Below are 144,179 nucleotides of genomic sequence, written 5' to 3' on the forward strand. Positions count from 1 at the left end.
CAGAAAAAAAAAAAAACTCTTTTAATTTGAGAATAGGTTTTTTTCTCCCTCTTTTTTTTAAATTGCCACCATCATAATCATTGGGGCTTGGTGCTAGCACTATGAGCCCACAGATTCCAGCAGCCTTTTTTTTTTCTACTTTATTTGATAATATAGAAAGAAAGATAGATACCTGCAGAGCTCCACTGCTTGTGAAACATCCTCTCTGCAAATGAAAAATGGTATCAAACCCACGTCCTTTCACATGGCATTGTGTGCATTCAATAGGGTACACCACTGGCCGGCCCCCATGAGAATAGTTTTTGATTTATATAGTAGTTGCAGAGATAATACACGAAGTTTTCATCTATCCAACTTCTCCTTTTGTTAGTATCTTACATCTGTCACAACTGATGGATAATACTGATAACATTATTATTAGTTAGTAACTACTTCCCTCTTTTTTTTTTTTTTTTAAGATACGACAGAGGCAGAGAGTATAAGAGACCTCAGCACTGAAACTTGCTTCAGTGTGAGATGGGGGGTTGGGCTTGAACCTGAGTTGCTTATATGGCAAAGTATCATACCGTCCAAGTGAGCTGTTTTGCAGACCCTTCATAACCATTTTTTTAATGGGATTGTAAAGGCTGTTTTTTTTTTTTTTTTTAATCTAATGCCATTTTTCTATTTTGGGATCCTAGCCAGGACATCATGTTACTTTTTTTTTTTTAAATCATGTCTCCTTCGGGGTCTCCAAACAGTGACATTTGTTCTGGCTTTCCTTGTTTTTGACCATCTTGACAGTTCTGAGGAGCTCTGATCATACATCTTGTAGAGTGTTCCTCAGTATGGGTTTGTCTTATTTTTCTCAGGTCAGACTGGGGTTACAGGATTTTGTGGAAAAAAAAGACAACAGAAGTAAATAGCCATTCTCATAGCACCATAGCAAGAAGATATATTGCTTTTTCAAGGAGACACACAAGGAAGTAAATTTCAATATAATGACTATGCTACAAAAATGGTGGTGCTTGCTTCTCCTTGTGGGTTGTGGGGGGCTTTCTTAATATTTTTCTTTGTTGTTTTCCATGAAATACAAAGAATTAACAAAAATCTCCATGAAGAGCTGCAGTGACCATGGCTATGGGGACAGGAAGGGAAGGGGGGGAGGCCTGTGTCTGGCTCAGGAACAGAAAGTGTCAGACTGATGCGGAACACACCAGGTCTGGCTGCGTGCTGGGAGCAGTCAAGATTACTAATGCAGGACAGAAAGTAACAGCAACAAAAAGAGAGCAAGGAGCAAGGGTTGGGGAGACAGAGTTAATGAGAACACTGAGATGCATTCCAGGCAAAAGGGTAACTCAAAAATGTAAGCAAGCCTCGAGCTGAGATTAGTTATAGCCAAATAAGTCATGCGGGATTCAGAGGGTGCAGGCAGCCGGGTGGAAGCTGGGGCACCTCTGTGTCTCTGAATCTAGTAACGCTTTGTATAAATACTGACTTTTTAGGGAAGACAGAGAGGAGCCTTTCTCTTTTTCCACTGCCAGGATTAAGGAAAGCTTATTGATTTTTAAACAAGCTGTTTCTAATCAGAGCTTATTTTAGATCTAATAAGACAGTTACTTTTTTTCTTAATTGAGTGTAGAGAAGGGAATGTAAAGTCAGTCTATGAATAAAGTAGTTTTAATTACTTTGCAAGATGTCACATTGAAACTAAGACTGTAATTCACACACTCAATTCTCCAGGCACTGATCCCACAAAGATATTCGACAAGAACTGATATGTCATCCCTGCTCTTGGCTCTGAATTTAAATGACGGGTAGATAGGTTGCTGTCGATGTGATGAGGTAAATGACCATGAAGTGCAGAGAAGCAATCTATCGGTTATGAGTACAAACTTTGACTCATCCTTCAAGATCAAAATCAAGTGTGCTGCAAAATATTGTGAAGTTTTTATTTTATTTATGTGGTTGCTTTTGGGGGGGAGCATTTTTAATTTAAATTTTTAAATTCATTTTATTGAGGAAATACTGGTTTACAGGGTTGTTATTGTCACAGGAGTATATCTCCACATCTCCCCAAGATGGATGTCAGCACTTTTCACCCTCCACCAAACCTTCTTCTTCTTCCACCATAGGGCACTGGGTTCTCATATCCCCTTAACCTCCTTGCTTTCTCACCTCTGAATCTCCTGAAAAAATAAAAATAAATAAATACACAAATAGTCCATTGAGTCTTCACCTTGCTTTGTTTTTCTTGGATGGGAGAAGTAGTTCTTTTTGAAAATAATTTCAGGGGCCAGGTGGTGGCACATCTTGTAGACAGCACATGTTATCCTGTGCATGGACTTGGGATCAAGCCTCCTGGTCTCCACCTGCAGGGCAGAAGGCTTCACAAGTGGAAAAGAAGGGCTATAAGTTTCTCTTTGTCTCTCTCCCCCTCCCCTCTTCCTTCCCTTTCCCCCACTTCTCCTTCCTCCCCCTTCTCTTTCAACTTCTGCCTCTGTACAAAAACAAAAACATGCAAACAAAAAAAGCCAGATAAAAAAAAAACTAATATAGATAGATATAGTTTCACATCACGACTTTAATCAAGGTACCTGATCTTTTAGCCCTGAACTTGTCTGTAAGACCTTGGTTGCATCTTGCAGGGGTTGGTAGGACATAAAACATGTGAGAAGGCCTTTCTGGTTACAAGGGACCCAGACCCACTGAGATCACAGAGGAGTTCATTGTAAATGTGTGTGGTGTAGGAAGCAGGAGCTCAGTGTGTCCTTTCCCAGCCTTGTGGCTGCCTAAAGCAGACACAGCTTGAAACCACTGAGATAATGGGGTATAGTCTAGCCTTGGGTGTGAGACTGATACCCAGATCAGCTCCAGCTCAAGGGCACCTCTATACTCACTCGGAAGCAGATGCTCATTTCCAGCCTCTCTGCCACTCCTGAGTACCAACTGTGTGCTGGGTCCTGTGTGCATGCTGGCCAGGCAGTGCTCCCACAATTAGCCTGGTCTCTCTGTGTGTGTTCTGGCGTCTGTTCCTAGTACTTACTACTCAGCTCTCTATGCATTAATTGGTGTTCTTTGCTTTCAAGTCACTGAAACCCAACTCAAAGTGGCTTATGTAAAGGAGCCACTAGTAGCTCAGAGTATAAACAAACCAGAGAAGACTGGGCTAAGAAGTGGAGACAGGCAGGGGGAGGACAAGATGGCCTGAGGGTTGGGTTGGCTCGAGTTCACCAGGGTTGAAATAGCTGCAATTAGTACTAATCCTCTGGATAGATAATACTTAGGCTGGAGTAGTAAGAGGAATACTACTCAGGACAGGAACCAGAATGCCATTTTTTTTTCTTTTTCTAAATATCATCTTTTTTTCTTTCTTTTTTACTTCAGGAAATTTTTTAAAATTTTTATTTATAAAAAGAAAACACTGAAAAAAACCATAGGATAAGAGGGGTAAAACTCCACACAATTCCCACCACAGAACTCAGTATCCCATCCCCTCCCCTGATAACTTTCCTATTCTTTATCCTTCTGGGAATATGGACCCAGGGTCATTATGGGGTGCAGAAGATGGAAGGTCTGGCTTCTGTAATTGCTTCCTTGCTGAACATGGGCTTTAGCAGGTAAATCCATACTCCCAGCCTGCCTCTCTCTTTCCCTAGTGGGGTGGGGCTCTGGGGAAGTAGGGCTCCAGGACACATTGGTGGGATCCTCTGCCCAGGGAAGTCCAGTTGGCATCATGTTAGCATGTGGAACCTGGTGGCTGAAAAAAGAGTTAACATACAAAACCAAACAAATTGTTGACTAATCATGAACCTAAAGACTGGAATAGTTCAGATGAAGAGTTGGGGCATTCCATTTTGTAGATAGTTTAGTAGGCCTATTTTAGTTATATTCCAAAGGGTCCATGACTATACTAGCACATCAAATGGGGTTTACAGTCAACAATATTTATACACCTTTCCTATGTCTGGGAACTACTTTCTTCCCTGATCCAGCTTTCTGATCCTTTTTGCAGCCATGACATCATCTCCCCAGACAATAATTTGGGTCCACCTGCATATCAGATGTCAGGCTCAGAAAAAAAAGAAATATATATATATACATATATATATATAATCTTTCTTTTTAAAAAAATGTTTATTTATAAAAAGCAAACACTGACAAAAGCCATAGGATAAGAGGAGTACAACTCCAAACAATTCCCACCACCAGAATTCCATATCCCATCTCCTACCCTGATAGCTTCCCTATTCTTTTTAAATATATATTTATTTATTTATTAATATTTATTTATTCTCTTTTGTTGCCCTTGTTTTGTTGTTGTTGTTTTGATGTTGTTGTTGGATAGGACAGAGAGAAATGGAGAGAGGAGAGGAAGACAGAGAGGGGGAGAAAAAGACACCTGCAGACCTGCTTCACCGCTTGTGAAGCAGGGGCCTCAAACCGGGATCCTTACACTGGTTCTTGTACTTTGCGCCACGTGCGTTTAACCTGCTGGGGATTTTTTACGCATGTACAAACTATTGTACTTACTGTTGAATGTAAAATATTAATTCCCCCCCAAAAAAAATCAGGAAAAAAAAAGAAAAGAAAGGTGGCCAGATAGACCCCTAACTCAGGGGGAAGGTTGAGGTAAAATATAATCTTTCTTATCGACAGTTTTTTTTATTTCAGTTTACTGAAGTATGATTATTATATGAATTTTGTGTATGGGGGCTGGGTGGTAGCACAGCAAGTTAAGCACACATGGCACAAAGTGCAAGGGCCAGAGTAAGGATCCTGGTTAGAGCCCTCAGCTCCCCACCTGCAAGGGGGGGGGTCGCTTAGCAAGCGGTGAAGCAGGTCTGCAGGTGTTTATCTTTCTGTCCCTTTCTCTGTCTTCTCCTCCTCTCTCAATTTCTCTCTACTCTATCCAACAACAGCTATGACAACAATAACTACAACCAGTGCAACAACAAGGGCAACAATAAGGGAAAAATGGCCTCCAGGAGCAGTGGATTTGTAGTGCAGGCACCGAGCCCCAGCGATAACCATGGAGGCAAATTTTATATATATATGGTATTATTTGGGTAAGATGGAGAAATACAAACACCACATCATGTTTTATTATATTTTTATTCAGTTGTGGAATATAAAGAAAGGAAATAACAACAAAGAAATAAAATAAATGCTTAGATTGGAAGAAAGAGATGGGGGTGTGAGTGGGTAAAAGAGGTGATGGTTCAATTCTATGTTGTTTTTTTTGGTGCTGGTAATATGCAGTATATGTGGAGATGAAAATATAAAGGTGAACATCTGGAAAGTTAAAAGCAAACAGGTAAAGCAGAAAAAATTGTTCTGCACCCCATAAAGATCTTTGGTCCATACTTCCAGAGGGATAAAAAATTAGGAATCTTTCAATGGTGGGAATTATATGGAAGTGTGCACCTCTTATTCTATAATCTTATTAATATTTATTAAATTCATAATAATAATTAAAAACTCATAGATTATAAGAAAACAGTGGTTATCAGAAGAGTGGGGTGGGTGAATTCTGTAAAGGGACTCAACCCTGGTGACGATGGAAACTAGACTTTTGGTAGTTGATGTCACATATAAGATGTCAAACTGGGGAAGTCAGGCGGTAGTACAATGGGTTAAGCGCAGATGGCGCAAAATGCAAGGGCCAATGTAAGGATCCCGGTTCAATCCCCCGGCCCCCCACCAGCAGGAGAGTCACTTCACAAGCAGTGAAGCAGGTCTGCAGGTGTCTATCTTTCTCTCCCCATCTCTGTCTTCCCCTCCTCTCTCCATTTCCCTCTGTCCTATCCAACAACGACAACATCAATAACAACAACAATGGAAAACAACAAGGGCAACAAAAGGGAAAATAAATAAATATTAAAAAAAAATTTTTTTAAATGATGTCAAACTGGGTGAAGGGTAGGTAGCATAATGGTTACACAAACAGACTCTCATGCTTGAGGCTCCAAAATCCCAGGTTCAATCCCCCACACCACCATAAACCAGAGCTGAACAATGCTCTGGTTAAAAAATTAAAAAAATAAGTAAAAGTTAAAAAAAAAGATGTCAAACTACAGTGCTGTATACCAGAAACTTCTACAGTGTTAAAAACCAGTGTTAATTCAATGCTTTTTTTTTTTTTGCCACTAGGGTTATAACTGGGGTTCAGTGCCTGCCTGATTACTCCACTGCTCCTAGTGGCCATTCATTTCTTTTCCTTTCTGTTTTGATAGTGAGTAAGAGACAGAAAAAGAGAGATACAAACAGAGATGAAGAAAAAGAGAGGCACTTGCAGGTGGAATCCCCTGGCTTGAACCCATGTCCTTAAGCATGATAACATGTGCACTTTACTTGATGTACCACCATCTGGGCCCTTCAGTACAATTTTTAAAACTGTATGTTTACACTGTATAATGTGGTCTTGATAGTATGCATTAAATATCCCTGTGAGAATTTAATATATTTGTACACTAAGAAATATTTACTGTAGTCGATTTAATTAGCACATCCATCACTTCATGTTTATGATTTCGTGTGTATTTGGAAAACATCTAAGATTTAAAACCTTAGCAGAGTTAATTATACAATACAGCATTATTAACTATAACCCCATGCTGGGCATTAAACTCCCAGATCTTGTTTGTCTCATAACTGAAAACTTATATATAACATTTGAGCAATATCTTACTTCTACCACTCTGCAGCCTCTGACCACTGCCATTCTACTCTGGCTCTAAGAGGCTTTAGATTCCACATATAAGTGAAATTATGCAGCTCTTGTTATTCTCCATCTGATCTATTGGATTATGAAAAAAGTCAAGACATAGTTTTCCTTTTTTTTTTCTGTGCAAAAATGAGTCATAGCAATCTATATGTCACCTAGCATCGTACCCTTAAGTTTTACCCATGCTGTTGCAAATGGCAGCCCTGTAGAATTTCCTTCTTTTTATTTTTTAAATTCTTTATTGTTGAATTAATGGTTTACTGTCAACAATAAAATAAAATACAATGGTTAGTACATGTGTAACATTTCTCAGTTTTCCACATAACAATTCACTAGGTCCTCCTCTGTCTTACAGGACCTGAGCCCCTCTGCCATCCCCCACCCCAGAGTCTTTTACTTTGTTGCAATACACCAAGAATTTCCTTCTTTTTAAGGGAAGTTTTCTTTTTCTACTTCCAGATTTGTCATTTATTAAACGTTGAGATAACATGCCTTGTTGATTAAGTGTCCTTATCTGATCATCCAGCCTCACTGACTATTTCTAATTTAAATTCAGCTACCTTTCCACTAGGCTAGGTGAACTGTATACTTAAACATGCATGAGGAGGGGTTAAGTTACAAGAGAACAAAAGTTCTCATTCTAAAAAGTCATACCACATATTTCCTTTTGTCTTTTAATTAAAGAAACACATTTTCCCTCCTTCCTTCTACTGCCTTTCCTGGCCACACTCCAGGTTGTCCCATGAGAATCCTGTGACCATTTGAGGGGAGATTTCTGTTACCTGGAGAACAAACTTCTACTATGAGAGTTTCCTCATAAGAACTTACTCTGCTTCTACGAGTCATTTCAGTAAACACTCATAAGATTAGATTTTTATTTAAACAGTCTTTGTTGTGGGAAAAGGAAGTCATGAAAAATGTAACTGAGACTGCTCGGAAATGAATCTGTGACTGTCCAGCCTTTCAATTCTGGTGAAATAAAAACTAGCAGGTACGGAGGGGACTGGATAGTGGCACACCCAGCAGAGTACATGTTCCCATGCACAAGGACCAGGGTTCAAGTCCCTGCTCCCCACCTGTAAGGGGGAAGCTTCTTGAGCAGTGAAGGTCTGTAGATGTCTATTCTCTCTCTCTCTCTCTCTCTCTCTCTCTCTCTCTCTCTCTTCTCCTCTTCCTCCTCCTCCTCCTCCCATCTTAACTGGTCTCTGTCATACCAAATAAAAATAGAAGGAGAAAACAAGGAAAAAAATGGCCATTTTTTTCAGATTTGTATTGCAGGCACCAAGCTTGAACCACAACACTGGTGGCAATCAAAATGGAAAGCAAAGAAAAACAAAACAAATAAAATCTAGCATTTTTTTTTTGAACACCTGTTTTGCAGTACACAAAGGAGTAAAATTGGCATTTGGGGGAGGGAGTTATCCACCCATAGAGCAAAGGGGACAATGGTAAACTCTATCCAGGAAGCTGGGGTGCTTGTGTCCGAAAGGATTTGAAAGATAAGTAGGTGTCTGACAGGCAGACAAGGACAGTCATTCTAAGCTGAGAAGACATTGTGAATAAGGACATGGTGACATGTGATTGGTGTGTGTGTGTGTGTGTTTGCAAGGGTATGGGGGAGAGGTTAGGTGACTGAAGCCTGAGTATTTGAGCAGTGACCTGAAAGGCAGCTGCAAAGTCCTCTGAATGAAGGCTGCTGTGAAAGCACTGGTGCAGCAGACCTAGAGGTGGCCTTTACTACGAGCTACCGCAAGTCTTTGATAGGTGTAGGCATGATGCACTTTGAATTTTAAGTAAATAACTAGGTAGACTAGAACTAGAAGATGATGACGGTCGATCTGGAAGCAAGTAGTGGATAAAGATGATGAAGCCATCCCCACCTGCAGGGGGCGTCTTCATGAGCAATGGAGCAAAGTGCTGCAAATGTCTCTTCTCGTTCTCTCTCTCTCCTTCTCTGACTCTCACCCTCTATCAAATAAATATATAAATAAATAAAGTGAGACCGAGAAAGAGAGAGAGAGAAAGAAAAAAAATCTGAAGATGACTACCTGTGGTAGTGGAATTGAGAGGAAGGAAAAACAATGAAAGAAGTTTAAGGTGTAAAATTGAACTGAGGGGTGTGTGTATGGGAGGGGGAGGTAGATAGCATAATGGTTATGCAAAGACACTCTCACGCCTGAGGCTCCAAAATCCCAGGTTCAATCCCCTGTAACACCATGAGACAGAGCTGAGCAGTGCTCTGACAAAAATAAATAAATAAAATTTAACTGCTCAGGCTACTTATGGTGCGGTGGTAAAGACTAAGAAGAAGGCAAAAAGAAAGGTGGAGACTTGGCCTTTGTGACCATGTGGAATCCTCCTATTTTTCTTTTCCATTTTTCTTTCTTTTTATTTATTTAAATATTTTATTTATTTATTAATGAGAAACATAGGAGGAGAGAGAAAGAGCCAGACATCACTCTGGTACATGTGCGGCTGGGGATTGAACTCAGGACCTCATGCTTGAGAGTCTGATGCTTTATCTACTGCGCCACCTCCCGGATCACCTTTTCCCTTTTTCTTTTGCTACCAGGGCTTCACTGAGGCTTCTTCATGTCTGCAGGATTCCACTATCCCCAGAAAACTATTTCTGCTTGATTTGTTTTGTTTCTGGATAGAAGGCAGTAGCTTGAGAGAGAAAGAAGGAGGTGAGACATCACAGCACTACTTCACTACTCATAAAACTTCCCCTTTGTGTGGTGTTCTTATGAAGTGGCTGGGGTCTTGAACCTAGGTCCTTGGACCTGGTAAAGTGTATTTTTCAACCAGGCAAGCTAACTCCTGGCCTCTGAATCCTCCCATATTCTTTTTAATGCCAACCACTTTCTGTGTAGAAAGGGACTTTCATTCCAGACCCATGAGGTACTTCTGGGAGCTAAGTAAACAAACATACATAACACACACACACACACACACACACACACACACACACACACTGAAAGAAATGCTAGAGAAGGAAATCGAGGTGGAGTTTTCTTGCAGAGAGATAGAGCTGGAGGGGCCGGGTGGTGGCACATCTGGTTGATTGCACATGTTATAATGTGCAAGGACTCTGGTTCAATCCCTTAGTCCCCACCTGCAGGGGAAAAACCTTTCGAGTGGTAAAGCAGGGCTTCAGGTGTCTCTCTGTCTTCCTCTCTCTCTATCACCCTCTCCCCTCTTGATTTCTGGCTGTCTCTGTACAGTAAATAAATAAATAAAATATGAAAATATATAAGTTTTAAAGAAGAGATGGAGCTGGGTATTAGGAGAGTTGATTGGTAAGATTAGCATTCAGGACTAAAAATCATTAGCACACTGAAGGCACTTGAAGTTAGGACTGTGCATTAGATCACCCAAAGATAGCTCAGGACAGATCCCAAGTGACATCATCATTTAGGGAGCAGCGGTGGTGACCATGGAAAATGAGGTCTGAAGAGGACAAAGCGAGAGCAGAGACAGGAAACCTGCAGTACTATAACCAGGCTGCTTTAGGGTCAAGTAATGCCAGTGACACCTGTAGGGGAGACAGGCACCTTGAGTACTATGGAGCCTGACTGGGCAAGGTGGTGTGAAAGGCAGGTGTGCATGGCCAGTAGCTATGTCTGGACATAGTGCAAGTGAGTTGGCATGGCTGGAACCATGTTGCCCGTGTACTGACTTTCCTCAGTGTAGGCTTGGCTTCATTTGCTGCTGGCCCATAATTCATGGCTGGCAGGCAGAGCACCACCTTGTACATTGGGGGCTCAAACCTCCAGGCTGAGAGGCTAAGTGAGCCTGGATATCCAATGCCTTCCCCACCACCACCACCACCAACACCACCCAGTCCCGCCCCAGTCCAAAGTCCTTTGCTTTACTGCAATATGCCCAGCCTAGTCCAGGCTTCACATTGTGTTTTCCATTTCTCTCCTTGTGTCTTAAGTACCACCTATCCGTGATAGCACCAGGTATTATTTCCTCTTCCTCTGATTTAACTCAGCATTCCTTCAAGGTTCATCCCAGATAGGGAAAAGGAGAATATGTTATCATTTCTCACAGTTGAGTTGTATTCCACTGTGTATATATACCACAAATATCTTTCTCGTTCTTCTCTTTTTTTCTCTTTTTATCTACCTCCATGGTTATCAATGGGGCTCGGCGCCTGCACGATGAATCCACTGCTCCTGTTGGCCAATTTTTCCCCATTTTATTGAATAGGACAGAGAGAAATTGGAAGAGGAGGGGGAGATGGAGAGGGAGAGAGAAAGACACCTGCAGACCTGCTTCATTGCTTGTGCAGGTGGGGAGCCAGGGGCTGGAACCCTGCTCCTTGCGTGGGTCCTTGAGCTTGGTACTTACTAAGTGTACTTTACCGGGTGCACCACTGCCCACCCACCACCCCACTCCCGCCATAACTTTCTTAACCTCTCATCTGTCACTGAACATCTGGGTTGCTTCCATGTTTGGGTTATTATAAACTGTGCTATGTTTAGTATTTATATGTTTAGCAGACCTGCTTCATTGCTTGTGCAGGTGGGGAGCCAGGGGCTGGAACCCTGCTCCTTGTGTGGGTCCTTGAGCTTGGTACTTACTAAGTGTACTTTACCAGGTGCACCACTGCCCACCCACCACCCCACTCCCGCCATAACTTTCTTAACCTCTCATCTGTCACTGAACATCTGGGTTGCTTCCATGTTTGGGTTATTATAAACTGTGCTGCTATGTTGAGTATCCAGTGCACGATGGTGAAGAGAGACTTGGGTTGGTGGTGGGAGCAATGTGCAGACACCAGTACTACTCTTTCTTACTTTGTGCTGAGAAAAAACACCAGCACAGATACCACACAGAGATATTTCTGAGCATGACTTTGATCTCACGGAAGGAACATTCCAAGAGGAAAAAACAAAACAAAACAAGAGAAAACTTCTTGAGAATCTGCTGCTCTCTGGCTGCGAGATGGGGTGTTGGGCTGATTGATGACAGTCAGGGCCTGAGGAAGAGCAGTTGGGGGTAGGGCATGCCCCCTTTATTAGAAAAACTGCTGGCAAGTTACAATTCCCAGACAGCTGTTGTCTAGCCTTTCTTCATGGCTGAGCATGTGTCAGCTAGACACGTTGGCTTAGCTAAAGAAATAAGCAATAATTTTGTAATGATGCCGTAGTTTATGTCCCTATTACACCTATGTTCCTATTACAAAGAATCCTGTTAGGATTCTGTCCTTTGTGTAAACAAATAGATTTAAAAAGTTAATCGCAATTATCATTTTAAAAATATTTTCTTTTAATGAGAGAGATACAGAGAGAAAGCGCACACAGAGAGAGACTATAGTATACTGCCCAGCTCACTATAAGGTGGTGCTGGAGATAGAACCTAGGACCTTGGAGCATCAGGCATAAAAGTCTTTTATATAACCATTATGCTGTCTCCCCAGCTCAACAAATAGACTTTTAAATACAAGTTTAAAGTTTTACAATTACTCTGAAGATTTTAAATGTGAGAATGTGATGGCTTGGAGTGGGAAACTTTAACAATGCTATAAAGGTCTCTGCTAGTCAAATTATTTTCTGCTTTTCCTACTATTTCTTAACCACAGTGTGACTCTACATTTATTAGTATGAATGCTTATTTCTCTGGTTAAAATTCTGATGGACAGAGGTTAAATTTTAGACGTTCTTACCTATGAATGAAGCAAGCTATGGTAAGTGCTAGGTTGAGGTACTGTTATGAAAATTACATTTATCCTGGCAAAGGTCAAATAGAGGTTTTTCAATGAAAAGTGAAGAGACTTTTTGTCACCAGAGCTTCACCACTCCAGGTTGATTGTTTTTGTTTTGTTTTCCAGATATAAAGACAGACACAACAAAAAACATCATAGCAACAAAGCTTCCTTCAGTGCAGTTGTGGTCAGGCTGGAAACTGTGTCATGCACATGACAAAGCAAGAACTATCCAAGTCAGCTATCATGCCTGCCCAAAGCGAAGAAACCTTTAACCCACAAACTTCCATTTTCAGATTTGTATTTGAAAGTCCTGGGCTTCTAGGAATATACCTAAAATAGACATCCTAGCTTCTTTCTACCCTAAAGTCCCTATTCTCATTCACTATATTCCTATTCTCTGGTTCCAATTTATTAAACATTTTGCCTTTATACCTTACTGCCTTTCTGCCACCAAGTTACAGATGCTACTGTGATTCCATCCTGATCTCACCTCTTCAGAGCCCTACTCCAGATAGAGACAGGCCAGGGGTATGGATTGACTGGCCAATGTCCATGTCCAGCAAAAAAAAAACAATTACAGAAGCTAGGACTCCTTGCTTCTGCACTAAAAAAAAAAAAATTGTGTCCATATTCCCAAAGGGGAGAAATGTTAGAGGAAGATGACCATGACCAGAGGGCTCTGAACCCCAATTCCACTGGGACCTGAAATGTTTGTCATTAGGAATCTTTGTTTTTATACCATTACTGAAAGGGAAGTGAATCTGGAAAACAGAGAAAGTCAGGCACTATTTTGATTATTTGAGAAGAGGAAAAAAGAAGGCCACTTAGTAGTAATAATAAGGAGTAGGTGTGACTTAGAAAGGATATGAAGGTAGGACCATAGTCAACCCATATCTGTGACCTTGGGAGAACTACTGCAGGTTCCTTTGGAGGGGGATGGGGACACAGAACTCAGATGGTGGAAATAGTATGGGGATTATACCTTTATTATCTTATGGCTTTGTAACTCACTGTTAAATCATTAGTATATAAATACATTCCTCCCTTCCCTTCTCTCCTTCCTTCTTTCTTTCCTTCCTTCCTTCCTTTCATTTTTTTCCTTGTCTTTCTTATGGTGTCAGGGCCTCACAGGGTATGTTCTTGTTGCTCCCAGAATGATTTCCCCCTTTTTCATTTCTGTTAAAGACATAGAGAAGGGAGAGACATCACAGCACACCACACCACTTGAGTTTCTTTGGGGACTGTGATGCTCCCATATTGAGACTAGTCTTTACTGTAGATCAGGGAATGGAGGACACTTAAACTTGGGAGTAAGAGCACCCTTGTTGGGTCACTGCTTCAGGATTGCCAATTTGCTGAGAGATGGATGGAAAGAGACCATTCTAGTGAGAACTCAAGCAAAGGAAACTGTCTATGGCTTCCTAGTCCAGTTCTCTGTGGGTCCCCGCTACTCTTAATTCACTTGGAATCCAAGACCCCACGAACACAGGGAAAGCTTGTAGAAGTTACTACCACAACTGTTGTTGTTTTTAACAATCTATTAGTGACAGCAAGTTCCAGTGAACAGGCTTTTACAAAGCAATTCAGAGTAATGCTTGCTTGTGAAAGTCAGCCAGTAAGAGTGAATTCACGCCAATAAAAATGACTTCTGAACAACAGCCAATCAATGTCTCACCCATAGTAACAAGATGATGTCAGCCCATTTATATATTTAAAAAATCCAACAACCCACAAATTCCAGACTTCTCAAAGGCTTTTTTTGAGATCAGCAGTCTACACTGTTCCTGCAGACCATGCCTGATCAGTGCCATTTCCCCTTACCAGAGCAAGTGGCAGTTCAGTTTTGTCTTTTTATTTCAGTAGTGATAATTTCATAATTTGTTGATACTTTTGATACATTTTCATAAGAGTTTTGTAGTTTTAACTTTATGTTCATATCCTTGATTTATTTTTATTTTATTAATTTTTTTTTGCCTCCAGGGTTATTGCTGGGAGGTTTGTGCCAGCATTACAAATCCACTGCTCCTAGAAGCCATTTTTCTCCCTTTCTTCTTCTTTTATTTAATTGGGTAGTGCAGAGAGAAATTGAGAGAGGATGGAGAGAGTGGAAGAGAGAAAAACACCTGCTGAACCTGCTTCACCACTTGTGAAGCGTTCCCGCTGTAGGTGGGGAGTTGGGGCTTGAACCTGGGTCCTTGTGCATATGTGTTTTTAACCAGTTGTGCCACTGCTCAGCCCCCGTAAATATTTATTCTATTTGGAAGATATCATATATACATGATTTCATATGAGGTAGAGAAAGAGAAGTCAGAGCACAACTGCCGTACATGTGGAGCTGAAGGTCAAACCAGGACCCTTGGACATGCAAGTTCTCAGAAATAGAAAGTTAAGCTATTTCCTGTCATTTTGATCCATTTTTGTGTTATTAATTTTTTTCCTGTCTTCAGAACTCCCACCTTTTGCAGCTCCAAAAGAATTTTGATCCATACTCCCAGAGGGATAAACAATAGGAAAGTTTCCAATGGAGGCAATGGGATGCAGAACTCTGGTGGTGGGAACTGTATGGAATTACACTCCTCTTATAATTACACCCCTTACAATTTTATAAATCAATATTAAATCACTAAGAAAAAAAATTTTTTGTCCTCTCCTTGTGCTCTTTAGAGTTTAGTGAACAGACTACCATCCATAACCCTATACAAAACCCCCTAGTTATGCTAAGCAGCTTGTCTCTCCCCATCCTCAATAGTTAGTCTATTCCTGACTTTATCAGTGTTTCCTCCTAAGTATTTCTATACTTTATCCACTTGTTCTTGCATCATTGATATCTCTCATCAACAAAGCCTCTTATCTGGCCTCTTTATCTATAAACTCTTGCCCCTTTTCAACTTGCCATCCATGCAGTAGCTGGCAGTACAGACTGCTTAATACAAACACCAGACACATATGTGCAACTTTATCAGAAAAGTAGGGTTTCTGAAAATTTAGCAAAATTTCTTGGAATTTGTATTACGTTGTATCAGGACAGGAAATTTCTGCAAGGGGGGGGTGCAGTCGCTTCTTGGGTGGTGAAGCAGGTCTGCAGGTGTCTATCTGCCTCTCCTCCTCTCGGTCTTCCCTTCCTCTCTCGATTTCTCTCTGTCCTGACAGCAATAACAACAATAATACTAACAACAACAATAATAACAATAACAACAGCAATGATAAAGAACAAGGGTAACAAAAAAGGGAAAAAGTAGCTTCCAGGAGCAGTGGATTCATAGTGCAGGCACCAAGCCCCAGTGATAACCCTGGAGGCAAATAATAATCATGATAATAAAATTTCTGCAAGTAACAGAAAACCCACCTGACGTTTACTTAAGTAAACAAATGTCTTATGTACCTCACAAGTCCAGAGTTGGGGAGGCTCAGAGTTAGGTAGGTTAGTTAAACTAAGACATATATATATATATCTCCTCCTATAATCCCACTGCTTTCATAGTGTTAAGGTGCTGGCCAGCAACAAATAGGCAGTGGGATAAAGGTCATCACATCTAACTAAAAGTTCTTCCCTAATTGTAGCAGGTAAATTTGAGTTACATGAGCATCCATGGACCAGGGGAAAGGCAAAACACTTGTTGGAGTAGATTGACTTAGGTTTACCTGTGGATTGGAGGAAGAGTAGTTGAAAAAAAAAAAAAACTTGAGAATCTGTTGAAAAGAAAGAAAAAAAGGAATGGATGTTTGCCTTTGGTCTAATATAACTTCTTTATTCAAGACTTGCAATATGGGGGTCGGGCGGTGGCGCACTGGGTTAAGCGCATGTGGCGCAAAGCGCAAGGACCGGAGTAAGGATACCGGTTGGAGAACCCGGCTCCCCACCTGCAGGGAGTCGCTTACACAGGCAGTGAAGCAGGTCTAAAGGTGTGTATCTTTCTCTCCCCCTCTCTGTCTTCCCCTCCTTTCTCCATTTCTCTCTGTCCTATCCAACAACGAACAACATCAACAATGGCAATAATAATAACCACAACGAAGCTACAACAACAAGGGCAACAAAAGGGGGAAAAATGGCCTCCAGGAGCGGTCTCTTCATGGTGCAGGCACCAAGCCCAGCAATAACCCTGGAGGGGAAAAAAAAAAAAAAAAAAGACTTGCAATATAGGAAGTCCTGCTCAATACAAAAAAGAGAATGCCAGGCTGGGAGTATGGATCGAACTGCCAACATCCATGTTCAGCAGAGAAGCAGTTACAGAAGCCAAACCTACCACCTTCTGCACCCCATAATGTCCCTGGGTCCATGCTCCCAGAGGATAAAGAATAGGAAAACTTTCAAGGGAGGGGATGGGATACGGAACTCTGGTGGTGGAATTGTATCACTCTTCTCTGTGGTCTTGTCGATATTTTAAAATTTTACAATCAATTAATAACCATAATAATAAAAAGAAAGCATAATGGTCGACCTGTCAACACACATGTTCAGTGGGGAAGCAATTACAGAAGCCAGACCTTCCACCTTCTGCACCCCATAATAACCCTGGGTCCATACTCCCAGAGGGATAAAGAATAGGAAAGCTATGGGAGGGGGGATAGGAAATGGAGATCTGATGGTGGGAATTGTGTGGCGTTGTACCCCTCTTATTCTATGGTTTTTATCAGTGTTTCCTTTTTATAAATAAAAATTAAAAGGAAAGATACAAATAAAAATAAAATAAAAAGAAAGCATAATGGTTATGCAAGGAGACTCTCATACCTGAGGCTCTAAAGTCCCAGTTTCAATCACTTGCACCATGATAAGCCAGAGCTGCGCAGGGCTCTGGTTTAAAAAAAAAAAAAAAAAAAAAAGTCCGGTTATGTCTGGGGCTGCACATAGAATAAACAGTACTGTCCACTTTCATTCTGGAAAAGGACTCAAGTCACTTGTAGAACAAACAGAGGTAAAGCTCTTGTGGATTTTAACACCACTTTCTTCCTCTCAAGCTTTCACAGTTTTGTCCACACCTAATTCCAGAATATTGTTTTTCTTGAGAAAGACCTGATAAAGACCTGTTTTTATCAGGTCTTTCCCCAAGTATTCAACTTGTTTTCACAGAGGTTACAACTCTCTTTACACTCATATTTGTTTGATTTGGGGAGTACTACTGATATATTAAATTATGTAATTATGGAGAGTATCTTGCATAAGCAAGCCGGGGAACAAATGATTAAAATTTGGGATGCATCCAACTCAATTAGGGAGAGAAGTGATGAGCTCACCAGGCACTCACCTACTTTCAACTTGTGAAAACTGGATCTTGATCACCAAGCATTATTTTTCTTGAAGAGCAGAGACTGTTTCTTATTATCTGAACTACAAGAAAGCTACTTCAAACCCTAAACATCCCCCCTCCCCTGCCCCAGTAACATGGGGAGGGAAAAGCCACACTGGTCTAACAAATGGAGAATCTAAATTCAGATATTTAACACTTCAACTCACAAGATGCTAGTGCTGAAACTCTTTGGGGGTGGAATTGTGATCAAAGATGTGACTAAACAGTTCTTTGCTACGCAGAACCAGCAATGTTTCTGTACTAGAGGATGAGAGAACACAATGCCTGGATCTCTATTTGGAAGGATTCAGTGTCACTGGATCTACATGGATTACTGTTCCTGCCTGAAGGAACTGTTTCTGGTTTGTACTTAATAAAATATTAAAGTCAAATTAGCCTTAGCATAGGTCAGCCTTCTAAGGATAATAAAACTTTCCATTTACTCTATCAATAGAGGGATAACTATCCAGTGTGTTGGTGCCCTCTTGTGATAAAATGGCACACCTACAGTGGGGGGGGGGGTACAGAACCTTAAGATAAATAAGCCTTAAAAAAAAAAAAGGGTAGGGGCTGGGAATTTAGTTTAGGATATGTATGCCTGAGGTCCCAGGTTTGATCCCAGACATAGCATATGCTGGAGTGGAACGGTGCATTAGTCTTTCTCTCAAAAATTTAATTGATTAACAAACTGGGGGGGGGGGGACAGGTGGGCGGTAGTGCAGCAGGTTAAGCGCACATGAATTAAAGAACAAGGACCGGCTTAAGGATCCCGGTTTGAGCCCCTGGCTCGCCACCTGCAGGGGCGTCGCTTCACAAGCGGTGAAGCAGGTCTGCAGGTGTCTTATCTTTCTCTCTCCCTGTCTCCCCTCTCCTCTCTCTGTCCTATCAAACAACAACAATAACAACAACGATAAACAACAAGGGCAGCAAAAGGGAGAAAACAGCCTCTAGGAGCAGTGGATTCGTAATGCAGGCACCAAGCCCCAGCAATAACCCTGGAAGCAAAAATAAATAACAAATTGGGAAACAAATAACTCAACAGAAAGACCAGCTACCTTTATTAGTGGATGGACTGCACTCTAAGAATGAGTCAACAAAATAATAAAAATGGTAGTACCTGTGGGTAACTGTTTCTTCTCCATCTACTAAATTGTCTAAAATAAAATTATATTGCTTTTAGAAGTGAAAATGACCACAACAGGAACACTGTCATAGTAGTAAATAATAAGTAATGATAAACAGATTCAGTTGAAAGTATTAGAATGGGTGGGCTTGGGAGATGGCCTAACAGTTATGCAAAAGACTTTTCATTGAGCTTGAGGCTCTGAGATCGAAGGTTCAGTCCCCAGCACCACAATGAGCCAGACCTGAGCAGCACTCTTATTGTCTTTTTCTCTATACCTCTCCCATCAAAATAAAGTTTTTTTTTGTTTTTTTTTTAAAGGGAAGATATAGAGTGATCTGCAGCCATAATATAAGGGTCTCTATTTGGGTAATTCTTATTAAATTCAGGTGCAAGGCCAAACAACTATTTCACTTTCTTCTTCTTTCTTCTTCTCCTTCTCCTTCTCCTTCTCCTTCTTCTTCTTTTAATAGATTAAGAATTTAGAGAAGTGAAGACTTTAATCAAGGCAAATCCACAGTGATTTTCTTGACTAGTATAAGTCCACTGAAGTAAGAAGTTTCTCTGCACTCTATACTGAGATACAATCTCAACCTGAGAGAATGGCTTCCATCAACAAATGAGGAAAAGACAGGCATTGGGGAGGTTGTGGAGGAAAAAGGACCTGTTACACTGCTGGTAGGAATGTAAACTGGTACAGCCCCTTTGGAAGACTGTATGGAGAGTCCCTAAACAAATAAAAATGACATTATTGGGAGTCGGGTGGTAGCGCAGTGGGTGAAGCACACGTGGTGCCAAGTGCAAGGACCAGTTTAAGGATCCTGGTTCAAGCCCCTGGCTTCCCACCTGCAGGGGAGTTGCTTCACAGATGGTAAAACAGGTCTTCAGGTGTCTATCTTTCTCTCCCTCTCTCTGTCTTCCCCTCCTTTCTCCATTTCTCTCTGTCCTATCCAACTACGACATCTGTAACAACAGCAATAATAACTACAACAATAAAAAACAGCAAGGGCAACAAAAGGGGAAATAAATATAAAAAATGACATTATTTTATGATCTAGTGATAACTATTCTTAGGCATTTATCCAAAAGACACCGAAACACTAATTCAAAGGGACATATGCACCCTTATGTTCATAGCTGTATTATTCACAATAGTCAAAAAGTGGAAGCAGCCTAAATGCCCATCAATAGATGACTGGCTAAAGAAGTTATGGAATATATATTCCATGAAATATTACTCTGTAATCAAAAAAGATTAGATAGTGTGTCTTTTGGGATGAAGTGGATGGAACTAACTGGAGGTGATTATGCTTAGTGAAATAAGAGATGAAAGACAGCTACCAAAGGGTTTCATTCCTATGTGGAATCTAGAGCTCTAATACACATAAGCTTGAAAAAAGAAAAAAAACCAGAAGCAATCAAACTATTTCCAAGATTTGTGGGATCTATGGTGGTTATCTTTGGGAGGTAGGAGGGTAGGGACACAGAACTGTGGTGGTGGGTGCAGTATGTGGAACTATACTCTGTGATCTTAACAATCTTGTAATCTATTATTTATCACAAATAAAAAAAAAAAAAACTTTCGTGGTCCGGGAGGTGGTGCAGTGGATGAAGCACTGGATTCTGAAACCATGAGGTCCCGAGTTCAATCCCTGAAACGCACATGTCTGGTTCTTTGTCACTCTGCCTATCTTTCTCATGAATAAATAAATTCTTTAAAAAAATATGTCTCTATCTCTTCCTTCCTTTTTTTTTTTTGGATAGGGAAATCAAGAGAGAAGAGCAGAGAGACGGCTGACCTATAGTGCCACTTTACTACTTGTGAAGTTCCCCCCCTGCAGCTGGGTACTGGGGGCTTAACACTGTAATGTGTGCACTCAGTCAGGTGTGCCACCCCTCAACCCCTTCCTTTTACTTTCTATTGGAGAAATGTTTTACATGACAGTTGCCTCAGGGGTACAATTTCATATCTCACCAAAGTAATGTGTTAGAACACCTCACCCACTGGGTACTGTGCCTAACCCTACCCTAACACTTTCCTCACTTCTCAGACCTGCTGATTCAAATCAAGGGTGGATCTCTGTCTTAAGAGGTTTAACAATTCTCCCAAAATGACAGCATAGAATGTATAGTTAAGATCATAAATTCTGGAACAAAAGGTGTCACTTACTAGCTGAGTAACTGTAGATAGTGTGTCAATTTCCACATATGTAAATAGTGATAATATTACCTATCTGAAAAAGATAAGGGGGGATCCAGCAGTGACACACCTGACTGAGCACACACATTGCTATGCACAAGGACCCAGCTTCAAGCCTATTTGCACAGGGATGTTTCATGAGTGATGAAGCAGGACTGTAGGTCCTAACTTCCCCCTCTCCTCTCAGTTTCTCTTTGTTCTATCAAATATAAGGAAAATAAAATAAGGCAAAAAAAAATTACAGAGAGAAGTAAGGTTATGTTTAATTAATGGGTGTGTCTACACAAACTATTAACAGTGTGATGTAGTAAGGTCTGATTAATAAATGCATTTTCTACATGTCAGTTAATTCACAATGCATTTATTTTAGGGTTAAGGATAGTTCTCATATTAATTTCAACATTATCACATTCAATATTCTTTCTTTTTATTTATTGCCTTTTGTTGCCCTTGTTTTATTGTTGTAGTTATTATTATTGTCGTTGTTGTTGGGTAGGACAGAGAGAAATGGAGAGAGGAGGGGGAAGACAGAGGAAAAGAGAATGATAGACACCTGCAGACCTACTTCACCGCCTGTGAAGCCACTCTCCTGCAGGTGAGGAGCTGGGAGCTCGAACTGGGATCCTTATACTGGCCCTTGTGCTTTGCGCCACCTACGCTTAACCTGCTGTGCTACCTACCGCCCGACTCCCCACATTCAATATTCTTATCCTTCTGGGTTTCGGTTAATTCCTAAGTCCAGATAAGTTCAAATGAAGCTTGATCAAACTTAATATATTTAGAGTGAAGTAAATTTCTAAGAAGAGAGAGTTTAAAGAAGGTTCCGAGATGAAGATGTTTGATGTCTTGTGCAATGCCCACTGATAAGCAGCACTACTTCTTAAAACCAGTGTGAAGATCTCCTAAGAAACCCTGACAGTGCCCTAGGGAGGAACCCACATATGGATGAATGAATCTTTATTAGTGGTTTTTTAAATGTGAACATGAATACTTGGAAGCTCCTCCCTTCAAAAGGTGATGTTTCCTTCCCCTTGAATACAGAATAACTGAGTAACGGCGCTCAACTTCAGAGACTTGGACTTTCCTTGTCAGACCTGAAAGAAGGTGAGGAAACTAGTTAAGTCGTGAAGGTGCTTAGCAGCCCCAATGGAGGGGCCCAAGAAACACAGAACTGAAGTTTCTTGCTAATAGGAATGTGGGCCAGTCCTCCTGGATGTGGATCCTCCAAACACAGTCAAGGTTTCAGATACCTAGTTGTAGCTTTAGCTGCTTGAGAGAAACTTTATTAGGATGGGATATGGAGATCTGGCGGTGGGAATTGTGTGGAGTTGTACCCCTCTTATCCTACGGTTTTGTTAATGTCTCTTTTTTAAAAAAAATAAATTAAAAAAATAAAAAAAAGAAGTGGTATGAAAATGGGTTTCTTTTTTATTACTGTTCACTTGCTGCCTTTTATATTATAAGCATGTCAAGGTTTATCCTATAATTTACTATACTTGTCCAGAATATCTGTGATGAAGTTTGAGTGCAATCTCTTGGTGAGGAAGACTATACTAGGAGAAGGCTGGCTATGGAGAAACCCAACAAGTAAAGTTTGCAATAAACTCTCTGGACTTTGGTTCTCTATCCTAAAATTTCAGGAACCATTTTTATCAGAATAATCAATAATTCATAGACTAAATCAGGGATGGGAAATGTTCAGCCTGTGGGTCAAAATCATTTGGTCAGGCCCTGACAAGGCAGCTGCAGGTGGGACTCAAAATTTAATAAATCTAACCTTTTTTTTTTCATACCACCATGAAGTGCTAATTTTTAAGTTGATACTTTTGTATGATTGGTGAATGATGTTATACATATCCAAATGGTCACTGATAGAAAAAAGGTTTCCCTCTCCTGGATTACATGCCCAGACATGGGGAGAGAACTACAGAAACTAAATTCACATGAGACTGAAACACAAAAAGTTTCTCTATATTTACCACTTGCAGAATGGAATTCAGTGTGCTTGTACAGAGTTCCTCCTTTTCCTAAATGACTGTAAAATTCACAGTAGGAGTCAGAAAGTAGGTAGGGTAAGCCTGGAATTAGGGCCAAAAGAAGTGGCATTTCTCCAGGCACGCTCTTCCCAAGCTATAACAAGTGAATCCTATTTGAAACAAAAAACACTTCCGGGCCACTGGATTGCTCATGTCTCTTGAATTCAGTGCCACCCTTTCTGGTAGCACTAGATACACAGTGATGTTTGCTTCCTCCAAACCGTTTTGGTAAAATTGACTATTTCTTTTCACATTTTCTTTCCTCAAGTGAGCTAACAACACTTAAAAACCATAGTGTGCCCAAAGGACCCCAGTGTAAGGATCCCAGCTCGAGCCCTTGGCTCCCCACCTTCAGGGGGGCCATGGTGAAATAGGTCTGTAGGTGTCTTTCTCTCCCCCTCTCTGTCTCATCTCTCTCAATTTCTCTCTGTCATATCCAACAACAACAACGGCAATAATAACAACAACAAGGGCAATAACATGGGGAAAAAGTGGCCTCCAGGAGCAGTGGATTCCAGGAGCAGTGGATTCATAGTGAAGGCACTAAGCCCCTGGAATAACCCTGGAAGCAAAAAACAAAACAAAAAAACGGTACGGCACCCAGGAAACACGAGGATGTTTCCCACATGTTGGTTTAGTCAGCTTAGCTCTCTGGGGATGTCTAATTACCAAGTTCATTGGAGAGAAGAGATCTCACCACAGCTTTCATGCATGACCTGTATAGTTTGGACCAGAAGCTATTCAGCAACACAGCAGAGTTTTCCCAGAGATAACGCTTTTTTGAACTGGTATAACATTTCTAAGGCAGTTTTGTAATTTCTGACCCTTTACCTAACAAATTTCCAAAAATGAGCAAAGTCCCGAGTTGATCACCAGGGACTGAAAAAAATGAATAAATAGAAGTTAAAAAAAAAAAAGGAGCATTTATGTGATGGTCTCCTTTCTCAGTCCATTTTATGTAATACCGTAAGTCATGAGTACTCATACCAAATCAAGTTATTCAAGTTTGGAACAAAGGCTAATTTGTATCTTCTAGTTTCAGAAATTCAAAAACAGTTTGTATTATCTACAATTAAAAATTAAATTTCAAGGGGCCAGAGAACTGACTCAATGAGTAAAGTGTCTGGCTTCTATGTGTGACAGCCTGGATTTAGTCTTGAGGACATGAGAAAGTCAAGGGCAGAGAGAAAAGGAATCCCATGGAGGGTGTAGTACTTTGGTGTGTCTCCTTCTCTCCGTGTCTCTCTCTCCCTCTAAAAGTATACAACAGAAAAGTTGGGCTTCAGTGGCTTAGCAGTGAAATATATATGTAAGGCCCTGGTTTGGTTTCCTGACAGCACAAAATAGGGGAGAATTTAAAAAAATATTTAATGTCTTAGTAGAAGTCAACATTAAATGACTCAAATATTGAAGAGTAGCTCCACAAATATATACACCTGAATTATTGAAATAACTTGTTGGAGTTATAATAAAATTCTCAATGTTCTGCCCATTATATAATTAGATCAGTACAATTATAATAAGGCCAAGAGTGATTAGAAATATACCAAAAATACTTTACTAAATACATCAAAATTTCTGTTAGTTTTATTATCTTCAGAAATCTATTATTCAATTGTTATTTTCATCACACATCTTTCCCTGATATTTTTGTTTTGCTAAAAAGAAAAACAAATTATAGGAGACAAAATGAAGACTAAATTAAGTCATCAGTTTTAAACAGTTAGAAATCCATAAAATGAAAAAGTAAACATGTTAGCCTTAGCATAGCTACTACATAATGAAAATTAAGAGCTATTTGGTTAAAATAGCTTTTTAAATTTAAAGTTAATGCAAGTAGAAAAGCTGATTAAAGTATGCTCTGAAAACCCTGTCATCAATATTTTATTTAGTTTAGTACATGTTGGAATAAGTACATAACAATAGGTCCTTTCTTATCATAGGCTATCCTTATCATAGTTACCCATGTAACTACAATTTGTGGCCAACATTTTACAACAAAATAATAATAAATTAAATCTATAAACTGTCAGAAAAGAGCAAAGATATACGACAATAATACATTTTATATAAATTATAGAGGGCTGTTATGATGAAAACCCATTATGTTCCTCTCTAACTCAATTTTACAAAATAAAGCCAACATGTATTATTCTGTAAACTGCTAGGCGTGCATAAACACTGTGGCCTTTCCAAAAGACAGTGATCAAAGGCAAAATGTTATCTTTTCATATGCTGTCCTTAGTTCTTAACTGGAGTTGAGCTCCCTTTCATAGTCTTCTTTAGATGGTGGTAGTTTGGCAAGATTTTCATTAGGAAATCCAGCTGTAGTGTCTGGGGCTAAAAAAAAAAAAAAAAAAGACAATTAGGAACTAGCTAGCAAAAACCAGAGTTAGAAAAAAAAAAAAAGTACTATTACAGGTCTGCAGATGTCTTTCTCTCCCCCACTCTGTCTTCCCTTCTCCATTTCTCTCTGTCCTAGTTAACAACGACAGTATCAACAACAATGATAATAACTACAACAACAATAAAAACAGTAATGGCAACAAGAGGTAAAATAAATATAAAAGAAGGAGTACCATTAGATTGTGCAATTACAGTTAACTTTCACTGATTTATTCTTTATTATCTTTTCATTTTACATTTACAATGAGTACATACTGTTTTATAATAATAATAATAAAAAGATATCTATAATATTTATGAAACAGTTTTCAATTAGAATGTCATCTGTGCTCTGCTGCTCTGACATTAAACACCAGCTATGTACTCTTTATTTTTGCTCTTGGCAAGAATTAGGAATATTTCCCCAAAGGCCAGGAAAAAACTGCCCAAATAGACTTGTATATCTACAAGATGTGTTATTTTCAAGCTATAGTAAACTAGTAGATGAACCAGAGTATAGCATTAAGTATGAGTTTGATATGGCCACTCTTGCCCCCTCAAAGACTGAAATATTAGTAGTCAATATAGTTTGTAAAAATGGGGGGGGGGTATGCAGTGGCACACCAGGTTAAGCATGCATAGTATGAAGCACAAGGACCTATGCAAGGATCCTGGTTTGAATCCCCACCTACATGTGGTGGTGGTGGTGGGGGGGTCATTTCACAAACGGTGAAGCAGGTGTGCAGGTCTTTCTTCCTCTCTTACCTTCCCCATCCCTCTCAATTTCTGTGTCCTACCCCCAAAAATCTAAAAAATGGCCACAGGAGCAGTGGATATGTAGTGCAGGTACTGAGTCCCAGCGATAATCCTAGAAGCAAAATACATACATACATACATACATACACACATACATACATACAATTTTGGGGGGTGGGCACTGGTATATCCAATTAAGTGCATATATTACTAGGTGCAAGGACCTGGGTTTGAGTCCCCACCCCCCACCTGTAGAAGGGCTGTTTCATGAGCAGTGAAGCAGGCCTATAGTTGTCTATCTTTCTCTCCCTCTCTGTCTCCCTGTCCTCTCTCAATTTCTCTTTGTCCTATAATAAAATAAAATTAAAAATAAATAAAATTTGGAGGTACACCTTCTATGAAAATCCGTAAGACCACGCATGGCATATCCAATTCAGCACACATAATACCATGTATAAGGACCCATTTTCGAACCTCCAGTCCCCACCTGTGGGGGGGGGGGGCTTTACAAACACAATGAATCAGTGCTACAGGTGTCTCTCTCTCTCTCTCTCTCCTGTCAATTTCTCTCTGTCCTATTATAAAATAAAATAAAATAATGTATTTTAGGGCTTTTTTTCTCTCCTCATTCTTATGTGAAAGTTTTTCTCATATGTGATCAGTAAAATAAATATTAAAAATATCTCTGTTACCTGAAAACAAAAGTACACAATAGTCTGCAGTGAGTACCCCCCAACACTTCATTTGCACTATTCCAGCCTTTAGGTCCATGACTGTTCAACAGTTTGTTTGGCTTTGCATGTTAACTCTCTTTTCAGCCACCAGGTTCCAGATGCCAGCATAATGCCGACCAGGCTTCCCTGGACAGACGACCCCACCAATGTGTCCTGGAGCTCCACTTCCCCAGAGACCCACCCTACTAGGGAAAGAGAGGCAGGCTGGGAGTATGGACCGACCAGTCAACGTCCATGTTCAGCGGGGAAGCAATTACAGAAGCCAGACCATCCACCTTCTGCAACCCACAATGACCCTGGGTCCATGCTCCCAGAGGGATAGAGAATGGGAAAGCTATCAGGGGAGGGGATGGGATACGGAGATCTGGTTGTGGGAATTGTGTGGAGTTGTACCCCTCTTGTCCTATGGTTTTGTTAATGTCTCCTTTTTTAAATAAATTAATTTTAAAAATTCTCTGATGATTAATATATGTGAATGAATAGGGTGCCAAAGAACATCCATGCAGTTCTACTTGTTTTTATTTTTTAACCTCTTAAATGGTGCTGGGGATTGAATCCAGGACATGTACACTCTACCACTGAACCACCATCTCCCTAGCCCCTAGAAATAACTTTTAAAAAAATATTTATTTTATTTATAGAATTAGAGAGAGAGAGAGAAGCCAGAGGATCGCCTAGCACATGCAGTGCCAAGGACTGAATCAGGAGCCTCAGGCATGCAGATCTGGAGCTCTACTAGCTGAGCATTGTCTTGGCTGTTAAGAAATGAATCTATTTATTTATCTATGTTTAATTTAATGTTGGCTTCAAATCTGATAATATTTCAGGACATAGTTTCATATGTGTATATATATCTGTACATCCACCACCAAATTCTTATGTCCCTCCCGTTCTCCCCGTCAGTTCCGATAACTGGCAGTTTTCACAAAGTCTAAGAATTACAAATAATTCTTTTTTTGTAGTTATTTTTTTAAATTTTTAAAAAATATTTATTTATTTTTTCCCTTTTGTTGCTCTTTTTTTTCACTATTGTTGTAGTTATTGGTGTTGTTATTGATATCATCATTATTGGATAGGACAGAGAGAAATGGAGAGAGGAGGGGAAGACAGAGAGGGGGAGAGAAAGACAGACACCTGCAGACCTGCTTCACTGCCTGTGAAGAGACTCCCCTACAGGTGGGAGCCGGAGCTTGAACCGGAATCCTTATGCTAGTCCTTGCACTTTGTACCATGTGCGCTTAACCCTCTTTGCTACTGCCCGACTCCCAAAATAACTCTTTTTTAAAGAGTGGTTCAGTACCTGCGGTCTCTCGGTCTGCACCCGACGAAGACAGTCGGCACCATAGATCACGGTATTCTCAGGGATGACTTCAAATGTATTCAGGTTGCAACAAGCCCCAATGATGCAACCACTTGTCAATATTACATTTCTGCCTACATAGGCTGTAGTAGAAATACAGAAAGAATGGCAACTTAAGACATCAAAGTGTTAGAATACTGCTTTTTTCCTAAGATGATTTGGGTATAAAAACATAAAACAGTCAGGGTGCTGGAGGAGATGCAGTGGATATGGCACTGGACTGGCAAGCATGAAGTTCTAAGTTTGATCCCCAGCATTGAATGTGCCACAGTGATGTTGTTTATCTCTTTCTCATACTAATAAAGGCATAAAAATAATTTTTAAACATGCAAATTGATTTTAAGAGAGTAAAGAAAACATTTCAGTTCTTTGTTATTAATACTAATCAACTGAATTATAATCACTGACACTAGTATTTAGCAGAATGTCTTTCGTGTGTGTGTGTGTGGCGCGCGCACACTGCAGGGGACTTGCACTGCTCCTGAGATGACTTTTTCATTACTTATACTTCAGCTTAAGATGGGGGACGGGTGGTGACACACCTGATTAAGTGCACACACTATAGTGCAAAAGGACCCAGTCCCCACCTGCAGGGGGAAAGCTTCACAAGTGGTGAAGCAGAATGCAGGTGTCTCTCTCCCTCTCTTGTCTTCCCTTCCCTTCTCAGTTTCTGTCTCTATCCAATACATTTTTTTTTTTAAAGATAGGAAGAGAGGGAAAGATAACCACAGAAACAGGTGCTTCTCCTGGCACCATGGCACACCTCCCTACTGTTGGGGCTAAAATCTGGACTGCATGCCTGGCAAGGCACGAGCCCTATCATTGAACTGTCTCTCAACTGTAGAAAGCATTTTCAAATGTTTCATCTCAACAGTTTGGTTTAACTCACTCTGGATTTAAATGTATGTAGCTAAAAATTTAATCTGTTAATCGCAGCAATAGATTTCCTTAAAGGTAAAGATTTAGCCTTATAACTATTTTATTGTTTCAAATTGCATCCCCTCCAAGCACACTACTTTGTCATAGTTCGTACTTAGGATGTTTTTCAGGACATCGCCAAGAAAGATGTGATCACTTTCACAATAAAAACTCTAAGCAGAGCTTACCTTTTGATTCAATAACATTATTATCTCCCATTTTCATGGCTTGGGAATCTATAAACCATAGTTAAGTACACATTTTAAATATGTTCATTTCTCACATACTGAGTCCTTTAAAAAACTTAAATTATATTTATTTATTTATTGTATAGAGACAGCCAGAAATGGATAAGAATGGGGAGACAGACAGGAAGGAGACAGAGAAACACCTGCATCCCTGCTTCACCACTCGTGAAGCTTTCTCCCTGCGAGTGAGGACCGGGGGTACTAAAGACAGGTAGGAATGATTCATCTTAAATTACTGCAAAGGATACAACAGCCAACTTCAAACACATTATTGGTGCCAATGATCATAGGTTTGGGTTCTGGATCTTCAGTATCAGGAGTGATATTATCAGGGTAACTATAAAAAGAAGAGAGAAAATCATCAAAAAGTTAATAATGCAGTAAGCAATTCTTTTGTTTTAAAATTTGGATTCTCTCCTTTTTACTACATCAACCTTAAAATATGTAACCAGGTAAGTTATTCCTTAAGTCATCAAAATGATTCATTTTCTATATTCAGACTTGATTCTAGTTGGAAAAAGAGCTACTGAAATGAAAAGTCATTGATATAGGTAGAAGGATAGCTTTCCTTCTTAAGCTTTTACATGTAAAAACTCAGAGTTTCAAAATGTAAAAATCTAGGACAAGGTTAAAAGAAATGTTGGCTGGGGTGGCCTGGGAGTGGTGCACCAGGTTAAACGCACATATTATCAACTGCAAGGACCTGAGTTCCAGCCTCCACTCTCCACCTGTGGGGGCAGGGTATGAGGCTTCATGAGCAGTTAAGCAGGTCTGCAGGTGTCTTTCTCTCTCTCTTGCTTTCTCAATTCCTCTCTTTCCTGTACTGTCAAGTATACCAGAAAGGGAAAAAAAAAAAAAAAAAGGAACATTGGCTATGACTTTGGGCTTATTAAACTAGAATCAAAATTAAGTCTAACTTGAAAAATTTTCCATTCTTAATAATCTCGCAAAAGATAATTTTATGATGTTAGTTAGTTTGGTTAAAACATTGGAACATAAAATATCCATGGTTTAAGAGGCAGAAACTATTCTAAATGGTGTGTTATCTCTGGTAGCTAAGTTATTGCTATTAACTAACTTAAACAAAAGGTGCTAAATTATAATTTAAAAAGAATTTGCTTAATATAGTAAAAACTCCCAAATCTTAAATAAGCATTAAGACAAATTAAGTTCTTTATCATAGTTAAATATTTTCCCAAGGTCTTTCATATGAATTCCATACATTGTTGCTATAAATTAGATATAAGCCTGAATACCCTGTCAAAAATGTTATCTAGAAAGCATTACAAATACTTATAAAAATTCCATAGGTTTGATTGTCTAGTTTACCGTGAACATGTTCTAAAGTTTCACTGTTTTTTTTTTTTTAATCTTTAAAAGATTAGAAATTATCTCTAGTATTACAACATTTTCAAATACAATTTTGGGTGTTGTCCATATAAAACATGCCAAAATATATATGAGTTAAGTTGTGTCTGGGCATAACATCTCAGAACCAAGAAATCCAAGCAAATGACTCTCTTTAGTGGGGTCAGCACAGCACTTGGACATTGGAGGTATTTAGGAAATGTCTGCTTAAGGAAAAGATTAAAGAGGGCAGGGGTATATAGCATAATGGTTATGTAAACAGACTCTTATGCCTGAGGCTCAAGTTCAATCCCCTGAATTGCCATAAACCAGAGCTGACCAGTGCTCTAGTTAAAAAAAAAAAAAAAAAAAAAAAAAAGGAATAGATGAAAGAGTAGTACTTAAGTGGGAATTATCAGACCAAATGATTTATTAAGGATAACCATGAACAAACTATCTCATCATAGACATGCCTTTCTGCTCATCTGCTTTACAGTATCCTCTTTTACTAATTACTTGTGTCAGAAATGATCCTTAGTGTTTCTCTGGTTTTACAAGAGTGGGTTTCTAGATGCCATTTTTTTTTTTTTTTTAACCAGAGCACTGCTCAGCTCTGGTTTATGATGGTGTGGGGGACTGAACCTGGGACTCCAGCATGAGAGTCTGTTTGCATAACCATTATCCTCTCTACCCCCGCCCTCTAGATGTCATTTTAAAATGTTCCTACGACTGCCGTCTTGTAGTGTGGCATGTCCTATTGTAATGGCTTGTCATTCACTTCTTAAAAAGTGCAAAAGTAAGACTTCACAAAACATATATTGCATGTTACAGAGTGTGTTTTTGTCGTTTTCGATGGGTTAGGTTGTTTTCGCCGGGCTGGCTTCACGGGCAGGTAACAGACGACCAGGGACTCATAGTTGAGCTGTAGGCAGTATCTCTTTATTCATGCAGGACGCAGCACAATCTAAGCCGAGCTGAGCTAAACTAAAGGTAAAGTACTCTAAAACTCACAATGCTGTCTTTATATATACTTGACAAGTAGGGTGGAAACAGGGTGTGACATAGAGAGGGTGGAGAGAAAAGTGACTGGTGACAATCAGAGTGTGACAAGGAGGGGGGGTGGAGCAAAAACATATCATGAAACAGTGGGGATTGAACCAATGCCCTGGAGGGAGGTGCTTGTTAACAGCGGTTATATAAATAGAATGAAGTGGTTATGTAAAGAGAATAGTGTTAAGCAGGGGGGATTTAAACCAAATGAAACAGAAGGGGTCTCATGCATACCAACATGTTTTAATAGAGAAAAATGATATATTTATAAACTCTATACATAGATGAGAAATACTACATATGCTAGACATTGTAAATATATAATAAAATGTAATACACAATACAATAAAATGTTCCTACAGATCTGAAGTTTATTAAAACACTATCTGTGGCACTGAGGTCAGAGTACTTGTAAGAATCTTACTCACGCATTTATGATAAGTGCCTGCTCTTCTATTAGGTTACCTTCGCCAATTACTATTGGCCCGGCTTCCGCAATGATTCGTGCTTTAGGATGAATCACTGTCCTAGGTCCTGTTAAAAATATGATGAAAAGAAATGATTGGTAGAGGTTATGCTTCCAAGAGGGTGGTCAGAGATGACCAAGGCACGGGGCCCTGGGCTCTTGGGAGGAAGACTTACTACACTATGTGCCAGGCACCATACTAGGCTCTTTACAAATGTTATCTTCTTGGCTGCTATCTATGGTTAGTGGTTAGTGCCCAATGGAATTTCAAGCCAAGGTGAAGGAAGACGGCACCTGTAGGCTCTGGAGTCAAGACAGCCCGAGCTCACCCTCTAATTTGAAGCCATTCTTATCTTAGCCGTAAGTAGGGGTGGGAATACTAGCACTCTGGAAGGACTGTTGTAAAGATTAGACGAGATAATGTCTGTAGACACAGTATGCTGGCACATATTTGGCATTAAGAATCCAACCCCTCCCCTCCCTAAAGTAAGACTCTTTTGGTGGTATTTTCTTATGCTAGTTCGCCACAAAAATATTGTGTTATGCTAGCATATCACAAGGATTAGTCTTTTATTAAGCGACTAAGAGAAATTAGGGGCAGGATGAGAGTCAGAAAAGATAGAATTCTTAGCTTTTTACTTTGTCAGGATCCTTACTGCAAACTTACTCATGAAAGAAGGCTGAGCTTACGTCATCTTGTCTAGGATAACTGGTTAAAGGCTGAAAAATGTTAGAGGAAAGATATGCGACCATCGGAATCCTAAAACTCTGAAATAGGGAGGGAAATGAGGCAATGACTCCAATTTCTCGAATCAAAGGGAGCAAAGGGGGAATGTCATCACATCCATTTCGGTTAAGGGTGGAGGCACTGCCTAAACAGAGACACTGACAGACTCTGGAATGCTAACACTCCCTCCCTCCCAGGAGCTTCTATTTACCCACAAGTCTAGTGTTTGAGTGATAATGAAACAGCCCTTAGAAAACATTACCTTCCTTTTAGAGGTTCTCCCCAACACCCAACCCACCCAAGCCCTAGCACCAAAGCTATTTTTATTGATAAACAAGTTGAGAGGAAGTAACTGAGTTACTGGGAGGGGTGGGGCCGGGGTGGGTGGAGCAGAAGTATTTACACAAGTCAGGGAGGGAGTTAGAAAAATAGCATTGTCCATGAAATTCAGTTTGCAATTGCACAAATTGTTAATTGATCCAATAATCATTATCAGCAAATGACAGGCAGGACACAGTGTCATATGTTGTGGGGAAAAACAAAAAGAAATACATACTATTTTTTGCCCCCTTTGAGCTGGTTATCAGGAAAACTGGGGCTGCTTAGCACATTCATTCACAAATGTATTTAAAACAAATGGGAAGGCGAGGCGTCCTTGCTGCCCAGAGAATGGGAAGGAACCTCTATGCAGTTTTTTTTTTTTCCCTCATTTCCTAACAATAAAGAGTTGGAGTCTGAAAAAGAGGGTGGGGCATAAAACAGGATGCAAAGTCAAACAATGCACAGTCTGGTAAGAATAATCTAAGAATGGCTTTTTATTTGTCACTTTTGGTTCCAACGTCCTCAGCTGTTAAAGTAAAATTTCCCTGGGAGATTCTCTTTCAGGAGATTCGGGACAGATGTCTTGTTTCTTAAAGAAATACAGATAGGGATGGATCCTTGAGACTGTATAGTGGTTAGATAAAAATACTTTGACACCTGAGGCTCTGAGGATCTGAATCCAATCCCCAGGACTACCACAAACCTGAGCTGGGCAGTGCTCTGATAAATAAATAAAGGAGAAATGCAGTGAGATTTCTACTTTCTACCTGTTAGTATGATTACTAGTCTCAAAAAGAGGGCAAGTGAAAAATCTAGGAGAAAAGTGAACCCTTAGGAATATTGGTGGGGATGTAGTTGATGCAGTCACTATGGAAAAGTGTTGGTGTTACATGGTAGTCTAGTTCGACTTTTCTATTGTGGATGTTCAATTTTCCCAGCACCATTTGTTGAATTATTCAATGTTTTCCTCACTGAATAATTCTGGCCCGTTTGTCAGATATTAGGTGTCTGTGTAAGTGTGGGTTCATCTCTGGGCTCTCAATTCTGTTTCACTGATCCAAGTGTCCATTTTTATTCCAGCACCATGCTATTTTAATTACATTGTAATTTAAACTGAAGTTGGGGAGTGTGTTACCTCCATTATTCCCTCTTTTTCCTAAGAAGTACTTTGGCTATTCATGGTTTTTTATGGTTTCATAAAAGTATTTGGACAAGCTCTTCAATTTCCTTGAAATATGTCACTGGGATTATGCTAGGGTTTGCACTGAAACTGTAGATTAAGTAGAATGGTCATTTTAATAATGTTTATATTACAGAAAACAGTGTGGAGGTTCCTTAAGACACTAAAAACAGAACTGCCTATAATTCAGTAATCTCATTTCTGGGTCTGCCTGGTGAAAATGAAAACATTAAAAAAAATGCATGCACAATCATGTTCATTGCAGATTTACAATAGTTAAGCTGTGGAAGCAAACTCAGAATTTTTGATAGATGAATAGACAAAGAAAAGGTGATACTTAGACCCAGGACTATAAAATGGAATACTAAGCAGCCATAAAAAAAAATTAAATCTTGCCATTTGTGACATCACTTGGGGGGGCTGAGCAAAACAAGTGAGACAAAGAAAGACAATAACAGAATTTAATTGTACTTAAATGTGGAAAAATCTAAATCTCTTAAAAATGAAGCTTATACAAGAAATGAAACTCATGGATTCAGAGAACAGAGGAGGGGTTACAGAGGCAGGGGGAGGGGAGAAGAGACAGTGGAGGGATCAGCCTAAGGGGTGAAAGTTAAAAAGTACAAGCTGGGGGAGGGGGGGCAGAGCCAAGATGGCGACTTGGAGACAACACCTGGTGTGAACTCCAAAAGAAGCAGCTTACAACCTGGGATTCTTGGAGAGGCCACCAGGTTCCAGATGGTAACATGATGCCAACCAGACTTCCCTGGTCAGTCAACCCCACCAATGTGTCTGGAGCCTGCTTCCCCAGAACCCTGCCCCACTAGGGAAAGAGAGACAGGCTGGGAGTATCGATCAATCTGTCAACACCCATGTTCAGCAGGGAAGCAATTACAAAAGCCAGACCTTCCACCTTCTGCATCCCACAATGACTCTGGGTCCATACTCCCAGAGGGATAAAGAATAGGAAAGCTATTAGGGGAGGGGATGGGATACAGAGTTCTGGTAGTGGGAACTGTGTGGAGTTGTACCCCTCTTATCCTATGGTTTTTGTCAGTGTTTCCTTTTTATAAATAAAAATTAACAAAAAGTACAAGCTCCCAACTGTAAAATAAGTCACAGATGTAATGTACAGAATGAGGACTACAGTTTAAAATGTATATTTATAAAGGCAGTACACACTTATTACAAAAAATTCAAAGAAAGCAAAAAGTGAAAAATTTCCTTACTCTAATATCACTCCCTGGAGGGAATTATTTATAAAAGTTTGGGGTCTACTTAGACCTAGATACCCTCCTTACCTACTTCCTATTTCACTTCCCTCAGTCACTCTAAGTCTAACCATGTCATATTAACTAAGGACTACAGAAGCTGGATAAGGGCAAGAGACCAGCACAGTTTAATGATGGCCTTTTGGTCACTACCAGGCCACCCCATCATCTGGGGCTCTAGTCAGGGAATTCTGGGAGTCCCACATAGATATGATGGGCCTAGACCTCTAACAGATCTCTCCACCATCACTGGTCATCTCCAACAGAAAAACATCATAAACCCTCTTGTGGATCTCTACAGGACCTTGCCCTCAACGTAGAACAGTGGTAGAAACTTCCCCACTCTCCTAAGGGAGGCTGGGTCCACATACTCTGCCACTTGAGGAAGATGGGTCCTGAAATGAATACAGCCTAGAATGTTCCTAGCTGTGACCATGGAATGTGAGCTCAGGCTGACAGGGATGCAGAGGTTACACAGGCTCCTGTGCTAAGTATGAATAGACATGGGCTAGGTCAGATCAAAGGGGTTTACAATTAACGGTATTTATATACTTTTCCCATATTTAAGAGCTTCTCTCTACCCTGATCCAACTTTCTAGTCCTATCCTCAACTCTGACACCATCTTCCTAGATAATACTCTGAGCCCACCTGTATGTTAGCTGTTGGAACTCAGTCAAAAATTAGTAGTCATGGTCCCTTGGAATATACCTAACTCCTTCCAACATGAAGACCCCAAATCTCATCTGCTATATTCTACCTTTAGGTTCCAGATTACTAAACAATTTGTTCTGCTTTCTATCTTAATGCTTTTCAGCCACAAAATTACAGATGAAGCCAACCTGACTTCCCTGAGCCGACAATCTCACCAATGTGTCCTGGAACCCCACCTCCCCAGAGCCTTACCCCATTAGGGAAAAAGACAGAAAGAGGTTGGGGGGTATGGATTGACCTGTCAACACCCATGTCCAGTGGAGAAGCAATTACAGAAGCCAGACCTTCCACCTTCTGCTTTCCATCAAGATCTTTAGTTCATACTCACAGAGGGATAACTAACAGGGAAACTTCAATGGAGCGGAGGGGATATGGAACTCTGGTGGTGGGAACTGTATGGAATTATACACTTCTTATCCCACAAACTTATCAGTCATTATTAAATCACTAGTAAAAAAAAATCCTAAAAGAAAGTTTGGGGTATACTGTCCTGAATTTAAGTACTACTATATACAGTCTGTGTCTCATAAGAGAGTTAAAAAAGCTAATACAGGTCTGGGAAGGGAAGAAGGCTCAGTGGCAGAAAGCATGCCTTGCATATTGAGGCCCAGAGTTGGACTCTCAGCACCATACATGACAAAGTTGTACTCTATAGCTAAGTGCTCGCTTGCTCATAAAAATTTAAAATAATAAAAAATAAATTTAATCTGAAGGAGAAAAAATAGATTATGAGCAAATACTTAAAAGAGATAATACTTATTCTGTAATTTGTTTTTAAAAACCAATCAAGTTCATTTTTCCATATAAGTACTATATATTCTTTTTTTACATTATTTTTAATAGTGCTTTAGCAGAATCATAAGATTTCAGGGGATGGTCTTGGAGGCAGTGTAGAGGATAAAGCATTTAACTTTTAAACATGAGGTCGTGAGTTCGATCCCCAGCAACACATGTACTATAGTGATATCTTATGTCTTTTTTTTCTCTTTCTTCCCCCCCCCCCGGTCTCTCATAAGTAATAAAATAAATGATTTTAGGGGCATAATTTACATACCACATTGAGCACCAAAGTTCTGTGCTCTCCTGCACCAGATATTCTTACCAACGGCTGATTTTTCACTTTATATTAATATACCACAATTTAACCAGTCCCTTAACAATAAGCATATAGATGTTACCACTTTTAAGGAAGAAGTGCTAAATAATACTGAAATACTGATTTCCTTCAAAATGAGAAATTTATGGTAGATCTTTCAGTTGCATGAACCAACTTAGATCTACAGTTTGCATAAGACTTTTTACCATTATACTTTAAGATGGCCTATGATAGAGAAATACAATATTATAATTTAGTTTTTTTGTCATTAAAGCCCCAGCTGACACCACACCCATTATCAGGAAAGCCTAGACTCCGGCCTCTACCATTTATTGAGTACTTATGTGCTCAGTCTCTCACAAGTCCCAGTTTTCTCATATATAAAAATGAGTCCTCTAACAACCTCACTCACTGGGTTGAAGTATGAAGTATAAATGACATAATGTTTGAAAAGGAAATCATGGTGTCTAGTCCATAGTTCTTAAACATAGCAAGTTCATCACTAGCTGAAAAGAGCTAACAAAGTCACTACCACAATAAGCAAAATGATTCCTGGTCTGAGAAACAGAAGTAAATCATCTACTTTACTTGCTCTGTAAGTATCAGGGAAGTCCTTCATTTCAACAGGAAAGACTGGGGTTCCACACCTTGGTATAAGTCAGTGCAAAAGATTACTGTCTAAAAAAGCACCCCAGAAATGGAGGTTGTATATCCAGAGAACAGACTGGTTATCATCAGAGGAGAGAGGGTGGCGAGCATTAAGTGAGCCTACATTAAACATCTCGGACAGGAGGAATGACTACAGAGGCTGAGATAGAAAGCAGGTCCTGTGTCACTATTAGATAAGCGCCAGAGGCACTAGATAGTCTGCGGGCTTTTAAGTTGCAGCTTTTGACGATAAGCAGAGTTACAAGAAGCTACCTGAGACTGGACTAAAATAAGACAAAAGTACTACTGGAATCTGTTTATTTAAAAGCTCCTTTACTGTGTAATTTTGGGAACAACTGATACTGTCATTTGCCTTAAGATTGATAAACACAAAGAAAACGATAAACACAAATTTTAAAGATTTAAACTAATCCAAAATTCCATGTCTCCTACAGAACATGCAAAAAAAAATGTATGCGCATTTTGAACCAGGTATTATTATTACTAATCTTGTCATTATTAAATTAGTAAAATAAAACTGTAAATTTGCAGTATGAGACTTTGCCCTGGGAAGCAAAGCATGGCCAGCAGACCTGCGGCACTGTCGCCACCTGGTGGCAAAACTGCCAAACTACAGTTCCTGGAGTTTCAGGAAATAATGTGAAACTATTAACTTTGAGATGTAAGGTAACATCAAATATCATGAGACAATAAACTAAATAGACCCCCTCAACCTCTTTTAGGAATTTTTCAGGCAGATATCAGAGAGGTATACATATATTTTTTCCCTGGATATGTGATTATTAAGATTTTGATTTTCTGATCTTCTTAAAAATTATTTATTGAGGAAATAATGATTTACAGGATTGTTGTCACGAGCATACTGTTCTACACCTCCCCAAGACAGTTGTCAGAACTACTCACCTTCCATCCAACCTTTATTCCTCCTATACCATAGGGTACTAGGCTCCCCTGAGAGCCCCCTTAATCCCTAACCTCCAAATCTCCAGATCTGCTATGAAAGAAAATGAAAGTTTCATCCTGTACTATCCCTTGCTTTGTAGGTTCCATCTATGAGTAACGCCATCTAGTAGTCAGGCTTCTCTTCTGGATTACTGCACTTAGCATGAGTCTCTTCTGTTCCATCACATTGTAATAAAAAGATTTTAAAAAATATTTATTCCCTTTTGTTGCCCTTTTTTATTGTTGTAGTTTAATTAGTGTTGTTATTGCTGCTGCTGTTGTTGAGAGAAATGGAGAGAGATGGGGAAGGCAGAGAGGGGGAGAGAAAGATAGACACCTGCAGACCTGCTTCACCGCCTGTGAAGCGACGCCCCTGCAGGTGGGGAGCCGGGGGTTGGAACTGGGATTCTTATGCCGGTCCTTGCGCTTTGCGCCACCAGCGCTTAACCTGGTGCGCTACTGCCCGACTCCTATAATAAAAATATTTTGTCTCTTTTTTAACACTTAACACTTCTTAGATTGATTTATTTCATTCAAAATGCATAGTTTCACATGAGTGAGACAGGGCGAAGCCAGAGTATCACTCAAGCATATGTGAGGCCTGAGAGCTTCAGTCTCGCACTATACCAACTTAGCCATCTCCACCGCCACCCCTGGGTCACATTTCCCTGACCATTTAAGTCTTCATTCTCTCGAATAAATACTCACCTATTATTGCATGGCCATATAGTAGTTGCATGTCTAGTATTTTTTTTTTTAATATTTATTACCTTTTGTTGCCCTTGGTTTTTTTTTTTTGTTATTATTGTTATTGATGTCATCGTTGTTGGAGAGAACAGAGAGAAATGGAGAAAGGAGGGGAAGACAGAGAGGGGGAGAGAAAGATAGACACCTGCAGGCCTGCTTCACCGCTTGTGAAGCGACGCCTCTGTAGGTGGGGAGCCGAGGGCTCGAACCGGGATCCTTACTCTGGTCCTTGCGCTTTGCGCCACCTGCACTTAACCCGCTGCATGACGGCCCAACTCCCGCATGTTTAGAAATTTAAGAAACTGTCCATGCTGGGTATATCACTTTATATTTTCTCCAGCAGTATCTAAAGGATCCAGTTCCTTCTCATCCATGCGAACATCTACTGTCCTCACAAATTTTTATTTTAACAATTACTCCATCGTGTCATGGTGTTATTCCATGTGCTATTTGTTTTGCTTTATTTTAATTTTTTTTTATCAGAGCACTGCTCAGCTCTGAATTATGGTAGTGGGGGAGGTTGAACCTGGGACCTCGGAGCCTCAGGAATGAGTCTTCATATGTCACTTGTTAAGAATATAATGGCTCGGGAGTAGGGCAGTAGCGCAGCAGGTTAAGCGCACGTGGCGCAAAGCTCAAGGACAGGTGTAAGGATCCGGGTTTGAGCCCTCGGCTCCCCATCTGCAGGGGAGTCGCTTCACAGGCGGTGAAGTAGGTCTGCAGGTATCTTTCTCTCGCCCTCTCTGTCTTCCCCTCCTCTCTCCATTTCTCTCTGTCCTATCCAACAATAACGACATCAACAACAATAATAACTAAAGCAACAATAAAAACAAGGGCAACAAAAAGGAAATAAATAAATATTAAAAAAAGAATACGATGACTCAAGTGAGTGATGCTCACAAAGTAGCTTTGTAAGTACAGTTTTGTTCTAGAGTTTCACACCATGAAGCTCAACAACTCAAGTCCTCTTGTAGAACCACAGCACACTGAGACATGGGCATAGTTTTCTCCATGTTTTTCTCTTTTACCTAGGATGGGTCTGAATTCAAACCAAGTTTAGGGGTCCAAGGTTAAAATTCTTGAAAAATAAAAATCTGTCACCATGGAAAGATTTTTTTTTTTAAACCTGTTGTGAACCTTCTTGGAGCTCTTTCTGGCAGGGTAATTTGTATATTTTCTTACCAAATGTGCTGAAATCCTATTTGGCTTATCTCCTTGTTTGGATAAATATGTCGAGTTAGAACCACTTTACTGGCTGATGAATTATTTTTCTAAATGGTTGGCTGGCATTGACGCAATATAGCCAGAAAGACATTCCTTGCATCAAATTTCCATTCCGCTCATTTAACAGAGGGCATTTTTCTTGTCCATTTTTGCCACAGAAAGCAATCTTTGTATATATTTTCATGTGTCAATAAATAGTTCAAACAGCCACAAGCTCTTTTGAAAATTAAAATAATTTCATTGACCTGCAAGTGGGATTAACTGTAAGAACTGTGTTATATTTGATGACTTTCTCCAAGTTAAAACTACTGTTCTGCCTTATTGAAAAAGATTTCTATAATAAAAGGAGGCTTTGGGTCTATATTAAAAATTCTCAATGGAGAGAAAGACAGGCTAAGTAGGACAAAGTGCTTTTATCACAACACTTTCCTACTGCACCATCTTCCTCCTACACAGTATGAGGCCCTAATCAAGCCCTGTCCTAACACCAGGACTATGTTTGGAGCCTCCTCCTCTCTAAAACGTTCTTCAGCTTTCGGGATGAAGTTTATAGGAAATAATGCAGAGCTCCATGAATCAAGACACTATAATTAAAAACAGGCCTGAAACCATGAGACTTATTTACCCAAACTTATAATTAACAAAAGAGCTGTTATTTTTCCCAAGGTCTGTTCCTAAGCAGTCTTTAATGAAGGAGGGTCAGGAGTCAGCGAAGCCTCCATGTCAAGGTTTTTGATCAAGGACTACACTCCCAAGTTTCAGAATACTTCTTTGATAAACCAAGTATCTGATTTTTTTTCCTTTTCTCTCCCTTTCTTTCATCCTTTCTATCTTTCCTTCTTTTTCTTGGCACTGAATCCAGTGATAATACTATTGAAAACATCCCCTGGTTCCCCACCTGCAAGTACCAGATACACAAAGAATTATATAGAGCTTTCAGAAAGGCTACTTAGATGCTGACTCAACTTGAAGAACATCTTTTTTATTTTGCCTTGGGGTTATTGATGTGGCTCAGTGCCTGCACTAAGAATCCACTGCTCCTGGAGGCCACTTTCCCCATTTTGTTGTCTTTGTTGTTGCCCTTCTTATTGTTGTCACTGTTGTTAGATAGGACAGAGAGAAATTGAGAGAGGAGAGGAAGACAGGGAGAGAGAAAAACAGACACTTGCAGACCTGCTTCACCGCCGGTGAAGCGACTCTCCTGCAGGTGGGGAACCAGGGGCTCGAACCAGAATCCTTACACTGGTCCTTGCGCTTCGTGCCATGTGCATTTAACCGGGTGTACTACCAAAGCACATCTTTTTTGTCTCCATTCTTCTCTGTTTGAGTTCCTGCGTCACCTGCAGCGAGGAGGCCTCATGAGCAGTGAAGCAGATCTGCAGGAGTCTATTTTTCTCTTTCCCTATCTTCTCCTTCCATCTCAATTTCTCTTTCTCTTACTGAATGAAAAAAAATGAAAGAAAGAAAAAAAATGGCCACTAGATATAGTGGATTCTTAGTGTCAAGACTGAACCCCAGCAGTAACCCTGAAGGCCAAAAAAAGACAGAAAGGCAGAAAGACAGAAAGAAAGAAAGGAAGAAAGAAATCTTTGTATGTTTAAGCACTAAAAGATACACATAGGGAGTCGGCTGGTAGCGCAGTGGGTTACATGCAGGTGGCGCAAAGCCCAAGCACAGGGAGTAAGGATCCTGGTTCCAGGCCCCGCCTCCCCACCTGCAGGGAAGTCCCTTCACAAGAAGTGAAGCAGGTCTGCAGGTGTCTATCTTTCTCTCACCCTCTCTGTCTTCCCCTCCTCTCTCCATTTCTCTCTGTCCTATCTAACAACAATGACATCAATAACAATAACTACAACAATAAAACAAGGGCAACAAAAGGAAATAAATAAAAAGATTAAAAAAAAGATACACACAATTACACAGATGGAGAAAATAAAAAAATTAAAAAGTAGTGAGCTTAGCACCAATGCTTCCTGGAACCTCACTTCTCCAGAGCCTATCCCACTAGGGAAAGATAAAAATAGGCTGGGGGTATGGATTGACCTGCTAATAACCATGTCCATTGGAGAAGCAATTACAAAACCCATAACTCTCACTTTCTGCACCCCATAAAGAATTTTGGTCCATACTTCCACAGGGGTAACTAGTAGGGGAAGATGACCCCTACTAGTTCTGTACCACCATTCCACCAGGAACTGAAGTGTTGGTCACCAGGAATCTTGTTTTTATACCATCAATGAAAGGGAAGTGAATCTGGAAAAGATTCACTTCAGAGGAAGCCAGGCGCAACCAATAGCACAGCTATATACAAGATACTGGGTACTGTACAGCAAACCCTAACAAAAGGACTTTTCAGAGTTAACCCAATTACCAAACAATGTGATGATAACATTAACTATCGATTGTCTTTTTGAACCTTAAGACAGCAGGAACCTCACATCTCCACTATAGAGCCTCTACTTCCCCCAGTCCTGGAACCCTTGGATAGGCCCCACTTTCCCATATGCCTCTCCCAATACATATCAAATAATATTGCATCTGCTGATCACAACCTAACCAACACAACGATTGCCACCTCAACATGCTTCACTTCAGACTATGTCCAGAGACTTCACGTGTGGAATGACAACCCTTCAGCTTCATTACTCGGGTGAGACCTTTCCTTTCATAATACACCTCATCACAAACCCCTGCAAGCGTCAACCCGGCTTTGACCTAGCACGTTATGATTGGGCCCTCCTCAATCGCTATCGAACAGGCCATGGCCAGTGTGCCGCTATGTTCCATTGCTGGGGAGCCAGAGACGACCCGAACTGCCCCTGCGGCTACAGACAGACTATGACCCACATAGTCAAAGACTGCCACCTCTCCAGATTCAAAGGAGGTCTCGAAACTTTACATCAGGCTCAACCTGACGCAGTTGACTGGCTATGGAAGAAGGGCAAACTATAGAAGAATAGTACTCTAATTCCATCTCAGGTGGTTCACTTCTAACAAAGTCCCAAAAACTAGATATACACCAGTTTCTGTGAGAGAGAGCATATCTTCACACTTATCCGTAAACTACTGCAAAATATATACCTGAAAGCAGAAGTACACTAGAGTTTGCAGTGAGTACCCCCCAACACTTCCTCTCCACTATTCCAAGCTTTGGGTCCATGACTGCTCAACAATTTGTTTGGCTTCGTATGTTAAATCTCTTTTCAGTCACCAGGTTCCAGATGTCATCAGGATGCCAGCCAGGCTTCCCTAGACTGAAGACCCCACCAATGTGTCCTGGAGCTCCGCTTCCCCAGAGACCCACCCTACTAGGGAAATAGAGAGGCAGACTGGGAGTATGGACCAACCAGTCAACGCCCATGTTCAGCGAGGAAGCAATTACAGAAGCCAGACCTTCTTCCTTCTGCAACCCACAATGACCCTGGGTCCAAACTCCCAGAGGGATAGAGAATGGGAAAGCTATCAGGGGAGGGGGTGGGATATGGAGATTGGGTGGTGGGAATTGTGTGGAATTGTAACCCTCCTACCCTATGGTTTTGTTAATTAATCCTTTCTTAAATTAAAAAAAAAAAAAGAGGAAACCAGGCATGATTTTGCTTATTTGAGAGAGAAGAGGAAAAAAAAAAAAAAAAGGAAAGACACACTTGGAAGCAGTAATAGGTTAGGGTGAATTAGAAAGGGAGTGAAGGCAGGATTGTTCGGGAATAAGTGGGGGAATATATATACACACACACACACACACACACACACACACAGACACACACAGATATAAATAAATAAGTTATAGAAACAACCCATTTTGATGACCCTGGGAGAACTACTGCTGTTTCCAATGGAGGAAATAGGACACAGAACTGTGGTGGTGGGAACTGTATAGAATTAAACTATTATCTTAAAATTTTATAAATCAATATTAAATCACTAATAAAACAAATCTGAAAAAAATTAGTGAGGCATCTCAGATGGAAGTTGAAGAAATCATTTTAGGTGAGGTAAGTCAGAAACAAAAAGATGAATATGGGATGATCTCATTCATAGAAGTTGAAAAACAAGAACAGAACTGAAAACACAAACCAGAACTTGAACTGGAGTTGGTGTATTGCACCAAAGTAAAAGACTTTGGGGTTGGGTGGAGGGTTTAGGTCCTGGAACATGATGGCAGGGGACCTAGTGGGGGTTGTATCATTATGTGGAAAAGGAAATGTTATGCATGTAAAAACTATTGTAAACCATTCATTCCCCAGTAAAGAAATTTAAAGAAAAAGAACAATAAGCAGAACAATGGTACACTTGGTAGAGCACAGATGTTATTATGTGTGAAATAAGCAAAGAGATGAAAGACAACTAATGGAAGATTTCACTTATGTGGAGAATCTAAAGAACTGGTACCAAAAAAACAATTAGTGAGGTTATGTCCAAGGTAGGTAGGTAAAGAGGCACAAAAATATTAACCCAACTATGTGAGACTCCACGGCTGACTAGCGAGTGTTCAGCAGAATGTAAGCTCTGCACAGGAGGTATACGTCTCTTATACTAGCACAGTACTTGACATACAGCAGGTCCACAACGATGCCTCTTGAGCAAATGGTTGACTTTGCTATATTGTTTTACTTATCAGATGGAACTTTAACTAAAGACCCATCTCACTACATTCTTTTGGAATTATTCAACACTTACGGGAGAAAATTGTTTTGTAAATAAAATTAGGACTTGAGGAATGAACACCTTTAAATTGTTTTAGTAAAGCACTAAAATAATTTTAAATCAGGGGGTCGGGCAGTAGTGCAGTAGGGTAGTGCAGTGTGTTAAGTATACATGGCATGAAGTGCAAGGACCCGGGCTTAAGGATCCCAGTTCAAGCCCCCAGCTCCTCACATGCAGGGGGGTAGCTTCACAAGTGGTGAAGCAGGTCTGCAGTTGTCTTTCTCTCCCCCTCTCTGTCTTCCCGTCCTCTCTCAAGATTTCTCTCTGTCCTATCCAACAACAATAAGAACAACAACAACAACAAACAATAAGGACAAAAAAGGGAACAAATAGCCTCCAGGAGCAGTGGATTCGTAGTGCAAGTACTGAGGCCCAGCAATAACTCTGGAGGCAAATAATAATAATAATAAATAATAATAATAGAAAAAAATAAATTAAATCACATCAGTTCCTGACAAACAATACCATTAAACAATTTCTTACCTATTGTCACGTCTCCTCGGATTTCACTTTCCACACACACAACTGCTCCAGGAGCAATTTTCACACTGTAGGAAGGAAAAGGTAACATATGCTGTGGGTAAAATCTGAAATAGTGTTAAAGAAACCATCCTGATTCTGCAGTAAGAAAAAAAGTTAACATTTTTATTCTGTAAATAAGGGTGGTTGTATTTATTCATAACCAATCAGTATACATATTCTGTCTTTTTCTTTCCCCTTGACTTACTGCTTTATGTAACAGCATTGTGTAGAAAAATAAACACGCTTTAATTAAAAGATATTTTGGGGATCAACAGATAACTCACCAGGTAGGGTCTGTAGCTTGCCATGTGTGTAACTCAGGTTTGAGTCCAGGCACAACATGGGTGTCACAGCACCAGAAGTTCAGGTGCTAGTGTCTGTCTCATTCTAACTGAGAGGGGGGGGGAGATTTTATTGCTTTAAATAGTTTAGGACTGATGAAATAGCTCACTTGGATTATGTACTGTTTTGTCATGTGCAACAACAAGGTTCAAGCCCTGTCGTCACCACATTGAAGGAAGTTTTGAAACTGTCGTCTTTTTCATTCTCAGTCTTAATTATTTTGCTGGTATGAAGACCTTTATAAAAATGAAGTTTCTGTAGAGCATAATAAAGTGAAGCTTTCATAAAATGAAGTATGCCAAGAATCCTGAACTTATTATAGCTTTTCCTCACAGAAAAATTCTGCTGACTCCTATCTACCTAGCCAAATTCTCTCCACTCCCAAAACCCCACTATAAGGGAATGGTGACTAACACACAACACATGTAAGTGTGAAATTACTCCCCGAAACCATATAATTTTGTAAAACACTGTTAAATCATTAGTAAAATATAAAAAAAAAATTTTCACAAAACAACAGTGAAAGAATGAAGTATTACTGAAAAAGAACAGAGCACGACAGAGGAAGTAATAAGATGAAAAGTCTTCCAAAGAATTCTGGGAGAATGTAAGCTGACGAGAAAAGGTTGTCATGAGGCTCTTGGTACTAGCAAAAGCAATGTGAGGGAACAGGGGTAAAAATCGCACAGTAGGAAATCTGTCCCTATTTCCCATCTCGGTGAACACATCCAGGCGTTGACTGGCCCCTCCTGTGGCACTATGCTCAAGATATCAAGCCCAGTGGGAAGTGAAGATGATTGGCTGGACAACAGGCACCCTTCTCCTCATGCCTCCCTGGTTCTCATTTGGAATACCAGGCAGTGAAGAGAATAGATGATTGACTTCCAAAGAGAATAACTAGAGTATAAATTCCTCATTGAAAAGGTTGGCTTCCTGGTATTTCCCTACCCTGAAACATGTAAAGAAGCCTAACCTATCTACCGAGCTCTACTACTTAATTCTCATTCTTAAGGGGCACAGAGGGGAAAAAAATCATTGATTTGGGGGGAGGGAGATCCAATTAAAAAGGAGTGGGGAGACTGGAAAAAGTCATTTGAGGAAACAGACAATTCTGAAAATAGAAGGAAACTTACTGCAAAGATCTCATAATTAGTTCAAAGTAAGTGACACTAATTAAAACAGAAGCCTATGAGAGGCAGAGCATGAGAAAGAGATCCTAGAAATTCAAAACATGATCAAAATTAAAGTTCAGTAAAAAGACTGAGGTTTAAAACAAAACAAAACAAAGTAACAGTAAACAAGAAAATCCAACAATGAGAAAGAAGGGGGAGTTGGGTGGTAGTGCAGCGGGTTAAGCGCAGGTGGTGCAAAACGCAAGGATGAGTGTAAGGATCTCGGTTGGAGGCCCCAGCTCCCCACCTGCAACAATAAAACAAGAGCAACAAAAATAAACAAACATTAAAAAAAAAGAAAGAAAGAAAGAAGGGGGCCTTAGGTGTAAGCAGAATGGCTATGCAGAAGACTTCATACCTGAGGTTCCCAGATCTCAGGTTCAAGTTCCAGATTTAATCTTCACCACCAAAAGTCAGAGTTGAACAGGGAAGTGACAATTCAGGGGGGTCACTTCATAAGCGGTGAAGCAGGTCTGCAATTGTCTATCTTTCTCTCCCCTTCTCTGTCTTCCCCTCCTCTCTCCATTTCTCTCTGTCCTATCCAACAACGACGACATTAATAACTATAACAATAAAACAAGGGCAACAAAAGGGAATAAATAAAAATATTTTTAAAAAGATTCTTCAAGTTTGGGGGTGAGGTCAACAATGATCACAAATTGGAGGGGAGGCAGGGGGTTGTTGATGAGAACACCATCCGATTCCTCAAAAGCAATTACCAGATTGTGGGGAAGGAGCCCACTGTCTGGGAAGTCCAGGCTATTATTTCCATGAGAGTCTGAGCGGGTTGACCCCAAGTTCTCTCCTTCCTAAGGGGAAGAGACGTTAGGCAGGTCCCTCCTGACCTCATGAACTTATAGTGGATGGGCTTTTCCAGATGGACACCTTCCTGTATATGCTCCCTCATCCCTTTTGAACAAAGGCCATGAATTACTGTGTATGGCCAAGCTGAAACCCACCACAAATATCCTGGTTTTGCTCAAACTGCTCCCTTACCCTCTTCCCCTGAGGTGCTTATAATTTACCCTTAGAGAAAAAAGGCTACCTAGGCATGTGAGCTCATGACCAGACCTTATATGATAACTTTCCAGTTGTGATCAAATACTTGGTAGGTCAAGATAACTATGCATTGTATGCGGGTTAATCATTACCTCAACCTTCTCTCTGAACCAAGGGTATATCTATCTACCTGTTTGTATCCAATAAAGGAATTGTCCTAGAGGCTTCTCCCAGAGCTGGTTGTGTGAGCTTCTTTCCTCTCCACGCACATCACCCTCATCACCAGAGCCCCCCCCCCAGGGTCCCCAGGGCCCGCCCCGGTTTCCGCTACCAGTGGCCAGGGAGGTGGAGAACCTGGGACGACCCACATTAGATGCTAAAAGACCAGAAGACAATCTCTACAGAATTCTGAGTAAAAAATTATTCAATATACAAATATATATTCAAAGTACAACTATTTCTCCAGTCAAAAAAAAAGCCATTTTCAATTTTCAGTCTTGCAATGACAAAAATAAACAAACAAATAAAATTACTTCTTAAGCATTCTGTACTAGGCAGCTGCTAGGGGAATATGATTAGCTTAATAAAAATAAACCAGCAGAAAAGAAGTTCTAGAAAGAGAGATTCCAGCATGTAAGGGCAAGGGAAATTTAAGACATGAGCTTTGTGTCAGTCTTAAAAGTACAAATATGATAGAAAGTTTTAAGGGGAAAGATCTCCAACAAAATAAAACAGAAAGATGATGTGATGAGAATTTGGAGAAAAATATTACTAAGAATTTACATATACGTTGGTGACTTGGAAAAACATCAGTCCACCGTAAAGAGCAAATTCTAAAAGTGGTATTTTGTTAAACTTTAGACTAATTCACTTTGAGGTGTTGGTGACAAATTCATGAGAAAGATCAGTAAACATCTGAAAGCACAGATCTGGAACTCCTAAAAATGGTTCTACAGTAGCATGTAGCTCTAAGAGTCAGCAGGACCAGGTTTTAACATGTATCACTCTTATTCATAATTCCAGAATTCATCTCCTAGATATTTCCTGACACAAGTAAATACAAAAATATTTTTAATTTACACCAACTTTCCTCCTAGCGTAGAAGACTGAAAAAAAAGGCAGTCCTGTGCTTTGGTGTTTCTCCCTCCGTCTTCTCTCTCTGTATATAGAAAGAAAAAAAATGAAGCAAGGGAGACCGCTTGATGGTATTGCATATATAGGATACCCCAAGTTCATTCCCCCATAAAGCAAAACAAACAAGCAAACAAAAGCAATAAAAATAATGTATCTCAAAAAACTATAGTCCTTGGGTTTACAAGAAGTTTGCAAAATCCACTACATCTGTTTCTGTCATTTTGATGAGCTACAAGGCACAACTTAAATGAAATTTAAAAAAAAGATTCATCTGGGTTAGGTGCCACTTGACTGATGATGACACAGAAAATACGTATAGTCTTTGTACTGAGTAAAAGTTGAATAATATCAAGCAAAATGATAGTGGTTTAACTCTCTCATTTTATGAGGAAATGAAAGGGTTGATGGGCGGTTGCACACCGGGTTAAGCACACATAGTACAAAGCACAAGGACCCGGGCAAGAATCCCAGTTTGAGTCAACAGTTCCCCACCTGCAGGGGTGGTAGCTTCACAGGCAGTGAAGCAGGTCTGCAGGTGTCTATCTTTCTCTCCCCCTCCTCTGTCTTCCCCTCCTCTCTCCATCTCTCTCTGTCCTATCAAATAAAACAGAAAAATGGCCTCCAGAACCAAAGGATTTATAGTGCTGGCAATGAGTCACAATGATAACCCTGGAGGGAAAAACAAAAACCCTAAGACTAGAAGTTACTTGAAGCCAAGTTTACTCCAGAGGCAACATTATCTTCATAGCAACCATCTCTCCCATTGGTTGAAACAGAAAAGATTATTCCATTTTGGATACTTTCCCTATGATAACTGAATGCTGTCTTGACTGTATTATCATTAGAAAATATTACTTCCCACACAGAGTGGGTTGCATGTTAAAATGAAGCTCTTGTTAAACTAACTTCTATTAAAAATATCTCATTTCATTTCAGCTTTGCACTGTCTTTCTCAATATGATTAAAAAATTTTTATTTATAAAATGGAAATATTGACAAGCCCATAGGATAAGAGGGATACAATTACACACAATATGATTTTTTTTAAATGACAACTTTAACATTTAACTCACACAGAATAAGAAGTATGGTCTTCAGTTTCATACCCAATGGAGACCCCCAAAGAATTCACATCACACAAAAGGCTAAGCTGGGAGCTCAGCAGTCCAGACAGGACAAGGGATTCCCACAATGTGAACTGGACCACCTGCAGGTGGTCTCTGAAACACTGAAGTCAAGGAACAGAGAAGATAGTTCACCAGGAAGGATGTGTGCCCTGCCATGGGCACAGCTCAGGGTCAAACAAACCCTGGCACCACACGAGAGATGTTATTGGCACTTGGGTGAAGTTGCAGTGCTGTGGTGCCCATCTATCCTCTCTCACTCACTAACTCTATCTGAAATGGCTCAGAGCAATGACATCACTGACACATAAAGCCCAGGATCCAAAGAAAATAAAAAACGAAAACATTTGGCCAGTGGAGGGATAAAGCAAACTTTAAAATAAAAGATGCCATGAAAAAAAAAAAAATCAGTGGTTCAGGAGGTGGTACAGTGGATAAAGGACCAGCCTCTGAAAAGTGAGGTCCTGAGTTCAATCCCCAGCAGCACATGTATCAGAGTGATATCTAGATCTTACTCTCTGTCAATCTTCTTCATGAATAAATAAAATATTTTTTAAAAATCACATCACAGGGAGTCGGGTGGCAGTGCAGCGGGTTAAGCGCAGGTGGTGCCAAGCGCAAGGACTGATGTAAGGATCCTGGTTCGAGCCCCCAGCTCCCCACCTGCATGGGAGTCGCTTCACAAACGGTGAAGCAGGTCTGCAGGTGTCTTCCTCTCCTCTCTCCATTTCTCTCTGTCTTATCCAAAAACGACATCAATAACAATAACTACAACAATAAGAAAACAAGGGCAACAAAAGGGAATAAATAAATATAAAAAAAATCACAGGGACTCGGGCGGTAGCGCAGCGGGTTAAGTTCAGGTGGCGCAAAGCGCCAGGACCTTCCTAAGGATCCCGATTCCAGCCTTCGGCTCCCCACCTGTAGGGGAGTCGCTTCACAAGCAGTGGAGCAGGTCTGCAGGTGTCTTTCTCTCCCCCTCTCTGTCTTCCCCATCTCTCTCCATTTCTCTGTCCTACCCAACAATGATGACATCAATAACAACAACAATAAAATAACAAGGGCAACAAAGGGAGTAAATATTTTTAAAAATTCAAAAATCATATCACAATGAGCACAGTTCTCTTGGAGGCATTAGATAATTAAGGGGGGATAAGTTGTTTTTTTTTTAAATTCCCTTTTGTTGACCTTGTTTTATTGCTGAAACCTAAGATCCAACGAAGCAACAAGTCTAAGAACAGGGTCCAAACTCCACTATACATGTCCATACATATACACCCTCTGTTCCTCTAAACTTACACAGAAAAGTTACAGCTCCCTAAAACAGAAGACAAACAGAAATCTTAATAGATGGTGTCAGACACAATGTGGGTTTTCTTTTTCACAAAGAGTAAAGGGTACTCAAACAACATAACTCCATTCGGAAACAAAGTGTTTGTCTTACCTAGTCCTTTCTTTCCACCAATTAGTTCCTAGCAACGAGGATGGCTGTGGAAGACGTCACAATTCCCATTCAGACGATTACAAACAATTCTAGACACAGCACCCCCCACCTCTTCGTGACCAGAGACTGAAAATGATCTGTGGGGGGGGGGGGGGGGGCGCAGGTGGTGGCTCACCTGGCTAAGCACACGCACTACAGTGCACAAGGACCCAGGTTCAAGCCCCGGTCCCCACCTGCAGAGGGAAAGCTTTACAAGTGGTGAAGCAAGGCTGCAGGTGTCTCTCTGTCTCTCCTTTGCTGTCTCACCCTCCCCTCTCAAATTGTCTCTATCCAATAATAATAAAAAAATAAATAAAAGAGTACACTTTAAAAAGTGAGAATGAGCGCCCTCAAACAGAGTACAAGGAGAGGGGAAAGAGGGGGAGGGGAGGTAAGGGAGAGGGGAGAAGGTGAAGGCGGAGATCATGTCAAGTGAAATAAGTCAGAAACAGAAGAATGAATATGGGATGATCTCACATGCAGAAGTTGAAGAACATTGGAATAGAAAACACTAAGCAGACCCTGGACTGGAGTTCGCGTATTGCACGAAAAGACCCTGGAGTGGGTGGGTGGCTGGGTTTAGAGTTCAGGTCCTGGAACTGGAACATGATGGCAGAGGACCTAGCGGGGGTTGTATTATGTGGAAAACTGATAAATGTTATACATATACAAACTACTGTATTGGGAGTTGGGCGGTAGTGCAGAGGGTTAAGCGCAGGTGGTGCAAAGCCCAAGGACCAGAGTAAAGATCCCGGTTCAAGCCCCCCACCCCCTGCAGGGGAGTCACTTCACAGGTGGTGAAGCAGGTGTCTTTCTCTCCACCTCTCTCCATTTCTCTCTGTCCTATCCAACAACAATGACATCAATAACAACAATAATAACTACAACAATAATAAAAAAACAAGGGCAACAAAAGGGAAAATAAATATTTTTTAAAAACCAACCAACCAACAAACTATTGTATTTACTGGCGATTGCGAAACATTAATCCCCCAATAAAGGGGGAAAAAAGTTAAAAGGGAGAGAATGAGAAAGGAAAGAAAGGAAAAGAGGGGAGGGAAAAGGAGAAGGGGGAAGGGAGAGAGGGGAGGGGACTGGGGGAAGGAAAGGGGAGCGAGAGAGGGCCGGCAGGTGTTTCTCTGACATCAGAATGGGATAGAGGGTGCGGCCAGCATTCCCTGGGAGTCCTGGACACACAGCAGAGGCCGTGCCCGCGTCCCTGGACCGCAGCATCCCAAGCAGCGGGCGGGGTGAGGTTCCCCGAGTTCCTAGAAACGGGGCGACGCCACTGGATCCCCGCAGCCGCCCCTCCACCCCCGACCCCAGTGCCGGGCTTTCCGAACTGTCCAGGCCGAGCTCAAGGATGAGACATCTCTTCAGTCTCCGCCACTGGCAACCAGACATAGGTCTCACCCTCTGCTTAGGGTAAAGGATGAGCTTTTTCAAGCCACGTACCCACCTCTTCTGAGCCTTCTCCGCCATGGTTTAGTCTCGGTCTCCCACTAACAGCTTAGATCGAGAGCCGCCTAGATCGACAGTACCGCCTGAGCCGAGCGATGATTCTACAGGCGACTAGAGATCCTGACTGGATTGGGAGGGGGCGGGGCCTTTCGGAGACCTGCCGGTGGGGGGCGGAGTCGGTGGGAGGAGCACCTGCTGCCTGCAGTTCCCGGGTGCGCGGGGTAGAGACAGGTGGCGTGCTTAGTCCGCGGCTCAGTATAGCGAGTGGGATGCAAGAAAACCCCTTAGCACTTTTCAGTAGGGATTGCAGCTGGAAGGAATTACGTTAAGTGAAATATGCCAAAGGGAGAAAGACAAATAACATAATCTGACTCACAGGTGTGAGCTAAATCAAGGGAAAATACAAGGTGAAACATTAACAAACTGAAAAAAATCTTTAATAAATGGTCCATTTTATCAGATCCAAGAACTCCAAAGAGAGGAGGACGGACGGGGGCACTGAAAGGACGTGAGGCCCCGGAATGCTATAGTGGCGGAAGATGATAACTTGGTGATGGGTAAAGTGTGCTGACACCTTGAGGAGACGTCCTCTATGACAACAGTCAGCAATCTGGTAAATAAATATTTCATCAATAAAGTGATCTTAAAAAGAGTTATGCTGGGAGTCGGGAGGTAGCGCAGCGGGTTAAGCGCAGGTGGCGCAAAGCTCAAGGACTGGCATAAGGATCCTGGTTCAAGCCCCCAGCTCCCCACCTTCAGAGGAGTCGCTTCACAGGCAGTGAAGCAGGTGTGCAGGTGTCTTTCTATTCCCCTCTCTGTCTTCCCCTCCTTTCTCCATTTCTCTCTGTCCTATCCAACAATGATGACGTGAATTACAACAATAATAACTACAACAATAAAACAACAAGGGCAACAAAAGGGAATAAATAAATATTTTTAAAAAAGAGTTATGCTTTACCCCTTAATACAAAAAAAATAATAAAACTGTAACCTCATTATATGATTCTTCCATTGATATTAATGACTAGGCCCTGCAGAAGTTTTCTCACCAAGGGAGATGGAACACACAGAACTTGTATACTAGAGATGCCCAGGGTCAACAACAACCAGGTCTGACTGGTCTTCTGGTCCAAATGGAGATAAAAGTAAAAGGAAGAGAGTTTCTCATCGTTAAACTTTTTAAAATCAATTTACCGATGGTTTACAGTACATGCAAGTTTTAGGAATACAGCTTAACATTTCTGCATATGCTTAAGTGTCACCAAACACATCACCAGAATTGTAGTGTCATTATTAGATTGAACACTGCTAACTCTTTCCTCCAACCCTTATACCCCTTCAGCTCAAGTAACCACACCATCACTTTCTGTTTTTGTTGTCTGCAGGGTGTCACCACACCAGGTTGATTTTTTTCAAATGGGGGGAAGGGAAGCACCAGAGCAACTAAACTTTCTTCAGTTATGAGGAAGGCAGGCAGAACTTGAACCTGGGTTGTGCAACCATCATTTTTTAGCAGAGTCCAAGAGTTATTGTTATGATGAGTTTGTTTGCTTTGGTTATTTATAGTCTACATGTGAGTAAATCCATCTGGTAATTGACTTTCTAAGTTATTTCATGTAGCACAATCACCTCAAGTTCAATTCATGTTGTTAAAGAGGACAAAATTCCATCTGATTTAACCTAAATATTTAATGAGACAATCAGAGCATCATCCCAGCACATGAAATGTTGGTGACTGATCTCAAGACTTCGTGCCTCCAAGACAAATGCTCCAGCTACTCTGCCACTTCCCAGACTGCAAGATTTCATCTTTAGTAGAACAGTAGTAGACCACTGAGCAAATATACATTTCTTTTTTTTCACTCACTTCTGACTGGGCACCTAAGTTATCATGTTATGGTTATTGCAAATAAGGATACTGTGAAAAGGTACTCTTTGAATGTTCCCCATCACACTTCTGCTTCCTCAAACCCTTAACTTTAACAAGTACGTACACATAGTACGTGCCCATACTACTATTTGTGCTGGGGATTCAACAATAAACAAAATAGAAAGACTCTGGTGTGGGTGTGTGTGTGGGGGGAGAATACAAGTCCAAAAAGGATGACAGAGGACCTAGGGGTTATATTGTTATATGGAAAACTGGGAAATGTCATGCATGTACAAACTATTGCATTTACTGTTGAATGTCAAACATTAATTTCCCAATAAAGAAATAAAAAAATAGAGTCTCTCCCTTATAGAACTCACAGTGACCAATAATAATCAAGAGATAAATACAGAAGTAGTGGTATAAGGCCAGGAGGTAGTATGCCTAGTTGAGAGCACATGTTCCAATGCACAAGGACCAAGTTCAAGCCCCCAGGCCCCACCTGTTGGGGTTGGGGGGGAGAAGCTTCAAAAGTGGTAAAGCAATGCTGTAGGTCTCTTTACCTCTCCCTCTTTTTCTCCCTCCCACTCTGTCTATCCACCCTTCTCTCTGAATGTCTGTCAAATAAAAAGAAAAAAGAAAAAAAGAACTAGTAGTATGACCCAGGAGAGATGACACAGTGGATAAGGCATTGGACTGTCAAGCATGAGGTCCTAAGTTTGACCCCTGGCATTGCATGTGCCAGACTGATGTGCTGGTTCTCATTCTCTCTCGCTCTTGTTATTAAATAAACATTTTTTTTTGAGTTGAATAATAAGTATGATGGGAGAAAAGTATTAAGAGACAATGGTGGTTGACGGGAGGGTTTTTTTTTTCTTTGATAACCCAACTCTCTTCACTCTCACCTCCTAATTCTGCCTCCTGAGTCTAGTGAATTTTCTGACCACAACTGGAAATTGAAATGTTTTCTTCACGTAGTGAAGAAAATATAACAGTCTGATGACTGGAAAGGCAAATAATGTGGTATTATAAACAAAACTAGGACTTTGGAAAGCAATGTTTTTAGTACATGCTGCTGTTGAATAAAATGAATCCAAAATGCGTTTGGGTTTCTATAGTACGACTTCTTTTATCGGAAAAACCAACATTTATACAGCTTATCACCGATGCTCTTGTTTGCTTGCTGCCAAACCAGGCCTTCCCTAAACTATATAAAAAAGATTAGAGATAGTCCAGTTGTAGTTTCTTCTGAAGGAAGGTACTGGCTGCAACACTCCAGAAAGGAAAGCATATTTTGTTCCAGTGCATAATGGACTGGCATCAGGTGTTCTTCCTCCATCCTGTATCATTTTATCAAGGGGCTGCTTTTCCTTTTGCACTTCTATTTAATTATCTCTGTATTATGGATTCATTTTCCATCCATGCCAGGTAGGATTGATAGTTAATTTTTGCTCTTACATTTATGAGTGTAACAGTAGGTTAGGAAGCATGGACTAGAATGCAAATGTGAAGATTAAATATTAAATTGCACAGGTTGTTTTTAAATGATATTGTTACTGGTTCTTGATTACATAATGACTCAGAGGTTAACAGATTCATATTATATGGGGGAAGAGTGAAAATAAACTGGAGATGGACATATATATAGAGAGAGATAGATAGATGTATCTTTATGGTTTTTCAGAGGAATAAAGTCAACAAATTTGTTAGGTAAGCTATATTTCAATGCAAAACTTAAAAATTATTGTCACTAGAGATTTGATAATTTCATTGACTTTTGTTGTTGCTGCTGAGACTTTGCCACTGTGGGCTGAGTTTTTCAGATAGAAAGAGGCAGAAAGACTGGAAGAGAAAACATTAAAGCTTTACCATGAACTATAGTGGTTATCATGGGGGGAGGCACAGAACTTTGGGCATGGGTATGATGTGGAACTATACCCCTATTATTTTATAATCTTATAAGTCACTATTAAGTCATTAATGAAATAAAAAGCAAAGCTAACATGGTGGGGCCAGGCTCTAACTTGGAATGTTTTCATAACAAAGTATGCACCCTCCCAAGTGAGCTATTTTGCTGGTCTTATAATTTATTTATGTAGTCATTATCCAGCTTTCACTGTTCTGTGTTGACTTTTTTTTCCAGAGAGAGAGAGAGGGAGAGAAAGAGATGAAACTTTACCATTGCACAGACATTTCCTCCAGTGTGATGGGGGCCAGACTTGAACCTAGGTTGTACACATGACAAAGCAAATGCACTAGCCAATGGAGCTATTTCACTGACCCTGAAATTATGACTTTTTACAAAATGTGGTATCTAAAATAAAATCTAACTGTACTGTACTGTTGGATTCCTCGGGGGAAAGAGCCAGTCCGGCTCCCACTTCACTGTCTTGACCTGTTGGCCACCAGAGCCTAGACAGAAAGTGGGGAATATCAGGCCAGCAGCAGCAGAGGTGAGTTCGCTGAGGGGTCTTCCCAGCATACTGTGGCAGCAGATGATACAACAAACCTCCTCTTTTGGGGTGTCTCTCTCCCTCTCCGGCAGGGTGGCCTCCAGGGGAAAGGTAACGGGCTGGTTCTTTCTTGCTCACGACAGGGGTGACACGAAGTAAAAGACACCAGGGGACTCTTAGCGTGAATCTAGAATCTGAGTCCTTTGAATCCCAGAATCCTAGAGTCCATTTATCAGCAAAATTGACATGAGTTAAATAGAAAAGCAATGGAGGTAATTATTGTTGAAATATGACAGAAATTACAGGTTTCTTAACAGTCAGCATGCCCCTAAGGTAGGGGGCTGGTATGACAGGAATTGATGAGATACAAAACAGTTATTCTCCATGACACAAGCAACTTAATTATCCAAAGGTATTTGAGAGAAGCATAGGGGTTAAACTCGTAGGGTGAGACAGAGAGAAGATGAATATCAAAAGGCCATATAGTTTGGAATTTCTCTTGTCTGGGGTCTGAGGTGTGTAATGAAGTGTGTGATAAGGTGTGTTCTTCTGTGATCAGAAGGTGACTTTGAATGAGTGAATCTGCGGCCATGTGGCCTGCAGTTAATGGAGGGAAGTACTGTGGTATCTGTGGGCCTGAGAGTCAAGAAGGAAAGAACCAAGTCTGAGTTTCCCCCCTTATGCTCACCTCGGTTAAGAGAGACTTACCAAGAGGTTATCTTCTCAGACCTCCATCCAAAGATGGGGGTGGTTCTCCCTAAGCTCTATCAGGCTTACACATGTTCCCAACACTCCTCAGGGTACCGTGGAGGAGCACGGAACCTTTTATTGTCTTAGTTACAAGTTTATAAAGGGGTAGCTGTGCAGGGGAAGTAGCCAAGCTGGCCAATGAGACCAATATCCCCTTATAAGAGAAAAGAGAACAAAGCAATGAGAAGGTATGATTGGTGATGCAGGAACGGGGAAATAGAAATTTACAGAAGGCGAAGCCCACCAGAGGGAGGAGGAGTGGGGTGATGCTGCGAGACTAACAGGAAGGTTGGAATTCCCCGAGTACTCTGGCCATATCTTACTCGACCACAAGGCTGGCATGCCAAGGGGAGTCTGATAAATGAGCTTCCGGGGTGTGTGTGTGTGTGTGTGTGTGTGTGTGTGTGTGTGTGAACCATCCATGCTCAAACACGCATTAGACCCACACTGTATGGTCAATAATGCCAAGTGTGATTAAGTGATGACAAATTATCACATCTTTGTTGGTTGGTGCCTCAATGTCCTTCCCTTCCCTTTCAGGAGACAACTATTTGTAAGAAAGAAAAACATGAATGGGATAGGTAACATAATGGTTGTGTCTATAGACTCTCATGCCTGAGTCTCCAAAGTCCCGAGTTCAATCCCCTGAGCTGAGCAGTGTTCTGGAGGGGGAAAAAAGAAGAAAAGAAAGGTAGAAAAAAAAATTTTTTTTTGTCACCAGGAAAGGATCACAAACTATAAGGCAAAATAAACACAAAAATAAGGAAAATTCTCACAGGGTTAAGATTGCTGGCTTTAGCATCAGCCTGGTGAGATTTTGATCCCCATCTCACTGAATGTCTTTGTGTGTATGAATAAATCGTTAGGTTTATCTATGAAATGGGAATAATAATGTCTATCTCCTGGGAGTATTTTAAGGCTTAACTAAAGATATTTCTCATAAAAGGATCATTAGCATAATGCTTAGAATGAAAGGAGCACTCAGCCCATCACACATCCTACATTGTAAATGTATGACATTTTAATGTTTACAAATTCCCAAGGCAGTTGACTCTACATAGGGAGTTGCTTCCAGCTTTCTTTTTATTATGTAAGGAGTAATTGCTCCTGAAGGGAAGTCTCAGACCAGTAGTAGTGTTTGTGGGGAGGGATCATCCCAAGCACAGGTTCAGAAGAAAACACAGAAATGGCCCAGGGTATGTGTATTAGAGACTCTTGCACTGAGGTGCCTAGAAGTCCCCCTCACTCCAGAAAAAATTCTCGCCAACTGGGTGTGTTTTTGTCACAGAACCCAGATATATGCCTGGAAAGTGATTTTTTTTCTCTTTCATGTATCTGTCCCTGACCTTTTCTCTTTTATGTACATGACCTTTCTGTTAAGAATTATTAATTTGGGTTATGTGGAAAACTGAGAAATGTTATGCATGTACAAACTATTATATTTACTGGTGACTATAAAACATTAATCTCCCAATAAAGAAAAAAATGTAAAAGAATATAGATGATAGATAGATACAGGAATAATAGTTAATCCATATTTGTGACCTTGGAGGAACTACTATAGTTTCCAGAGGAGGGGATGGGGACACTGAATACTCGTGGTAGGAACAGTGTGGAATCAATATCAAATCACTAATAAAAAAAAATATATATATATATATATATATATATATATATACACATCATTTAAGGAAAAGGAATTTTTTTGGGTGAGGTATTCATATATGCTTTCTTGAAAATTTCATATTTATGAGTGTTAGTTTTATTCTATAACTATATATAAATATTCAATAAATATAGTTAAACATGCTAAAAAAAGAATTATTAATTTGGGGCTGATGAAATAGCTCATTTGGATAATGTACTGCTTTGCCACGTACATGACCCAGGTTCAAGCCTGATCCCCGCTGCCTTGAAGGAAGCTTTGGTACTGTGGCTTTTTTTTCTTTTCTTTTTTCTCTTTGTCTCTCTAAAAATGAGAGAGGGGGTAGAGGAAGGGAATTACTAATTTGGCACTCTTTTTTTTTTTTTTAAAGACACCTGCAGACCTGCTTCACCACCAGTGAAGTGACTCCCCTGCAGGTGGGAAGCTGGGGGCTCAAACCAGGATCCTTATGCCGATCGTTGGGCTTTGTGCTACCACCCAACTCCCTCATTAATAAATCTCTTTTTTTAGGTACATGTTTTTTATTTAAAAAATATTTATTTATTCCCTTTTTGTTTTACTATTGTAGTTATTATTGTTGTCTGTCTTCACTGTTGGATAGGACAGAGAGTAATGGAGAGAGGAGGGGAAGGCAGAGAGGAGGAAAGAGAGACACCTGCAAACCTGCTTCACTGCCTGTGAAGCAACTCTTCTGCAGGTGGGGAGCTGAGGGCTGGAAATGGGATTCTTATGCAGGTCCTTGCACTTTGTGCCACGTGGGCTTAACCCGCTGTGCTACTGCCCTCCCTCATTAATAAATCTTTAAAAGCAAAAATCTTTTTAGCAAGTAAAATAAAAGAAAGCAAGCACTGCAATGTGCTACTATACAATATTGGTATATTGGTCCCAGGAGTGGAGTAAGAAAAAATACATGTTTTTTTTAACTTCTTGGTTTAAAAAACATTCCCTCATAAAGGAGTGTGGGGTCCCACCAGCTCTGTATACCGTATCAACTTAGGGGCTCAGTAATAATTCTAAAACTCCATAGCTTTCAGTTGTACCAGTAAGCTAGAAATCTGTGCTAATATTTTTACTGTTAAATAATTGCACTATTAAAAATAACAACTGTCAGAACTATGAAATTTTAGTGATCAAGTGTTCTGGATTAAAAAAAAAACAACCTCATAATGGGGCCCACAAGACACTGGAGGGCACCCTCCACTGGAGGGCACCTGCTTTTGGCACTCATTTTTAAAACAAATCTATATACCATGGAAAGTAAAATCAAACTCATATAATGTAAAATACAGACCTCTGCAAATTTTCAGGGCAACTACCACCAACTTGGAGAGAGGTAAGTGCTCTTCACTGATGTGGGTGTTTTATAATGCCAACAACATATTGGGAGAGATAACAGAATGGTTATGCAAATGAGTTTCATGCCTGAGGCTCCAAGGCCCCAAGCTTAATCCTCTGAACCACCAGAAACCAGAGATGAGCAGTGCTCTGGTTAAAAAGAAATGTTTTAATTCACGAGTTATATATATATAGTTTTAAAAAAAACACCTCTCCCCCAAGGCAGTAATTTAAGATTTTCTTTCTTTTTTTCCTTTTATTTATTTATTCCCTTTTGTTGTCCTTGTTGTTTTATTGTTGTAGTTACGATTGATGTCGTTGTTGTTGGATAGGACAGAGAGAAATTGAGAGAGGCGGGGAAGACAGAGAGGAGAAAAGACACGTGCAGACCTACTTCACCGCCTGTGAAGCGACTCCTGGGGGCTCTAACCGGGATCCTTATGCTGGTCCTTGTGCTTTGCGACACGTTCGCGCTGCGCTACCGCCCGACTCCCAATTTACAATTTTCAAGTGGACTCCAGCTCTTTCTCCTGTGATTTTTAAAAAATATATATTTATTTCCTTTTTGTTGCCTTTGTTGTTTTTATTGCTGTTGATGTCATCTTTGTTGGATAGGAGAGAAATGGAGAGGAGGGGAAGACAGAGAGGGGGAGAGGAAAAGAGACACCTTAAGACTTGCTTTACTGCCTGTGAAGCGACTCCCCTGCAGGTGGGGAGCCGGTGCTCGAACAGGGATCCTTATGCCGGTCCTTGGTTTTGCGCCACGTGCGCTTAACTAGCTGTACTATCGCCTAACTCCCTCTCCTGTGATTCTTTCAGAGGAATTTCTTTAGGTGTTATATGGGGTTTGCCTTGATTGAGTGACCCAGAATGACATCTGAGATGATTTATTTATCAAATATTCTAAATAATCTCATGGCTGTCCTTTGTCCCTCAGGTACCTCTTTCTCCTGACTGGAGGAGGTATGTTGGCCTTGGCTGCTATGGGTTCCTTCGCTGTGCTCATCTTCATCCCTGCTCTGTCTGCTGTGATTCTGATCTCTTCACTCAACCCACAGGAAGTCCACAGATGGACTTTCTTCATTCAGATGAGCTGGCAGACACTATGTCATCTGGGGTTGCACTATACTGAGTATTACCTGCAAGTACCACCTTCTGCAAGGTAAAGCAGTCCACCTATTTCGTTATACAGAGCTAAGGTTTGCTTGTAGCATGGTGGTCAGTAGAAAGCATCTGGATGTTCAATTTAAATCTAAAAATTTCCACACTGGAGAATATATATGAGTACGGCCTTCAGCAAGTCCCTTAATCTTGCTCACTTTGAATTTCTTTTTCTGAAAAACAGAAGAGCAAGTAGGAGAACAATATTTCTCTCTTAATGTTAGAGGTAATGAATATAAAGATACTTACTTTACTAATAGTCACATACATGGTGTGTGGCACTTAGTTGTAATTATTATTGTGGCTGAGAGATGGTTGAACTAGAAGCTCCAGAACCTATAGGAGAAAGCTGCCTGGAAGTGACTAATATAATTTGCTCACCTCAGTGTGAGGGTGAGTGGTTTAGACAAAAGTCAGCAGCCTCCCATCTTCAGTAGGGCTACTTCCCACACCTACTGCTATACAAGTTTTACTTTCATTTAGACTCAGCTATTTCATCCATCATGCACCCTTCCCCAAAGAACAGTCACCAAATTTAGGGGAAAAAAATTACTGAGATGATTAAGATTGAGGGGAAAAGTAGGTATCTCTGCTATGTTGAAGCTCACCGTTCTAGATCCTTCTGTGATCACAATTGGCATGTTCCAAGGTTACCCAGAGAACAGGGATTGTGACCTGTTGAGGTGGGGAGGGAGGACGGGTGCGTATGCCACCTATCTGATTCTAACTTGCCACTGGCTCACCATATACCATTCCTCTGCTACCACCAGAGTCCTTTTCTTTATTCTGACTCCTCACCAAAAGCTTCAGGGCTTGCTTCTCTGAAGAAAAGTCAAGATGGCAGAGGGAATACTGACTGGGAGGAGGGGAATTCAGATTTTAGTAGGAAACTGAGACCTCATGGAGTTAGCCTGAGCTGAAATAGGAAGATAATTCTAGTTTGCTTTTGTCATAACAAAGTACCACAGACTAGGTGCCTTAACCAACAGAAATATATTTCCTTTTGTAGCTGGAAATCCAAGATCAAGGTGTTCTATTGAACTCTTAATGGTTTCTCCCTCCCCTTCCCTTCTCTTTCTTTCCTTTCTCTCTCTTCCTTCCTTCCTTTTTTTTTTCCCCCTCTTCCTGTGCCTTCACATGGTCTTCATTGTGCCTGTGTCCTAAACTACTTTTTTTTTTAAAAAGAAAAGGACACCAGGCCAGAGAGGCAGCATAATAGTTATGCAAAAAAGTTTCAAGCTGGAGACTCCAAGCTCTCTGACACCACATTAAACTAGATCTAGCAACACTCTAAAGTTCTCTCTATTTTTTCTCTCTCTCTCACCCTCTCTCCCTATCTTTCTCTATATCTCTCTCATAAAAATAAAATACTTTTTTTAAACAAAGGCACCATTCATGTTCATAAACGGAATGCAGAGAATTGAAACACACATGAATGTGCAAAAAAAAAAAAAAGGTAGCTGTCTTGTCTCAACTATAAAGATTAACCTTGGGGACACAGAAATTTGGCAGTGGTTATGGTGTAGGACTATACCACCGTAATCTTGTAAACTATTATTAAAATCACTGAAAAGAAAAAGGACACCAGTCAGGGGCAGGGAGATATCTAAGCATTAAAGCACAGGATTTGCATTCCTGAGACCCCAAAAGCCAAGGTCCAACACTAGTCAATACCATATGCCAGAGGTAAACAGTGCTCTGGTATCTCATTCTCTCCCTCATAAAAATAAATGCACTTGTTTCAAATCTTTTCTTTAAGGAAATAAGCCATACTTTATTAAGAATCATACTAATGACCTCTGTTTTTGATAATAAATTGCTTTACTTTCTCTTGTTATATGTATTCCATATGACACTTGGCTAGTTAAAATTCTTTTTGCTTAACAAAAATAATCACATGGGGTGGGGAAGATAGCATAATGGTTATGTATTATGCTTTCCTGCCTGAGGTTCAAAAGCCCCATGTTCAGTTCCTAATACCACCAGAAGCCACAACTGGATAGTACTGATTAAAAAAAAAAGGGGGGGTGTTTGGTTAAGCGCACATGACCCGAAGCACAAAGACTGGCATTAAGGATCCCGGTTCAAGCCCCCGGCTCCTCACTTTCAGGGGGTCGCTTTACAAGAGGTGAAGCAGGTCTGCAGGTGTCTATCTTTCTCTCCTCTCTGTCTTTACCTCTTCTCTCGATTTCTCTTTGTCCTATCCAACAACAGTGACATCAATAACAACAATAATAATAACCACAGCAAGGGCAACAGAAGGGAGAAAAAAGCCTCCAGGAGCAGTGGATTCGTGGTGCAGGCATCGAGCCCCAGCAATAACCCTGGAGGCAATAAATAAATAAATCAGATACTGAAAATGACTAGTGATAAGTTTCTGACAAAACATTAATTGTATCGCTATGTAGGAAAAAAATGGCAGCACAGATTAATAGTACAAAATTCATGTATTGGGCTAAGCATGTTTCTCTACAGATGTAACAGATTCAGGAACACAAAATTTCTAAATGTATACTTAAAATAAATATAGTGACCTCATTTTTAGCTTACTTCTCTCTTTAAAAATCCCATTCTTAATATATCGAGAGACTGGAGGTTGCATTACAGTAGAGGAATTACATACGTGGCCTGGGCCGTCAGTCCATAACATCATGTGAGTCTACAGGTGCATTTGGAGGTTACTTTTCTTACAGGTATGAAAAGTCAAATGAGGGAGAGAATTGTCCTCACACTTGTCAGACACAGAGAGAAGTAGCAGCAAATTGAAAACAGTGCTGTATCTCCCCCACAGGACAGCTTTCTTGGTTGTGGAGTTTGTCATTGTCATTTCCATTAATTCTTCTCCACAACAGCCTTCCAGCGGGATCTTCTCTTACACCAAAATAAGGAAGCAGGAGCAGTTTAGCTGGTGGATTAAGAACATATTTTGAATAACAAATTGCTGATGACTCAGTGCACACACTGAACCTGTAGCTTACTTAACTTTCCATCTATCAGTACAAATCCCATGGAATGGACAGAACACTGGGAGCTGGTTCTCACTGAACTTATCAGCTTCCTATAATTTGTGTGTGTGTGTGTGTGTGTGCCTCCAGGGCTATCGCTGGGTTTTCGTGCTGACAGTACTAATCCACAGCTCCTGATGGCCACTTTTCCTATTTTATTGGCTAAGACAGAGAGAAATTGAGAGAGGAGAGGGGGATAGAGATGAACAAAGACAGTTGCAGACCTGCTTCACCGCTCGTGATGCGTCACCCTTGAGAATGTGGGTGGGGGAGGGGAGACTGGAACCCAGATCCTTGCACGGGTCTTTACTCTTCATACTATGTGCACTTAACCCGGTGCGCTACCGCTGGGCACCCTTCTATCCACCTGTTATCTCTTTACTATCAAGTTTTTGTCTCTTCATTGTACAACAAATTTATCTACTAATGAGAGAGAGAAGGGAGAGAAGAAAAACCAGAGCATCACTCTAGCACACATGATGCTGAGTATCAAACTAGGGAACTCATGCTTGAGAGGCCAATGCACTATCTACTGCACCACTTCCTAGGCCACTTTATTATTTGTTTCTTCCGTGACAGATTTCTTCCATGTCCTTAACACACATCTTTTTTATTTATTTATTTTCCCTTTTGTTGCCTTTGTTGTTTTTTTATTGTTGTTGTTATTGATGTCATCGTTGGATAGGACAGAGAGAAATGGAGAGAGGAGGGGAAGACAGAGAGGGGGAGAGAAAGATAGACACCTACAGACCTGCTTCACAGCTAGTGAAGCGACTCCCCTGCAGGTGGGGAGCTGGGGCTCGAACTGGCATCCTTAAACAGGTCCTTGTGCTTCATGCCACATGCGCTTAACCCACTGCACTACCACCTGACTCCCAACACACATCTTTTTAAGTCATTCTTGAAACTGTTGTGATTATTAGTCTAGGTCATGGCTTGGTAAGTAGATCACCACATTTACATGCATGAAGTCCAGAGCTCAATCCTTGGCATCAGTTATGCCAGATTAGTGCTCCACTAATAAATAAATATGTATTAACAGTTCAATGTCCTTCACAATGTTCATTGTCATTCTTTTGTTTGCCTCTCTAATGATTAATTCCTCCCAGCAAGAAAAATTGTTTGAAGTCACACAGCTAGAGAATAAACCTAGGCATTCTGGCTTAAGGTGTCTTCTAAAATACACTAAAAGTGTATTGGGGAAATGTTTAATGAGACAGCTGTGGTCTCAGGGATACAATTTCATATATCCCCCAAACATATGAAATCCCCAGCATACCTTGTCCACCCCTGAAGTGCTGTCTCCCTCCACCCTAGGGTATTATGCTCCCTTCCCCACTGGCATCCTTTCGAACTGCTGATACAAACCAACAGTTTAATAGACTCTCATTTACTTTTGCTTCTGCCTGAAGTGGCCTATGGTTTGAAATTAATCCAAGAGCTTTTGTGGGGGCACTGCTGGTCATAAGATTGGTCTTAATTGTTCTGAGCAACCCATTTGCTGTGGGATCATGTAGGAGGAACTAGAGTGAGATGATACAAATATGAAATGTTTTTACATTAAAAAAATATATCTTTCAGGTTCTGCATCACTCTCTCTTCTCTCATGCTCTTGACCCAGAGGGTTACATCCCTCTCTCTGGACATCTGTGAGGGGAAAGTAAAAGCAGCATCAGGAAGCCTCTGGAGCAGGAGCTCTTTGTCTGAACATCTGTGGAAGGCACTGCCCTTTTTCAGCTACTTGCTTTTTTTCCCTGCTCTCCTAGGAGGTCCTCTGTGTTCCTTCCAGAGATTTCAGACTCGTGTCCAACAGTGCAGCAATTTGTGTCCTAGGCATTCCTTCTGGACTCTGACCGGGAAGGGGCTCCAGATCCTGGGATTAGAGTGCTTAAAGATGGTCTTGAGAGATGTGTTGAGTACAGGAGCTGAACTGAACAACTGCCAACAACTTCAGTGCATCTATGTCACGTGGGGCACAGCCAGTTTCTTTAAACTCACATACTACTCCCACTGGCTCCTGGATGAATCCCTCCTCCATGCTGCAGGTTTTGGACCTGAGCTTGGTCAGTTCCCTGGTGAGGATGTATACACTCCTGACGGGGACATCTGGACACTGGAAACGACCCACAGAATTTCTGTGTTTGCAAGAAAGTGGAATCAAAGCACAGCTCGGTGGCTCAAGCGCCTCATATTCCAGCAGGTCAAGGAGTGGCCTCTGCTGCAGACATTTGCTTTCTCTGCCTGGTGGCATGGGCTCCACCCAGGGCAGGTATTTGGATTCCTCTGCTGGGCCATGATGGTACAGGCTGACTACCTGATTCACACCTTTGCCAATTTGTTTATCAGATCCCGGCTGATGAGGCTGATCTACAGAATTCTCGCATGGCTCCACACTCAGCTTATTACAGCCTATGTAATGCTGGCTGTGGAGTTCAGAAGCCTCTCCTTGCTCTGGCTGCTGTGTTATTCTTATAGTAGTGTCTTTCCTATAATATACTGCATTTTGCTTTTTCTACTAGCAAAGGGAAAGCTCAAATATAACTGACATCATCTTATACAACCATGAAACAGTGTTTTGAAAGTGCCAGATGATGCACTGATGATGCATGTTTGAACTTTTCCTTAAGACAGGTTTTATTTTTTTTCAGGTATTGGAAGATAGCTGATAACTCTCCCTAGAAATTAGTGTTTCTACTTTTTTTAAATTTATTTTTTTATTTAAGAAAGGATAAATTAACAAAACCATAGGACAGGAGGGGTACAGTTCCACACAATTCCCACCACCCAATCTCCATATCCCATCCCCTCCCCTGATAGCTTTCCCATTCTCTATCCCTCTGGGAGCATGGACACAGGGTTGTTGTGGGCTGCAGAAGGTGGAAGGTCTGGCTTCTATAATTGCTTCCCCGCTGAACATGGACGTTGACTGGTTGGTTCATACTCCCAGTCTGCCTCTCTCTTTCCCTAGTAGGGTGGGTCTCTGGGGACGTGGAGCTGTGTTTCTACTTTATCAAGCTATCAAACTGGTGCTGGGGATGTCTGAAAGGATGTAGAGCTTTGGTGTGAAGGCAACATTTATGTGAAACATGAGATGATTCAGTCCTCATGACAGGACCCCTTCCTGTCTTATGAAAACCCTTTACATCAGTCGGATGGTTTCATGACTGATTCTCTTCTCCCGCACTGAACCTTGATCACCCCTGGGCCCCAGTCTGAGAGTACGGTAGCTTTTGGGCATAACTATGCTGCTTTTGTCAGCATATGATTAAATCTACTTTTCTCACACTAATTCTTGCCTCTTGGTTAATTGGCCTTCTGAACTGTAACCAGTTTGAACTTTCTATTCAGGAACAAATTAATAAATGAAGTTGGCTAGTAAAATCTTTTACAGTATGATTTGGCTTCTAAATCATGATCACTAGTAATTTCTGTTCCTCTGATATGTTAAACCACATTTACTTCCTTCCTTTTCTATTAATTTTTTTTTTTCTGACAGAGCTTCACTGGGGCTTTGTTCCTGCACAATTTAACTGTTACCAAAGGACTTTTTTTTTTTTTTTTGATAGAGGGTGAGAGGCAGAGAAGAGAAGAGAAATAGAGAACTAGAGACACCACAACTCCGCTCCGCCACTTGTTAGAGCTTCTCCTTTGTGTGGTACTTCCATACTATGGTCAGGGGCTCAAATGTGGATTCATGTGCATCGTGAAGTGTGCACTCCACTGGATGGGCCATCTCCTGGCCCATCTATTTGCATCTTATAGATGTTATTTCATTTAGCTGGACAGTAAAAACAAATGACTTGAGGGAATTAATCTAAGGGACAGAGGCAAGGATGTAGACTGGAAGCCATCTGTCTGCATAGAGGAAATCCTGCTACCAGAAGGGTAGAAAACAGAATGTGCCTTCCAGTCCTTGTTTACCTTGATGGGACTTAACTGTTTCAGTTTCCCACTCCTGTCCCAGCTGTTCCTCTAGCAATTAGCAACATTAGCTTTCCTTTCCTTCAGCTACTGATTCTGTCACCCAAGCCCCTGGGCATTTACTCACAAATATCTTTTGCTGCATGACTGGCAGCAGCTCCTTACTAACCTCTCCTATTACTAATCTCATGACTTTGTCCCTGCTTCTAGAACCAGGCCCGATGTTCTACTTGCTTAATCTTGAAGTGACTCCCAGACCATTACATTTTCTGTCTTCTTTTGTCCCATTTGTTGACCCACACAGAGAAGTATTTTGACAGATCATGCTTATCAACAAAGGCATGAAAGGGGCCAGTAGCTCCCATGCTTCAGTCAGTAATCTTGAACAAGTTAGTTTGATGTGGTAAGCCAAATACTTAGGGTGAAGTGGTCCATGAAAACAGGCCCATTGGGTGGGGTGGTAGCGCAACAGGTTAAGTGCACATGGCACAAAGCACAAGGACCAGTGTAGGGATCCTGGTTCGAGCCCCTGGTTCCCCACCTGCAGGGGAGTCACTTCACAAGCAGTGTCTATAGCAGGTGGGAAACTGGGGCAGGTGTCTATCTTTCTCTAACCCTCTCTGTCTTCAGAGTTCAAGCTTTCCAGAGAGCCTCAAAAGGAGCTGAGTGAAATTTTCCTTAATTTCTTCTTTAAAATAATTTAATATATTTATTTGTTTGATTTGATAGAACAGAATTTTTTTCTTTAAAAATTTTTTTTATTATCTTTATTTATTGGGCAAAGACAGCCAGAAATGGAGAGGGGGAGGGGAAACAGAGAGACAGAGACACACCTGCAGCCCTGCTTCACCGCCCATGTAGCTTTCCCCTTGCAGGTGGCTACCAGGGGCTCAAACCTGGGTCCTTGCTCATTGTAACATATGCATCCAACCAGGTGTGCCACCACCAGGCCCTGTTTTCTTTATTGGAGGATTAATGGTTTACAGTCAACAGTAAAATACAGTAGTTTCTTTTCACATGTGTAACATTTGTCAGTTTTCCACATAACACTCTACCCCTCACCTGGATCCTCCTCCACCATTAAGTTCCAGGACTTGAACACTCTCTGCTGCCCCAGAGTCCTTTACTTTAATGCAATACACCTACCCAGTGCAAGTTTTGCTTTGTTTTTCCTTTTGTTCTTATTTATTAGTTTCTATCTATGAGTGGGATCAACCCATAGTCATCTTTCAGGACATAGAGAAATTGAGAGAGGATAGGGAGGTAGATAGTTATAGTCCTGCTTAATCACTCATGAAATTTCCCCTTTAAAGATAGGAACTGGAGGCTTGAACCTAGGTCCTTGTACAGTGTGCATTCAACTGGGTGCTTTATCTCGCAGCACCTATCATTTAACTTCAAATCCCAAAGAGTTATGGTTGCATAAATGCTTTGTCTATTTTTCAACACACTGAACATAAAAAAAGCTCTTCCAATTTATTTCTATTCAGCAAGAGCTTTGCAGGAAGAAATTGAAGAAAATCTGTTGAATATTCAAGGTTCTTTATTAAACAATTGACTTTGTAATGTTCCTTCCACTTATTTCCCACCATATGAAAAAAGCAGTAATATTTTTGTAGATCACTAAAAAAAGAGGAAACAATTATTTCTCTAATAATAATTCCTTTACTAATAAAACTATTAACTTCCCTTTTCTGAATAATAACCTTAATTTCTCAGTCTATATTTGGCAACTGATAGCTGCTGAATTCTTATAATATTAATCAGCTCTGGATCTCATTTCCTAGAACAGTTCATCAACAATATTTGATAAGAGAGGTCAGATTATTTATAAGGAAGTGGTTTTTGCCTTCCTTCGTTTTTGCTGTATTTATTTCTTCAGACATTTCTTTTAAAGCTACAATAGTTGAGAAATATATACTTACGTATATATATATATATGTTTATATGTATACAGATATATGTATATATATTTATGTTTTTTTTTTCTTTTTGGCTCTTTTTGGTTTATTGTATGGAGAAATTATACTAGGCCAAGTTAAAAACACACCCCAAATAACTACACTGTATAAGTTGTGAAGTTTTCAAACTTGTGTCAAGTGTCAAGGGACAAAAAGGAAATTTTATTCATTGCAAGGAAATCTTCACTATGCATCAATGAGCCAAAAGCATTTAAAGCTCTTGAACTTAACCTTAAGCTGGTCATCCTTAGCCAACTCAACTTCTATGATGAACAAGCTGTTCTGGTTCTGGTTGCCCTGTAGCTGTATTACTTCTCCATATTCTGGATTCTCAGTTATGTCATTGCAGGCAATTACTTTTTTCTTTTTTTTTTTTCCCCCCTCCAGGGGTTATTGCTGGGGCTCCGTGCCTGCACTACAAATCCACTGCTCCTGCAGGCCATTTTTTCCGTTTTGTTGCCCTTGTTATTGTTGCCATTGCTGTTGTTACTGTTGGACAGGACAAAGAGAAATCAAGAGAGGAAAAGACAGAGGAGGAGAAGCAGACCTGCTTCACTGTCTGTGAATCGACACCCTCTGCAGATGGGGAACCAGGGGATCAGAACCAGTATCCTTACACTGTTCCTTGTGCTTAGTGTCATGTGCACTTAACCCACAGAGCTACCACCCAGCCCCTGGCAAATTTTCATTTTAAAATCCTTCTGTTTTCTTTTTTATCATAATCATAATCATCAGTGGTTTCTTGGGCAGTAGTAATGGTCTTCCTGCCATTTCTCTGTTGAATTCTTACATGGGTTTAGTGGTCAGAAGCAGATGATCACCCTGATTTGCATCAGCAAAGGGCTAGCGTAGCACGCAAGAGATGACCCAGGAACCAAGCTTGTGGCGGCAGGACAATTCAAATCTTTATTTATCTGAGCTTCCCAGCATCATCGGTAGCACATCTGGTTAAGCCATGTGGTGCCAACCACAATGGCCAGTGTCAGTCTCTCCGTCTGCACACCCACCCTCCTCCAGGTTGGGACATGGAAGAGCCAAAAGACAGAAACGGAAGTGGCTTGACAATACATGGTTAGGACGGGTGGAGAAGGGGGCCGGGAATGGTATGGACCTCCCCAGCAATTGTTGCTAGGGATTCAACTGGCAGGATTAGCAATACCTTGTGTGTGTGGGGGGGGATATAGGAAAGAGACCTTTAGTCATTTGTAAGACAAAGCAGAAGACTGATATGTAGATAATAAAAGGACAGGCCATAATATCAGGGATGCAGGGTGCTTTGTGAGCCCTTCCAAGCTCAACCACATCTGCACAATTTCCCAACAAGCAAAGGGAGCAAAAGAGTGGAAGTTTCTTTTTCTCCATAGAAATAGAGCATAAGACTTGAGGGGCTTCAGTGGCAGGCTGCTGAGTCAGCAGCAGCAGCTCAGCGATTGGGCTATGTGTTTTTTCTTGCAGGGGATTTGTGTGGCTCATATAGTCTGAGTGTGGAATTGATGCTCTGAATTAGTTACAAAGTTAGTCTGAGTTAGTCTGAGTGTTATTAATGGAGTGTTTAGATGGACTCACCACTATGAATATATGTAAACATAGGAGGTAATCTTTTCTGGTATAGGTACATGTGTCCCCATGTGGCTATCAACCACATGTTGAAAATTGTTGAAGTTGGATAGTGTGGACACAGGAGTCCCATATATTCTATTTCTGTGTAAGTTTGAAAATATCTATGAAAACAATATGCAAAAGATTACTGGGCAAATGTGACTAAGTGACATCAGATTAAGGGATTCCTTTTCCTTAGTACCTAATAGAAAGAACAAAAATCTGCAAAAATATCATTTTTAAAAGGAGATTTTATGGGGGCCAGGCGGTAGTGCAGCAGGCTAAGCGCACGTGGTGAGAAGCACAAGGACTGGAGTAAGGATCCCTGTTGAGCCCTGGCTCCCCACCCGCAGGGGAATTTCTTCACAGGCAGTGAAGCAGGTCTGCAGGAGTCTGTCTCTCCCCCTGTCTTCCCCTTTCTCCATTTCTCTCTGTCCTATCCCACAAGGACATCAACAACAATAATAATTACAACAATAAAACAAAGGCAACAAAAAAGGAAAAAAAATTATTATTATTATTTTATTGAATAGAAACAGAGAAATCAAGAGGAAAGTGGGAGATAGAAGGGAGAAAGACACTTGCAGCACTTCAATGCTTGTATACTGCTGTTCTGCAAGGGAGGAGGGCTGGGGCTTGAACTAAGGTCCTTGTGCATTCAACCACCTCCTGCCCCCCTCCAATTATTGAGTAGCTAAAATGACCTCCTAAACCTCCTCCCCAGTCTGATATTCACATTTTCCCAGGTTCCATGGAGATTGGTCTATGTGACAAATACTGTGCAGCAGAGGTCATGAAAGGTCACATCTAAGGTTAGATTATAAAAGATGTGCTATTTACCTGCCAGTCTCACCAGCTTGCCTTCAGGCATTTGATTTTGCACTACATCCCAGTTATGTTACATTCTTGCTAAGACAATAAACCTACCTTACTCCTGAGCTTTGAATTGCTCTGCTCTGACTCTCACCCAGATCTACATCTGATTATTCCTTCACATCACTCAGGCCTCTGCTCAAATGACGCCTCATCAGGGGGACTGACCTTGTTTAGTGCCTCCTTCTCCTTCATCTTTCCCATCTCTTTACCCTGCTTTGCTTGCTTAACATTACTTCCTGCTGTTTGAAATCACATAGTTCATGTATTTTGTGACTGAATTAATAAAGATCTGAAAAGATTTTTCTAAGCTGGAAGAAGGGAAGACCTGAGAAGCATGCAGATATATTTCAAACTTTAGGTTTGAGAAAGTGAGAGAATATGCAAGTAGGAGAGCAGAAAATTCAAAATATCTAAGGGTAAACATAAGAATTTTATGGTTAAAAACTGGGGAATTGGGTGGTAGTGCAGTGGGTTAAGCGCAGGTGGCACAACGTGCAAGGACTGGCGTAAGGATACTGGTTCAAGCCCCGGGCTTCCCACCTGCAGGGGAGTTGCTTCACAAGCGGTGAAGCAGGTTTGCAGGTGTCTATCTTTCTCTCCCCCTCTCTGTCTTCCCTTCCTCTCATTTCTCTCTGTCCTATCCAACAACAATGACATCAATAACTACAACAATAAAATATCAAGGGAAACAAAAGGGAATAAATATATATATATTTTTAAAAAACTATGACACATTGTTGGGGAAAAAATTAAATACTAAATTAACATAAAGCCCACATAAAGTGAACAACTTAAAATTCTGAGGCAGATTGTGTATTCTAGAGATAGAAACCATAGGGATACTACAAAGCTATTAAGAACAATGAACCCACCTTCTCTGACCCATCTTGTACAGAGCTAGAAGGAATTATGTTAAGTGACCTAAGTCAGAAAGATAAAGATGAGTATGGGATGATCCCACTCATCAAAAGAAGTTGAGAAAGAAGAACAGAAAGGGAAACTAAAAGCAGATTTGACTAAATCTAGAGTAGGGCACCAAAGTAAAAACCCTGTGGTGAGAGTGAGTGTGGACATTCGGCTTCCCGGGGCGGCGGGAGGTGGGTGGGTGGGTGAGATGGGACACAGTCTTTTGGTGGTGGGAATGGTGTTTATGTACACTCCTATTAATTTGTAGTCATATACATCACTATTTAATTAATATGAGAGGGGAAAATTGATTGTATGTCTCAAACTTTTTAAAACACAGACTGAGTCTTTTTAATACATAGGCTGAGTCTTTGATATGTTGACTTTCTCAAAAGCCTAGACCAGGGAGAACAGAAGCAACTGGTGGCACAGTTATATACAAGATGTTGGGTATTATACAGCAAATCTTAACAAAGTGACTTTTCAAAGTTAACCCAATTACCAAATAATGTGATGATAACAATAACTATCCATTGTCTTCTTGAACCCTAAGACAGCAGGAACCTCACATTTCCACTATAGAACCTGTATTTCCCCCAGTCCTGGAACCTTAGGGTGGGGCACACTTTTCTGCATGCTTCTCTCAATTCATATCAAATAATATTGCATCTGCCAAGCCCAACATAATCAATGCAATGAGTGCCACCTCAGTATGGTTCACCTCAGACTGTGACCAGAGACTTCAGGTGTGGAATGACAACCCTTCAGCTTCATCACTCAGGTGAGACCTTTCCTTTCATAGTATTCTCTAATTCCATTCCAGGTGGTCCACTCCCCAATAAAGTCCCCAAACCTATATATAGTCCAGGTCCCCTGAGATAGAGCATAAGTTCACACATGCCCATAAACTAGGGAAAAATATATAACTGAAAGCAAAAGTACACAATAGTCTGTAGTGAGTAACCCCCAACACTTCATCTGCACTATTCCAGCCTCTAGGTCAGTAATTGTTCAACAATTTGTTTGGCTTTGTATGTTAACTCTCTTTTCAGCCACCAAGTTCCAGATGCCATCAGGATGCCGGCCAGGTTTCCCTGGACCGAAGACCCCACCAATGTGCCCTGGAGCTCCGCTTCCCCAGAGACCCATCTTACTAGGGAAAGAGAGAAGCAGACTGGGAGTATGGAATGACCAGTCAACGCCCATGTTCAGCAGGGAAGCAATTACAGAAGTCAGACCTTCTACCTTTTGCAACCCACAATGACCCTGGGTCCACGCTCCCAGAGGGATAGAGAATGGGAAAGCTATCAGGAGAGGGGATGGGATATGGAGATCTGGTGGTAGGAACCGTGTGGAGTTGTACCCCTCCTATCCTATGGTTTTGTTAATGTCTCCTTTTTTAAATAAATAAATAAATAAATAAACCAACCATAGGGGTTGAGAGTTAGCTTGCTCAATAGAGCACACATCTCACTGAGTGTGAGGTCCTGAAGTCAAGCTCCAGAACCATATGGAAGCACTAGGGATGGTACCAGGAGGGCTACATAGATGGTAGAGTGGTGGTATGCTGGCTCTCCTTTCTGTGTGTCCATATCTCTTAAAAAAAAAAAAAAAAAGCCTGTGTGGTGTTCTGCATGAAGGAGGCCCTAGGTTCATCCTCTAACCCTACATTAAAAAAAAGGGGGGGGTCAACAGGAGGTTTACCTAGCAGAGTGCACACATTATCTTGAGAAGGTGCAGGTTTGAGCCCTGGGCCACTGCATGGGAGTGCCTGTAATGGAGGGGATGTTTCACTAGTGCTGGAGTAGTGCTGTGGTATCTCTCCTATCTTTGTCTCTCTATGTCTGTCTTTGACCATCTATCTAGAAGAAAGGGAAAAAAAATGGCTGTCAGGAGTGGTAAAGTTATGCCGGCACCATACCCCAGCAATAACCCTGGCAGGAAAATAAACAGATAAGACAGCCATAATGTTTTTGTACTTATATGTATTTCTCACAAATTAGTATTGACACCCTTTCCTTTACATATGACTTCCGTATTAGTCATAAAATTGCTATGATTCTGACTGATTTTCTGGGGGCATTTGTCTTAGAATCTAGCTGTTGTATTTTTAAAAATTTTATTAGTGACAATATTGATTTGGTAAAATTATGAGACAACAGGGGTATAATTCTACACTGTTCCCACTACCAGAGTTCTGTGTGCCCATTTCCTTCATTGGAAAATGTAGTCATTCTCTCAGGTCACAGATATAGATTGACTATTATTTCTGTAACTATCTATATTTATATATATTTGCCCATTTCTTACTTATGGCCCTGAGTTCCCTTTCCAAGTCACACCTACACCTAGTGCTACTTTTGAATGTCCCCCTTTTTTTCCTCTTCTCTTTCCAGGTCCTGATGGAATTGGAACTCAAAGTCCTCTGGTTATCTTCCTCTAGTATTTCTTCTCTTCTGGGAGTATGAACCAAAACTCTCTGTTGGGGTGCAATAGGTGGGAGTTCTGACTTTTGTAATTACTTCTCCACTCAAAGAAAAAAGGTATACAATTAGCCAAGAGTTACGTTATACTGTGTGTGTGTGTGTGTATATATATTCAGATATAGGACAATTATTGTTTTGATGACAACCTTTGTTAGAATTATCAAACAAGTAAATGTAGTAAAACTCAAGGCTTAGATCCCACTAAAATTTTAGGTGTGTTTCCTCCCCAACTTGAGGTCAGATTCCACAGGCCAATTTGGATACAACAAATGACACTCAACACTTTGCAGCTGGAAGAAAAATCCAAGCTCTGTGGTCCTGGAGGTGGTGCAGTGATAAGCGTTGGACTCTCAAGCATGAGGACCTGTGTTCAATCCCCGGCAGCACATGTGCCGGAGTGATGTCTGGTTCCTTCTCTCTCTTCCTATCTTTCTCATAAATAAATAAAATCTTAAAAAAATTAAAAAAAGAAAAATCCAAACTCATCAGATAAAGAAGGGACTATAAAAGCTGGAAAAGGGCAAGAGACTGGCTTATTTAATGGCGATCTCTTTGTTTACTACCATGTCACCCCATTACCTGGGGCCCTGGACAAGGAATTCTAGGATTCACCATTAGGTACAATGGGCCTAGACCATTAATAGACCCCTCTCTCCACCATCACTGGTCACTTCCATCAGGAACATCATTATAAGCTCACTTGTGGGCCTCTCCAGGACCTTACTCCCACTATGAAGTAGCAATGGTAGATACTGCCCCACTCTCCAAAGGTAGGCTGGGTCATTCTACATTGCTACTAGAGGAAGACTGGTCAAGAAATGAGTGCAGCCTAGGATGTTCCCAGCTGTGACCATGGACTGTGAGCTCAGACTGACAGAGACTCAGAGGTTAAACAGGTCCTTGCACTGCATACAAATCTATATGGGCCCTGGGTCCGATTGATGTTGTAAAGAGTTAATTGTTTTCACATATTTTTTAAATTTGGAGCTACTCTATGCCCTAATCCAGCTTTCTAGTTCTACTCTCAATTCTTATATCATCTTCCCAGATAATATTTTTAGCTCATGTTAACTATCAAGTTCAGGCAAAAATACTAAAGTCATGGGCCACTAGCAAGACATCTAAAGAATTTCTAGTTTCTTCCCACCCTAAAATCTCTATTCTCACCTGCTCTATTCCTACTTTTTGATTCCCATTTATTAAACATTTTGTCCTGCCTCATAACTTACTGCTTTTCAGACATTAAGTTAAAGGTGCTACTATGATTCTATCTTGACTTCCCTAGGCAGACAACCTCACTACTGTACCCAGGAACCTCACCTCTCCAGAGCCCTACCCCACTAGGGAAAGATAGAAACAGGCTGGGGATTGACAAACACCCATTTCCAGTGGAGAAGCAATTACAGAAGCCAGACCTTCCACATTCTGTACCCTATAAGAAATTTTGGTCCATACTCCCAGAGAGGGATAAAGAATAAGATAGCATCCCATGGAGGGGGAAGATGACTAGAGGGCTTCGAAACCCAGTTACAACCAGAGAAGAAGAATAAAGGAAAGACATTTAGAAGTAGTAATAGATGTAAGTGTGATTTAAAAAGGAAGAAAAGGCAGGACCATAAGAAAAAATGGGGTGTGTGTGGCATCGATGGTGCACCTGGTTAAGGACACATGTACAAAGCATAAGGACCTACACAAGGATCCCGGTTCAAGCCTCAGTGATAACCCTGTAGGAAAAAAAAAGGCAAAAAAATCAGGTTTGAGTTAACTATTATTTCTATAGTGATCTGTGTATATATATATATATATATATATATATATATATACATATATATAATGGCTATTACAGATCATCACAGAAATAACAGCCCATATCTGTGACCTTGGGGTAACCACTGAAGTTTCCAGTGGAGGGAACGGGAACACAGAACCCTGGTGGTGGGTATGGTATGGAATTGTACCCATTATTTTTAATTTTGTAAATCACTAATAAAAAATAATAAAAGACTGGGCAGTTAATTTTTTTTAACTATTTTTTTTTTTGCAGGGGGATGGAAATCTGGGCGGTAGTGCACCTGGTTAAGTGAGTATAGAATTATGCACAAGGACCTTCAGAAGAACCAGAGTTCAAGCCCCTGCTCTCAACTGCAAGGGAGGATGCTTCACAAGCAGTGAACCAGGTCTGCAGGTGTCTTGTCTCTCCCTGTCTCCTCTTTCAATTTCTTTGTGACATCCAATAAAATAGTAAAAAAAAGTAAATAAGGGGAGGGTGATGCCCCTGGAAGCAGTGGATTTGTAGTGCCGACAGAGTCCCAGCAACAACCCTGCCTCAGTTTTTTTTCCTACTTGTATAAGAAGAGGGAATTGCGGGAGTTGGGTGGTAGTGCAGGTTAAGTGCAGGTGGTGCAAAGGACCAGCGTAAGGATCCTGGTTCGAGCCCCCGACTCCCCTGCAGGCGGGGAGCCGCTTCACAGGCGGTGAAGCAGGTCTGCAGGTGCCTATCTTTCTCTCCCCCTCTCTCTTCCCCTCCTCTCTCCATTTCTCTCTGTCCTATTCAATGACAACATCAATAACAATAATAACTACAACAATCAAAAACAAGGGCAACAAAAGGGAATAAATATTCAAAAAAAAAAAAAAAGAGGAATTGCTTAGCAGCACAGAGAGCTGGTAACAAAGTAATAGTGGCTAACATTTAACAATCACTGTCATTTTGAACATTCTGCATGTTGCAGTTAAGCTGCATAACCACTTTATGAAGGAGGTACTGTTGTCATCTTCACTCTAGAGATGTGGGAATGACAGTACTATGGCTAAGGTACACATCCAGTAGGAGGAGGATACAGAAGTTCAGGAAGTCTCACTCCTTTGCCCACTGGAGTCAGTATCTCTGCTGCCATCCATGTCAACCCTCAAAAAATTAATAAAATAATGACAAGGTTAAGTTGTCCATAGCATTGTAGATGGTTTTTCCTGGATAAGAAGCAGATATGATAAACCTGTAGCTTGGACATGTGGCCCAGACCTTCGTAACTCCTCTTCACTTTCCTTTCTTTCTTTTCTTTTTTTTTTTTTGCCTCCAGGGTTATCGCTGGTGCTCTGTGCTTGCACTACAAATCCACTGCTCCTTGGAGGCCATTCTCCCTTCACCCGCCCCCCCCCTTGTTATTGTTGCCATTGCTGTTGTTGGACAGAGAGGGAGAAATTGAGAGAGGAGGGGCAGAGAGGGGACAAGAAAGACAGACACTTGCAGACCTGCTTCACTGCCTGTGAAGCAACTCCCCCTGCAGGTGGGGAGCTGGGTCTCGAACCTGGATTCTTATGCCGGTCCTTGCACTTCACGCTGTGTGCTTAACCCGCTGTACTACCACCTGCCTCCTTCACTCCTTTCCTATTTCCACCCCCTGACATGAACAATCAAAAACTTGATAACTGAATTGGCTCCTCTCTCCCACACAGTTCATCAGCAATTTTGCTCAGTCATTCCTTTAAGGTATGCCTCAAATTTCACCATCTTTCACTTCCCCATTGTATTTGGGATTCAGAGATGAAAGTGCCAGAATTGCCTTCTGATCCCCAGAAGCTGAAGGTCAGAATGCTGTTCTAGAGAAGATGCTCACACCACCTTGATCTTATTTGCTAGTAGCAAACCTGTCACAAGAGAACAGGAAATTCACTCCATTTTATTAAAAAAAAAATTTTTTTTGGATAGACACAGATATGTGAAGCTTCCCCCCCTGCAGGTGGGGCTTGAACCTGAGTTCTTGTGCATTGTAACATGTCTGCGCTACTAAGTGTTCCACTGTCTGATCCCTCAATTATACATATATATATATTTTAATGTTAATTTTTAATATTTATTTTCCCTCTTTTATTGTTGTAGTTATTATTGTTGTTGTTACTGATGTCATTGTTAGGACAGAAAGAAATGGAGAGAGGAGGGGGAAAGATAGACACATGCAGACCAGCTTCACCCCCTGTGAAGTGACTCCCCTGCAGGTGGGGATCCTTACACCTTGTCCTTGTGTGCTTAACCTGCTGCACTAACCCCCTACTACCAATTTTATACTTTTATGAGCGTTTGAGAGGAGACATCAAAGCACTCTTCTATTCTATGGAGCTCCATTTTCTCCTCTGCTGAGTCATTTCCCTCAAACCTCTGTCCCCTCCCTCCCCCAACAATACATTAGGTTCTTTTCACTCATGGAAAGGTTTTTTAGGGTATCTCTCTGTTTTATTACCCTTGACTGGAATTTACAAATAAATACCTCCACTGAGTGTCCAGAAATATTATATAACAGATTCAGTTTGGTTACCTTATTTTTAACCCCTAGTAATGTTACATTCTTCCTAATATACTGTACAGTACAAAATTATAAAGGAGTGCTAGGAACAAATACTAAGTTGTTAAAAAAATAGCAAAAGCACAACTCAGGAAAAATACATGTCTGGGGTCACTTAAAATAGGAGAAAACAACAGTGCAAGGGGGTGACTCAGTGGATGAAGTGCTGGACTCTGAAGTCTGAGTTCCTGCGTTTGGCCGTTGGCATTACATGTGCAGGGTGATGTCCTGGTTTTCTCTACTCTTCCTCTTTCACTAAGAAATTAGTTTTTTAAAATGGAAAATTAACTCATGACAATCCTAAATCACTAAGAAAAAATTTAATGTGTTAACAGATTTTAAGTCAGCATAAAAGAATATTTGCGGTCTGGAATGTGGCACGCTGGACTCTCAAGTATGAGTTCCTAAAGCTAGCAAAGTGATGCTCTGGTTCTTTCTAATTTATTATTATTTACATTTTATTGCCAGTACCGTTATTGCTGGGGCTTGGTGCCTGCACAACAAATCCATAGCTCCTGATGGCCAAAAATTTTCCATTTATTATTTTTTTATTTGAAAGGACAGAGAGAAATTGAGAGGAGTGGGGATACAGAGAAGAAGAGAAAGACACCTGCAGACTTGCTTCACCACTTGTGAAACGTACCCTCTGCAGGTAGGGAGCGGGGGCTTGAACCCCAGCCCCCGTTCTCTCTTTCTCACATATATACATATTTTTTTTTTGAAAAGAATACTGTTCATTTAATACTTTCATAAAAAAAAAAAAGTTAAGACAAAGGTTGAAACCTTACCATTCCGTAAAGCTATTAAGTCACTAGTAAAAAAAAGTAGTAAATGAAACAAATATTTTTCTTTGAGTTAGGCTTCAGTTATCTGGAATATTTGTTCTGTAGAATATATTCTATTTCCTGAGAATGTCAGAAAATTAGGATGTCTGTAACAAAATAAGAGTTTCCTAATCTTCACTGAGAGGACATTACAAAGTTATAACTGTAAGTATTAAAGCGGCATGACGCTCATCAGAAAACATTAATCTTGTCATTAATGCAGTTCTCTACAGAGATTGGATTATTTTAACAAACCCCAAATCATATTAGAACAGACATTTAGAATCTGATTATTTATTGATTCACTGCCACCAGTGCTTTGCTGTGGCTTCCTGGCTGCATGATTCCACTATTCCCAGAGTATTCTTCTTCTCCTTAATATTTTTATTCTTACTATTTAACATTGATTTACAATATTATGATTCTCTAGTATACAACTCATTAAACTTATGACCAAAAATTTTTGTGCCATTACACAGTTGGAGCCCTTCACCTAATTCCCCTTAGGAAGGGAGACAGTGAAATAGCTCACCTATGAGTGAGCCTACTTTTCTATATAGCCAGTCCAAGTTAGAGCCCTCAGTATACCACATTAAAATTCGATGGCACTGGGGAAGCTTCTCTGCCATGGTGTCTATCTAAAACAGTGGGTTCATGGAGGCCGGGTTGTTGCACAGTGGGTTAAGCGCACATGGCGAAAAGCCAAGGACTGGCGTAAGAACAAATAGGTAAAAATTATACTTCCTCAGATTACTATTCTTTTGCTATTATTCAAAATGATTGTAACTTTTTATTACTATGGTTTTCATTTCATTCTGGAATATTTCTACATATATATATATATATATATATATATATACATATTATATATATATATATATATTTAACTAAAACCATACTTGTTTTATATCACTTTGTTAAAATGGTTAATGCACTTCAGGCACTGAAATGGCTGTATATTTTTATTTAAAAAACACCCACAAACTTAAGTAGATATTTAAAATCTTTATTGTTTCATCATCAAAAGTTTCCTTTCCATAGAAGAATGGCAATGCAGTATCAGTGCATATTCTATGGAAGATTCACACCTCAAGTAACTAGCCTAGAAATCCAAGACAGCACTATGTCAAGCTAGTGTGCAAGGTCAAAGACACAATGCTGCCAATGCAACTAGTATACAGAAAGAATATGCAACTGTTAGAAAAAAGAGTCTATAGCCAAATGAATAAACCAGTAACAGTGTACTGCACTGAAATTCTAAGACAAAAAACAGGAAAGGACTGGGGAATGTACCTTCTAAAAAAAATATCAAGTAGATCACAGGAACAGAGTTCCAAATTGTATCACTGGTCATCTAATTCTTGTGTAACCTGTACTTTCACCTTTTAGTAGACCATGTCACACCGTAAGCCATTTTTAGTCTGAGTAAACGGTTCAGCCCTGTGCATATCCTGCTTCCCATTTCACTGCCAGAAGTAACTAGGGATCAGCAATAAAACCAGTGGCTGTTAGGCATCTTTAGTAAAAAGCTGAACAAACCCAAAAATTGTTCCCATTTTCTTGAGAAATAAACGTTACAAAACAACAAGACAGCTGTCATGATTACTCTGTTTTGTCTGAAGGCAAAACAATTTTTATATAGTATGCTGAATTAACATACAAAGGTTAACAAAATATTCTCAGATCACCTGAAAGTTTTCATAACTAGTTTCTGAAAATAGTACTGATAACTCTGAGAAGCAAATTGGCTACTACAATTTATAACGCCTGGTTACTAGGAGTCTTTTGGTCAGGTTTGTGACTCAAGCTGCTATCCAGCTGAATTTGGCTACCTTGCATTAATTCACACAATAAATGTCATCTGAAAGGAAACAGTAATCTATCATGATGAAATAAACAAAACTTGAGAGGTATACAAGAAAGCTGTCTTAAATATTTTAAAATTACATATAGAACTTTAGAGAATAAAAGCTACATTTACCGTAGTCTAAATTTTAAGTCGTAAATGCATGAATTATTTGCAAGACTAACAAGTTACTTGCTAACTGCATCAAGGCCTTGCGGGGCAGGGGCACTCTGAAATGTATGGCATAGCAATTACTTTCCAGGTAAGTGAAACACTTCTAATTTAAAGTGTTATTTCGCTATATTTGAAAAGCTGTTTTACTCAATATATACAACATACAAAATAAGTTAAAAGGAGTAAGCAGGGAAAGGTTTTCTGGCATATTATGATGCAAACACATAACTTTCCCCTATCAGTAGTAGTTCCATGTATGTCCATTTTACCCAGGGTTAAACAGGAGAGGCTGACAGAAGATCAAAAATTTCACTTATAAATAGAAACAGGATTCAAAAAATGGAATTTCAACACCTTTTCTCCTCACAATGCAATTTACTCTACTGTAACTATAATAAACATAAATAAAAACCACACCTCAAAAATCTGTTCTTATACTCTTATCTTAAAGTTTAACAATAAATTCTAATAATTAAGAAGGACAGCATTCTTTTATAGCAATTTCATAAAATAATTTCCAATACACAAAACACCAGCTTACTGGCAAAACCAGCAACATTATGGAGAGCAAGGGAATTAGTATTTGGCCCCTCTGAGGTATAAATGCAGCTATATTTGCTCTGAGTATATAGTATATAAATTTATGCCAATGGCCTGCAGGTTTGCATAAAATTGGGAGCAATGTGATCCTGACTGAAAACTTATTTTTAACTTTTTGAAATAATGGAGGTTAAATAATTTTGAGAACAGATGTACTTTAGCTCAGTAATACAGCCAGCAGAATTCTGAATTCCTAAACAATGTAAATAGTTATTATACTTAAAAAGTATTTAACATTGTATATTGATTTAAAAAAGAAAATGAAACAGGGAAAACATATAAGTATTTAAATTCAGCAGGACACAACCAAAAGCATACTATAGTTAAATGTGAAATCAATCAAGTTTTTCCGAAAGAGAAAGTCCTTTTAATCCTTCAGTAAGTCCTTGTGAAAATAGTATGCTTACAATAAAAGTGAGAAGGGAGCACCTAGAATACCCCCTAAGAGGCTTGCTCTACCGTTCAGCATTATTGCCCCATCTCCTGTGTGCATGGATGACCAATAAAAGACAAGTCCACTTGACCATAGTTCAGAAATTCTTTTCACCACTGCTGCCAGCTGAAGTCATCATTGCTTCCAAAGACCAAGAAAAAGCCTAGTATTGTTGCAAAGATGACTGTATTTCCTGTGAGAACAAGTGCACAAGCTCCCCACTCAATCTGTGGAAATAAGATATACTTATGAAAAGCAATGAAGGCTCTTGTGTAGCAACCATGATCTAAAATAAAGTTTGTAATAACTTACATGCAACTGAAAATACTTTATATCTCAACTTTGCTGTTTTCATTTGTGTTTGGTTCCAGAAGAGATAATTGTTCGAAAGTAAACTTAACTTCTGGGCTATGAGGAAGAAGCATAGAATTCTACAATCTTCTGCTTGTACATATATTTACTCTATTTCTTTCTTAGTGAATCAAAAATTTCATCTAGAGAGCAGATTAAATTTAAATCACTTGAGATGAAAACACTCTTGTAAGCATTTCTTTAAACTGACTCTAAGATCTACATACTTATTAACTAAAAAAACAAGGAGGACCAGACTATCAAACTGGCACATGAAATGCCAGGAAGTGAAGTTGGAATCTATGTTTCCAAGCGCAGTACTCTAGTCACTGTGCCACCTCACAGGCCACCTTATGTACTTTATTTTAAGTGGGTGGGGGTGGCTGAGAGTGGTGTATTGCTCTATATAGAAAGGTGGCCATATATGTCTTCTCTACCTGAGACACAGGTAACTGGGGAGATTGAGAGAATGACGAGCGTATATAAGAAATGTATGTTGCTTCTTAGCTGCTTCCTCCTTTCTTTGTATCTCTCCACTGCAGAGATCACAAAATCTCATTTTTTCTATATTTTAAGTTATACATGGCAAGTCTGTAGTTATGCAGCAGTGGATGAGTTTATGTGTCCAAATCTGACTGAGAGAACCAACTGTTGCCGCATACCTGTCATGTCCTCCAGTGGCATTTTTATCAGTTAACAGTAATAAAAGTGAGCTTTCTAATCTATATTTTCTAGGCTGCTATGTCTTTCACTTCTCTTTCATGTCACTTAACAAAAGAACTTTCTCCTGAGAAAAATTTAGCTCAGGCTAATATAAAGCCACTACTAGAAGAGTGTCCACTTACCAGATGTGCCCTGGCAAATACAATTGGGAGTCCAAAAGCTGAGACAACAATGCCTGTTGTAAGAAATATGGCGAGCTCCTTACAAGCATTACTCATAGCATCTGTATCATCCACTAATCTTCTTGCTATGCAGTATGGTATAGGTGAAAGGATATAGAAAAATAAGACAAAGAGGGGCCAGTATTGGCTAGGAAAAAGAAAAAAAATAAATTAGTGTAGTTTACACTAAGCTATTTCCTATATACAGAATACAAACTATAATTTTTCTTATTAAAAACCAAGAGATTAATATGGCCAAGTACAAAACATGATACAGTTGAAAACAAAGTTGCAGGGTCAGGTGATAGCTCAATATTAGAGCACAGGCCGGCATGTCTGAGACTTAAAGAGGCCTCAGTTGCAACACTATAGCACTGCAAATGCCAGAGCTGAGTGGTACTTTGGTTTCTCTTATACAAATAAATACTTGAAAAAATAAGGTATAATTTAAACATTGAAAAGAGATTTAGGGCTGGGTAGATAGCAAAGTAGTGATACAAAAAGACTTTCATGCCTAAGGCATGATTCAATCCTCAGCATCACCAAAGTCAAAGCTGAGCAGTTCTCTGATTAAGGAAAAGAGAGAAAGAAAGGGGGAGGGGGAGAGGGAGAGAGAGAAAAGAGCCACAGTGTTTCTAAGGTCAGTTATGAAAAAATGATTGTAAGGAAAAAAATGCTTTGTAAATTGGGCCAGTAAAACAGCTCATTTGGGTATACTGCTGTGACATGTGTGCAACCCAGCCAAGTCCCTACTGCACTGAAGGAAGCTTTGGTGCTTTTTTTTTTTTAATTCTATTTTTTAAATTTTTACTAGAGTACTTCTCAGTTTGGGCTTATGGTGGGTTGGGGGAACTGAACCTGGGACTTTGAAGCCTCAGGCATGAGAGTCTCTTTGTATAACCATTATGCTATTTACCCCCCTGCCTGGTGCTGTGGTCTTTTTCACTCTGTCCAAAACAAACAAAACAATCTGTAACAGTTAGACTCAATACCCCCAATTATTCATTTCAGTTCATAAAGAGTCATCTGGAAAGTAAACATAGTAATTAAAAAATTAAGATTCACGTCTTTCACTTATTTATCATATTCTATTTTAGTATCTCCCTGGAATACCTCCAAATATTCCTTAGGTCACTAGAACTCCCAAAATACTAAGATCAGATAACAGAAAATAAGGTGAATGCAGTATTTGAAACTTTTCAGTCAGAATATAAAATTTATCACAACAAAAACAGATGGCTTTGGGAACAGGGGTATAGCTCTGTAATAGAACACAATGCCTTGAATGGATAATGCCCTGATTTCAATTCCTGACATCAAAAAAGGGAAAAAGGTTTTTATTCCATAGACTAATTCCACTGTACTAATATTTCCTGGCTTTGATTGTTGTTGTGCAGGCCGCAGAGAAGAGAGAGAGGAGGTCTGGAGCGAAGAGGGAACACAAATCTTTATTTGCGCTGGCACCTCAGAGTTGGGTGCTAGAGAAGCAGGTTGGGCCACGTGGAGGTAGCGAAAATGGCCGCCTCACGCAGTAACCTTTCCTGCGTCTGAACACTGAAGTGGAGCGCTGGCAAGAGAGCTGAGGTGTGGAAGAAGAAGGGCTTTTATAGGAGCAGCTTTCGGAGAATGGGAAGGGGGAGGAGTAACCACAGCACTCCAGGATAGGATGATAACTCTTGTGAGAATGGGAGGGGGGAGGAGTAAGCAAAGCACTCCAAATATCGTGGGGAAATAGACAATGCCCTGAGGGCACAACATGGCGGGAACAGGCACTCCGAGAATGTCCCAACTCTCGTGGGAACTAGCAGTAGCCTGAGGGGACAACATGGCAGATGTGACTGCACAATTTCCCAGCTTTTGATAATATATAAATTGATTTAATAATGATTGATAAGAGGGGTACAATTCCACACAATTCCCACCATCAGAGTTTCGTATCTCATCTCCTCCATTGGAAGTTTTCCTATTCATTATCCCTCTGCAAGTATGGATGCAGGATCATTATGGGGTGCAGTAGGTGGAAGGTCTGGCCATATATATATATATATTTTGCCTCCAGGGTTATCACTGGGGCTTGGTGTGCCACTGCTTCTGGCAATCATTTTTTCCATTTTATTGGATAGGACAGAGAGAGGTTGAGAGAGGGAGGGAGAAAGGTACACACTTGCAGACCTACTTCACCACTTGTAAAGTATCTCCCCTGTAGGTGGGGAGCCAGGGCTAGAAACCATCAGCACTGCTTCACTGCTCATGAAGTAGTCCCCATTGCAGGAGGGGGCTGGAAGGCATAAACCCAGACCCTTATACGTGCTTTGCTTTTCTTTTTTCTTTTCTCTTCTCTTCTTTCTTTCTTTCTCTTTCTTTCTTTCTTTCTTTCTTTCTTTCTTTCTTTCTTTCTTTCTTTCTTTCTTTCTTTCTTTCGTCTGCATAATCAGGGAGTATTCTCTGGACCTCCTACATTGTAATGCCAATGAATGGCATCCCCCATACCATTTTCTATTATTTTTCTAAGAGAGAAATAGATATACACTCAGACAGGAAAATTATTACAGTACAACTGCTTCATCATCCAAAAAATTGCCATGTGGTACCAGGGCTCCAACCCAAAACAGTGCACATGGTAAGGTGTGTGCTCTACTGGTGAACTCTTAACCCCCTTTTTGTAACTTTGCATTCTAAAATCTTTACAAACAAAATTTAAATGAGGACATATAAAGGGTTTTTCTTTGATAAATGGACATTTATCAGAATTACTTCTATGCTACTAAAACATTCTTTTTTAAGCTTTAAACATAGGAAATTTGTATCTTTACAGAATCAAAAAAAAAACAAAACAATTTTACATACTTGTATTTTGGAAGGGCACACCCAAGCATCAAAAACATCAGCCCAATTGCTCCTCCAAAGGACAAACTAATTAAAGCTGCAAAGTAAACAAAAAGTCAGAATGAATATCAATTAAATGACATTTATATTACTTGTATTACTATTACTACTAGCAGTCTAAACATCACTTGTGATTTCAGAAACAAAAAGCAAGACAAACCGCACACAGGCATATAAACCCAAATGTTTTAAAAGCAAGTTATATTCAAAAGCATTTGATTTAGAATCAATTTCTCAAAGCAAAATAGTGATAATTATTTTTCTTTTTTTAAAAAAAAAATTATTATCTTTGTTTATTGGATAGAGACAGCCAGAAATTGAGAGGAAGGGAGAGACAGAGAGAGACACCTGCAGCACTGCTTCATCACTCCTGAAGCTTTCCCCCTGCAGATGGGGATCAGGGGCTTGAACCCAGGACCACGCGCATTGTAACACATATGCTCAACCAGGTGCGCCACCACTGGTGCCACAATAATGATTTTTCAAAGCCAGAATCTACTATGTATGCACCACATCTCTAGTTACTGGTTCTACTTTCTCCCCCAGTTTGCAGGGGAGAGTGGGGGTGGTGGGGATTATTGGTTTACAATATAGTTATGACAGATGGGTGCAACTTCTCATCTCCCTGAAACAGGTGTCTACAAAATACTCTTTCCCAGTCCACAAGATCAATTAGACATCAGTGTTCTACTACTCCATAGATCATTACAGTCTTGACAAACAGTATTTTCAGCCTTAGTGAACTCAGAAGCCTCATTCTATATATGGGAAAAATGTTCCAGGTCAGTTCCTATTTCTTGAATATATACTCCCAACATGTACAAAAAGGATAAGAATAAAATGTCCAAGGATAGCTGTAGCTAATGATTCTTAATCAGTTGCGTTTGTTAGATTTTTTTAAAAGCATGTGAAATAGCTGGGTTTTCTCCCCTAAACTACACATCAGAAAACATGCGGGATAACAGGTACGATCCTTCTGCTGCATCGCTGTATGAGCACTCGATCAGAAGTGACAGACACATTTTGAAAATCACACAAACTCTTACAAAAAGCAAATTTTATAAAGTGTTTTCCAGGGACCAGGCAGTGGCACACCTGGTTAAGTGCTCACATTACAAAGTGTTTTCACATATATTGACCAGCAGAAATAGCTTTCTTGAATAGGCATAACCAAGTGGCCAAGAATTAAGCAAAACAAGACAATACAAAAAAAACCAACCAAATGATCAAGTTATTTTTTAAATGTGGTACTAAAATATTGCAATACCGCCTCCCCAAGACAAATTTTTCTTTCATTATTTTGGAGAGAGAGAAAGAGGAAAAGGAAAGAGATATTACAGGACATTTTATTATCCATGGAGCTTCTCCAGTGGGCTCAAACTCAGTTTCCAGTGCTTGGTACTCTAACCAGATGAACTAGTTCCTGGCCTTGTAATCAATTTATTTTAAGTTTTATATAATCTGCTATTTCTACAAGTGTAGTGGCATAGAGCTTTTAAAAAAAAAAAGATGTAGTCTGGGGGTCGGGCAGTAGCGCAGTGGGTTAAGCGCACATGGCACAAAGTGCAGGGACTGGCATAAGGATCCCAGTTCGAGGCCCCGGCTCCCTACCTGCAGGGGGGTTACTTCACAGGTGGTGAAGCAGGTCTGCAGGTGTCTTCTCTCTCCCCCCTCTGTCTCCCCATCTCTCTCGATTTCCCTCTATCTTATCCAACAACATCAATGGCAATAATAACAATAACAACAACAAGGGCTGTAACAAAAAAGAAAAAAAATGTAGTCTGTTAACCTTAACAAAAATGATGCAATTCAAGAGTCAAGGGGTGGCAGTGATGCAACTGATTGAGTTCACACATTACCATGTACAAGGACCTGGGTTTAACCCCCTGCTCCCCACCTGCAGGAGGAAGCTCCACTAGTGCTGAAGCAGATGTCTTTCCCCCTTTTTATCTCCCCTTTACCTCTCAATTTCTCTGTCCTATAAAATAAAAAATAAAATACGATAAAATAAGGAAAAAACGGCCATCAGAAACAGTGGAATCCTCATGCAGGCACCCAGCCCCATCAACACTAGTAATGGCAAAAAGAAAAAAAAAAAAAAAAAAGAAGAAGCTGCAAGACGTTTAGAAGTCGCCAAAATAAAAGTTCATATATACAAACCAAAAATTAAAGTTTTACTCTATCACATGGTACAAATTACATCTCTATAAAAGATCAAGACAGGGAGTTGGGCGGTAGCGCAGCTGGTTAAGCACATGTGGTGCAAAGCACAAGGACCTGCATAAGGATCCCGGTTCAAGGCCCCAGCTCCCCACCTGTAGGGGAAGTTTTTCCAAACCTCCTGAACAGACCAATCACTATCATGTCACATTGTTATACTCACTCAACAAATATCTACTGCGTAGGCAGTGTGTATCATACATTATCCTTAATGCCAGAGAGCAACGAAAAAATAAAACCAACAATGTCTAGTGCTATGAAAAGAATCAGGTAGAGTGAGAGGATGGGGCTGCTATTCTAAATATGATGGCACAAGAAGGTGTCTTTGAAGAGGTGACATCTGAGCAGAAATCTATGTGATGACATGGTGAAGTAAATTATGTAGGTGTTTGTAGGGACCATTCCAGGCAAAAGGACAACCAAGTGCAGAGCCCTTTGCATACTTTGCTACTCTTTTGTTCAGTTATTACAGCTGTCGTTTTTAAAAAATTCTGGAGGAAACAAAGGTCACCAAAAAGACAAAAAAGATTTTACAAAAGTTAAAATTCTTTATAAACAAACCCTTAGGCTTACTGTGTAAGAGAGACATTTTTGGTGAAATAAAAATTAAGGAGGATCAGGTGGTGGCTAATCCATTAAAACACACAAGTTATGATGCACAAGGACTAGGGGTTCAAGCCCCTTGCTGTGCAGATGTCCCCTCAGGTTAGTGCCTGTTCCAGAGAGAGTTAATATGATATTCTCCAAGTGCCCTTCCCAACCAATCCTGTCCTGGCTCGTCACTCCTGGTTTTTTCCCTATAAATCCCTTCTTCTTCTGTCCCTCTCTCTTGCCTGCTCTTCACCTTGGTGGTTAGAGGCAGAAAAGAGTGCTGTGCGAGGTGGCCATTTTGGCTAGCTCCACGTGGCCCAAACCACTGCGCTCTCACCCAACTCTTGAGGTGCCCAATCGAATAAAGAATTGTTCCCTCTCCGCTCCGCTCCGGATCTCCTCTCTCTCTCTCTCTCTCTCCCCGAGTCACAGCCGACACCTCTGGTTCCCATTTAAAGTGGAAGAAGCTTAACTAGTGTGTAGCAGGGCTCTCCTTGTTTCTCACATTCTGTTTAATAACAGTAACAACAATAGTAGTGTCCAGGAATAATGGAGATGTTGTGCAGGTGCAAAATCCCATTAATAACTCTAGTTGCAAAAAGCTAAAAAAAAAATTATTGAAGGAATCACTTATGCTTATTTAAATATAGTTTCCAGTAGGCAATTCATGTACACAGAACCAAATTGAGAATCAGTTTTCTTTTCCCAGAAGCGATTACTGTTAACTATCAGTCTTCTTTTGACATTAAAAAAACTGAATATCTTATTCCCCATATTAAAACAAATGAGAAATAAAGCTGTATATTAGCATGACTTGCCTTCTGTCAGGAGGAAGAAACTGAAAAAAAAAAAATTAACCAGGTGGAAAAAATCTCAAAAAGTATACCTACTGTGGTAGTCTTGGTCAGGATGAAAATAGTCTTAGAACATTAATGGTCTTCTGAGGGTTAACTACATTCTATAGTAGATAGCAATTATTTATGTCCTTATCATCAAGAAACAAAGTCTAAATTATTTGAGCACACTCTTTAAAAGTTAATAAAAGATGACTTCTGTTTTTAAAATAAGAAACTAAAATAGTATAAAAATAATTTTATGTGGTATCTTACCTCCCAGTCATATAGGAAAAGACAAAAATGGGGGAGGGGGTTGTTGATTGCTCAAAAATGTTCTCAAATTTTGTAAAGTTTCTCCTGTCTTATGAAATAAATGGACTAGGCTGAATTATATACAAATTTCATCACTGTTCTATAAGCAGTTGTCCTATATGACACATTAACAAAACAAGAATTTTTACTGTAATGAGTGATGCAATATTTGAAGCAAAACTTAGATGACACTGGTTTCTCCTCCCAAAGTCCCTGGGCTAGGGATGGAACAGCCCAATTATCTAAACTCTCTATACAGGCAAGGTGGTGGTTCTGTGACTACTAAGAAGAGCAAGAGAATGGATTAGCTCCGTGAGAATTACTGGGAAAATCCAATGGATAACAACAGAATGATTAAATAACTCAAGAAATAAGTGATGAACTTCAACAATAGCAATACTCTTCCCCAATGTAAAGATGACAGGTCAAGGAAACAAATCCAGAGAAGTAAAACTGTCAGAAAAGCTTACTGAAACTAGAAATGTTGGTATAGTTCTATCTGAGACATGACACTTGTACCTGCTGAATATTTATGTAGGTCTGGAGAAGGAATTACAAAATTAAGAGGCAGACTCCTATACTTTAGAAACTGGGGGGGAAAAAAAAGAAACATGGAAAAGACCAGGGTAACTGGCACTATCTTAACATAGCTGCCACCCATACAAGGCTTTTAAAATTTTTAAAGGAGACTGGAAAATATTTCAGATGGCGCTTTATATGGGAAATGAAATGTTTCCAGATGTTAAAAATCACAAACGCTAGAAATGTGACTGGAAAAGCAGCTCAATAAAAGCTGTCCTCCAGTAAGTTAACTACACAGCAAAAAACCGCCACCAAAGCTCATCAGGTCCTGCTTGCCTAGCCCCTTCTAAAAAGCTGCAGTTCAGGAAATCAAAGGAACTCTCCACCAAGATGCAGGTTCGTGGTACCTGCTTCTAGTCACACCAACAAAAACTGCCAAACGCTTGGTTAAAAACCTCAAGAAAAACCTGCGAGTAAATGAGGACTCCCCCCCTACTAAGTTTGAACACTATTTTTTTCTTGAACAAAGCTGCAGTACAACTTGGACGTGTGTCAAGGTGCAACTGTGACAAGAGAAGATAGCAAATGCTGGAGGGGTGTGTGTGGGAAAGATCGTTTGCAGGGTTTTGGCTCCAATAAAACAGATTACAAAAAAAAAAAAAAAAAAAAAGGAAGCATCTTTTGAGAGCTTGTCAAGCCCCGATGCTAAAAGCGGAGGTGTCTGCAAGCTGCGCCCCTGAGCACTGGCAGAGCGACAGTCTACCAGACTCGCCTGGGTGCAGCCCCGGGAGACCTGCCGGTGGGCAGGGGCGCAGGCACCTCCCAGCACTGACGCCCCCAGCAGCCTCCAAGCCCGTCCCCCAAACCCCACTCGCTTTCCAATGCAAACTCTCCTGCGAAAGGTGCTCCAAGTCTCTGCGGGACTCCTGAAGCCCACTTTCGTCTTTATTCGAGGGGGCCTGGGGTGGCAGAGACACTGCAGAGATGAGCAGAAAGTGGGGCGCTCAGCCCGAGATGCCCGGGAAGCCGCCGTGCAGGCAGTCCTTTCCCAGGGGTCGGGGGTCGGGAGACGGGGGAGGGGCGCCGCGCCCACCTCCGCTCCCAGAGGCCCCTGCGGGGGTCCGGGGTGTCTCGGGGGCGCAGGGACCTCCGGGGCGTGCGCTCGGGCCAGAGAAGCTGCGTGCGGGAGTGGGTGGGGGTGGGACACTGTGGCGCTCCTCCACCTCTTCTCTCCCAGCAGCCACCCAGTCCCTCGCTCCCCCTCCCTGCCGCATCATCCCAGGCCCACCTTTGATGCCGGCCATGGCGGTGACGTCGCTCCTGGCTCTAGGACCCGAGGCGGCGGCGGCAGCCGGGGGACCGGAGACTCTCGGCGGAGGCGTCCAGACAACACCCGGAAGTGCACGACGCAGCACTTCCGCCGGCGGCTCACGCTGGCGCGGGGGGCGCGGGGTTCGCTTCGCGAGGCTGACACTTGTGAGGCCGACCCCTTCTTTCTCTCTCTTTGGCCTCTACCGCTTAATCTCCGGTATCTGAGGCTTTCCTCTCGGGTCTGGGTTTCCGGGGCGGGGCGGGATCCAGTCCCGGGCTAAGCCTCCGGGTGGGCGGGAAGTTTATGCTGCTGGCACCACGCTTATCCAGCAGAAGCTCCCGAGTTCTTAAGAGAAGCGATCGCGACTGACAGGCGGCCTTTGGGAAGCACCTGCGGGCAGCGTCGTTGAGAGGTGGGGGGGTGGAGGTTGTCAGCGCTCTTGAGAGTGCTCTCTGTCCCGACCTGCCCTGGGGGTCAGCCAGCTGGGTTTCCTGGGTGGCCTGATTGCACTCTGCTCCCTCTGACCTTGACCTTAGCTCCCCATGCCCTTTCCTTTGTGCACCAACCCCCTTCCTGTGGGGTCCTCTAGATCCACTCGGGCAGCCTAGGAGTGGAGGGTCATTCGCTCTCGTGTGTGTGTGTGTTGGGGGGGGGCTATGGGGGGGGAGGGAGGTCATGAGCCCCTCTTGTGAGTGAGGCAAGAAATGAGGGAGAGTCTTGACTGCTGGGGAGGACAAGCCTGAAACAGAGAGAGAGAGAGCGCGAGCGAGCGCTGGGGTGGTGGGGGGGTGCAGGTGGCGGCCCTGGGTTCGAGCCTACAGACCCCACCTGCGGGGAAAAGATTTGCGAGTGGTGAAGCAAGGATGCAGGTGTCTTTCTCTCTCTCTCTCTCTCTCTCTCTCTCTCTCTCTCTCTCTCTCCCTATCTCCCCTTTCCCTCTTGATTTCCGACTCTCTCTCTATCCAATAAAGACAGATTAAAAAAAAACTATATAAGAAAGTGCTCTCATTTTCTCTCTTCACGGGTCTTGTAAAGGCGCAAAACAGTAAGGCCAGCTGGGTAGGTCTCCACTTGACGTCCTGGTTTTCTGGTGAGAGCTGAGCTCACCTCCTGGGATAGGAACTGCAGGACCCAGTGGAGGGTGGATTTAATACAAACCCCATCTCTTGGAAGTCTGTGGGATTTGCAGGCTCCCAAGGATTAATAATGCTGGGGGGGGGGGGTGGAAGCACAAAGTACCTTTAAATCATCTATACGTTTGTTGAACATTTTACTATGAGTTGGGGAAAAAGGTTAGGTTGGCACTGAGATAAAACCAGGTAGGGCTTCTGTCTTCAAGGAACTGAAGTTCAGCGAGAGAGACAGATGTAAGTGTAAAGTGGAAAATGTTTGATTTAGGTGCTAGATGGTGGCACAGGTGGTTGAGTGCACATGGAACAATGTGCAAGGATCTGGGTTTGAGCTCTGGGTCCCCACCTGCAGGGGGAAAACTTTGAGAGTGGGGAAGCATGCTGCAGATGTCTTATCTCTCTCTCCCCCTCTCACTCCTTGCATCTTGCTTTCTCACTGTCTCTATCTAGTAAGTAAATAAAGATTAAAAGAAAGAAAATGGAGAGAGCCCAACATTTTATTCTCTTCTTCACTTTCTGGGCCACTAATTTTAAAAAAAAGAAATAAAGAAAAATTTATTTAGACTAGTCAGGGAAGATGTCCCCTATAGAAGGATGAACAGGCGTATAGCTAAGAAAAGAGAAAGGGGGGAGTCGGGCTGTAGCGCAGCGGGTTAAGCGCAGGTGGCGCAAAGCACAAGGACCGGCATAAGGATCCCGGTTCGAACCCGGCTCCCCACCTGCAGGGGAGTGGCTTCACAGGCAGTGAAGCAGGTCTGCAGGTGTCTATCTTTCTCTCCTCCTCTCTGTCTTCCCCTCCTCTCTCCATTTCTCTCTGTCCTATCCAACAATGACAACAACAATAATAACTACAACAAGGGCAACAAAAGGGAATAAATAAAATTAAAAAAAAAAAAAAAAAAAAAAGAGAAAGGGCAAAATCATCACAGGGAAGTAGGGAAGGTGAGCCTGGAGGCTAACTGGGAACCGTATTAATGGTCAAGAGCAGAGAGGCCAGTGGAGCTCTGCTTTGGGCTGTGGCATATGCCATTGTGTATGCTCTGGTTCTGCCTCTCTGTTAAATAAATAACTCATAAGAAAAAAAAAACTGCTTTGGGGGCCTGGTGGGGCTCACCGTTTGCCATGTACAAGGACCTGAGTTTGAGTCCCCCAAGGGAGCACTATGCAGGCCCTCAGAGGAGGCTCCATTCTGCCTTTCTCCCTATTTCTATCTTAAATTAAAAAAGGGAAAAAAAAATTCCACCCGGAGCAGTGGAATCCAACAGGCTTCAATGAAGTCTTGTAATGGGAGTACAGGAGAGTGGGAGGAGGGAACTGCTTTATGATTTAGACCTCAGCTCAAATGGTAGTTTTTCAGAACCTCTTCTCAACATCCTATTTATTATAGTATTTCACACCATATTACCCTGTTTTCTTCTTGAAGGCAGTTATTTATATGAACTGTATTATTTACTAGCTTTAGTATACCTTTTTATGTTTTGTATCCTATAGAACTATAAATGGCACTGAATCTCAACAGAAATTCTTATATTAAGGTAATTAGTGACTTCTATATTGTAAAATAAAAAGATTACTTTTTTAAAAAAAAAGAATTTATTTACTTATTTACTAGAAAGGTAGGAGAAAAGAGAGTGAAAGAACCAGACATCACTCTGGTACATGTGCTGCCAGGGATTGAACTCAGGACCTCATGCTTGAGAGTCCAATGCTTTATCCACTATGTCACTTCCCAGACCACCAAAGATTATGTCTTGATTCAAATTTTGAACCACAGTGTTGACCATTCTCTCTCTCTTTTTAAAAGATTTTATTTTCCCTTTTGTTGCCCTTGTTTTATTGTTGCAGTTATTATTGTTGTTGGATAGAACAGAGAGAAATGGAGAGAGGAGGGGAAGACAGAGAGGGGGAGAGAAAGATAGACACCTGCTTCACTGCCTGTGAAGTGACTCCCTTGCAGGTGGGGAGCCAGAGGCTCACACTGGGATCCTCAAGCTGGCCCTTGCCACGTGTGCTTAGCCGGCTGTTACCGTCTGACTCCCCCTGTCTCTCATTCTTTTAATGCAACCCTGGGGAATGAACTCAGGGCCTCATGCATGCATAATATCACTGACTGGTTTCCCTTCCCCTCCCCCTTTTTAATTTTGAGACATACACACACACACATGCAGGGAAGAGACACCACAGCACAGGTCCATGGAACTTTCCCTGATGCTGTCCATACTAACTTTATATGATTGAGCCTAGTAAGGCATACTCTATTGAGTGAACTATCTCAGCCCCTGAGCACCCTCTCTTTACCTCCATTACTATGTCCAGTATTTGTATTTTTTCCTCATACTTCACCATGGGCTAATTTCCCGATATTCTAGGACCTTCTCAAGTTTCGTGTGATAATGCTCTTTCAATTTGGCCTTGGATCTCCTTTGCATCGAAATTCTCTCCTTGTGGGTTTACTATCTGATGTGGGTTGATCAGAAATCCTACTGGGAAACTGCTGAGCTGGTGAAGGCAGAAGTTTGGTATCAGCCAATGAAAGGGGTGAGAGGGCCATATGAAGTAATCAGACAGAATGGGCTGGTCATAGCTTACCCAGTAGAGCACATGTCATACCATGTGTGAAGCTCGGGGACTGAGCCTTGGCACTATCAGGTAGAAAGAGGAATGGTCCTCCTCTTGTCACTCTTAAACTAGTGGAAAAAAAAAAATCAACTGAGGAGGTTATTCAGTTGTGGTGGTCTGCATGTGTGAGAGCCTAGATTCATTCACCACAGCAAAAAAATAAAAGCAGAAACCAAACTATTAATAAACAACAACAACAACAAAACAAAATTCCAAGCAGATTTTCTGTGAAGATGTCATGCATCAAGACCAGCACCCCCTTTTCATGTTGCAAGGTGCTTGAGGAAAATAAACCACAGACAAGCTATACATTGTGGTCTTCACATCAGCAAAAATTCTCTTGAAGATCTTTAAAAGCTTCAGTATTTCTTCTTTCTAGTCAGAACACTGCTCAGCTCTGGTTTATGATGGTGCAGGAGATTGAAACTGGGACTTTGAAATATCAGGCATGAAAGACTTTTTAAAAGAGCATTATGCTATCTCAACTTTTTTTTTTTAAGGAGAAGGGAAAGAAAGAGAGAGAGGGAGAGACTGAGACCACAGCATTGGAGCTTCCTCTAATGCAGTGGAGGACTGGCTTGAATCTTGGTCACATAGATGGCAAAGCAGTACATAACCCAAGTGAGCTACTTCACCGGTTCATAAACCTTACCTTTTGTGCTATTCTCTCAGATGACATCTGACTTTGAAAAATTAGATATCAATTTTTGCTAAATGGCACTCTTCCTCTTTCATATAACTAGATGTCTACGTTTAGCTCTTCTAGAATTGTATATCTTTCTAAGCTTATGCCCCACCCAAACTCTTTAAAACTGAGATCAAACTTCAGAAGAGCCAGACCAGCATTAGGAGGAATCTGATGCTCTCTCCTGGATTTAAATCTTCCGTTTGTTCTGAATAATCTCACTAACTTTCCTTTGAATAGCTTTAGCAATCGTGACTATTTCCAGTTTCCACAGCACACCAGTTATGTGTCAGACGCTATACTAGATGTTAAAGTTGACCAGAAGTCTATACTGAGGCTTTGAGAATACTAACTTGCCTGCAGCTCTTAGATTCTGCATGCTTCTAAATTTGACACTTTTTGCCCGCATCTGAGGGCCAGCGACTCCACTCCATTCTGTACCTAATCCAGCCCAGCGGGTTCCACCCACGTCCCCGCCTGCCTCCGGGGGGAGGCGGGGCCAACCACGTCCACTCACGTTTCTCCACGCGACGCTGGTGACGTGAGACCTGCGCAGAGACCTGCGCACCTGCTGCCCGAGCCCACTAGCGGTTTTCAGCTGCTGCGGGCGCGCGCCTGTGACAGCGCAGAGGCGACTCGACTTCCGCAGCCGGGGTTCCTGCTGCTGGGGCCTGGCGGCCAGCCGGGCACCATCTTCGAGACACCATGGCTGTCGCCGGAGGGTCGGGAGTCAGCCAGCGACGCCCCTGCCTCAGCCTCCTTTTGCTGCTATCCATCGCGGGCCCGGCCCTGGCCTGGAACAATCCTGGTGAGTGCTGCTCTCACGTTCCCCTTCCTGCCGTCTTCCAGCGGTGCGGAGAGGCCCCGCGGGCATGCCTGCCTGCCTGCTTTTCTTCCTTAAAATAGACAGCCAGAAATCGAGAGGGAAAGAGAAAGACACCTGCAGCTCTGCTTCACCACTCGCAAAACTTTTCCTTGCAGGTGGGAGCCGGGAATTTAAAGGTTGTGACAAGTGCGCTCAACCAGGTGCGCTACCACCCGACCCCCTCTCCGGACCCCTTTGCTGTCAGTCTCCTTGAACCTTATTGGCCCAAACCCTTCACTTCTAGTCTCTCCTCTGTCCACCTGTGCACAACCTTGGCTCTTACCAGACACCCCAGGGACTTAGCCAGGACTGTTGGGGAGTGAACTGGAGGGACAGCTCCGTATTCCTAACATTCCAGTCTCCTTTCTCAGAATCTGCCAGAATCTGCCCTCTTCCTCCTTCTTCCCCTCCCCTCCACTCCCCGTCCTCCCTCCCTCATCTGGCCTCAGACTGGGAAGCTCAGCCCTCACCTGCGCATCTTGCTGTGCGTAGTCATAATTGTCTGATGTCATCCTTGCTGCGCGTTGCTGAGGCTCCCTGTTGCCATGGCGCCTAGCATCCCCAAGTCACAGCGGACCCTTGCTACACATCCCCTGGGTAGATTAGGAGAATTTCAGATGATCTTGTTTATGTTAGTAAAGACTCATGCTTCATACTCTTCCCATCACAGTGAAGTTGTCTTTTGCCATCTCCTCCTCCTCCTCCTTCTCCTTCTCCTCTTCCTATCCTCCTCCTTTTTTAATCCCCTCCTCCTATTCTTTGAAAAAAAATTCTTTTTTTGCCGTGATTTGACATTTCATAGCTATGTTGTTACAGTTATCTAAGGAAGCTTTATGGGCTCAGTAATATTTGTGTAGAATGACATTTCATAAGTAATGCTGTCAAATTGGAATTATGGAAAAATTACTTAAGTAATTGAAAGTACTCTGGGGAGTAAAAATTTCAAGAGTTGGAGAGAATATTGCAAATGCTCCCTTTATTTAGTGATAGAAAAGGCCTACTTTTAAACTTTTTTTTTTTGTCTCCAGAGTTATTGCTGAGCTTGGTCCTGCTCCTGGTGGCCATTCCACCCCCCCCCATTTTTTATTTGATAGGACAAAGAGAAATTGAGAGGGGGAGGGGAGATAGGGAGACAGAAAGACACCTGCAGACCTGCTTCACCATTCATGAAGCTTTCCCTTTACAGGTGAGGACTGGGGGCTTGAGCCTGAATCCTTGTGTTGGTTCTTGCGCTTTATATTATGTGTGCTTAACCGGAGTGCCACTGCCTGGCCCCCTGTTTTAAAAAATTAATAGCTTAATTTGTTTTCGAGGTAGTTTTGTTTTGTAATACTGTGTCTCGGGAGTATAATTTTGCGACTGGGAGAAGCTTGCCTGGCAGAATGTATACTTTACCATGCACTAGAATCTGGATTTTAGTCCCTGGCCACCACAGGAAAACAGACTGTGAAGGGGAAGCTTCACATACAGTGAAGCTGTGCATCTCTCTCTCTTTCTCTCTCTTTAAATTTTATTTATAAAAAGGAAACACTGACAAAACCATAGGATAAGTGGATTACAATCATATAATTCACACCACCAGAACTCCATATCTCCTCCCCTCCCTTGATAGCTTTCCTATTCTTTAACCCTCTGGGAGTATGGACCCAGGATCATTGTGGGGTTCAGAAGGTGGAAGGTCTGCCTTCTGTAATTGCTTCCCTGCTGAACATGGGCATTGGCAGGTCGATCCATACTCCCAAGCCTGTCTCTCTCTTTCCCTAGTGGGGCAGGGCTCTGGGGAAGCAGGGCTCCAGGACACATCGGTGGGGTCATTTGTCCAGAGTGGTCCAGCTAGCATCATGTTAGCATCTGGAACCTGGTAGCTGAAAAAAGAGTGAACATATAAAGCCAAACAAATTGTTGATTAATCATGAACCTAAAGGCTGGAATATTGCAGATGAAGATTTGAAGTCTCTGTTTTGAAGATAGCTAGTAGGCCTATTTTAGTTATATTCCAAAGGGTGCGTGACTATACTAGTTTTTTCCTAAGCTTGACCTCTGATAGGCAGGTGGACCCAAGCTATTGTCTGGGGAGATGATGTCATGGCTGGAAAAAGGGCTAGAAAGCTGGATCAGGGAAGAGAGTAGCTCCCAGATATCCCCAAAATCTCTTTCTTTTTATCTCTGTTTCACTCTGTCTCTGACTTTTACTCTCTACCTAACAAAGAAAAACAGAGTCAGCCTGTATGTCTGGAGCAGTGGAGCAGTGGAAGTAAAGAAACCTTGGTGGGAGGAGAAAAAAAAACTGATGGCAAAGAAGAAAAAAAAAAGGGTTGGGGAGATAGCATAAGGGTTATATAAAAACACTTTCATGCCTGAGGCTCTGTGGTTCCAAGTTCAATCCCCCCAGCCTCCATCATGAGAGCTGAGCAGTACTCTGGTAAAAAACTAAACCAAACAAAAAGTTCCACTTTTTCAAAATGTTACTTTACCTTGTCCCTCACCAAATCACCAGTATTCCTCCACCATTGAGCCACCTTCATCCTTGTGGCCACTCTCACCACCTCCAGACTCCTTTATTTTTATTTATTTACTTTCTTATTGTATAAGATGATAAAAGTTACAAAGTATAGTTCCAGGGGTCAGGTGGTGGCACACCTGGTTAAGCACACAGTTAACAGTGTACAGGGACTCAGGATCAAGCCCCTGGTCTTCACCTGCAGGGGGAAAGCTTCATAAGTGGTGAAACAGGGCTGCAGGTGTCTCTCTGTCTCTAATAATAAGTAAATAAATAAATATATAAAAATTAAAACAACAAAATCGAAGTGTAGTTCCTTGCAGACCTGCAATAATCTCAGTTATGTAATTCAGGGCTGAAGACTTGTCTTTGTTTGACTTTGCTGTTTTCTTCATTTCCTCTTTGTGGGGTTGAGATGGGCTGTAGGAATGGGGTGGAGAGATGGATCAATCAGTAGTTTTTAAATTTTTTAAAATTATTTTTAAAAAGATTTTATTTATCAATGAGAAAGATAAGAGGAGGGACAAAGAACCAGATATCACTCTGGCACATGTGCTGCCGGGGATCGAACTCAGGACCTCATACTTGAGAGTTCAAAGCTTTATCACTGTGCCACCTCCTGGACCACAGTTTTTAAATTTTTTTTATTGCCACTAGGGTTGTTGCTGGGACTTGGTGCTAGCATTGTGAATCCACTATTCCTGGTGACCGTTTTTCCTTTTTTTTTTTTTTTTTTTGCCTTCTTTAGTTTATTGGATAGGACAGAGAGAAATTGAGAGGGGGAGGACAACGAGGGGGAGAGAGAGATACCTGCACACTTACTGAAACCCAGGTCCTTGCACATGGTAGTGTGTACATTCCAGTTTCCTTTTATGTAAATCTCTTTGGTATTTCTTGTAGGGATGATGTAGTAGTGGTGAATTCGTTTAACAGTTGCCTATCTCAAGAGCTATTTATGGCTCCTTCAAACCTGATTGATAGCCTAGCTGGATAGAGTATTTTTGGTGGACTGCCCCACTGCTCACGAAGCTTCCCCCCTGTAGGTAGGGACCAGGGGCTTAAACCCAGCTAGCTCCTTGTGCACTCAGTTGGGTGTACCACCACCAGCCCCTGCTTTAGAACTTTCAAAGGCATTTTTTTCTATGTTCCTCATCTTCTTGCTCTCAACCAGAGCACTGCTTAGTTGTGGCTTGTGGTGGTGCTGGGATTTGAATTTGGAACCTTGGAATCTCAGATGTGAAAGTTTTTGGCATACCCACTATGTTGTTTCCTCCTAGCCTTCTTCTATGAATTAATCAATTGATTTATTTACTTATTTGTTAATGAGTGAGAGGAGGAGGAGGAAATAAAGCCAGATCATCACTATGGCACATATGATGTCAGTGATGGAACTCAGGGCTTCATGCTTGAAAATCCAGTATTTTACTCACTATGCCACCTCCTAGGCCACAAAAATAATGTTTAAAAAGTTGTTTATTCATTTATTTGTTTATTTTGTATAGAGACAGAAATTGAGAGGGAAAAGGGAGATAGGGAGAGAGAAGGAGATACCTGCTTCACCACTGTGAAGCTTCCCCAGCACATGGGGACTGTGGGCTTGAACCCCTGTCCTTGCACATTGTAACGTGTATGCTACTGGGTATGCCACCATCTGGCTCCATAAAAATAAAATTTTAAGGAATGCTTTATTTCCTTGTACATTAGGTGTCTCTTTTCTATAGATTGTGTTCCATGCTAGGCTTTATTCATTTATTTAGTAATCAATGGTTTTCTACTCATGATTAAAGGTGGAAACAAAACAGAAGCTTTTCATGTGTCTTTGATGTCTTTTGACTTTAAGCTTTACTGTAGGGTAACCTGGTGGTTGTTAATTTGGTTTTCTTTTTAGGAATATCAATATATTTAGGTACTTCTTTTCGGTTAGATTATGAAAAAATAGACTTCAGAAGGTAAAAGGGATCATTGCTAGCATTTATGAACAATGTGGGGGAAGAGATATGTGCTTTCATTACTCAGAGTACATATAATTACTTCCGTTTCCCCTTTTTGTTTTTTCCCACATGTTCTCTACTGCATCATGTTCTCTGCAGTGTGCAGAACCCTACAAGTTTACCTTCTTCATGACAACCTAGTCTCCATCTGTAGAATGCTTCACTGTATGAACAAGCTGCAAAATGCACTATCCATTTGTCAATCATTTGAGTAATTATTGGTGCTTCAGGAACACTCTTGTATATTTTTTCATCTTAATTAACCACTGTTATCATATATAACATTTCTGACTAATGAACTTTTGGTTCTTATTTACAAAAATTATGTAGAACTTACAGAAATAGTTTGGGTGACATCCATCATGAAATGAAGGAGAATATGAAAGGTATAATAGCCATCTAAGTTTTATGCAAAATATTTGAATGTTGTATGGGTAGCTTTGGGAAGGTATTTCATATCATCTTTACTTTTGAAAATATTTCCTGTGACGAGTTTTTGTAGGACAAATCATTCCGTCTGACCATCTTTTCATCGGCTTTGTTACTGTTTCAGATAGAATATTACTGCGTGATGTCAAAGCTCTTACTCTCCACTATGACCGTTACACCACTTCCCGAAGGCTGGATCCAGTCCCACAGCTGAAATGTGTAGGAGGCACAGCTGGATGTGATTCTTATACTCCAAAAGTCATTCAATGTCAGAACAAAGGCTGGGATGGCTATGATGTACAGGTAACACTCATTATGGCAATAGCAATCTAAATTGAATTTTTATACAAGAAAGTGTTTCTTTGACATTTAGTATTTTGGAAAAGCACTTCTAGAATAATCACTGGCTAGTCTAAAATAAGCAAATACAAACAAGTCATTCACTCTCTGGAAGAAACATCCCCCAAAAGAAATGAACTGATTTTAAACCCTGGAAATACTTGTTACAGTTTTTCCAAGATATTTATAAATTTTAAGAACTTTTTGTATTCTTGGGAATGGAGATAGATCTCTTCTGATTTTCCTGTCATTGCTCAGCTTATTCTTAAGAAATAAAATTAAGAGGATAAGAAATTGTACATTGTAAATATTGGATATACATGTGTCCCTTTTAGGCTTCAAATGCTTTATTTTAAAATTACTTTATTTTTAAAATAATTTTATTTTATTTATTTGTTTAGTGAGAAAGATAGAGAGAAATAGCAGAGACCAGAGCACTGCGTAACTCTGGCTTATGGTGGTGCTGGGGATTGAACCTGGGACATTAGAGCCTCAGGCATGAAAGTTTTTTGCATGACTATTATGCTGTCTCCCTAGCCCTTAAAAAAATTATTTTAGAGGAAGAGAAGATAGAAACCTTTTAAAAGCGGGGTGAAACTATTATATACAAATGAAGACGGTTGTAGAAATAATAATTAACCCATATCTGCAACCTTAGGAAAACTGCTGTAGCTTATTAGAGATTGGAGATTCAGATCTCTGGTGGTAAGAATGGTGTGGAATTACACCCATGCTGACATATAATTTTGTAAATCACTAATAAAATATTTGAAAAAAAATTATTTTAGAACTGAGCATGGTTACTACTGAAGGATAGAATTTCACTGAACTTCATTTATTTGAAACTCTGAAATTTTGTATTTAGAGCAGAACATCATCTTCAGATTCTATAATTTATTGTGTTTTAGAAATGGGTTATAGTTTATTTAATTAACTCAGTTTAAATCCTCTTTTATATTTGCACTGTCAAAAAGGTGCTGGTGATCCTCCCTCTCATATCAGAATAGTCTTGTTTGATTAAACCTTTATGATCTTGATATGTTTTGGTTACTAGCTTTTTGTCTGATGTGTGGCATGTAAAGATCTTCTCCCATTTTGTAAGGAGTCTTTTTGTTTTGGGTGGTGATTTCTTCTGCTGTGTAGAAACTTTTAAATTTTGGGAGTCGGGCTGTAGTGCAGTGGGTTAAGCGCAGGTGGCGCAAAGCACAAGGACCGGCATAAGGATCCCGGTTCGAACCCCGGCTTCCCACCTGCAGGGGAGTCGCTTCACAGGTGGTGAAGCAGGTCTGCAGGTGTCTACCTTTCTCTCCTCCTCTCTGTCTTCCCCTCCTCTCTCCATTTCTCTCTGTCCTATCCAACAACGACAATAACAATAATAACTACAACAATAAAACAACAAGGGCAACAAAAGGGAATAAATAAATAAAATAAAATATTTAAAAAAATTAAAAAAAAAGAAACTTTTAAATTTTATGTAGTTCCATTGTTTGTTTATTTTATTTTTAGGTATCCTTGTAATTATATTTGCACCATTGAAGATGCCTATAAAATTTAGAGTCTAGCCAATATTTTCCTCTAAGTATTTGATAGTTTCTGGTCTAACATCCAGGTCCTCAACCCATTTGGAGTTTATGTTAGCGTATGGTGAACTGTGGTGGTTCAATTTCATTCTTCTGCATGCTTCAACCCAATTTTCCCAATATCATTTGTTGAAGAGACTGTCCTTTCTCCACTTCATAGTTTTGGCCGCCTTGTCAAAAATTAGATGTTCATAGTTGTGGGGGCTTATTTCTGGGCTCTCAATTCTATTCCACTGGCCACTATGTCTATTTTTGTTTCAGTACCAGGCAGTTTTGATTACAGTAGCCCTGTAATATAGTTTGAGATGTGGGAGTGTGATGCCTCTAGTTTTTTTTTTTTCCTCAAGATTGTTCTGGTGAGTGGGTATTTTCTGGTTCCAGGTAAATGTAATTTTTGTTCTATTCTCTTAAAAAAAAATTGGGTGGTACCGTGATGAGGTTGCATTAAATTTGTATATGGCTCTGGGCTGAATATTCATTTTGGGGATGTTAATTCTTCTAACCCATGAACATGGTATATCTTTCCCCTTTTTGGTATCTTTTTCTGTTTCTTTGAATAGTAACTCATAGTTTTCAATATATAAGTCTTTCACTTCTTTTGTTAGGTTTATTCCTAGATATTTTATTATTTTTGCTGCTATATTGAGTGGGACTGATTTCTGGATTTTTTTTCTTCTGACTTAGCATTTGCATAATGTAATGCCACTGACTTTTATGTGTTAGTTTTTTAGCCTGACACCTTACTATACTACCTGATAATTTCCAGAAGATTCCTGCTGGATTCTCAAGTTTTTCTATGTATACTATCATATCATCTGCAAATAGTGACAGTTTGACTTCTCTTCCAATTTATATCCCTTTAATGCCTTCCTCCTGCCTAATTGCTATGGCAAAAGAACTTCCTATGCAGAATAGTTGGCAACCCTGTTGAGTACCTGATCTAAGTGGGGATGCTTTCAGTTTCTCACCATTGTAACTTCAATTAAAAAATATTATTTATTATTATTATTTTCTCTCCAGGGTTATTGCTGGATCTCGGTGCTTGCACTACAAATTCACTGCTCCTGGAGGCTATTTTCCCCCTTTTGTTGCCTTTGTTGTTTATCTGTGTTGTAGTTATTATTACTGTTATTGCTGTTGTTGTTGGATAGGACAGAGAGAAATCTAGAGAGGAGGGGAAACAGAGAGGGGGAGAGAAATATACACATCTGCAGACCTGTTTTACCACTTGTGAAGTGACCCCCCCTGCAGGTGGGGAGCCGGGGGCTCGAACTGGGATCCCTACGTTGGTCCACGTGCTTTGCGCCACCTGCGCTTAATCCGCTGAGCTACCACCTGGTCCCCGATTTTTTTTTTTTTATAGTAAAAGATGTTCGGTATGGATTTTCAAAAATTTTCTGAATATCTTATCAGTAGAGGTTTATTTGTAGAATTGGTCCCTGCAGGGAGTCGGGCTGTAGTACAGCGGGCTAAGCGCAGGTGGCGCAAAGCACAAAGACCAGCATAAGGATCCCGGTTCCAACCCCAGCTCCCCACCTGCAGGGGAGTCGCTTCACAGGCGGTGAAGCAGGTCTGCAGGTGTCTATCTTTCTCTCCTCCTCTCTGTCTTCCCCTCCCTCTCTCCATTTCTCTCTGTCCTATCCAACAACAACAACAACAATAATAACTACAACAATAAAACAACAAGGGCAACAAAAGGGAAAAAATAAATAAAATAAATTAAAAAAAAAAGTTAAAAAAGAATTGGTCCCTGCAAAATTCCATCAGTGGTTCTATAAAATTTGTGTAGATTGTTTTTCTCAGAAAGTTATTTAATATCTTTGATGATATATGTAGCTACCAAACCTTTGTATATGATGCTGAAAAAATATTTTTAAAGAAAGCATTTTGAACAGTGATGGCAAAAATCAATTTAAAAGTTGCTTAAAGTTTGTAAATGAGAGAATACTTTAGTACAGAAAAATTCCTTACATGTAAACAATAGGAATAGTTGCAAAATGATCATTCATGACTCACTGCTATTGTTTTTGAACCCCCGCATTTGTCTTTCCCACAATCAAGAACTACTTGCCCTGAACTTTATTATTTCCTTCCTTCAGTTTTTAGTTTTATGACAACTAGATAGCTCAAATACTAGTTTGTTGGAAAAGTTATAATGTATTTTTCCATGTAAATATGACTTTTCCAACGACCCAATAATATGTATTAAATGAGAACATCTTTTGGTTCTAATAATCTACTTCTGCCTTTCTTCACAGTGGGAATGCAAGACTGATTTAGATGTTGCATACAGATTTGGAAAAACTGTGGTGAGCTGTGAAGGCTATGAATCCTCTGAAGACCAGTATGTACTAAGAGGTTCCTGTGGCTTAGAATATCAGTTAGATTACACAGATGTTGGCTTGAAGAAGCTGAGAGAGTCTGGGAAAAATTCCGGCTTTAATTCTTTCTCTAATTATTATAATAAGTTATACTCTTCAGATTCCAAGGGCTTCAGTGGATTGCTTACTATTGCGGTGCTTCTTGCTATTGCCTTTGGAGTCTATAAGTTGTTCCTTAGTAGTGGTCAAGATGCTCCTCCACCATATTCTGAGTACCCTACAAATTCCCAACATTATCAGAGATTCACCAACTCAGCTGGACCTGCACCCCCGGGCTTTAAGTCTGAATTTACAGGTATGTTTCCCTAGGCAATGGCAGTAAACTGGATAAACGTGAAATCTTGTTTTCTGACACAGATAATGGTTACAATGGGAGGCCAAAGCAGTTAAGTTTTATTACATACTCTTTTTTTAAAACCTCTTCAGTTGTATTTTTCTGTGAGAGTGTTGTGAGTGTTCTGTTAATGGTGCTTGAGTAAACTGTAAATCTGATTAATCAGAAAAACACGGTCAGTTTTGATAACAAACATTTACCTTGAACTCTAGCTCATGCCAAACACAAACTTTATTCATTAGGTGTTATAGATCTCAAAAGTTAAAATAATAATGTTTGCAAAAGAAAACATAGGAAAAAGTATTTGCCCTTAGTATATAGAGACATTTCTTAGAATGCAAAATGTACTAGCAATAAGGAGAAAATAGGTAAATTAGACTTTATTTAAATTATGAGCATCTAATCATCAAAGACTATTTAAAAATATTTATTTATTCCCTTTTGTTGCCCTTGGTTTTTTATTGTTGTAGTTATTATTGTTGCTGTCGTTGTTGGATAGGACAGAGAGAAATGGAGAGAGGAGGGGAAGACAGAGAGAGGGAGAGAAAGATAGACACCTGCAGACCTGCTTCACCACCTATGAAGTGACCTCCCTGCAGGTGGGGAGCTGGGACCTCCAACTGGGGTCCTTACTCTGGTCCTTGTGCTTTGCGCCACCTGTGCTTAACCTGCTGCGCTACTGCCTTGAGTCCCCAAAGACACTACTAAGAGAAGAAAATATAAGCTGCAGACTGGGTGAAAATATTTTTAAAATGTATTTCCCACAGAAGATGTGTACCTCCAGTATGGAATGAACTGAAAATATAAAAATAATACAGCACTGTGTAAATATATTAACAGAGGACTTAGACTGCTGTTTTATGGTAAAAAAATATGCAAATGGTTAATAAGATGTTAAAAGGTACTTAGTGTCATAGATTTCAAGGCAATACAGATTAAAACTATACTAAATTAATTATTGACCATCATGTAACCATCATGATTTAATATTAAAGAGATATTAGTGATAACTGTTGGTGAGGATGTAGAGTAGGCAACCGGAACTTGTTGACAGGAGTTAATAAGATGGTGAACATTGCAAAGTCCTCATGTCTGCTCTACTACTCAGTAGTTCTATACCTCAGAGAAGTACATGCATATGTGTATAAAGAGATGTGCATAGAGAATGCTCATAGCAGTTTTTATTCACATCTCAAAACAGGAGAGTCAGAATATAACATTGAAATGGGACAAACTGAAATGTAGGGTTGTTTTGTATTCTTTCTGGGGGAAGATTGATGGATTACAGTAAAACAGAATGTAACATTGAAGTGAGATGAACTGTGTGTGGGCTTTTTTTTTTCCCCTCACACAATGGAATGCTGCTTTTAAATTAAAAAAAGACAAAACCCCAAATGAACTGATGTATGCAATAGTGTAGTAGACTTTCATAGACATCATGTGCTACACACAAAAGAATACCTACTCTAAGTCTCTTAAAAGTCCAAGAATATGTAAAACTAAAGTGTAATGAGAGAAGTTAGGAGTAAAATGTATTTCTGATGGAGATGGCTATTAGGAATTGTCATGAAGGAGTTTTCTAGAGTGCTGTTAATCTTTTGTTAATATCTTCAGTGTTTACATGGATGGTACACATTTTTTATGTTGTACATACAAGATCAGTACTATATATGTATGTTGTTTTTCAATTAAAAACCAAAACTATGCAGAAGATACTTTTTGTTCCCTTTAAGATGTGACTCTATTTAATATAAATATCTTGTTACATCTACTTAGATTCCTATATTAGATGCTCACATACAGTTACTGCCTTGGAACTTTTGAAGATGATTTTATAGCATGCAAACTCCATCTCCTACCTTAATAAAGACTCTATTAGTAAATAATACAGATGAAATAATTGGTATCATGTTACATTGTTTTTATAGGTTTTGTTTAAGTGAGGCTATATAATAAATTCATTTTCAATTTTAGGAGCTCATGGTGCAGCTCCCCATTTTCGAAGCGCTTTCACAGGACAACAAGGATATGACAATTCAGGACCAGGATTCTGGACTGGTTTGGGAACTGGAGGAATATTAGGATACTTGTTCGGAAGCAATAGGTAACCCTCCCCTTCCTTCCCTTTCCTTCCCCTCCTCTTACTTTGTTCACTTATTTATTAATGAGAGAAAGAACCAAAACTTAATTCTGGCACATGGGATACCAGGAATTGAATGTAGGATCTTGTGCTTGAGAGTACAAGACTTTATCCACTGTTCTACCTCCTGGGCCCTAGGTTGCTTTTGTATTTATTTCACTTATTCCTTTCTTCCTTAAGTACTTACCTCCCTCCCTTCCTCTTCTTTCCTTCCATGCTTTCTCTCATCTCTTTTCTTTCCTTTCTTTCTTTCCCTTCCTCCCCCTCCCCTCCCCTCCCCTCCCCTTTCTTCCTTTCCCTTCATTTTCTCTCTCTCTCTCTCTCTCTCTCTCTCTTTCTTTCTTCCACTTGAGCACTTTTCAGCCCTGGCTTGTGGTGCTGGGGACTGAATTTGGGATTTAGGAGCCTCAGCATCAGAGTCTCTTCTTCACATAACTATTATGATATCTCCTCTGCTCTCTCACTCTGTCATTCAGCTCTTCTTTAGAGGCTTCTCCATGTTACTGACAGTTTGAATGGATTTGTTTCTGTTAAAGAAAATAAATTGTAACAGTACTAAATCAAATTCCATATGAATGGGGAAAATATACTACATGTGTTTTATTCACTATTTTATATGTTATTTTCTCATATTGTATTTTTTTTTCAAGGTACTTCCCTATAGGTACTAGACTATAGTCAAAAGACTGTATACTCAACATCTGAGAAAACAGAAAAGGCAGGGAGAACACAATACTGGGAGGACTTTATCAGTCTGATTTAGTAGGGGAATGATGGGAGAAGCAAGGCTAAAATGAGCATGGGGCCAGATTTTGGATGTTTTTCAGTTTGAATTTTTTTTAAAATACAAATTAAGGGAGAAACTTTATTTTCTGCTACTTATCCATGGCAGTGACCATAACTATCCGAAATATAAACCAGTAATATCATGTTAGCTTTAGTATGCCAAAACATTGAGAAAAAAAAAACACACTTGACAAAGATGTTTTTCCCCGAAAGTTTAGAGGTAGGGAGATATTTAAAAACTAAAGTCACAGAAAGATTCCTGACATATTTTCATGTCTTTATAGAGCAGCCACACCTTTTTCCGACTCGTGGTACTATCCATCTTACCCTCCTTCTTACTCCAGCACATGGAATAACCGAGCTTACCCACCGTTTCATGGAGGCTCAGCACATTCAAGCTCAGAGACAAGAACCAGAACTGCATCAGGTAAGGGCTAAAATACAGAAGTTCCTATTATATGGCAGTGCTTTCATAGGATAGCAAGGATATGAAAACTTAGGACCAGGGTTCTGGACTGGATTGTGAACTGGAAGAATATCATAATATATATTCAAAAGCAAGGTAGCTTTTTTGTTTATCTTACTCTTTTTTTTTTTTGGTTATTGTCTTCAGGTATATCTCAGGGGCTTTATGTCTGTACAGTGAATCCATAGGTCTTGGTGACTGCCCCTTCCTTATCGCCCCCTTTTTATAGAGACAGATATAAAAAGGAAATGGGGAGGTAGGGAGAGAGAAAGAGAGACACCTGCAGCACTGCTTCATTGCTAGTGAAGCTTTCCCCTTCCAGTCCCCAGGGGTGACTGGGGGCTTGAACCTCGATTCCTTGTGCTTTGTAATGTGTACTCTACTGAGTGTGCTACCTCCTGACTACCATTTATCTTACTCTTTAACTCAACTTTTCTTAGTTTAAGAACTCAAGATGATTAACTATATATTTGAGCTATCATGTGTTGGTATGCTTCTAAAAACCCCTTCTGTTTCATTAGTTTAATCTTTCGTTAGTTTAATCCCTGCTTAACACTATCTATTTACATAACCACTTCATTCTATTTACATAACCGCTGTTAACAAGCACCACCCTCCCTCCAGGGCATTGGTGGTTCAGTGGTAGAATTCTTGCCTGCTCCGCCCCCTCTCCTTGTCATACCCTGATTTTCACCAGTCACTTTTCTCTCCACCCTCTCTGCGTTGCATCCTGTTCCCACCCTACTGGGCTAGTATATTTATAAGGACAAGATTGTTTGTAGTTTTTAGTTTAGTTTTTAGCTTAGCTTGGTATAGATTGCGCTACGTCCTGCATGAATAAAGAGATACTGCGTACAACCCAGCCATGAGTCCCGGGTGGTCTGTTACCTGCCCGTGAAGCCAGCCCGGCGTAAACAACAATCATGGTTCTGTTGGGTATACCTACCAGAAACATCAATAGAATAGAATAGTATACCAAGATTATAATTCAGATTCAGTCTTTTTTTTTTTTTTTTTTTTTTAACTTCTTAACATTCAGTAGGGATTTAGTGTAGAATTAACTGCTGAATTATAAGTTAATTCTTCATGGACATTGGTTTCTAAATGTGTTTAGTTCAGTAGTAGCTAGGGACCCTTTAGGTTGCAAAATGAAAGTTTTTAGGAAGAACGTTGAAATTTTAAAATCCAGTAAACTCTGGCCAATGGTTGAGCTTTGCCATACATAAGACCCAGGTTCAGCCTATCCCACACTGCCCTGGGGGAAGCTTTGGCACAGTGGTGTCTTTCCTTGTCTCCCTCTGTTTCCTCCTCCTCCTTTCTTAACTGGTGATTTAATAGTGATTTATAAGATTGTAAGATAATAGGAATATAATTCCACACTACTGCCACCACTGAAATTCTATGTCTCCTCATCTCCCTCCACCAATGATAATAACTATCATAGTTCTCCCAAAATCATAGTTATGGGTCATAGAAATACATATATATATCTTTTTCAAGTTCATGTGTTTCAGTTCTCTATATTCCATTAAGAAGTGAAATCATACCATATTTATCCTTTCTTTTTCCTCTTTCCTCTCAGATAAGCAAAAACAGTGCGTGACTTCCTTGGGTGTTCTCTAGAATCTCTCTCCTTTTTAGTGATGTTGTCAAAACAAAGTTTTCTTGTCACAAAAGTTTCAGGTCCAAATAGAACCAGGGTCCAGAGCCCTCTGGTGATCTTGCCCTAAATTTCCCCTTCTGGCAGTATGGACCAAAATTCCTTTGGGGGTGTAGAAGAAAGCTGAGTTCTGGCTTCTATAATTTCTTCTCTGCTGGACATGGACATTGGCCAGTCAGTCTATACTCCCAGCCTGTCTTAGTAGGGTAAGACTCCAGAGAGGTGAGGTTGTGTGACATGTTGGTAAGGTCCTCTGCCTAGGGTCTCTATTTGAAAAATTGGAGGCTAAAAAAGCAGTGAAGCTCCACTGACCATCTCCCTCCTACCTAAAAAAAAAAAAATTAAAATGCAATACATGTACTGAGTCACACTTTAAAATAACTGTTAGCATTTTGTTCGTGACTTTTAGTATAGTTGCTAAGAGAATATCTTGAAAAAAAAAAGGATATAAAATACCACTCTATGGAGTTAGATGTTCAACTAATTAACAGAAGATTGGAGGTAATGAGTAATGAGGGGATAATAGATTGCTGTGGATTGGATTTGTGTTCTGTAGGGGAAAGTTACAGAAAGCGGATAAATTCTTTAAATTGATAGAAAATATATCTAAATAGGTTTTAAAATTTAAGAGTGGAATTTTCGTAGTGCTGATATAAATATAATTTATAACTCACTTTGAAAAACTATTTGGTGGACTGGAGGAGAGAGAGAGAGCATAATGATTATGCAAAAAGACTTTTGTGCCTGAGGCTCCAAAGTGCCAGGTTCAATTTTCCACACCACTAAGCCAGAGGAGTAGTGCTCTGGTGTGTGTGTGAGATGTGTGAGGGAGGGAGGAAAAAGCAAGCAAGCAAGCAAACAAACAAAATTACTTGCTATTACCTACTAAAGCACGCCAGAGACTATCAGATATAAGAAAAGAAGTCTTTTTTTTTTTTTTTTTTTTTTCTCCAGGGTTATTGCTGGGCTCGGTGCCTGCACCATGAATCCACCGCTCCTGGAGGCCATTTTTCCCCTTTTGTTGCCCTAGTTGTTGCAGCCTTGTTGGCGGTTATTATTGCCATTGTTTACGTTGCTTTGTTGTTGGATAGGACAGAGAGAAATGGAGAGAGGATGGGAAGACAGAGAGAGAGGGGAGAGAAAGATAGACACCTGCAGACCTGCTTCACCGCCTGTGAAGTGACTCCCCTGCAGGTGGGGAGCCGGGGCTCGAACCGGGATCCATACGCCGGTCCCTGCGCTTTGCGCCACGTGCGCTTAACCCACTGCGCCACCGCCCGACCCCTGAAAAGAATTCTTTTTTTTTAAACAATTTCTTTTTTTTTATTTTTGAGAGAGATGCAGAGAGAGAGAGAGAGAGACAGAGAGAAACACCAAAGCACTGCTCATCTGTGGTTTATACTAGTGCAGAGGATTGAACCTGGGTCTTTTGGGGCCTCAGGCATGAGAGCTGTTTGCATAACCATTATGTTATCTCGCTACCCAGAAAAGAATTCTTACTTGTAATAGCCTACAACTGGAAAAATACTACATAACCTTCAACAGAAAAATGACTTAGGGGCTGGGTGGTGGAGCACCTAGTTGAGTGCACGTTATAATGTGTAAGGACGCAGGTTCAAGCCCACAGTCCCCACTTGCAGGAGGAAAGCTTTATAGGTGGTGAAGCAGTGCTGCAAGTGTCTATCTCCCCCTTCCTCTCAATTTCTGGCTGTCTTTATCAGATAAACAAAGATAATTAAAATTAAGGATAGAAAAATGAATTAATAAACTGTGTTATACCATGGAATACTCTTCAGCAGTTACAATGAATAAACAATTATGTGCCAGACACAATGAATATATAATAGTCGATAGATCATAATCTTATTTTATAATATGAATAAAACTAACCCATAGTAATAAATATTAAGCCTTGAGGCCATTTCCCCTATTTTGTTGCCCTTGTTGTCCTTGTTGTTGTTACCAGATAGGACAGAGAAATGGAGAGAGGAGGGGAAGACCGAGAGGGGGAGAGAAAGATAGACAACTGCAGACCTGCTTTACCACTTGTGAAGCGACTCCCCTGCAGGTGGGGAACTGAGGGCTCAAACCAGAATCCTTATGCCAGTCCTTTTGCTTTGTGTCATGTAGGCTTAACCTGCTGCACCACCGCCCAGCCCATTTCCTTATATTTTTCTTATTTGATAATAATAAGCATGAATTATAGTTGCAAATTTTATAAGCAATTTTAATGTGTTTTAATAAGTGTATAACTTTACTTTTCTTGTTTTAGGATATGGTGGTACCAGAAAACGATAAGAAAATAAAAAGTTGAAGTCAGACGTTGGATGCAAAATTTCCTGATTTTTCCTCATTTTCTCTTTAAAAAAATATACTGCCTGCTAACAACTGGAGGAAAGAGAAAGGGGCTATTCAAATGTTTTGTGGTGGTGGTGTCCTGTATAGCTTTTTGTATTCTTTTATTTGAAGCTGAGAATTTGATATTTGACAAAATGCTCGTGTAGAGAATTGTTTGTGAGTGTAACATGTCAACACATATTACAGCTTTTGAAAGTGATGCTCACTATGGAATGCTGGAAATGTACCATTTAATTTCTAAAACCTCTGATGCCATAAGAAACATTGAGAATGAAGGCTTTTATACCACTAGACCGTGAGCACAGAAATTTCATTCTTAGGTAGTTTTAGTTAATGAGTCATTACTTCTTCATAGAAACAGTAATAAGCTATTTGGTTTTTACTACTTGGTGTTTGTTGACCTTCAGACAATTATACCAAGCTTGGACTACTAATTATACTATTCTGTGGCTTTTGGTCGCTTTTTCAGTGTAGGAGCTTTGATTCCTTCCGTGGTGCTGGGATTCCAGGAGAAGGTGGAAAGCAAGTATAAAGTGTGAATAATTGTGTGCTAACAATTTATTAAAATGCTTAAATTAAAAAATATTAAAATTATTTAAAAGTGCTTAATCCTCATTCATTTCATAAGAGGTTAAGCTCAAATGCTTCAGCAAAAGTCTCTTTAATTGTAAAAGCATTTAGTTCTCTGAACTCTCAAATATTATTGTAGCAGTCTGTATCCACCTTCCATTAAAATGACAGAAAAAAGTTTCATTCTCATTCTTTATAAACCTTGACACCAATTGACAATACTTTTTTAAAAACCTTTTCCAAATAAAAAGGGGTTTATGCAGTAGCCCCTGTCTACATAGTAATTTATCATGATACTTTTGTGTTAGCTACTAGTCCTTTAATAGTTTCAAGACAGTAATGTAGAAATGTTGTGGAAGGAATTATTTGGGGGAAGAAAAAAACTACATTCAAATATTAAAATTTCAGGGGCTTGAGAGAAAGCTCACTGGGTAGGATATCTGCATTGACATACACATAACTTAGGTTTGAGACCTGGCACCATATAGGAGGTGCTATGCAGTGGAGGAAACTTTGATGCTGTGCTGTCGTCCTTGCTTTGTCTTTCTCTGTCTATCTGAGTGAAAGTGATGGTGTAAGTTGTTTGTTTTCGCTGAACAAGCAAACAGATAATCACAAAACAAACACAAACAAATCAAGTCTCCAAACTTCCTAAACCCCAAAGATTGCACAGTCTGTCTTAATTAATTTTTTGTAACCCACAGGTTTCATTTTTAGATACTGTTGCTTAGACCTTAAACTATGGGAATAAGTGAAATGGTGCCCTGACTAGAATTGTCTGTCCTTCTTTCCTTCCTTTCCTTCCCTTCCCTTTCCATTTTCCTTTTTCCTTCCTTCCCTTCCCTTTACATTTCCCTTTTTCCTTCCTTCCCTTCCCTCCCTCCCTCCCTTCTTCCCTTCCTTCCTTCCTTCCTTCCTTCCTTCCTTCTTTTTTAGTATTTTATTTATTGGATAGAGACAGAAATTGAGAGGGAAGGGGTAGACAGAGAGGAAGAGAAATAGGACAAAAGAGTGGAAGAAAGAGGGAAAGAGACAGACACCTGCAGCCCTGCTTCACCACTCGTGAAGCTTCCCCCTGCAGGTGGGCAGGTGGGGAGAATTGTCCTTTCTTCATGAGTAAAAGCTGTGTGTAAATTTTCATTTCTATTGCGGAGGAAACTGTCTTTTTAGATGTGTTATAGTAAATCCTTACACCATTCCTCCTTAGTAAGAAAAGAAATAAAAGAAAATCCAATTTATTGCTCCCCCATTGCTTATTATTTTAGGTTTAATTATTATTATTATTATTTTGCTACAGGAGTTGATAATCTTGCATTGAGTATGTTTTACTTAAACAAGGTGAAGATATTGCTAATTTAAAACTCTGTAGACTGTGCCAGCAATAGTAACCTACACATTAAACTTACTGTTCTTAAAATCCTATGCTTGTATTTCTATTTTGAACACATTATTGCTATTTATTGGATATTTCCTGATCTTGAACCTAGACCATGATGGCTTGACTAAATTCTGTCATTCAGATGCTTCCACTAGCTCTTTGAAGAAAGTGGAGTGTAGATCTCAGGATAATTAAGAGGTTATTACTGGTACTGATAAAGATTTGATTTAGTAAAGGAATTAGTGTTTGGTAGTAATTCCTAGGGAGTTATTCTAGCTAGACAGTTGAAGTAATCTATCTTGGTTTGCTTTTATGCCCATACCTAAAAATCTGACTCTTTCTAAGCCTACTTTTCTACCCTTCCTATCAATTCTGTGAGCTAGTTGATATGTGTTATTTCTGTTTTGTCCAAACTTATCATTTATGTTATTTGTTGCTAAGATTTATATTTATATTTTTATTTATAGTGAGTCTTCTAAGATTCTCTAACTGTAAGTATCAGATACTGGCTAATTGTAATCATTTATGTGGTTGACTTCCAATGTCAGTTCCTCTCTTCCTTTCTGTTTTAATCTCTAAACCAATAGTTCTCAACAATGAAGGAGTATTAGAGTAACTAGAGAACTTTTGATATATATATATATATACACACACACACATATATATATACACACACATATATATACACACACACATATATATATACACACACACACACATATATATATATATATATACACACATCTAACCCTAACCATATATATATATATATAGCTTCTCACTACCCATAATCTTGTAGGTATAATTATCTATGTTAAATATCAATTTGTCTTAATTATGGTTTGTAGTTATTCAGTTGAACACTATTCTAGGTGTGAAGGTATTTTATTGATGTGATTAAAAGTAAAAATCAGCTAAGTTGACCTTAAATGATTTGAGTAGATCTGGTAAATCAGTGTAAAAACTTTGGGAGCAGAACTAGAAACTGACCTCTAAACCAGTGGTTTTCAACACTGAATGAACAGTTTGAGTTATCACCTACCTTTCTGGATTCTGGGCTTGCCTAGCTACCTCCACTATCATGTACAACAGTTCATCCAGGAAGTAAATCCTCCCCTTGCCCTCTATATCTGTACTAGTTTGATTTTCTTGTTAAACCCCGACTTGCAGATTTTTTGTATCAGAAATGATTTTAGAAAAGGAATCTTAGGATTCAGTTTTTTTAAAAAAATATTTATTGTTTAAGTAGAGAGAATAAAAGGAAGAAAAGAACACTGCTCAGTCTCAACTAAGGTGGTGCTGGGGATTGAGCCTGTGAACTCTGGAGTCTCTGATGTACATAATTTGGTGTTCTGACAGCTGAGCTATTTCCCTGGCCCATGACTGAACTTTTTTTAAAATTTTCTTAAATTATCTTTATTTATTGGATAGAAACAGGTAGAAATCGAGAGGGAAGGGGGTGATAGGGAGGGAGAGAGACAGAGAGACACCTGCAGCCCTACTTCACCACTTGTGAAGCTTTCCCCCTGCAGGTGGGAACCAGGGGATTGAACCTGGGTCCTTGTGCATTGTAACATGTGCAGTCAACCAGTTGGTCCCCATCAGTCCCCCATGACTGAATTTTTCAAGTTAAAGTTTTTTCTAGAGTATGCTCTCTAATCTGATTAAATTGAAAATCCCTAGTGACTTTTTCTTTTCAAGAGACAGAGAGTTAAAGAGATCATAGCACTCTGCTGGGCTCAAAATGCTCATACACAAGCCAAAAGCAGGCACATTATTTAGGTGAGTTATCTTGCAAGTCCCTTTTGGTTAATTTAATGTCAAATGATGAAAGACTTGCTACATCTGCAAATTTTCTTCTATATATAATAGACTCAGAATTTATCAGGAGTCAGGTGGTAGCACAGAGGGTAAGCGCATATGGCACAAAGTACAAGGACTTGTGTAAGGATCCCGGTCCGAGCACCCGTCTCCCCACCTGCAGGGCAGTCGCTTCACAAGCGGTGAAGCAGGTCTGCAGGTGTCTATCTTTCTCTCCCCCCGTTTTCCCCTCCTCTCTCCATTTCTCTCTGTTCTATCCAACAACAATGACAACAATAATAACTACAACAATAAAACAAGGGCAACAAAAAAGAATAAATTAAAAAATATATATATCCTTCAGGCATTAAAAGGGTGAGGTATAAAATATGGTCCCTGTGGTATGCACTTAATGCACATCAAAGAACTGTGATTTTTCCAGTCAATACAGTTAGAAATGTAGGGAGTCAGGCAATGGATCTCTAAGAAGTTCTGGATTCACTGTTGTAGAGATTAAAGCTAACAGTTCTATTGGTTGGCTAAACATGGATCAATGATGGATTTCACAAACGTCAAAATGCTACAACTGCCTTGGTAGATTGTATATAGAAGCAGGGAGTCAGAGGTTTACAAAGAGTTTTAAATGTCAACAGTGGATTATCACTTAAGATCTACTCACCCAGCCTGGAAGCATCCAGAGGATACACTTTTCACCAGACCTGTAAGCAGTTTTTGAGAATGCCTTCGGCTTACACAACCTGATTGCTCTTTGAAGGTCAGAAAATATGTGAATTGCATCATTCTTAAGATTCCTAAATGCAATGGGGTTATTAATATGATCCCAGAGTAGCAGGGACAAAATGGAGGCAATTGCCAAATGTGGTTTCTATAGTAAATATAGCTGAATCAAAGTAACAATCAGAATTAGAAACCTTTGACTCTGGTTAGTTGATTGATAATAGTCTATTTGATTATAGTGCACTTAGGAAAAGAAATAAGGTGTCTACTAATCTCATGCTTCTTTTGCATAAGTAGTGTTCTAGGTCTAACAAATACAAGTCTAATCCCTGCCACAGCACCAAAAATTAATTAATTTTTGCCTTTAGGTTTATCATTGGGGCTTGGTGCTGGCACTATGAATCCACTGCTCCTGGTGGCCATTAATTTTTTTTATTTTATTTTATTTTTTTATTTTTTAAATTTTTTTTTAAATTTTTTTTTTTTTAATTTATGAAGTAGAAATCTAAGACTATAGGATAAGAGGGGTACGTTTCCACACAATTCCTACTCCCAGAACTCTGTATCCAATCACCTCCCTCAATAGCTTCCCTATTCTTTATCCCTCTGGGAGTATGAACCCAGGATCATTATATGGGGTACAGAAGGTGGAAGGTCTGGCTTCTGCAATTACTTCCCTGCTGAACATGGGTATTGGCAGGTCGATCCATACTCTCTCTTTCCCTAGTGGAGCAGGAGCCTGGGGAGGCGGGCCTCCAGGACACATGGTGGGGTGGTCTGCCCAGAGAAGTCATGTTGGCATGGTAGCATCTGGAAACTGGTGGCTGAAAGAGTTAAGATAGAAAGCATAACAAATTGTTGATTAATCATGAACCTAAAGGCAAGAATATTGCAGATGATGATTTAGGGTCTCCATTTTGGAAAAAGCTAGTAGGTCTATTTTAGGTATATTTCAAGGGGCCCATGACTTTACTAGTTTTTTGCCTGAGCCTGACAGCTAATGTGCTGGTGGACCCAGGTTATTGTCTGGGGAAATGGTATCATAGATGGAGAAAGGACTAGAAAGCTGAATCAGGGAAGAGAGTAACTTCCAAATATGGGGAAAATACATAAATATTGTTAACTGTAAACCCCATCGATTTGATCTGGGGCCCACATTCAGCACAAGAGCCTAAGTAACCTCTACATCCCTGTAGGTCTGAGCTTGCATTCTGTGGTCATGGCTAGAAACATTCCAGGCCTCACTAATTTCAGGACCCATTTTCCTTGGGTAGTAGGTAGAGTATGTTGTCCAACCTCCCTTTGGAGAATGGAACAGTCTCTACCCTTGTTGATCCACATTGAGGGAAAGGTCCTCTAGGGACCCACAAAGGGGTCCATTATGTTGTTGCTGATGGAGATGACCAGTGACAGTGGTGAGAGGGATCTGTTAGAGGTCTAGGCCTATCATTGTCTGTGTGGGAATCTCAGGACTTCCTGACTAGGGCCTGGTGGCTTTTTTGCCCATTTAATTGGATAGGACAGAGAAATTGAGAGAGGAAGGGGAGATAAAGTGGGAGAGAGGAAGATGGATACTTGCAGACCTGCTTTGCTGCTTGTGAAATGTCCCCCCTGCACATGGGGAGCCGGGGGTCAAACTGGGATTTACACAGTCTTAGTGCTTAACCAGGTGGGCCACTTTCCTCCATCTCAAATTATATTGTTAATCTTTTTTTTTTTTTTCTTTCAGCCTTCCCCTAGATGGCCTATGTTTTTATACATTGGGGGAAGGTAAATAGTTATTTAGGGATAACTGAATATTGTCTCTGAACTAATACTATTCTAGGAGGTAGAAATACTAAGGGCCATAGTCAGTAGGAACTTAATGGAGATCAGATGACTAAGAAAGTTTTAGGTCAAATTTATCTCCTAGTTTGTTCAGTTCTTGAGTGTAGCCTGTGTTCATTCCCCCAGTTCTAGAGTACACATACATACATAATATGTTAGAATTCTCTGATTTTTTGTACTTAAGAATTTTTATGGTAAGAGAAAACAAGTGGAAGCTTTTAGAACTGCCTTTACCTACAGAAAAACTATAAACTGCCACACAAGTTCATTGACCACTTCTTAAGACTTTGCTATTGGGGTCCGGGCGGTGGCACATCCAGTTAAGCGCACATAGTGCAAAGTGCAAGGACCTGCTCAAGAATCCTGGTTCGTGCCCCAAGTTCCCCACCTGCAGGGAGTCGCTTCACAGGTGGTGGAGCAGGTCTGTAGGTGTCTTTTTCTCCCTCTCTATCTTTCCCTCCCCTCTCAGTTTCTCTCTGTCCTATCCAATAAAATGGAAAAAAAAATCCCACCAGGAGTAGTGGATTCATAGTGCAAAAAACAAAACAAAAAAAGACCTTGTCACTGCATTGATCAGTGTTTCCAGATAGTTCCCGAGTTCCCCTCTTTTAAAAACCATCTCCCCCTCCCTCTATCTTTCTCTGACAGAAACTGAGAGGGCAAAGTCCCAGGTTCAATCCCCTGTACCACCATAAACCACAGCTGAGCAGTGCTCTGGAAAAAAGAAAGAAATTGAGAGGGGCAGGGGAGTAATAAGGAATGAGACACCTGTAGCGCAACTTCATGGATCATGATTTCCCCCCTGCAGGTGGGGATCTGGGGCTTGAACCCTGGCCCTTGAGCATGGTAACATGTATTCAACCAGGTGTGCCGCTACCACTATTGTTTATAAGACAGCTGGATCAGCTGGTTCAGGAACCTCTTCCTTCACCAGTATAATAAGGAATACACTACTAGTGTACTGACATAAAAAAGAACAACCAAGATAACTCTCATGGAAATGGACACTACAATATTAAAAAGAGTTAATGGGTTACTGACATGACAGGTTGTAACTCAGAGGCAAATGTGGATGTAATTCCATTTTGAGCAGGAGACCTGGTGTATATTTAAGATGGATCTGCACGAAATTCTGACTCTACCTAGAAGATAGTGGTGAAAAGAAATCCTGGGTGTAACTTTGAGCTATGTATCTGAAATAGTGGAGGCAAGAGATGTATGAGCATTTTTTTTGGTAGACAATGGCTTATGATTTGTATGATCAAGTTTTGAAATAATAAAATTGGTGGCTGGGGAAATTGATCAACTGATAAAGCATGGGATTTGCATTCCTGAGTTTCCCAGTTTGACCCCTGGTGCTGCATATATCAAAGTAGTCCTCTGACACATGGTACACACACATACACACACACACACAGACACACACACACACACGTTTCTCTGTCATGTGAAATTAACATAAACCTTTAAAAAATAAAAACTAACCATGAGAAAATGAAAACTGGTAAGATCTGAGGAGTAAGTAGATGGATCTCTGAACAGACCAAAATAATTTTTGTGCAGTGTAAATGCTCACAAAAGGGCAATGGCAGCAGTAGGAATTCTTACCAGATACCATTTTTTCTTTTTAATGTTTATTTATTTATTATTGGATATAGACAGAAATTGAGAGTGAGGGGCTGGGCGGTGGCACGCCTGGTTGAATGCACATAATGCGCATGAACCTGGATTCCAGTCCCTGGTCCCCACCTGTAGGGGGAAAGCTTTGTGAGTGGAGAAGCTGTGTTGCACGTGTCTCTCTCCCTCTCTATCATCCTGTTCCCTCTCAATTTATGGCTGTCTCTATCCAATAAATAATATAATCTCAAAAAAAAAATTGAGAGTGTAGGGGGAGGTAGAGAGGAAAAGAGACACCTGCAGCCCTGCTGTACTATTTGCAAGATTTCCCCTGTAGGTGGGAACCAGAAGCTTGAACCTCAGTTTTTGTTTGTTTGTTTTTTGTTTAGTGATTCAATATTAATTTACAAAATTACATGTCAATAGGGGTATAGTTCCACACTGTTCCCACCACCTGAGTTCTGAATCCCTGATCCCTATATTGCAGTAATCCACAGTTCTCCCAGGATTGCAGACATGGGTTAACCATCATCTCTACATCTATCTGTCTACATTTGTACATAATTGCCCCCTTTTTCTTCCAGATACAATCCTCTCTTCCCCTCCAAGCCACATATAACCCTGCTACTTCATTCAAATTCAAATATCTCTCCCATTTTCATTCTCTCTCTCTGGAACCTGATAGAGCTTGTGTTCAGAGTCCTCTTGTCCTCTTCCTCCTATCACTTCTCCCTCACTGGGAATATGGATCAAAGTTTTTGGGGTGCAGAAGTGTTGGTCTGCTTCTAAATTCTGCTTCTAAGACCCCTTCTGTTTCATTGGTTTAATTCCCCCTGCTTAACACTGTATTCTATTTACATAACCACTGTTAACTAAACACCACCCTGCCTTCAGGGCATTGGTTTAATCCTCATTGTTTTGCACGCTTTTTCCTTCTCCCCACCCCCTATCCTACGTACATCCTCTTTGGACCTGAGTCTTCAGCCTCAGGATATATAAGGACAAGATTGTAATTAGAGATAGCTTAGATTGCACTGCATTCCACATGAATAAAGACTGAACTGTGTACCACTCAGCCATGAGTCCCTGGTCATCTCTCTCTCCCATCTGTGAAGTTATCCTGACACAGAAGGTAGGAGTTCTGGCTTCTGTAATTGCTTCTCCACTGGATTTGGGCATTGGCAGGTTGATCCATATCCCCAGCCTGTCTCTATCTTTCCCTAGTGAGGTAGAGCTCTGGAGAGGCGAGGTTCTAGGAAATATTGGTGAGGTCATCTGCCCAGGGAAGTCAGGGTGGAATCATGATAGTATCTGCAAATTGGTGTCTGGAAGGCAGCAGGATATAAAGTGAGACAAAATAGTTAATGAACAGGAACCAAAAAGTAGGAACAGAGCAGATGAGATAAGGAATCTCAGGGTAGAAGAAAGTTAGGAAGTCCACTCTAGGCATATTTCTAGGGGCCCACGTCTTTTTTTTTTTTTTTTAATTTATTTATAAAATAAAAAAATCTTGACAAGACCATAGGCAAAGAGGAGTACAATTCCACACAATTCCCACTACTAGAGTTCGGTATCCTATCCCCTCCTTTGAAAGCTTTCCTATTTTTTATCCCTCTGGGAGCTTGGACCCAGGATCATTATGGGGCACAGATGATGGAAGGTCTGGCTTCTGTAATTGCTTCCCCACTGAACATGGGCATTGTCAGGTCAATTCATACTCTCAGGATGTCCTTATCTTTCCTAGTAGGGCAGGGCTCTGGGGAGGCAGGGTTTCAGGATACATTGGTGAGGTCGTCTGCCCAGGGAAGTCAGGTTGGCGTCATAGTAGCATCTGTAACTTGGTGGCCGAAAAAGAATCAAGATATAAAGCATATATGAATATAGTATATATGAATATACTACCCAGAGCCATCTACAAATTTAATGCTATCCCCACAAGATACCAACCACATTTTTTAGGAGAATAGAACAAATGCTACAACTGTTTATCTGGAACCAGAAAAGACCTAGAATTGCCAAAACAATCTTGAGAAGAACAGAACTGGAGGCATCACACTCAGATCTCAAATTGTATTACAGGACCATTGTCATCAAAACTGCTTGGTACTGGAACATGAATAGACACACTGACCAGTGGAATAGAATTGAGAGCCCAGAAGTAAGCCCCCACACCTATGGACATCCAGTCTTTGACAAAGGTGCCCAGACTATTAAATGGGGAAAGATGAGTCATTTTCAACAAATGGTGTTGGAAAAAAAGGGTTGAAACATGCAGAAGAATGAAACTGAACCACTGTATTTTGCCAAACACAAAAGTAAATTCCAAGTGGATCAGGGACTTGGATGTTAGACCAGAAACTATAAGATACTTAGAGGAAAACATTGGCAGAACTCTTTTCTGCATACATTTTGAAGACATCTTCAATGAAATGAATCCAATTGCAAAGAAGACTAAGGCAAGCATAAACCTCAAATTTAAAAAGCTTCTGTACAACAAAAGAAACTACTAGCCAAACCAAGAGACCCCTCACAGAATGGGAGAAGAACTTTACATGCCGTACATCAGACAGAGTCTAATAACCAAAATTTATAAAGAGTTTTTCAAACTCAACAACAAGAAAACAAATAACCCCATCCAAAAATGGGGAGAGGACATGGACAGAATATTCACCACAGAAGAGATCTAAATGGCCGAGAAGCACATGAAAAAGTTCCCCAAGTCTTTGATTGGCAGAGAATTGCAAATAAAGACAACAGTAAGATACCACTTCACTCCTGTGAGAATGTCATATATCAGAAAATATGGCAGCAATAAATGCTGCAGAGGTTGTGGGGTCAATGGAACCCTCTTGCATTGTTGGTGGGAATGTCAATTGGTCCAGCCCCTGTGGGGAGCAGTCTGGAGAACTCTCAGAAGGCTAGAAATGGACCTACCCTATGATCCTGCAATTTCTCTCCTGGGGATATATAACTAAGGAACCCAACACACCCATCCAAAAAGATCTGTCTGCACATATTTTTTTCGCAGCATAATTTGTAATATCAAAAACCTGGAAGCAACCCAGGTGTCCAACAACAGATGAGTGGCTGAGCAAGTTGTCGTCTATATACACAATGGAATTACTATTCAGCTATAAAAAATGGTGACTTCACTGTTTTCAGCCCATCTTGGATGGAGCTGGAAGAAATCATGTTAAGTGAAATAAGTCAGAAACAGAAGGATGAATATCTCACTCTCAGGCAGAAGTTAAAGAACAAGATCAGTAGACAAAACACTAAGCAGAATTTGGACTGGAGATGGTGTGTTGTACCAATGTAAAAGACTCTGAGGTGGGTGGGAGGAGGAGAGTACAGATCCAAAAAGGATGACAGAGAACCTAGTGGGGGTTGTATTGTTATGTGGAAAACCGAGAAATGTTATGCATGTACAAATTATTGTATTTACTGTCAAATGTAAACCATTAATCCCCCAATAAAGAAAAAAAAGATATAAAGTGTAACAAATTGTTGACTAATCAGAAACCTAAAGACAGATGTATAGCAGATGAGATTTAGGGGTCTCCATTTTGGAAAAAACTAGTAGGCCTATTTTAGGTATATTCCAGGGGAGCCCATGATTTTAACTAATTTTTGCTAGAGCCTGACAACTAACACCCAGATAGGCCAAGGGTATTGTTTGGGGAGATGGTGTCAGAGTTGGAAATAGGAGTAGAAAGCTGTATCAGGGAAGAAGGTAGCTCCCAAATATGGGAAAAGTATATAAATATGGGTAACTAAAAAAACCTCATCAATTTGCTCTGGGGCCCATATTCAGTGCAGGGGCCTGTGTAACCACTCCATCCCTATAGATCTGAGCTCACATTGTGTGGTCATACCTAGGGGGCCCACGTCTATGGTAGTCCCTGCCTGAGTTTGATAGCTAGCAAGAAGTTGGATAAAAACATTGTCTGATAAGATGGTGTCAGAGTTGAGAAAAGGGCTATAAAGTTGGATTAGGGCAGAGAGTAGCTCTCTTTAAAATATTCTTTGGATAGAGTTAACAAAAATTTTTTTCCCATAAAGAATAAATTTTTACATGACATTGTATTACAGCATATTGATATAGCATAATTTAACATGCCCATCCCTTTATTGATAAATATTTGCTATATTTCAAGTTATCTCCCCCTATTTTTAGCAATGCGACAATGAAAAAAATATGATTTGTTGTTGATATCACTAAAAGTACTATTAATATTTATACATATAATAGCTATCACTACAAGATGCTTATATCTATAATAGCTGTAGTTCCTTAACCTATTGGTTCTAGTATTCTTGCTTTCTTGAAAATTATGACTAACTTTGAAGAATATGACAAATTTTATCTCCTCTTACATATAGTAATTCATTGCGTGTGGTGTTTCCTAATTAAAACTTTAAAAAAATTATCGTTATTTGTTGGATAGAGACAGCCAGAAATTGAGAGGGTAGGGAGAGGTAGGGAGTGTGAGAGAGACACCTGCAGCACTGCTTCACCACTTTCAAAGCTTTCCCCCAGTAGGTGGAGACTGTAGGTGGGGACTTGAATTCAGGTCCTTGTGCATTGTAATAGTGCACTCAACCATGTGCATCACCACCTGACCCCTCCAATTTTTTTTTTTTTTTTTTTTACCAGAGCACTGCTTAGCTTTGGCTGATGGTGGTGCAGGGGATTTGGAGTTTGGTACAAAGTGAATCCAAAATTTTAGTATGCATTTCTCAGCAATGTTGCTTGCTACTTTTTAGTTTTTTCTAAATTTATCACTAGAGGGCAATAATGCTCCGCTATATAAAATACAATGAACAACAGAATCTCTTTTTTTTCCTTTCAATATTTAGTATATTTATCTATGTATTTAGTCACCAGGGTTATTGCTGACGGTTATGACCCAACCATGCCTGATACAGATTCCCCTCCCCCTTTTTCTTCCTTTAGATAGAGGGCGAGATACAGAGAAAAAGAAAGAGGGAAGGAGAGATACCACAGCACCATTCTATGACTCATGAAGCATCCTTTCTGCAGGTGATAGTACTATGTGGTAGTCCAGGGCTTGAACTTGGGTCCTCATGCATGGTAATATGTGTGCTCTACCAGATAAGCCACCTGCCCAGCCCTTGAGTGAGTTTTAATGCTGTTATAGACCTGCTGGTTAAATTATGTTCTCCCGGGCTCTTACTAGAATATAAAGGTTGCTTATATTATAGTTCTCTTTTCTTTCTTTTTCTTTTTTAAAAACAAGGTATATATCTTATTCACATTTTAGTTCATATAAAATTTGGCACTTTCCTATATATGAAAACATAAACAGATTCTGATGACTTGGTATCATCTTCTCTATTGCCACTCAGGTTCAAGGTTTCCTCTGATCTCACTGAATTTTTTCTGCACTTTCAGTAACTGCAATAGCACACACACAGTCTCAAAATCTCATTGATCAACACATTGCTCAGACTAATTCTTAAATGGGTAGGCACTGACTTCTGGTCATCACAGTTTCTCAAGGATTCTGGCTGATTGAGGCGTTCTTTTAGTGTGTCCTGCTGCCCCAGAAAGAAGGACATATTGGATTCACACCGTATTTTAAAGATTCTGTTCAGGTCCGTTATTTGTATTCTGTTTCTATTGGTCAAAGCAAGTCACATGGCTATACCTAATTTTAATATGGTAGAAAAGTAGAATTTAGAAGTGGGCCTGGACTTGAAAAGCAAATATAGTTAGTATTCAGGAGTAATAGAATCAAATGATTAAAAATTTTCTATCCTAGGACTTTCCATCATTCTTAATCTGTTGCATTTTCCCCATGGTATTTATTATCTTCTAATTTATAACAATTTACTTTATAATAATTATTTTTTATATTTATTTTTTCTTTTGTCACCCTTGTTTTTTACTGTTGTTGTAGTTGTTGTTATTGATATCGTCATTGTTAGATAGGACAGAGAGAAATGGAGAGAGGAGGGGGAAGACAGAGAGGGGGAGAGAAAGATAGACACCTGCAGACTTGCTTCACTGCCTGTGAAACGACTCCCCTTCAGGTGGGGAGCCAGGAGCTTGAACTCAATTTTTACGCCCCTTGTGCTTTGTGCCACGTGCTCTTAACCTGCTGCATTACTGCCCGACTTCCCTTTATAATTATTTTTATACTTTTCTTCATTAAACTAGTAGCTTCACATGAGCAGGCATTTTTTGTCTAAGTTGTTTGACACTGTAACAATATTGCTCAGAACAGTGTCTCTTATTAGCAGACATTTAGTAAGTATATACTGAATGAATAAATAATTGGTCATACACCATGTTTGCTTTTCTCATATAGTAACTCAACATGTATGCTTTAACTAGCAAGAGAGGGACCATGGGTTTGTATTAGATACCCTTTGATATTCCTTTCAAAGTCTCGCACTGTTCAGTTCAATATAATTTGCTTGCCTTATGTTTTCTTTGATTTGCCCCCCTATTTTAGCGATAGTTTATCTTTCTGTTTGAACTGACTGTGACAATTATCATTTTTTCACCTTGAAGATAATTCTTTTTAAAATGTCACTGAGAAGTTTTTTTTGTAGTTACTTTTTCTTTTGGTGTTTAAAATATTTCTTTTGTTTTAGTATTTTGTAGTGCAATAAGGTTTATATTTCCTTCTTTTTAAAATTAAAACAATCCTTTAATTTTCTTTAATGTTTTAACCTCAACATTTATTTTATTTTTCTATTTCACTTCTGGAGTAATTTAATGATAGTGTGCGAGATTATAATATTACACAAGTGTAGGTCCACACTGCACCTGCTATCAGTGTTCTCTGACACCCTCAGCCTCCATGAAAACCACCATCGTTCTCACAAAGTCTTAGAAACAGCTTTTTTTTTTTTTTTGCAAGTTCATGTGTTTCAGCTGACTTTCTTCTCACTCATCATTTGAGTATGAAAATGCCATATGTTATGTATATTTTATTTTCTGCTACATTACTGAATATAATAATTTTTTGAAGATTTCTAGTTACTTTTTGGTAGACTCTAATATTTCTAGACATGCTATCACGGAATCTGTAAATAGTGATAGTTTGATTTCTTCCTTTCCTATTTGAATTACTTTAATATCTCCTTGCCTGACTGCACTGGCAAGAAATTCCAGGACAAATTGAGTAGTCCTTCACCTATCACTAGGAATGAGAAATTATAATCCTGTGTCAGCACCTGTACTGTAAGCTGTTAATACCCCAATCAAATGATAAAAATAGTGGATATCCTTATCTAATTACAGAAAACTTTTTTCCCCCACTGAGTATGATACTATCTGTGGGTTTGTTATATGTGACTTTTATTATGTTGAAGAATTTTCCTTTCACTCCAAATTTCTTAATAGTTTTATCTTAAATGGGTGTTCACTCTTATCAAATGCCATTTCATAATCTTTTGAAATCACTATGCACTTTTTTATCTGTCTTATTGTTGATATGGTGTATTATGTTAATTTATTTGCACATATTGAACCAACCCTGCATTCTGGGATTAATCCAACATGATTCTGATGGATTATATTCTTTATATGTTGTGTTTTTAACTTGCCAGTATTTTTTTGAGGATCTTTGGGTTAATGTTTAACATATATATATATATATATATATATACACATATATATATATATTTCTGTTTTGATAAAATCATTTACTGCTTCAGAGATCAGAGTGATATTGGCCTTATGGAACGTGTTTGGGAGTGTTTCTCCCACATCATTTTTTGGGAGAATTTGAAGAGGATGGGTGTTAGTTCTTCTTTGAATGTCTTACAGAATTCATTAATGTAGCTGTGCCTTTACAATTTCTTTCTCTCTCTCTTTTTCTCTCTCTTTCTTTCTTCCTTCCTTCCTTTTTTTTTCAATTTGACCTTTATAGTGAATCTTTTCAACTTTTTAATTTTATTTATTTATTTGCCAGAGCATTGCTCTGCTCTAGCTTATGGTAGTGCTGGGCATTGAACCTGGGACCTTTGGTGTCTTAGGCATGAAAGTCTTTTTGCAAAACCATTATGCTATCTCTCCAGCCGTGGTTTTGTGCCTTTATTCTTGGGTTATTGCTTTAATATCTGCACTAGTTATTGGCCTGTTGAGGCTATATCCTCCTGTACTAGGTTTGACAAGTGATATGACTCTACGAATGTGTCTATTTTATTTAGGTTGTCCAATTTATTTGCATGAAGAAATCCATAATAATCTTGTATGATCCTTTTGGATGGATGTGTTGGGTTCCTTAGTATATATCCCCAGGAGAGGATATAAATCCTAATAGGATATATCCTATTCTCTGCCTTTTGGATCTCTTCTGTGGTGAATTTTCTGTTCATGTCCTCTCCCTATTTTTGGATGGGGTTAATTGTTTTCTTGTTGTTGAGTTTGGCAAGCTCTTTATATATTTTGGTTATTAGCCTCTTGTCTGATGTATGGCATGTAAAGATCTTCTCTCATTCTGTGAGAAGTCTTTTGGTTTGGGTAGTGGTTTCTTTTGCTGTGCAGAAGCTTTTTAATTTGATGTGGTCCCATAGGTTTATGCTTGCCTTAGTCCTCTTTGTAACTGGATTCATTTCATTGAAGATGTCCTTAAAATGTATGCGGAAAAGAGTTCTGCCAATATTTTCTCTAAGTATTTGATAGTTTCTTGTCTAACATCCAAGTCCTTGATCCACTTGGAATTTACTTTTGTGTTTGGTGAAATATAGTGGTTCAGTTTCATTCTTCTGCATGTCTCAGCCCTTTTTTTTTCCAACACCCTTTGTTGAAAAATAACTCATTTTTCCCCTATTAAGTCTGGGCACCTTTGTCAAAGAATAGATGTCCATAGGTGTGGGGGCTTACTTCTGGGCTCTCAATTCTATTCCACTGGTCAATGTGTCTATTCATGTTCCAGTACCAAGCAGTTTTTATGACAATGGCCCTGTAATACAATTTGAGATCTGAGAGTGTGATGCCTCCAGTTCTGTTCTTTCTTCTCAAGATTGTTTTGGCAATTCTTTTCTGGTTCCAGATAAACATTTGTAGCATTTGTTCTATTCTCCTAAAAATGTGGTTGGTCTTTTGATGGGGATAGCATTAAATTTGTAGATGGCTCTGGGTAGTATATTCATTTTGATGATGTTAATTCTTCCAAGCCATGAACATGGAATATCTTTCCACTTCTTTGTGTCTTTTTCAATTTCCTTGAGTAGTAACTCATAATTTTCAGTATACAAGTCTTTCAATTCTTTGGTTAGGTTTATTCCTAGATATTTTATAGTTTTTGTTGCTATAGTAAAAGGAATTGATTTCTGGATTTCATGTTCTTCCAACTTAGTGTTTGCATAGAGGAATGCCACTGACTTTTGAATGTTAATTTTGTAGCCTGACACCTTAGTGTATTGCCTGACGACTTCCAAAAGCTTCTTGCTGGATTCCTTAGGTTTTTCTATGTATACCATCATGTCATCTGCAAATAGGGAGAGTTTGACTTCTTCTCTTCCAATCTGTATGCCTTTAATTCCTTGCTCCTGCCTGATTGCTATGGCAAGAACTTCCAACACTATGTTGAATATTAATGGTGATAGTGGGCAGCCCTGTCTAGTACTGATCTGAGGGGAAATGCTTCCATTTTTTCACCGTGGAGTATGATGTTGGCTGTAGGTTTGCTATATCTAGACTCCACTATCTTGAGGAATTTTTCATCTATTCCCATTTTTTGTAGTGTTTTGATTATAAAGGGATATTGTATTTTGTCAAAGGCTTTCTCTGCATCTATTGATACGACCATGTGGTTTTTGGTCTTGCTCTTATTGATGTGGTGGATTATGTAGATTGATTTACGTATATTAAACCAACTTTGCATGCTTGTGATAAACCCCACTTGATCATGATTAACAATCTTTTTAATATACTGCTGTATCCGGTTGGCTAGAATTTTGTTCACTATTTTAGCATCTAAGTTCATCAGAGATATTGGTCTGTAGTTTTCTTTTTTGGTTGTGTCCCTGTCTGCTTTTGCTATCAAAATGATGTTGGCTTCATAGAAGCTGGAAGAAAATATTCTAGTGTCTTCAATCTTCTGGAAGACTTTTAAAAGTAGAGGTGTTAGTTCTTCCTTGAAGATTTTGTAGAATTCATTAGTAAAACCATCTGGTCCAGCACTTTTATTCTTGGGAAGGTTTTTGATAACTGTTTCAATTTCATTACCTGTGATGGGCCTATTCATATTATCTAGTTCATCTTTACTTAATTTTGGAAGTTTGTAGGTATCTAGGAAATTGTCCATTTCTTCCAGGTTCTCTAGCTTTTTCACATAATATTGTTCATAGAAGTCTCGCATGATGTGCTGAATTTCTGCGGTGTCTGTTGTCATATCTCTCTTTCATTTGTGATCCTATTTATTTGGGTCATCTTCCTTTTTTGCTCTATGATTCTGGCTAAAGGTTTGTTGATTTTGTTCACTCTTTTGAAGAACCAACATTTACTTTCATTGATCTTTTGTATGGTTTTCTTATTTTCAATGTTATTGATTTCTGCCCTAACTTCAGTGTTTTCTGTCCTTTGGTTGCTTTAGGGCTTCTTTGTTCTTCTTCTTCTAGGTCTTTAAGATGTGCAATCAGGCTGTTGATTTGTGCTTTTTCTTGTTTCCTAATGTGCGCTTGTATGGCTATGAACTTCCCTTTTAGTACTGCCTTAGTTGTGTCCCAAATATTCAAATATTTTGATAGCTTGTGTCTTCATTTTCATTGAACTCTCAAAACATTTTGATTTCTTCCTTTATTTCCTCTTTGACCCTGTAGTTGTTAAGAAGTGTACTGTTGAGCTTCCACATTTTGGGACTTTTACTAATCTTTTGTTGATTGTTAAGTGTTAGTTTAATTCCACTGTGGTCTGAGAAGATGCTTGGGATGATTTCAGTGCTCTTGAATTTTTTGATGCTGTCTTTGTGGCCTAACATATAGTCTATCCTTGAGAATGACCCATGTGGATTTGAGTAAAATGTGTATTCCAGTTTCTTGGGGTGAGTCACTCTGAAAATGTCCAATAGTTCCAGTTTATCTATCTCTTCATTTAGCTCCCTTATGTCTTTATTTATTTTCTACCTGGATGATCTGTCAAGTTGAGAGAGTGGGGTATTGAAGTCTCCTACTATGACCGTATTGCTGTTAATATATTGCTGTAGCTCTTTCTGTAGATGTTTGATGTATTTAGATGGCTTCTCATTGAGTGCATAGATGTTAATAATTATTAAGTCCTCTTGATTGACTGATCCTCTGAGCATTAAGTAGTGTCCATCCCTGTTTTTTAAAATTTTATTTACTTTAAAGTCTATCATGTCAGATATGAGAATAGGTGTTCCTGCCCTTTTTTGTGGGCCATTGGCATGTATGATAGTTTTCCATCCTTTCACTTTGAGTCTGTGTTTGTCTTGCTGATTTAGGTGGGTTTCCTGTAGACAACATATTGTTGGGTTGTATTTTCTGATCCATCTTCCTACTCTGTGTCTTTTAATAGGTGAATTCAGGCCATTGACATTTATTGATATCAAAGATTGAAGATATTTTAAAGCCATTCTTGAAGAGTTTTAGAGTGTTTTGATAGATGGCATACTTATGGTGGCCTGACTGTTTATAGGAGAGCTTTCAGAACTTCTCTCATGGCAGGCTTGTTGATAGTTGATTCTTTCAACTGTTACTTGTCTGAGAAGGTTTATATGCCTCCATCTAGTCTGAATGACAGTCTAGCAGGATACAGTAGTCTTGGTTGAAAGCCCTTCTTATTAAGCACTCAATAGATATCTTGCCATTCTCTTTTGGCCTGTAGTCTTTGTATGGAGATGTCTGCTGCTAATCTTATGTGTTTTCCTCTGTAGGTGACTCTTTGTTTTTCTCTTGCAGCCTTCAGAATCCTTTCTTTATCCTTATTCCTTTCCATTTTAAATATGATTTGTCTTAGTGTCTTAAGTCTGGGTTAATTCTGACCCTCTGGGCTTCTTGATCCTTCATGTCTTTGATGTTGTCTAGACTAGAGAAGTTCTCAGTTATTATGTCCTGAAGAATGCTTTCTTCCTCTCCCACTCTTTCTTCCTCTGTTAAGCCAATGATGTGTATATTATTTCTTTTGAGGTCATCCCATAGGTCTCTGTTGTTGTTTTCAGAATCTCTTAATCTCTTTTTGAGATTTCTTACTTCTTTTTTAGTTGTCTCTAATTCATCCTCTATCTTGCTAATTCTGTCTTCAGCCTCATCAATTCTATTCTTTCTCCCCTCTACTGTTTTTCTGGAGTTCATCTATTTTGTTACCCTGTTCTGATATTGTTTTAGCTTGTTCAGCTAGTTGTGTTCTTAGCTCAGCCATTTCAGCTTTCAGCTCTCTAATAACCTTGAGATAATTAGTGTTTTCTTTCAGAGTCTCATTTGTTGTTTCTGCATTTTTGATAATTCTTTCAAACTCTTGACTCTCTCCTGTGATTATTTTCTTAACTATTGTTTGGATGTTGACCTCATTATTTTGTGCTTCAACCTTTGGGGGGCTTATAGTTGGACTCTTGTCCTGGTTCATTTCTCCAATATTTCTTCTTGTTGGTTTAACCTTTTTATATAGTATGTTTGAGGTCTCTCTCTCAGTATTTTTCAAATTACTGATCACTCTTGCCTAGCTTGACTTGTGTCTACGTAAGGTAGTTAAAGAGTTCACAGTTGTGGAATTTGACAGTTGTTTCAATATTATTTAATCCCTGAGTTGTAGGTCAGTGGCTTAAAAGCCTCTTTTGTTCTTTTTCTTCCCTGTTGGCTATGGGAGCCTGAGGGATTTTAAACTGTAAGTAGGCTCCTTAGCTTAATCACTGACTCCTGACCAAGAGATAAAACAGGTTGGGGCAGAGATAATCCAGTGGTTATGCAGACTCTCACAGCCCCACCTCTAGGCTGCAGAGGTATAGATCTTCTCCTGAGTTTCCTGGTTAGCTCTCTGTCCCCTGGCATCAGTACAGGGCCTTCCTGCCACTGCTCCAGATTCTGAGGGCAGTAGCAATGGACACACACAGTTGCATTTGGTGAGTCTTAGGGGAGTTCTCTCCTCCTTTCAGCTGACTTTTTGTTGGTGAAACAGACTGGAGGTAGTGTCTCAACTGCTAAACTGCTGGACTGTTACCAGCCACTTAATCTCTCCCTAGTCTCCTCTCTGCCCATGCACCACATGTGTTTGCATTCACCAGTGACTTGGTGGGTTCCTGAAGTCATTCTGCTCCTGTCTTGTTTTGGTCCCAGGTGGTCTCCTTTGGTATTCCTAGTTGAACTGGGAGAGGAGAGGAGAGAAACACAGTAGCTGCTGCTCCGTAGCTCTGCCTCTGGTAATTCTTATTTTACATGTGTTGTTCCACTCCCTCCTTGTATCCAGAGTTTGTGAGACAAATTGAGGAATATTGCATGACATTTGTGAATCTTTTTTCCTGCATGTGGGAACCAGAGATTAAATCTGGGTTCTCACACATGGCAATGTGTGTTATCTATTGGCTGCACCACCACCTAGCCCCACATGGTACTACTCTTTCTTTCACATTACTTTTTAATGCTACCATGATGTCAACCTGACCTCCCTGGGCAGATGACCTCACTAATGTGTTCTGGAACCACACCTCTACAGAGCCCTACTTCACTAGAGAAAGATAGAGACAGGCTGGGAGTATGGATCAACCTGCCAACACCCATGTCCACTTACAGAAGCTAGACCTTCCACTTGTATCGCATAATGATCCTGGGTCCATGATCCCAGAGAGATAAAGAATAGGAAAGCTTCCAGTGGAGGGGATGGGATGCAGAGCTCTGGTGGTGTGAATTGTGTGGAATTGTACCCCTCTTATCCAATGGACTTGTTGTTCATTAATAAATTAAGAAAAAACAAAACAAAACAACAACAAAAAGAAAAACCAAAAAAATTCCTCCCATCTCATTCTGATTTCTTTTTTAATTGCATGATTACCCACCACAGACTGATATATCCATTTTATTCAATTCATTACTGTTTGTCCAAATTCTATTTGAATGTCTAATACTGCATTTGCTTTCCTGCAGGTACCTTCAACTCTTTCAGCCTCTCCTTCTGAAACACAGCCCGAACTATGCTAAAATCCAGCATCCTCTAGCTCCTATGAGGCTTTCATTATTTCTAGAGAAAATATCCAATAAAGCAGAACAATAAGAGATCAAATTCATAAGTAACAAACCTCAGTTTACATTCAGTCATGTCACATGCCTTTCCAATGTTCTCTACTAAATCCCTCTTCCATTTTCTTTTCTTTATTTTTCCCCTCTTTTGTTTTCTATAGCTATTTTATATCCCTCTACTCCAGTGAATCCCTGCTTTCTTCCTTATTTGGAGGTTCTAGGAGGGGAGCGCAACTAGCTAAGATGAAATATAAGACATTCATATTTCATCCACCAAACTATCACAACTAATTCCTTTTTGCTTCCACTACACATGGAGAAGAGAAGTGTTTCCTCCTTAATGAGAGTTGTATTTCTCCATATTTGCTCCTGATGAAGTCTTCTTTATACTCAGTCTTACTGTTCATCCAAGTTGTTAATATGGCCATTTCTTCTTCTAGCGTTTGCCCTTCTTCCATAGCCAGTCAACAGCGTCAGGTTGAGCCTGATGTAAAGTTTCAAGACCTCCTTTGAATCTAGAGAGGTGGCAGTTGTTGACTATGTGGGTCATAGTCTGTCTGGAGCCGCAGGGGCAGTTCGGGTCGTCTCTGGCTCCCCAGCGATGGAACATAGCGGCACACCGGCCATGGCCTGTTCGATAGCGATTGAGGAGGGCCCAATCATAATGTGCTAGGTCAAAGCCGGGTTGATGCTTGCAGGGGTCTGTGATGAGGTGTTTGTTCTTTACCTCAGCTGACTGCCAACTCTGTTTCCAAGAGTCTGGAACAGAGAAGGTCGGTGTAGGCGTAGGAGACCAGATTGGGTGACGAGACGTCAAGCGTTGAACAGGGTGAGCGAAGATATCCACGTATATTGGCAGGTCTGGTCGAGCGTAGATGTGGGAAATGAACTTAGATGATGCCGCATCCCGACGAATATCTGGCGGGGCAATGTTGCTAAGAACTGGCAGCCATGGAACCGGGATGGAATGGATGATTCCAGAAATTATTCTCATGGAGGAATATAATTATTCTCATGGAGGAATATAATTATTCTCATGGAGGAATATAATTTGGAATCGACCAAGTGGACATGGGGGCTACGGAACCATACTGGGGCACAGTATTCTGCAGTGGAATAGCAAAATGCCAGAGATGATGATCATAGTGTGGAAGCGCTCGCGCCCCATGAGTAACTGGCCAGTCTTGCAATGATGTTATTCCTCGCGCCCACCTTTGCTGCAGTTTTTATGAGATGTTCGTGAAATGACAGGGTGCGATCGAGAGTAACGCCAAGATATTCTGGCTGGGCTTCATGCCGGATTCTCGTATCGTCAAGCTGCACATTAAGCTCACGCGAGGCCGAGGCATGGTGTAGATGGAAAACAGATGATACCGTTTTTGCAGTGCTAGGGATTAGTCGCCATTTTTTACAGTAATCAGATATCAGAGACATGTCTTTCGTGAGTGTTTCCTTGAGGATGTCGAACTTGGATGCCTGAGTTGCACAGCAGATGTCATCGGCGTAGATGAACTTCGTTGAAGAAGTTTCTGGGAGGTCATTGATGTAAATATTAAATAGCGTAGGAGCCAGAACACAGCCCTGGGGGAGGCCACTTGAGACAAGTCTCCGTCTGCTAGACTTGTCATCCAGATGCACCCGGAATCTTCTGTTTTGGAGAAGAAACGATATAGTGTTGGCCACCCATGGAGGCAGGCATCTTGAGATCTTGACTAGGAGACCACAGTGCCAGACCGTGTCATAGGCTGCTGTGAGATCAACAAAGACAGCACCCGTCTTTAAATTCTTCTGGAATCCATTTTCAATGTAAGTTGAGAGGGCCAGGGCTTGTTCGCAGGTAGATCTTCCTGGGCGGAAACCAGCTTGGGCAGGTGATAGGAATTTCTCTGTAAGAGGAGAAATTCGTGACAGAAGCAGCCTCTCAAGGAGTTTGTAACACACGGAGAGGAGAGAAATTGGTCTATAGCTGGCGGCTAGTGTTGGGTCTTTCTTTGGTTTCAAAACTGCTATTATCTTCGCACGATGCCAAATTTTGGGCATAGATTCGGATTCCAAGATGTGGGACAGGAATGTAGTGAGCCACTTCTTTGCCATGGGGCCCAAGTTAAGAATGAGTTCTGGGGTGATGTTATCATAGCCAGCAGCCGTTCCCAGTTTAACCCTCTTCAAAGCGTCTTCCAGTTCAGACAGTGTAAAGGGAGAGAGTTTTGGAGATGGACAAGATAAACGGAAGTGGGATGACCACTCATGGGAAATTTCTCTTTTCCAGACGGGTCGATCTTAGCATGTCCAACTTGAGTTAGGTGACTGGCCACTGAGTTTGGAGATACGGGAGGATGGGAGATGGGAGAGGGTTGGCTATCGGCACCCAGACTATGAAGAAGCTTCCAGGCCTTCCTACTTGAGTGGGTGAAGTTCAGACTTTCCGTGAGTTGTTGCCAGTGGGCTTGGCGTGCTGCATCCAGGGAGGCAATGAGATGACCATTGATTTTGAGGGAATTTGGTTAGTTTATTTTTTCCCTTCTATTAGTCTTTATTACAGAATTTCCCATGAGCTACTTAAATAATTTTCATAGAATTTAAGATTTTAGGGGGTTGGGCAGTAGAACAGAGGGTTAAGTGCACATGGCACAAAGCACAAGGACCAGCCTAAGTATCCTGGTTCAAACTTTGGCTCCCCACCTGCAAGGAGGTCACCTCACAAGCGGTGAAGCAGGTCTGCAGGTGTCTAGCTTTCTCTCCCCCTCTCTGTCTTCCCTTCCTCTCTTGATTTCTCTCTGCCCTATCTACCAACGACATAAAAAACAACAACAACAATAACCACAACAATGATAAAACAACAAAGACAACAAAAGGGAAAAGAAAGAAAGAAAGAAAGGATTTATGAATATTAATGTAAGAGTACTGTCACTGAAAGTTCTGACAGAATTTGAGATGGTATAATACCCCTACCACTCAGTTTTAATATGAATTTTGAAATGCACCCATCATTTTTGGAATTGAAGGAATAGAAACTAAGCTGGATGAACCAAAGTCTTGAAGAAATCATAGTTAATACCATGGATTATAAGAACCATGTCTTGACAAGCCATGTATCTCAAGTCTCTCCCAAAACCCATTTAATTGTCATGAATTTTCTAATTTACTTTAATCATCAAAACTGAGTTAGAGAGGTTACCTAATCACCGATTTCTAAAACAAGAGTTAATTGAAAAGAAGTCAGTATTTGAAAGATTCCTTCGGGTGTGGGAGGGTATACCTCTGCAGAGCTACTGTTCTTGTCAGTGAATCACAGTCAAGTTACAGGAGAAAGTGACAGGAATTTGGCTAAATTCCAACTCCTAGTGTCAGAAGGCTATTCATCAACCCTACAGCAGCCTCTCTCCTTTGGCAATAAGTGTTTCTTCTAATTATGTATTGCTCCCTGTGGACCATCCAGCAGGACCTTTATTTTCTCCACAGTTATTAATCAGCTATCCAGTGTTAACAAGATCAGATCTAGAAGTATGTAAATTCATTCTCAGTTCTTTCTCACTCAGT

At 40.3% G+C, this 144,179-nt stretch overlaps 4 protein-coding genes and 1 long non-coding RNA gene across 6 annotated transcripts; 3 read left to right on the forward strand and 2 right to left on the reverse strand.

The window, feature by feature from the left end:
• Positions 1–24,934: 24,934 nt before the first annotated feature.
• On the reverse strand, positions 24,935–54,281 carry DCTN6 (dynactin subunit 6). The gene is made up of 7 exons (XM_007532133.3): positions 54,156–54,281; positions 46,404–46,468; positions 32,293–32,398; positions 29,716–29,804; positions 29,408–29,455; positions 28,242–28,384; positions 24,935–25,406 (listed from the first exon to the last, which is right to left on the reverse strand). Exons 1-7 carry the CDS (start codon positions 54,176–54,178, stop codon positions 25,308–25,310), a joined length of 573 nt encoding a protein of 190 aa, XP_007532195.1. The 5' UTR covers positions 54,179–54,281; the 3' UTR covers positions 24,935–25,307.
• LOC132535820 (uncharacterized) lies at positions 53,648–56,213 on the forward strand. Its single transcript, XR_009547550.1, has 4 exons — positions 53,648–54,147; positions 54,618–54,770; positions 55,186–55,302; positions 55,778–56,213. It is a non-coding gene; the product is annotated as an uncharacterized LOC132535820 (long non-coding RNA).
• A 1,123-nt stretch (positions 56,214–57,336) lies between these two features.
• On the forward strand, positions 57,337–68,942 carry MBOAT4 (membrane bound O-acyltransferase domain containing 4). The gene is made up of 3 exons (XM_007532144.1): positions 57,337–57,455; positions 63,169–63,393; positions 67,979–68,942. The coding sequence occupies exons 1-3, from the start codon at positions 57,337–57,339 to the stop codon at positions 68,940–68,942; spliced, it is 1,308 nt and encodes a 435-aa protein (XP_007532206.1).
• A 15,358-nt stretch (positions 68,943–84,300) lies between these two features.
• LEPROTL1 (leptin receptor overlapping transcript like 1) lies at positions 84,301–96,529 on the reverse strand. Its single transcript, XM_007532132.3, has 4 exons — positions 96,254–96,529; positions 90,446–90,521; positions 87,560–87,746; positions 84,301–86,590 (listed from the first exon to the last, which is right to left on the reverse strand). The coding sequence occupies exons 1-4, from the start codon at positions 96,267–96,269 to the stop codon at positions 86,474–86,476; spliced, it is 396 nt and encodes a 131-aa protein (XP_007532194.1). The 5' UTR covers positions 96,270–96,529; the 3' UTR covers positions 84,301–86,473.
• A 4,746-nt stretch (positions 96,530–101,275) lies between these two features.
• On the forward strand, positions 101,276–119,375 carry SARAF (store-operated calcium entry associated regulatory factor). 2 transcript variants are annotated; one of them, XM_016192140.2, is made up of 6 exons: positions 101,276–101,519; positions 106,621–106,799; positions 110,674–111,091; positions 113,105–113,234; positions 114,401–114,483; positions 118,455–119,375. In XM_016192140.2, the coding sequence occupies exons 1-6, from the start codon at positions 101,417–101,419 to the stop codon at positions 118,478–118,480; spliced, it is 939 nt and encodes a 312-aa protein (XP_016047626.1). In that variant the 5' UTR covers positions 101,276–101,416; the 3' UTR covers positions 118,481–119,375. The 2 variants fall into 2 exon arrangements, with proteins under 2 accessions (XP_016047626.1, XP_007532205.1); XM_007532143.3 differs by having other exon boundaries at positions 101,277–101,519; positions 114,341–114,483.
• The last annotated feature ends 24,804 nt before the right edge of the window (positions 119,376–144,179 follow it).

Source organism: Erinaceus europaeus, chromosome 2 (genome assembly GCF_950295315.1).
Source record: "Erinaceus europaeus chromosome 2, mEriEur2.1, whole genome shotgun sequence".
Classification (NCBI taxonomy): domain Eukaryota; kingdom Metazoa; phylum Chordata; class Mammalia; order Eulipotyphla; family Erinaceidae; genus Erinaceus; species Erinaceus europaeus.

Coding starts and splice junctions, on each gene's coding strand:
- SARAF (XM_007532143.3), top strand. CDS start 101,417: ATGGCTGTCGCCGGAGGGTCGGGAGTCAGCCAGCGACGCCCCTGCCTC. Junction 106,800..110,673: donor GGGATGGCTATGATGTACAG/GTAACACTCATT, acceptor CTTTCTTCACAG/TGGGAATGCAAGACTGATTT. Junction 113,235..114,340: donor TACTTGTTCGGAAGCAATAG/GTAACCCTCCCC, acceptor ATGTCTTTATAG/AGCAGCCACACCTTTTTCCG.
- LEPROTL1 (XM_007532132.3), bottom strand. Junction 87,747..90,445: donor TGTGCCCTTCCAAAATACAA/GTATGTAAAATT, acceptor TCTTTTTCCTAG/CCAATACTGGCCCCTCTTTG. Junction 86,591..87,559: donor TATTTGCCAGGGCACATCTG/GTAAGTGGACAC, acceptor TTATTTCCACAG/ATTGAGTGGGGAGCTTGTGC.
- DCTN6 (XM_007532133.3), bottom strand. CDS start 54,178: ATGGCGGAGAAGGCTCAGAAGAG. Junction 46,469..54,155: donor GCGGAGAAGGCTCAGAAGAG/GTGGGTACGTGG, acceptor TCCTTCCTACAG/TGTGAAAATTGCTCCTGGAG. Junction 32,399..46,403: donor CCGAGGAGACGTGACAATAG/GTAAGAAATTGT, acceptor TATTTTTAACAG/GACCTAGGACAGTGATTCAT.
- MBOAT4 (XM_007532144.1), top strand. CDS start 57,337: ATGGACTGGCATCAGGTGTTCTTCCTCCATCCTGTATCATTTTATCAA. Junction 57,456..63,168: donor TCATTTTCCATCCATGCCAG/GTAGGATTGATA, acceptor TTTGTCCCTCAG/GTACCTCTTTCTCCTGACTG. Junction 63,394..67,978: donor CAAGTACCACCTTCTGCAAG/GTAAAGCAGTCC, acceptor TATATCTTTCAG/GTTCTGCATCACTCTCTCTT.